Source organism: Hypomesus transpacificus, unplaced genomic scaffold (assembly GCF_021917145.1).
Source record: "Hypomesus transpacificus isolate Combined female unplaced genomic scaffold, fHypTra1 scaffold_27, whole genome shotgun sequence".
NCBI classification, from domain to species: Eukaryota; Metazoa; Chordata; class Actinopteri; order Osmeriformes; family Osmeridae; genus Hypomesus; species Hypomesus transpacificus.
This window is the reverse complement of record NW_025813796.1, coordinates 3,847,342-3,991,520: the sequence shown is the minus strand read 5'-3', so window position 1 is coordinate 3,991,520 and position 144,179 is coordinate 3,847,342. Positions and strand designations below refer to the sequence as shown.

The 144,179-nt window shown below is 42.9% G+C and overlaps 3 protein-coding genes across 5 annotated transcripts; 1 reads left to right on the top strand and 2 right to left on the bottom strand.

Annotated features, from left to right (window-relative positions):
- The first annotated feature begins 81,059 nt into the window (after positions 1–81,059).
- On the top strand, positions 81,060–83,524 carry LOC124463065. The gene is made up of 2 exons (XM_047014772.1): positions 81,060–82,529; positions 82,959–83,524. The coding sequence occupies exon 1, from the start codon at positions 81,064–81,066 to the stop codon at positions 82,525–82,527; it is 1,464 nt and encodes a 487-aa protein (XP_046870728.1). The 5' UTR covers positions 81,060–81,063; the 3' UTR covers positions 82,528–82,529; positions 82,959–83,524.
- Positions 83,525–96,255: 12,731 nt separating this feature from the next.
- auh (AU RNA binding protein/enoyl-CoA hydratase) lies at positions 96,256–133,696 on the bottom strand. The gene is made up of 10 exons (XM_047014776.1): positions 133,383–133,696; positions 127,761–127,828; positions 127,576–127,663; positions 125,510–125,596; positions 122,685–122,777; positions 121,538–121,594; positions 108,080–108,267; positions 97,794–97,844; positions 97,228–97,275; positions 96,256–96,914 (listed from the first exon to the last, which is right to left on the bottom strand). Exons 1-10 carry the CDS (start codon positions 133,681–133,683, stop codon positions 96,837–96,839), a joined length of 1,059 nt encoding a protein of 352 aa, XP_046870732.1. The 5' UTR covers positions 133,684–133,696; the 3' UTR covers positions 96,256–96,836.
- A 1,672-nt stretch (positions 133,697–135,368) lies between these two features.
- On the bottom strand, positions 135,369–139,133 carry nfil3 (nuclear factor, interleukin 3 regulated). 3 transcript variants are annotated; one of them, XM_047014775.1, is made up of 2 exons: positions 138,949–139,133; positions 135,369–137,160 (listed from the first exon to the last, which is right to left on the bottom strand). In XM_047014775.1, the coding sequence occupies exon 2, from the start codon at positions 137,002–137,004 to the stop codon at positions 135,625–135,627; it is 1,380 nt and encodes a 459-aa protein (XP_046870731.1). In that variant the 5' UTR covers positions 137,005–137,160; positions 138,949–139,133; the 3' UTR covers positions 135,369–135,624. The 3 variants fall into 3 exon arrangements, with proteins under 3 accessions (XP_046870731.1, XP_046870729.1, XP_046870730.1); XM_047014773.1 differs by having other exon boundaries at positions 138,966–139,133; XM_047014774.1 differs by lacking the exon at positions 138,949–139,133 and adding an exon at positions 138,555–138,942.
- Positions 139,134–144,179: the final 5,046 nt, after the last annotated feature.

Genomic DNA, 144,179 nt, shown 5'->3' with positions numbered 1-144,179 from the left:
TTATTTGTAGAAGAAAACCAAATACCAAATACAATTTCAATTATTTGTCTTTATTTCAGTGCCAAAAAGCATTTGGTCAGCAATGAGTCCCAGGGGCGGAGCCAAAGGGGGGGCTCCCCCTGGAATCTGAATTGGTTATCAGGTGCCCCCCCTATTTTCATTGGCTCTGAATGATGTCAAACTCAATAAGAAATCATTTAAGATTCTATAGCGATCTGCCTGGACAGAACATGAAAGAAGCCATATATTCTGGCTTTTCCTAAAGGTTACAATCTGTGGACAGCATAAACACATGAATTGTAATAATACAATATTATTTAAATTGCACATTCCCCAGATAGCAGTTTTTATTGCTGAATTGGCCTTTTGCGGCAACAACATTCTGCAGCATTACTGTAGATTTTTCTTAGGACCCACGCTCATTCTCAAGACAACCAGTTTGAATGTTAGCACTACACTGGTGGCAATGGGCTCTGTTTACAGGTTAAATATTTCGAAAGAATAGAGACGTAATATGAGTTGACAAGCTTATTAACATTTTGCCTCAGGCAGCCTCTATTTGAAATTCTGCAGATTTTCGTCGGAATTCTGCACTTGCGAATTATGTTTGGGCCTGCTAATATCCCACTGCAAGTGAACGCAGAACTAGACAACTCCAACCCACCCTCCCCACTGCACCGACTGACAATGAGGTGAAATCAGTTTTATATTCGAGATTCAATAGACATTCATATTCGTACATCCCTTCAGGCTCCGTGTCATATTTAGGGACCGGGGTAAAAGAGTAGACAGCCTGAATGCCAAAAAATCTAGCAGCCATTTGAATAGACCAGGGGTGGCCAACCCTGGTCCTCGAGAGCTTCAGTCCTGCATGTTTTAAAAGTTTCCCTGCTGAACGGTCATTCTTGGGCTTGGATAACGACCATTCATTTGAATCAGGTGTGCTGGAGCAGGCCACCCCTGGAATAGACATTGGCTGTTTATCAATCCACGTTTTTTTCCGTTCTTGTGTTCTTGCAAACTCGTTTGACGTCATCTTTTATTGCCCAAGTACGGTTCAAATCCAAAGAACACAAGTCACCAAGAACGCCAAAAATACCCGGAAATGTTCCTGATCCGCCCCTTTTATCGAGGATGCATCGGTTGGTGACTTGACCAGCGAGAACGCTTCTGATTTCCAAGAAGTCATTGCAAGATGTCAAGCGAGGCGGACAAACTTAAAAACTGTAATTTTTAACTTTTCATATTTCAGTTAAACGGTTCGTGTAAATCAGCATCTGAATTAAAATGTGACGAGAAATAGGTAGTTCAGTCTCTGAAAATGTTCTTATTTTATTGATGAAACGGCTAATTTGTAAATTTGCTCCGACTTGTCGATAACCTAGCTAGCATCTCAGTGCAGTGCAGACACTAGTTAACATTAGGTACTGTGAGTTAGCAAGGGCTACAGAAAACGTAAAATTACAGGTAGAGGGACAATTTTTTAGCTTTGATGACTGGTTTAGTCCAGGAAAACCCTAACTATCTCAATTCATTCTCCGTCCTTGCGTCCTTGCAGGACCATTCTCGCAAGGATGAAGCAAGAACTTTCTTCAAAAGAATGTACTTGTGTTCTCAGCGTTCTTCGGATTGATAAACAACCATTGATTCCAAATAAACATTGATTAATATGAGTGAGATTAAATCAGCATATACACTTTTGCCACGGGGTGCCACCCCTCGAAATCTCCTGCCACGCTCTTGCCATCCTATGAATATTTTTCTAGATCCGCCCCTGCTGATTCCATGCACGTCCAAGGCGTGTAACATTAGTGATGAAGGCCCAAGGGCTTAAAATGTTGGAAAAATAAATTACAGATTGTGACGGGAAACGGTAACGTTAATTTAGGTATTAATCAGGGAATTAAAGCACATCAAATTGCAGTCTTCCGGCGTATAACTAAGCAAATTAAATTTTGTTCGAGATCGCTCGGCTGAACCAGGAAAGCATTTCTCATGTCTGCCAATGCTAGCAGGTTTAGAAAGTGTGAGGGGATAGGTAGAAACGCAGAGTTCGGCATGGAAAACCTGCAAGCAAGCAGGTTAGTTTCACGGAGTAGGTTACAATGGAAACTTACCAAAAAGATTTCAGATCTCTTTCTGGAATGGAAACCTTGGAGTAAGCCTCTTTTCAGGGTTAAACAAAAAGTTTTCACTAAACCCGCTACCTGGAATACCCCCCTGGTTTCAGAGTAAGAGTCCCATAGCCTAACCCAGGGACGGACTGTGGGGAAAAAGTGGCCCGGGAGTTATACTTTGAGTATAACTTTTATATTATTTTATATTAAAAGTATATATTTTGAGTTATCACTCAAAACTCTCGCGTTGTCCTCTCAATGCATCTCACGTATCGACCATTCATTGGCCTACTTGGAAAAATACCCATACACTTAGCATTATTTTGGATGATTACAAAGAAATTACATCACATATGTTTAATTTCTTACGTTAAACTTCCAAAGTCCGTAAGAAAACATTTCAGAAGACACATCAGAAAACTTAAAAAAAAATCGGCATCATGAGTGTGAATACAGATTGCGAGGAGCAGTATACTATATGGGGGGAGTCAGGTGGCTGAGCGGCTAGGTAATTGGGCTAGCAAGGTTGCCAGTTCAATTCCTGGCCATGCCAAATGACGTTGTGTCCTTGGGCAAGGCACTTCACCCTAGTTGCCTTAAGCTGTGACATGTGAAATAATATGAGATGCTGCGATGTCAGAAAGCCAGTTGGTAATGGAAGTGGGTATTTTGGACCATCCCAACCCCGTCGGCCCACCGGGGATTCTCCCGGTATCCCCGATGGCCAGTCCACCCCTGGCCTAACCCACAGCAAATAATAAGCACCACAAACTAGCAATAGTAATAGATCAGCACACTTTAAAGCTAGAAAATATAGCAAATAAAGGGGCCTGATAACGACCCATTCATTTGAATCAGGTGTGTTGGAGCGGGGAAATGTCTAAAACATGCAGGTCAGGGGGTCCCGAGGTAGCCTGGCTCTGCCCTCCTACGTGCTTCCACTCAATTTAGATTTTGCTTCTGTACTAGGCCATGAGGTAAGCAAGTCAGTTGTCTCCGGTTAATTTTCTACAGGCCAATCAGCAAACAGAGGGAGTGGCTGTCGTGTGCTTGTGTTGTAGTTCCGTAATGGCGGTGGAGAAAGATGCGAGCGAAGCCACTCAGTCCGTTGTGGCAACACTGCCAAATATCCATAAGCTAAAGCCAGATCGAGAACAAGTTTTGCTGAGTTTTGTTGCTACCGATCGACCTACCTACCTACCTACTTACCTACCTACCAGCAGTAGTCAGTTAATGTATTTTGGGGAGTGGCTTTGAAGAGAGGGGGTGGATATACAAGCGAAAATTGCTAGTTTCTCAAAACGTATTTACCCTGTCTGTAATGTAAAAATAGAAGAGCAGAGTAAGCAAAATTATAAGAAAAAAGCTCTAACTTGGTGGGAACAGGAAGAAAATAAATACAAAAGAGAAGTTAATGTAAAGTTTAAAACATTTAATCATCCTTTGGGTAATTTAATTTCATTAATTTGTGTTTGTTTCATTCTATTTTTCCTAAGAAAATAAAACCAAAAATTAAAAGAGAAACAAAACAGCGAGAACAATGACCAGGGCCGTCATTTAGGGGGGAAAGGTGATGGCAATTCGAGGGGCCCACAAAAATCCCAGTAGCCTATGTAGGCTTCCCATTCCATGAATAAATTATTATGCATATGCCTAACTAATACTCATACTAATGCATCAGAGTATAAAACAAAGCCGCAAAATGTGGAAAAAAAAGTTTACATTTTCCGAGCAATAACACCCTTCTTTAAAAAATAAATTGGTCCATGGTTCGCTCGTCTTTTGAAAATGTGCGCCTAACGTTATAGCTCACAAACTGCAGCAGCAGCCAGTTGGTTATCAATAGAGAACTGACAATGCCAAAACAGAAACATAAATCGGGAAGCCAAAAAAAGAGAGGAGAGAAAGAAAAGAGGCAAGGAGCACATCAGGGGCTCAGAATATCAGCGATTTGTTTTTGAAGTAAAGAGAGTGTTTAGCTAGCTGCACAGTCTGTGGTTCACGAGAAATAGCATAGCTTGCCTCGTCCAACGTTACGATGTTCGCCAAACGTTATAATACACTGTCAAAAAATTCCAGTAGCAATAGGACACAATTTTTCATTCTTACATGAGTGTTAAGTAAAACTAAACTGCTATGGTAGCCTGTTGACATAAGTATTGTTAATGGGGTTAACAGCAGGGGCTGATCTTACAGCTAGCTGTCCCCATACAATAATAAAGAGAAGCTGTTTCTCTACAGAGCTAAGGCATTGATAAGCCAATTTAGATTTTTTTGATGTTAATGCTAGTTTTTCATCAGTTGTTCCATAAAATAGAATCATAAATGTGTACAAAAGCAATATGAAATAACATAAGATATGAAATATTTATAAGTCTACTTAAGTCACTGACTGTCCTTGCTGTCTACAGAGCCAGACCCCACCCAAGAACAAATACCAGAAAGTAGGGCTACTACAGACACTAAGGGAATAGCGAAGGGGATAGTGAAGATGCTGATGATGGTGAGTGAGGTAGACAGTCTTGTTGGCTGTTTTGACTTATTAGTGAACTGCTGTGCCATTGGCAACTACTTACACATTGATTTTTACATAATAATACCCAGTGACTCCTTGTTGAGTGGTTAATTGAAAAACATTTACATGGGAGCATTGCGTCAGGCACTTTCAAGAACATAGAGAAACAGAAAAATAAAGAATAAATTCGAACACACGTATTAGTTAGGCATATGTTATGTAATTTATTCATAGAATGGGAAGCCTACATAGGCTACTGAGATTGTTGTGGGCCCCCCCTGGGCTGTGGGCCCATAGAATTATCATCACCTTTCCCCCCTAAATGACGGCCCTGTGTGACGCTACTAATTAACAGGTTAAACTTCAACAGAGTACCCGCCTTCAAGGAAGTTAACGCTTGTCAATGGAGCGATCCCAGACCCTCTGTACAAATGAAATGTATGAGGGTCTGGTTAGGACCAAGCTAGGCAGACGCCCCTTTAAACATTTAATTCCCCATGGGGTCTAAGCTCCAAACACCTGTAGTACATTTATCATTCTGAAAATAAACATCACTTTACTCATCTTAGGTCTCTCCTGATTGAACTATCATACCTTGTTGTTTGAGGTATGGTATGCTTTAATTTTTTATTGCTGGTACTCCATGTCAAGGTAACTAAAGATGATGCATTAAAAGCGTTTAATGGGGGACTGGTTAGGTGAATCTAGCAAGGCAATAAATGTCCAGGTTTAATGCCCTGGCTCAACAAATACCCCTGCTTGCATCACCCTTCATTGTTATTAAACCCTCTTACTCCCTTTTCTCTGAGCAGGCGGGTTGCCAAGCAACACTTTGTTAGTTCTGGTCTCAGACACATGTACACAAGGTACCCTATTGTACACACAATGGATTATGGAGAAAGTGAGAAAAGGGGGTGATTGGGTTTCCAAAGCTGCTTGTGAGAGTACAACACAAGAGAACTCAAGATAAATGCACAAATCCATTAATATTACCTTGTTTTATGCTTCTTAACGTGTTATTGCTGCAGATTGTGAAAAAAAGGATGATTTGGCCTATATCTTTATAACTTGCTGCTCACAACACATCAATAGCACTTAAAGAACCCAAGTGCAGTGTAAGCAGACACCAACATGTACAACATGGTCAATTCCTTCGCCTTCCATGTTTTAAGAAACCAACTACAGCAAACAATGGAATGCACAGAATGCACTATTTCTTCACTTTTGTATTGTATCGATACCTCTCCTATAGGGGTGGGGGGGGGAATCAATTCACATTCAAATTGTGCTTCAGTCTTCAAGCGATTCACATCGATTCACAAATTTCAAAAATCTTGGAAAAATCGTGAAACGGTTTTTAATCGAATCGTGACCCCACGAATCAAATCGTGAGGTACCAAAACATTCCCACCCATACTCTCCTATATGTACAGCCTCTCACTAAGATGCCGAAAAGAAACACATTTAAATCACTCTCAGTTATGTATGTGGTTTGATCAGTTAAGAAAGACACCTGACCCTTGATTCATAAACAGAAGCATTTCACGCCACACAAACCCAACAAAATGACCTGACCCCTCACATTTAACATTTTCAAAAAAAGGTTTTCCTTGAAAACCATGTGTGAGGAAAGTTCAGAGAGAGCAAAGGCAGAGTAAAAGAGACAACAGTGAATGAGCGAGAGTAAGAATGAGAGGGAATGTGACAGAGAAAGAAAGGGGCACATCAGTGAATAAGATGAGTAAAACTCTGCAAGAACAACAGTGTGATAAGGAGGCAGGGGGTGAAAACGATAGCAGTAGAGGTGTGATGAAAGAGTCGCTGACCAGCCAGTCCACCACTGGGACTCCTGGCTTGATGAGGCAACGACGTGTGTCTCAGGAGGGAGAGGGCTTGTCTGTGAAACCAAGTCTATTTATAACTCATCCAAAAGCCTTGAATAGCTCACACGAGTAGGGAGCAGCTGTGCAGGGAGAGAGGACCAGGAATAAAGCAACCAGGAATTTTAAGCTTGGTGGTTGAGGGGTTAATAAAAAGATTAAGGGACAAGAAGATGTAGCTGTTCCTTCATGGTGGCTTTGTGAGTCATCCTTCTGGTGGTACTGGTCTGAACTGCTGTGGCAGTCTAAAAGGATTCTTCTTCTTGATAACTTGAGCATGTCACAAACATACACACTCACACACACACATAAACACAAGTAACTAAAAGGGCCTGTTATTAACAGGTAAAACAAACAAATAATATTTAAACATTAAATACTTTAATTTAGCTTTACATTAAAATCATACAGGCTCTGGCTCTCCCTATTCCAGCTCCTCAGCTCTCAATACCTTGATATGTTTCTCTAACGTTTTTATTTACTGGGGTAAAAGGCTGCAGAAGAAAAACATGTACAAATAAATAAATACGTTTATTTTTATTCAGTCAGCTCAGGGGGGCCAGGGACATTTTTACAGGGGCACTGGCCAAATTTGCTCCCAATTTGTTTATTTTTTTCAATTAACCACTCAACAAGGAGTCACAGGGTATTATTATGTAAAAATCAATGTGTAAGTAGTTGCCAATGGTACAGCAGTTCACTAATAAGTCAAAACAGCCAACAAGATTGTCTACCTCACTCACCATCATCAGCATCTTCACTATCCCCTTCGCTATTCCCTTAGTGTCTGTAGTAGCCCTACTTTCTGGTATTTGTTCTTGGGTGGGGTCTGGCTCTGTAGACAGCAAGGACAGTCAGTGACTTAAGTAGACAAGTAGACCTACAGACATGCAGCTATACCAAATCTCTTCTGTCATTGGTTAAATCCTTAGAACAATACAGTTGAATCCACATTTTCTTCAGAACAACTGTCTCTTCTCCCCAGGTGACAAGAACTCTTTCAGGTCACCCAAACTTCCCGTCTCCTAGACTTCATGTCTCCTAGTTAGGTGTTATAAAACTACAGGTGGCATCTCTACCAAATGGAGTTGAATTAACATACATTGTATCAAGCTTCTTAACCAACTGTAAACTTCTTCTAAAACACATTCATTGTACATAGGCCCAACATTTCTTTCACACTACCATAGCAGTTTAGTTTTACTTAACACTCATGTAAGAATGAAAAATTGTGTCCTACTGGAATTTTTGGACAGTGTATTATAACGTTTGGCGAATTATAACCTTACTGATCTTTTCTGTGGATGATATTTAGAAGATAATTTTGTAATGTCAGCTTTGTCAGGCGATTATTAACACTGCTGACCGAACGTAATGTTAAACGTTAGTGTCATTCGGTTGACGGAGCACTGCTAGTAGCTGGCTTAGCCCTAGCTCCTAACATTAGTCACTCCAACATCGTAACGTTGGACGAGGTGAGCTATGCTATTTCTCGTGAACCACAGACTGTGCAGCTAGCTAAACACTCACTTTTCTTCAAAAACAAATCGCTGATATTCTGGACCCCTGATGTGCTCCTGGCCTCTTTTCTTCCGCTCCTCTCTTTTTTTGGCTTCCAGATTTATGTTTCCGTTTTGGCATTGTCAGTTCTCTATTCATAACGAGCTGGCTGCTGCTGCAGTTTGTGAGCTATAACGTTAAGCGCACATTTTCAAAAGAGGAGCGAACCATGGACCAAACTATTTTTTAAAAGAAGGGTGTTATTGCTCGGAAAATGTAAACTTTCTTTTCACATTTTGCTTGATTTTGTGGCTTTGTTTAAACTCTGATGCATTAGTATGAGTATTAGTTATGCATATGCATAATAATTTATTCATAGAATGGGAAGCCTACATAGGCTACTGGGATTTTTGTGGGCCCCCCCCTAGGCTGTTGGCCCCTAGAATTGTCATCACCTTTCCCCCCTAAATGACGGCCCTGCACATAGCCCTAGGTTTCAAGTAAGCTCCCGATCTTACTTGGTTTTAAGGGGTGTATACCCCTTCGTCTTAGCCCTACCCCAAGCTCAAAAAGAGTATTGGGACACCACTAGCTCTCACGGGAACGCGCAAAACTAAGGGGAAGGGGATGGGGTAAGGGGGAGTATTGGGATTCGGCCACTTACCCCTGTAGGCCCCCGTGTAGAACTGACCCTGGTCGGGGAGGAGTTAAAAATGGCTCCGTAAAGTCGGACATTCCTACTTCTCGTGGTATGCTGTATTGACGTCAATCATGGCCGATCATGCGCTGTTTGCTTACTTTATCACTGACGAACTGCATGGTCGCAATGTAATTGTTTTTGCATTAGAACTTGCACGAACCAGTGCACTGAAATTTGTCATTTTATGTATTGGGCTATGTTTGACTCTCTCCAATCTGCAGATTGATAATAGGCCTACAACCAGAACTCAACTAAACTTAGTCTCTGTTAGGAAAGAGGCGGCCTAAAACACTTTCTTCAACAATAGTAGGCTATTGCAGTCTGTCAGAAAAGAAGGAACAAACAAATCGTTCACCTCCCGGCCGTGTCTTCGGATAAATTTTTTGTTCTTCTGCCCAGGGCCGGACTGGCCATCGGGGATACCGGGAAAATCCCCGGTGGGCCGACGGGGTTGGGATGGTCCAAAACACCGGCCCACTTCCATTACCAACCGGCCCTCTGACATCGCCAGCATCTCATACTATTTCACATGTCACAGCTTGAATACGTAAAAATATTTTTAGAACATTTTCTGACCTGTCTTCTGAAATGTGTTCTTACGGACTTTACATCAAACGGAAGTTTAACGTAAGAAATTCAACATATATGATATAATTTCTTTGTAATCTTCCAAAATAATGCTAAGTGTATATGGGTATTTTTCCAAGTAGCCAATGACTGGTCGATGTGCGATCGATGCATTGAGTGGACAACGTGTTTTGAGTGGGCCGCGCACCGTTTGCTGAGTGGGCCGGTCTGACAGTAAAACTCCCGGGCCACTTTTTCCCCCCAGTCCGTCCCTGCTTCTGCCTACCGAGTCTTTGGATCAATGATATGTTCATCTGCCGAGTCTTTGGATCACTTTTCACATGACCTGCATAGGCTCAGTACTGGTAGCTAGAGGATAAAGAAATGATTTGTTCATTTCCCGACTGGGTTTTCTGGTACAAGCTTGTGCTAATGGGAGAAAGGGCTTCATAATCTACAGTTGCCTGCCTTTGCTGTAGCCAGTTTTACAAATGGTTGCACACATACATAACGGTTGTTTGTAGGGTTTATTTCCGTGATTTTAAAGCTGAACCATTTTGTAATTAACGTTATGTTCATGGCATGACAAACGTAATATAGCCTTTTATAATAAGTGATATTGTGGCATGTTAATCGTGGCATTATATATTTTTCACGTCTTTTGGAGCAAAGACGAAAATGAATAAATCATGTCTGATAACCACAATACTCATACTAATGTCAGTTAACGCCACAATGATGGCATTAACAATAACTGTAAGCTAGTAATAGTAAGCAACACTCATCGTCATTATAATAGTAACATATTCATAGACTTGTTTTATTTAGCTTGCTTTGCCGAGCTACAACGGAGACAGATATTTAAGTTTACTTAACCCTTGTGCTGCCTTCGGGTCACAATGAAAAAGCATTTTCTTTTAACCTTCGCGCTGTGGGGTGTGTGAGATAGCCCGACGGCTTTACTATGTTTTGCATTTAATTCAACATTGATGTAAACCCTCAACTTTATAAAACCAGTAAAGTAACAGTAAAATAATTATCAAGATAGGAGAACCTTAAGGACTTTTATTGTCGTCAACACGACTCTTACTTTGATATCATTTTTCGCGGCACTTAAGTAAAAGTTATCAGAACTATTGCTATTGACCATATGAACTCAAATCCAACCCCGCATCAAAGTATCCAACTTAAACAACAGTTCAGTCAAGACACTCACGTGATTGATTTCACGATTTCTTCATACACATGACAAATGGTTTAACATTGGCGGAATGGATGTACATGGGGAAGCGCTCCCTGCCTTCACTGCAGCATGCATGACATGAGGCAGGGAGCAACAAGTTAAATCCCCAAAACACAGACACTCCGCCAGTCTATACTATGTGTAGAGCGGAGCGGAGCGCCTCCTGAGCCTCAGGAGGACCACGTGACATCCCACTGTTACTAGCAACAAAACTGTGAGACCCATCAGCGGTGCATCCGCTGTTCCCAGTTCATCTGGACCGACGTCCCCATGTAGACACTGGATTCTGATGGCGACGTAGCGCATCAGAGGACGTCTGCGGATCACCACGGCTGCATGGAGATCCAAAGATACTACCATTGCAATGTATGAAGCCACCCAACCACAAGATACATGCGGACCACATTGGTCACCGGAGGTCTCAGACCCGCTCGGCCTGAGCGCCCTGCTCGGCCTGAGCCTCCCGCTCAGCTGCTTCCTCTCGAGCTCCCGCTCGGCTGCTTCCTCTCGAGCTCCCGCTCGGCTGCTTCCTCTCGAGCTCCCGCTCGGCTGCTTCCTCTCGAGCTCCCGCTCGGCTGCTTCCTCTCGAGCTCCCGCTCGGCTGCTTCCTCTCGAGCGCCCGCTCGGCGGCTCCTTCTCGAGCGCCCGCTCAGCTTGGAGGCCTGCTCAGCTTGAGCGGCTTCCCGAGCGCCTGCTCGGCTTCCCGAGCGCCTGCTCGGCTTCTTCTTGAGCGCCTGCTCGGTTTCTTTTTGAGCGCCTGCTCAGCTGCTCGGCCTAGAGTAGATAGTCGCAGAGCGCTATCCAATGCAAGCCTCTTGTGTACTGGCTGCAAGCATCGCCCGACACGGCCCCGGTCTCTGTTCTCAAGCGCTCATGAGTTCTGCGCTTCCACGACGTCCAGCTCGGACGTGGACACCAGAAGCAGCCGCCCCGATCCGGAAGGACTATGCCGTATACGGCTCCGGGGACAGGCCATAGCACTCGCACAGAACTTAGTGGAGTTGCATGAGCCTTTAAGCGCCTGCTCAGCTGCTCGGCCTAGAGTAGATAGTCGCAGAGCGCTATCCAATGCAAGCCTCTTGTGTACTGGCAGCAAGCATCGCCCGACATGGTCCCGGTCTCTGTTCTCAAGCGCTCATGAGTTCTGCGCTTCCACGACATCCAGCGCGGACGTGGACACCAGAAGCAGCCGCCCCGATCCGGAAGGAATATGCTGTATACGGCTCCGGGGACAGGCCATAGCACTCGCACAGAACTTAGTGGGGTTGCATGAGCCACGATCTGGTCGTGGCCTTGCCGGCTGCATCACTGGTAAACAGGGGCTCATCAGGTGTCGCCCGGGGCAGTACAGCAGGTACTGGCGCATGAAGGAGAGGGGACAAAAGGTAGTTAGTGTGGACCATCATAGTGGGGGTACCTTTACACCGCAGAACCCAAGAAACACTATCGAGCAGGGTGTCGACTTAGAACGAAGCACACCTGTCTCAGTGGTAGTTTGTGCAGTAAAGGTGGAGTGTTAGGAAGACGTTTGTCTGCTTTCAGCCCGCTGCTTCCGTGCACCGCTCATTACAAGACGGAGAGACGGGCTCCCCAGAAGGCTGCATGATGAAGGATCCGCACACCGAACGTACAACTGGACACCTACCACCAATGCTTTGATGGACACGGTTGCAGCTTGCGGGACTCAAAACGGTGCACCCTGCAAAGGGCACAGCACAGACTTGTTTACAGGCAGAGGGCTCAGAGAGAATGCATCATGGTATGTATAAGAATATCAAAGCTAGGTAAGGGAAGCGTCCCTGCAGGCTACCTGCAGCATGCAGATACCTATTGCAATCAGTATAGCTGGCTTCATGCAGACCATCTTACAAGTTTCTCGGTTCATCATTATCGTTACTCATTTTCTGACGCATGGTTACATCAGACACATTTTTAGCATTGTCAGTACACATTGGTATATCTAAAAGGTGTAACCGGACAGGGTATTCTTCTCTGCCTTGAGAAAACACAGCTCAATGCTTCAATTGAACATGTTCCTCTTAGGATGTCACAAGACAACATTCAGATGGCTGAATGTTGGGAGTCTGGTATTGATGGCTGGGAGTCAGATGGCTGAGCGGTGAGGGAGTCGGGCTAGTAATCAGAAGGTTGCCGGATCAATTCCCCGCCGTGCCAAATGACGTTGTGTCCTTGGGCAAGGCACTTCACCCTATTTGCCTCGGGGGGGTATGTCCCTGTACTTACTGTAAGTCGCTCTGGATAAGAGCGTTTGCTAAATGACTAAATGTAAACATTTAGATAGGCTACAATATTAGGGGACCGCTACGGCCTGCATAAAGCATTCAAAACAGCATGTCATGGGACTTTATATGCGTCTCTAATAAGTAAGAGACATGACTAGTAGTATATGGAATTGCAGCAGGATTAGCATCGTGTATTCATTCCTTTACAGGACGCATCCTAGTAAGTTATTACTGCTATTAACCGACAACGTTTGTCGTCTCCATTGTTAGGCTACTTAAAATGTCATTAGGACGATGTACTCCAGTGCTTCCGCTGTATTCATAATACCGCTGCACGGATTTGAAGGACGTCATCAAACGAGCGAGTAGATTGGATCTGCTCCACGATTCTAACAATCAATTTAAATGGCGCGAATACAGCAAGCACTTCTGTTCGGCTCGGTCAAGCAGTGACAAACAGGGCAGCTTAGTAACAGTAACACCACTAATGGCTAGTAGCTACCTAGCGACCTGAACGTGATTCACGATGGTACCTGCAAATGTCGCTCCTCGGATATGCCAGATATGCCGCGAGTGCTCGTGGTCGGCTTCTGAACGCGAGCCCCCTTTTGGACAGCACAACAGCAGCACGGGAAACGGAGCCGCCCTTCGCCGGAGCCTTCCCAGGGCAGCATGCAGGGAAGCGGATGGAACGGTCTCGCCGCACTCGAGGAACAAACTGCTCCTAGTGGCCGAAACCCATGTTGTACAACGGACAGTCCTTTGTTGGCCGGCAAGGCCAAACGGGAACTGCGCCTGACTCGGCGCCCCGAATTCCACCGACCCCACCGGTGCAGGGCTCCTCGGATGGAGAATCATCGGGAAGCAGCTCGAAACCTTCGTTCAGATCCCCAAAACACGCACACGGCGTCCGGGACCGAGGAGACGGACAGGGAAACGCGAACGACAGACAGGCCAACACAACACAGAGAACGTGGAGCGTTCGGGAGTGTTCTGCACTGCAATGGCAGCAGCGCAGAACACAAGGGTAATTGAGGACGCGTGTGCATGTGTGCGACTTTATAGCGCCGCCTGTCAAGCTAAGCCTATGGGCTGAGAACACGGCAAGGTGATATGGCACGCGCTGCCCGAGTTCCATGCCTGAACTAGCTCTGCTTATTCACTAAATAATAATTAAACGTAAAGTGTATTATTTTTATTTGGCCCACTTCATCTGTGATCAGTCCAAAAGGACTTTTGTTCAGAAGTAGCTTAACAACGCAGCCTTTACTGCCACAATATTGTTAAACAATTGTTAATTGATGAACCTAGCTTTTCGAAAAGAAGCTTCACTAATTTGCTTTTAATTTGACATTAATTTTAAGCCCTTGCTCAATTTGAAGGTACATTATAGATGCAGCTCATCAATTTGGTTCATTAGCCTATCTGTTTGATTCAAGCTAAACAGGCTAATTTAATGTGCTATAGTATTTAAGTACATTGTACTTTCCTAAGTCCAGTTTAGGTTAAAACAAATCAGCAGCTACTCAACTTAAATGGTCTAATTCCTTATAGGAAATCTAATGAGATTACTAAAATTAAGATTTAATATAAGCCTAGAATTTATTTTTAACTTCCAGTCAGACAACTGGAAACACAGCTAATGCAACAGGAAACACAGCTAACGCAACAGGAAACAACCCTCATGGGTGCTCTCAGGGCGACAGAAAGAGAACAAGAGCGCCGGGAACTACTGGAACAGGAAAACAGCGAGCTGGCTGTAGAACTGGATAAAGCTAGGACACAGCTAATGCAACAGGAAACAACCCTCATGGATGCTCTCAAGGCAAAAGAAAGAGAACAAGAGTGCCGGGAACAACTGGAACAGGAAAGCAATGAGCTGGCTGAGAAACTGGAAAACCTAAGAAGAAATGCAGGGGGTCCAGGAAAACAAACATGAATCAGCATTACTACTGAGAAGGAAAATAAATGAATTGGATGTAGCTAATGAACAATGTTGGGGTCTTTTTTGGGCCTAACGTAGGGTGAGGTGGTACGTGCAGGGAGTAGTCCAGGACAGAGGTCAGTTGAGGAGGAGAAACAGCCCCTATTAAGGAAATAGGCGAAAGTGGAGACAGTGTTGTTGTCCCATATTCACTTATGGGGTAAGAACTCTCTGTGTGAGTCACTCTCCCCTCCCGTTAGAATGTTCTTTCCAGCAGGAAGTCAGGTCAGGATGACCTGATAGCGTGTTGCCTTTTAGTTAGAGCCACTGGTTGCATAGGAACTCAACAAACCAGAGTCGACATCTGTTTATCTTGAACAAAGTATGTGTTGTCTGATAATTGCCAAGATATGTGTGTGACGTAGGTAGGGCTGTATAAAAGTACTTGTCTATTGAATACATGTCAGACTTCTCTGGCTAGAGAAGTTCCGCGTGTGTTCCCAAGAGCCTAAGCAATAAAGACGAAAGCATTTGTAATCAACTTCTTGACTCCAAGCCTGTTAATTCTTACACCATTAAGAACCACTTTTGAGCCTCCAACAACAACTAATAGACTACAAACACGTGATTCAGGAAAACAAAACTTTATACACAAAAGTCTACCTCCTGAACCAACATCTCACACAAATCACAGCTTTCCGGGAGACAATGAATGAGGGGTTACAGGAAACCAAAGCTGAACTCTCTAACATTCATAACCTGAAGAAGGTGAAGGTCACAACCCAGTCCACAGACGACTGGAGACACCAAGACACCGACCAAAGGAGGAGAACAGATGACAGAAAAGTAAATCGTCATTCAAGAAGCCAGCACCCAAGGGAACGGTACTCACCTGAGCTACCCCTCCACTCCGAGTATGAAGCAAGACCATACAGAAATATACCTCCACCCAACCAACCTCCATGCCAAGCTGACACAAATCCACAAAGGACAAAGAGAACAGAAGATGTGGAGCAGTTGAGCAGAAGACTGGATGGCCAGAGAATGGAGTTACAATTCCAACCTGAATGGCGCGCTCAGACCACAGCCCCAAACAGATCAGAATCAGAATAATTTTTTATGGCCAAGTATATTTACATATACAGGAAATTATCTTGGTGATTGGTGCATAGGATATAAAACACATAACATAACAACAAAATAGCAAAAACAAGAATAAAAGACAAATGATTTACAAGATTTTAATAATAATAAATAATTTGGGCATGTGCAGGGCTAAGATGCAGAGAATTGGAAATGGCAAACCCAGAGTCAGTGTGATCCAGGGGCTTGTTTTTGAGCACCACTGCCGTGGGGAAAAAACTATTCAATTGGCGCGAGGTTTCGGTCTTTATAGCCCAGAACCTTCTGCCAGATGGGAGTCTCTGAAATAGGTGGTGACCGGGATGGGAAGGATCAGCGATGATCTTGCATGCTCTCTTGCTGGTCCTGTAGTGGAACAGGTCTAGGAGATACGGCAGGTCGCAGCCGATGACCTTCTCGGCTGACCGAATCATCACAGGTCCAAAGTGAGTCACATGATGCCAACTGAATGAGAGTGCAGAGAGTAGGAAGACCTACTATGGCCACCAAGCATCCCAGAAGAAGCACGCCAGCTGTGACAAGGTGGCACAAACCCCGGAAAAAGGAAAACACTGCTACCTGCGGTGTTTTCTCAAGCCAAGCACAGAGGCCTGGCCTTATACCAGCAACCACTGACCCTGTCAAACTGCTGACAAAACAAGTGTACAACAGGTGGTTTGACCAAAGTGCCTCAAAGTTCAGAAACAAACCTATTTAAACCAAAAATAATAGGCAAATACTCTCCTGAGCAGTGTTGGTCAAGTTACTTGGAAATAGTAATAAGTTCCTGATTACTTCTCCAAGAAAGTAATCCAGTTACTTTACAGACTACTTATTTTCAAAAGTAATTGGTTAATTGACTTAGTTACTTTTCAAAAACATGATGCACAACCTGAATACGCGATAAAGCAATATACCCTAATTCTATTCTTTCTGCATATTCCATCATATAAAATGGAATCAAATGAAACAGTTTCTTTTTCAAAACTTGTTTTAATTAGTTTCAATCTTTCAACTTTATGCACATATATATAAAATAGTACACATGATGGCAGGACAGACCCTTTGCATGTTAGGGGTGGGGGTACACGTTATATCAAGTGAAAAAAATGCCTGATATAATGTGTATCCCCTCTGTAACTCATATGGTAGACAGGTGAATAAATTGGTTAATTGAAAAGCCATATTAAATTAAATGAAAACAGAAATCACGTTAGAGGGCAGGGAGGGACAGTGTTTCAGTATGATGTTTTAAATGAATGAATAAAGACGGACACCAATGTCAAGTTCACAAGCCTTGTTCCAAGATTGTACAAGTACCTGCACGCGGAGTTCCGGGGAACTGTCCGGCCAAAGACAGTTTTGACAACTGTCAATTTCAAGCAGGATTTGCTAGGAAACTGAACCTGGAAAGAGGTGCTGTTCCGACCGTATGCTCATTGCAAACGCAAACTATAAGGACAGTATGATGTTGTGCTAACAGTTATTAGCAATGCTAACGTGTCCTGTATATAGCATACCAGGTAGAATGCTAAATACATTTCTACACACATCAAATAACTAGCTAGACTGGCTGTAGTCGGCATTAGAAGGGAAGCCTCCTAAAACAATTGCCAGAAAACGAACGGCAGTCTGGTTTAATGCTAACGCCTGTCTAGATACTCTATTTGAAAGAACTGGAGAAAAGGCAGGTGCTAGATACAGGATACGTTAGCATTGCTAGTAACTGTTACTAGTAACACCTAGACTGTAGGCATGTAAACTAGTTTAGCTTGCTAACGCAAGAGCATAGGTAAAATGTGTGATAATTTAGCCTAGTTTATTGGCAATGGGGCTAACGTGTTCCTGACTGTGTTTCTTCAAATAAATAACCTGTGTTATGTAAATCTACAATTCACGATGCATGTTTGTCCAGATCTTTGTCATGTTATTTTTCAGCAAGATATCTAGAGCTAGCTAACTGAAGCCGAGTAGAATCACGATATGGTTTGGTTGCTAAGCTGTAGCCTAACGTTCTACCCACCTAAGTCAATCCAGTTTATTTCAACAACATAAGTGGAAACAAGTAATGTCATCATTTCAAATGATATGTAGTCAATCTGGAGAAAACAGTGTTGTGTAGACACAATAGATTTATTTGCGCGTTTTTATTTCAAGTCTCCAACTTCGGTGTTTCAGTGAGTGCTGCTGTTGGCCGTGTTGCGTTTTTGCTCCCCAGCTTCACTCGTTGAAAACCAACCAATCAGCGCGCAGATTATCTAAATATTAATGATCATACCATAAAAGGAGAAAAGCTAGTGTTTTTTCCCGGGAACATTTCAGAAGATCTATCAGGGGGCATAGAACAGCAGCGGGCCATTTTCAACCCAACCAATGTTACATACCCTGTTCGGAGACCTTAAGGAACAGTGTGAAATACCCCAAAAACCCAGTCAATTGCCCCTTTAACAGTCAAGTCTTAACAATTGAAAAGCATAACATTTTCTTTTTTACATATTATTAGGGATGCACCGATCCGACTTTTACAGTCCCGATACCGATGCCTGGGCTTTGTGTAGCTGTTGATACCCGATACCGATCCGATACCGTTGTTGAATTAATAATAAACTGTATACCTCCCACCTTATACCTTCCTTCCACCATGTGGAAAAGACTAAAGGCGCCAGACTTTCCTAATAAGACAAAATTACAGATGTAATCTACTGCATTCTTATTTATTTGTTATTTAAAAAACTATTGTGCATTCAAAATGCGAAAATATAATGTTATCAAATGTAGGGCCTATTAAAATAAATTAAATGTAGCAGTAGAAACACAATAGTGTATTGGTCAAACATACAATAGTAATCAAACAGCTACCAAACATTGTAAACATGTACAAATATTAGAATTTTTATTTATTTGTTGTCGCTGGTGTGTGAACCATGGAAGTTTTTAGCTTGAAGCATTGCACCGTGCGGTGTACAGCTCGTGTCCAACCAGTGGACAGAAACTTAAAAGCAACATGGAGCGAGCCAAAGAGTTGGCTGTGTGGAGATATTTCACGCTTGCAACTAGTTTGTCGGCTGTTTGCAATGTCTGCAAAGTAAATGTTTTGAGGGGTGGAGGTAGTACTGCAAAGTACAATAGTACTAATTTAATCAAGCACATCCAAAAGCACAATGCTAGGAGCACGCCGAATTCCTGCATCTTAACGACTCTACTATGCTGTAGAATCTACAGTGTAGAACGAGTAGCGTCGCACATATGTGATCGTTCGAATGCGGGTCTCACAGCTTGCATATGCAATTTCGAAAACTCCAACTGAATACTTTCCAATAGACAAAAACTATGCGACAAACGCTGTATAGCTTCAATATGTACTAATGAGAAGGCTAACAGGTAACACTAGCATGCTAGTAGCATTGCTTCGAGTATTATGCTTGCTGTGGGCACCGTCAGAAATATTTAGAACTCACGCATTTAAAGGTACGGTTAACTCATGCTGCTGAAAAATGACAGACTGTGCTGTGAAAAAAAGGATGGATCGATCCACTGGCCGATCCATCCTTTTTTTCACAGCACATTCTATGTCATTTTTCAGCAGCATGAGTAGCATCCAGCTATTTTGTCAATATCGGGGCCGATATCCGATCTTAGTATCAGATCGGTGCACCCCTACATATTATAATTATTATCTTTTTCTTCTTATATAAATAACCAGAGGACAAGTTAACACTGTCTCTTGCTTACAGAGTAAGCCTGTCCGGTGGCCTGCAAAGCCGACCCACCCGTGAGTAAGTATTGGCTCTGACGGGTAGGATTAGGGCCACGAGCCGGAGAGCTTGGTGTGGCAGAAGCCTCACCTTCAGTTGGCTCATGTCTCAATTCTGCGCCCCTTGCCCTTATGCCTGGACTGTCATCCAGCTCCACCAGGTGAAAGTATGGCGTGTTCTGATTTGACTGCTCGGCTACGCGCAGATCCACCCGATTGCGAAGATAGAGGGAGCCACCAACATCCACCAGGTAAGAACGTGGTGCAACCCTCTGTAGGCAGGTGCCCAGCCTCCAAAGCCCCGTGTGGTCTCCAGGCAGTGGTTTCATCCGTATCCTTTCACCCACCTCCAGCTCTGGTAGGTCTCGAGTAGTCCGGTCATAGAAGCACTTAGCAAGCAGCTTCCTGTGACGCAGTTTGTCCGTGACGCCAACCACGACACAGGGCTCAAGTAGCTTGTTAGCTACAGGGATGGTAGTCTTCAGACGCCTGGACAGAAGGCGTTGTGCTGGGCTGCTGTCCATGTTTTTGGTGGGCGTGTTCCTCCACTGTAAGATCGCTTTACATGGGTCGTTGCTGTCAATCCCAGACACCTGTGATAATTAGTTTTCCAGGTGAGCCCAATCAAAGGAAAACTACTTAAGAAGGATGTTCCACATTATTAAGCAAGCTACATGTTTCAGGCAAAATGGGGAAGAAAAAGGATCTCTCTGCTGCTGAAAAGCGGCAACTAGTGCAATACCTTGGTCAAGGTATCACAACATTAGATATTTCCAAAAGAATTGCGCGTGATCATCGGACGGTGAAGATATTTGTCACCGATTCACAGCACAAGCGGGTTCGTTCAGACAAAGGCAAAATAAGGAAGATTTCTGCTAAACAAATGCGTAGGGTTAAGAGAGCAGCCACTAACATGCCATTGAATAGCAGCAAACAGGTGTTTAAAGCCGCTGGTTCCTCTGGAGTCTCGCGAACTTCAAGATGTAGGATGCTCAAGAGGTTTGCAAGTGTCCTTAAACCTGTTATTCGGCCACCCCTAAACCAAGCTCACAAGCAAAAAAGGTTGCAGTGGGCTCAGGACTACATGAAGACTAACTTTCAAACTGTTTTGTTTACGGATGAATGCCGTGCAACCCTTGATGGTCCTGATGGATGGAGTAGTGGATGGTTGGTGAATGGCCACCATGTCCCAACAAGGCTGAGACGTCAAACAAGGAGGTGGCGGAGTCATGTTTTGGGCCTGAATCATGGGGAGAGAGCTGGTAGGCCCCTTCAGGGTCCCTGACGGTGTGAAAATGACCTCGGCAAAGTATGTAGAGTTTCTGACTGACCACTTTCTTCTGTGGTACAAAAAGAAGAACCGTGCCTTCCGTAGCAAAATCATATTCATGCATGACAATGCACCATGTCATGCTGCAAAGAATACCTCTGGGGCATTGGCTGCTATGGGCATAAAAGCAGAGAAACTCATGGTGTGGCCCCCATCTTCCCCTGACCTTAACCCTATTGAGAACCTTTGGAGCATCATCAAGCAAAAGATCTATGTGGGTGGAAGGCAGTTCACATCCAAGCAGGTGCTCTGGGAGGCTATTATGGCATCCTGCAAAGACATTAAAGCAGAAACTATCAAAGAACTCACAAGTTCAATGGATGCAAGAATTGTGAAGTTGATATCAAAGAAGGGGTCCTATGTTAACATGTAACTTGACCTGTTAAGATGTTTTTGATTCAAACTTTTCTTGATTTCAGTAAATATGAAATTTAATGCTGCAAATTCAACAAATGATTTTTTTTGTTCTTTACAACCTACAGAGTTTCAACAATCTTGAAATTCTGAAATTCTGCATAATAATTTGGAACACTGCATTTTGAGTTTTTTATTTTTGAAAGAAATACTGTTATCATTAGGAGGTTTGTTCAATAGAATTTGAATTATACTCCAACAGTTGATGACTTGAAAATGATACTGACTGACTGTGCATTACTATTTAGGAAAATCTGAGCAAAGTGTAATTTGCACAATAATGTGGAACGCGGTGTATAAGGGTTCCTACAACCAGTGTTCAAGTATGAAATCCACTTTATTCATTTTCTCAAGTTATCTGGTGTTTGTGAAGCTAACAAACTAGCTAAGACAATCTAACTACATCTCCTCGCTCTTCTTGCCGACTAGTGTTGGCGACAAGCAGCCAATCAGGGCTGAAATACAAAATGACGCTGTATTGGGGCAACCGGCTCTCAGCCCCACTTGTCATAAAATGTGTGTGATCCACATTGCATTACATTAAATTCTGAGCATGCATATTAATACTTTCCCACCTCCAATGTACATTGCATTGTGAGAGAGGGGCTAGCCCCACCACGCTCTCCTTTTTGCCGACTAATGTTGGCGCCAGAAAGACAGATAGCCAATCAGGTCTGAAATACGAAATGACGCTGTGGTGGGGCAACTGGCTCTCAGCCCCACTAGCATCAAATTTGTGTGATGTACATTACATTCTGAGCATGCGTATTAATACTTTCCCACGTCCAATGTACATTGCATTGTGAGAGAGGGGCTAGCCCCACCAGAGCCCCACCTTCACAATTAGCCTATGCTAACTCGAATAGGCAGAACGCAGTCTGAAGCAACAAGGCAGGGACCAATGAACATGAAATAAAATCTTAACACAAACGAATGAAACGAAACAATTTAGGAAAACGCTATATTCATAGATAGTAAATTATTCGAAGTAAACGAAAATAAAAATGTTTGAGAAATTAAAAATAACATAATTATGTTGCAGTTCTTTCTGTTGATAACAGGTGGGGCACTGACCAGTCGCCACTGATGATGATGATTAAGAAGACGAAGAGACATTAATGACTGCTGCCGCAGAAATGGAAGCAGCGAATTATGTATGGTAGCTACTGGTAGTTCTCTCTCCATGTACTTTTATTTACTTTTTACGTTTATTTTGTAAGTATACTTGGTATAAAAAGTATACTATTATAGTGTTACTTTAAGTAAACTAGCAGTGTTCTTATTAATATACTTTTTTGTACTAAGTAAACTGAATTGGCCCACTTTTTAGGTCATTTAGTACACTTTAAAGTACACTTATAGTGTATTTCAAGGTTTACTTTTGAATACTGCAAAGTAGCCTGTGTAGTGCACTTTTACTTCATCAAGTATACTTCCTCAAGTACTTCAAAGTATTCTTTGGATTTTCTAAAGTAGCCTGTGTAGGGCACTTGTAACAGACGTGGTCTTGCAAGTTCCGTTAGAGGTAGACGGGCATCTGTCCGCTCCCACGGGGAGTCGAACTCACCACCTCTGACTTCCCAAGCGCCACCACTACCAACTACGCCAACGAAAAGCTAGCAATTTCTCGACGCCGTTGGCCTTTTACATACTTGAGGAGTGAGTTTCACTACACACCGGCTACATTCACCCCTCAAACTCACTCCGGCAGGTTAGCTGATGCTAACCTAGTGATCCAGGTCACGGAACCAGTGTAACAGACGTGGTGTTGCAAGTTCCGTCAGAGGTATACGGGCATCTGTCCGCTCCCACGGGGAGTCGAACTCACCACCTCTGACTTCCCAAGCGCCACCACTACCTACTACACCAACGAAAAGCTAGCAATTCTTTGACGCGGGTGGCCTGTTACATACTTAAGGAGTGAGTTTCACCACACACCGGCTATACACTTTCAGTTCATCAAGTATACTTCCTAAAGTACTTCAAAGTATACCTTGGAATACTCTAAAGCAGGGGTGTCAAACGTGCGGGCCGAATCATCATCATTGATGTGACATTTTTGATCAATGAAAGTAACTGCTGTTCTAAATGTGTCCACTGGATGTCGTAATAGCAATTAAGCTAAGCAGGCAAACTGGATGCTGAGGCTGAGCAAGTAGGCCTATCACTGACAGTTGGCCCGGAGCTAGCTGTCTTGCCGTTCTGCCCATTACGTCTTCTACTTTGAACATTACGTGCTTTGGCACCCTTATTGCCCCAAAATGTCGTCAAAAAAGAGAAAAGTGGATACAGAGTGCAGAGTTTTCCAAGAAAAATGTTAATCTTCCTATTTATTCTCGGAAGTGAATGGAAAACCCGTGTGTTTGATATGTTCACAGCAGGTTTCAGTGCTGAAAGAATATAACCTTCGACGCCACTATGAGTCTCTTCATGCCGAAAAATACAAAAACTTGCAAGGACAACAGAGAATAGAGAAGGTGAATGAACTGGTGGCGGGTCTGAAGAAGCAGCAGTCTGCGTTTACTCGTAGCCGAGAAATAAGTGATGCTGCAGTGAAAGCTAACTATCTTATTGCTAATGAAATTGCACTGGCTTCAAAACCATTTAGTGAGGGTGAATTTGTGAAGACATGCATGCTGAAGGCTGCAGAGACAGTGTGCCCTGAAAAGCGTCTTTTGCAAATATCTGGCAGGCTTTTGCAAATATCAGCCTGACAAGAAACACAATTGCAGACAGGATGTCTGATCTTTCGAAGGATTTGGACAGCCAATTGAAGTGCAAAGTAAAGTCATTTATTTCGTTTTCAGTTGCAATCAATGAAAGCACGGCTATAACAGATGTTGCGCAACTGGCTATATTCATTTGCGGAGTTGATGACACTTTGACCGTCACCGAGGAGTTTGTGGAGTTGGTGCCAATGACGGACACCACAACAGCAGCTGATATTTTCACGGCCCTAGTCGGTGTGCTTGACAGGGTCGGAGTGGACTGGTCTCGCGCTGTCAGCCTGGCTACAGATGGTGCACCTTCAATGACCGGGAGAAAAGCAGGTGTTGCGACAAAATTCAGGGAGAAGGGGCAGACTGCAAATGGAGGACGTGATTTTTGGACTTTTCATTGTATTTTGCATCAGGAGGCATTGTGTTGCAAGTCATTGAAGATGTTTAACGTCATGGAGGTGGTCGTCAAAACCGTAAATTTCATACGATCCAGAGGCCTGAATCACCGTCAATTTGACAGCCTTCTCAGAGAGAACAGCCACAACCATGGCCTGCCATACCACACCGAGGTAAGATGGTTAAGCCGAGGTGCTGTGCTGAGGCGCTTCTTTGATTTAAGAGAGGAAATCAAACAGTTCATGGAAAAAAAGGGCAAGTCACTGTTAGAATTTCAGTCCACAGAATGGATGCAGGACCTTGCATTTATGGTGGATGTTACAGAGCACTTGAATAACTTGAACAAAATGCTGCAAGGGCGCAGCAAAGTTGTCACACAGTACTATGACAGCATATGTGCATTCAAGTTATTCTTGCCCCTGCTTGCCCCTGCCTGCAGGCCCTGCTTGCCCCTCCAGAGACAGACAGTCACCCCACAGACACAGTAGCTCTGCAGACTGCTTTTTTGAGAATATTGATGAAAAAGGACAAACCAGCATTCTTTACTTTGATGAAAGTCAAAATGTTTAATCCTTTCCATGTCCCAGCATGCCAAGCTGCTGACTTTTAGTGTCTTAAGTAATTAAACCAGTTCAAGTTATAGACTTTTGACCTGAATCCAATAAAAGTAAAAAAAAGTCTAAAAAGTCTTAAATTTAACTTGTTTACACCTGTAGAAACCCTGTGAAGCCCCCACACCCCACTCCAGAGACAGTTGGTGACAGAGAGGCGCAGACATTAAGTTAAACATAGTTATGCCTTAAGAGTAGAGTAAAAAATGTAGACTAAATGTGTAAATGGATGTTGAAACTCAGTTCTCTGAGTTGGTGCATGTCAGTTTAGGCAAAGGTTGTCTTTTAAACCTCTAGGTTTAAAAATAATTCAGATTTGATTGGAACTCTCACTCAATGACTTAACAGCCATTCAATTCATTTAGCAAGTTGTTTAACTCAAACAACCATAACACAGTAGGCTACATATGGTATACAAAGCTGCAGTCAGATTTGGCGAAATTGTTAGCTTGGATGTTATCTTGACATATACATGGGGTCTTGATGATGATGCGCACGCAGCTTCAAGGGAGAAAGACTTGTTACATTTCAGGAGACGCTGGGACCTTGGCGCGTCAGTAGCATCTCGTCATATCACACAGTTGGAGCACAGCTAGATCATCAGCGTCAGCGCTTTTGGGTACCCAGCATGCAGTGGGGCATGTCAAAAAACGCCAAGACTCGTGTTAAATAGTTTGGTTACAACAGCTATGCCAGGGATTTTAGTTGTTGCGTTTGTTCAGTTAGATGTTTGTAATATTGTTGTTTGTTAGTTAAAATAATCTTGTTGGTCACCCTGAGAGTGCATGTTGCGGCTGGCCAGACCGCTCGACGAGTCGGGATCAGGAGACCAGGAGGAGACCAGGAGGCCAGACCAGACCCGGAGGAAGGAGGGACGGACGGGAGAGAACCCCACCACCTACGCCGAGAGCAAGCAGGCCACAGGAGAGTGGCACGCCTAGGGCCAAGCACTCTGGTGGCTCTGCCTTGCTTACTCTGTCCTCCACAGGAAGACTGTCCACCTCAGACCAGACGGGAGGAGGGCCAGGAGCCCCAACAACACCTCTAGGAGCAGGCGGGCCACAGGAGAGTACCGTCCCTTGGGGACGGTCTACCGAGTGGTCTCAGCCGGCTCTGAGTCTTCTTCTCCCCCCCACCCTTGCAGGTTCGGGGGACACGCACCACCACCATCACCATGGCTGTCAGGATGAACCCTGGGGCGATGAGACGGGTGAATGCCGTCAGAGTGACAGTGAAATCCAATGAGGCTGCCGGGGACGGAGCCATTAAAGGATCCACAACCACGACAGGACAGAGAGACACCACAACCGGAATGAACCGCCTGGAATTCAGCAGAGCCGTACTCCAACGAGGTATGGGCTTTGTGCCGATAGATCTCAACTGCCTGGTGAAACCACCCTCAACCCCCAACTCTTTTGAGGTCAGTTTCAAAACACCACAACTGTTAGAGCAATTTTGGACCATGTACCGCCAGAACAAAAACAACCCGCCTTTCAGCCATCTCCACACAGAACCACTTTCAGACAGGGAAAATAAAGTAGTCACTATCCAATTTCACAATGAAGCTGTGCAGGGGTACGACGTGGAGGTTTGGCTGCGCCGCTATGCCCGCGTCAACTCTGGAGCGAGGAGGGTCCTGGACGAGGATGGAGTGTGGACCGGGGCACGGAAATGGCTGGTCCAGCTCACACCGGATCCTTCAGCGGTGGGCGGTGTCCAACACATCCCCAGTACCATCAACCTGGGGAACCACAGGGGCACCGTTCACTACTACGGTATGCCCAAATTGTGCAGGACCTGCGGCCACCTTGGACATCTGGCCGCGGCCTGCACAAATATCATCTGCCGCATCTGCCGAGGGGAACATCCCACGGCGGAATGCACTAACACACGCCCCTGCAACCTGTGTGGGCTTCAGGGACACCTCTACAGAGACTGCCCCCATTCCTACGCCAACAAGACGAGGAGGCCGGCCAATGCCCCCCCTACGGCACCGCCCGGAGCACAACATCGGACGGAGCAGGCCGACCCCCCTCCACCGACTTCCCCCTCCCCCCCCACTTCCCCCTCCCCCCCTTCAGACTCTTCCATCCCCCCACTATTCATAATTACTGACCACGACCCGGTATCGGACCCCGACCCGGTACCTGCCCCCTCCACCGAACCCCACCCCCTCTCCCCACTCCCGGGGGCAGTCTCATCCCCGACAACACAACCAGACCTACCGGACTCCCAGACAGACCTACCCACCCCTCTCCAGCCGACCCCCACCACGGCAAATCCACCTGGGACAACACGACCGGACTCTGACTCCACCGACATGACCTCCCCAGTGTATCTTCCGATACATACATCCACCCCTGCCAGGCCGGTGAACGTGAGGGAGCCGGCTCTGGTAGGGATCATTCCCTCCCACGATTTACCCCCACAATCCCAGTCACTCTACAACGAGGACTCACCACTCACGGACTGGAACATGGTCGTTCTGAAGAGGAAGCGCCAACCCACTACTGCCACCTCCGAAGACGACTCCACCCCGACTTCTGACTCTCCATCCCCCCCGAAACCACCACTAAACCCTCCAGGCCCCCCTCCCCCTCCCTCTCCCCCCCTTCCCCCACGACCTCGCCCTGTTCCCAAGTCCAGACGCCAACCCCCCACAGCAGTCTCTGAGCCCACACAGGATCAGACCAGCCAGCCCCGGCCCACCCAAGGACCCTCCGTGCCAGCCGAATCTCCACCACCAGGCAGACGGTGGGGGGGGAGACGAAGCCGTGAGCAACCAGGGGGAGGTGCCGGACCCGGAATATGCACAGGAGGCCATCAGGAACCTCCAAATCATCGCCACAGGAATCGCCGGACCCGTCAAACCATCACAATCACCATGACCATCACAATAACATCACTCAACACCCGCAGTATGTTACGACTGGAGAAGAGGGCAACCGTATTCAGACGCCTCTCAACACAACCGGCCGACATCTACCTCCTCCAGGAGTGTGCCATCCCCTACATGGGTATGGATGCAATTCTGGAGGGGGAGTGGACTCGGGGAGACTCTCTGGTCAGGTTCCAACACCAAAGTTGGTGGCCAATCCATTCCTTCGACAAACCAGCCACCGAATCGTCGAGAGCGGGCGGATCCTGGCCGTCGACCTGGAGGTCCGGGGTTCCCCGCTCAGGGTCATCAACGTCTACGGCCCCTCCAACGCCACAGAGAGAGTCTCCCTCTACGCGAAGCTCCGACCTCTCCTGATGACCCCCATGCCAGTAGTGGTAGGGGGTGATTTCAACTGCGCCCTGAAGGATGAGGATCGGAGCAAACCCTGGAAGGATAGATCCACCAAAGCACTACAGGACATCATCAATGACTTCTCCCTGATGGACGTCGGCGGCACCTCCCCCCAACACACACGTGGGTGAGACCCTCTGGCTCTGCCTCTTCAAGGATCGACATGTTCTTGCTCTCGCCAGGTCTGGGAGTGTGTTCCTTCAAGACCCAGGCGACGCACTTCTCAGACCACAGGATGCTGACCGTGACCCTGCGATGGGAGGGGCCAGCCAGACCAACGAGGGGGCCCTGGAGGATGAACACATCTGTACTCGAGGACCCCTCCATCAGCCACTCCTTCTCCAGGCGCTATCTGGAGTGGAGGACCCTGAAGGAACTTTTTACATCCCCGATAGAGTGGTGGGAAATGGTAAAGTCCCGGGTCAAGGGGTTCTTCAGAGGGGTGGGGAGGAGGAAGGCTCGGGAACAGAGGGCCCGCTTCCACCACCACAACGGGGCCCTGCAACGCCTGAGCCTCCTCCAACTCAGAGGATTCGATGTGACCCGGGAGCTGTCAGAGACCAAGGAACACCTGGCCACACTATCGGGGAGAACAGGAGAGGAAGACTTTCAGGGATAAACTCCAGGGCCTGGAGGAGGAGGAGAAATGTACCAAACACTTTTTCTGCAGGGCACGGTCTAAACAACAAGGCATCCTGTCCCTCTACAGGAGCTCACCTGGGCCGTGCACGCCATGAACACCCAGAAGGCCCCGGGACCGGACGGGATCCCAGCAGAATTCTATCAGGCCTTCTAGGAACTCATCAAGGGCGATCTGGCTCAGGTCCTCCGAGCGGTTTACAGGGAAAGGAGGCTAGGAGAATCGATGCGACAGAGTACAGTAACACTAATACCCAAGAAGGGGGACCTCAAGGACCTCCGGAATTGGCGCCCCATCAACCTCCTCTGTTCCGATTATAAAATACTCACGAAGGCCCTCATGTGGCGCTTCCAAAAACACCTCCCCGCAATCATCAACCCGGACCAGACCTGCGGCGTCCCCGGAAGGTCCATTAATGACAACCTGCTCCTGGTGAGAGACCTCATCTTTCACTCCCAGGAGCGGAGGTCCCCCTTCGCGCTCCTCTGCCTCGACCAAGAGAAGGCCTTCGACCGGGTAAGCCATGGCTTCCTGCAGGAGGTGATAGGGAGAATGAACTTCCCAAAACACCTCATCCACTGGACCAGGCTCTGCTATAACAACATCACAAGCAGAGTCCTGGTCAATTCACAGCTGACAGACCCCTTTCCCATCCGGTCTGGGGTCAGACAAGGATGCCCCCTAGCACCCCTGCTGTATGTCATCTACCTGGAGCCTTTCCTCCGTAAAATCAGAGCGACACAGAACATCCAGGGTTATCACCTCCCGGGGGCCCAGGGAGAGAGGCTCCAGGTGGTGGCGTACATGGACGACATCACCATCGTCGGCACAGATAGTCGGTCCATCGCCGCGGCAACAAAGGTGGTGGACGACTACTGTGCAGCCACTGGCGCCCTGGTCAATCGAGGTAAGAGCGAACTGTACCTGTCGCAATACTGGAAAGAAGACATAGCCACCTCTTTCCCTGTAAAGACAGACAACATCAAGCTGCTCGGAGTCACCTACCAAAACAACGGGAAAGGGACCCTGACCTGGGCCAACACCATCAAACATCCCAAGCAAAAGATTGCCCAATGGAGTGCACGGTCCCTCACAATAACGGGTAAGATCTTGATCCTGAAGGCAATAATCCTCCCCATTCTCCTCTACGTCGGGAGGGTGTTTCGGGAGGGTGACGAGCAAAACCATCGACCGCCTGATGTTCACCTTTGTCTGGGGGAGCACCATGGAGCGCTTGAAAAGGACCATCATGTTCAGCGCAGAGGAGAAGGGGGGGAAAGGGGTCCCAGACATCCTCAACATCATCAGGGCACAGGGCCTCTCCCAACTGGTCACAAACATCCATAAACCGGACAGGAAGGCAGGAGCCTTTGAGAGGTACTTCGCCACACCCACACTCAGAGCACTCCGTTTCACACAACACTGCCATCAACCACACTGTGCCCTACTGCTGGGACCCCCCACAAGTATACAGGGAGTGGAAGAACTTTGCCTTCAGGACGGGTCTGCCCGCAGCCGGCCTGGCCTCCTGGAAATACAAGGACATCATGGCACACATCAGAGGGAAGGACACCATCACACCACCCAAGGCCAGGCCGGCCCTGGACATCCAACAGGTATGGAAAAACATCAACCATAAATGCATCAACAATAAACAAAAGGATCTGAATTGGTCAACTGCTCACGGCTGTCTCCCCACCAGAGAATTTATGTATAGACGGCGCATGGCCCGTACCGAGCTCTGCCCCCACGGTTGCACTGACACTGAAAACATCTACCACCTGTTCGTCAAGTGCACCGTGGCCAGGCGGGTCTGGGCCCTGTTTGTTCCCTCTGTCTCCCTCTACAGGAACAACACCTTGCCTCGCTTGACGGCGGACGACATCCTGTTCGGTCCTCCGGGGGGTTGTACGACCCCCCGCCTACAACATCAGTGGAGGATCGTCAGCGCCGTCAAGCAGGTGATATGGGAGACAAGAAACAGCAGGGTCTATCATCAACAGGATCAACCCTTCATCGTCCAGAGGAGGAGAATCACTCTCCTCCTCAGGGACTACGCCATCCTGGACTTCAAAAGTAACCCGGACACCGCCAGAGACACATGGGGGGTTGAGAGGTGGAAGGACGTGTCCATCTAGCTCGGCCCCCCATGCCATCACATCATCTCTGCACTCCATGCTCCGTCCCCGAAGGCCGACGGTGTTCCCCATCTAACACCCTCATCGCCCTCCAACACCACCATCACCACCACCCTGGCAGCAGCCATTCTACTCACCCCACCACCTCACCCGTTCCGGCACCAAGCCCGAAGACCCGGGGCACACCAACACCTTCCCCCAGTACGAGGGTCCGGAGAGGAGAAACCCACCAGGCCACAAGGGAAGTACACCAGCACTACACCTGCACCCCAGTACGTTTGCTCACCCCCTCCTTTCCCCCCCTCTCCACTCTCTCCCCTATCACCTCTCAGGGTTCCAGTGTGCCAAACACCATCCCAGCAGCAGCACCCTCCACCCGCCCCCCAACCCCCAAGGCCCGGTCATCACCCCTCCCCGGCACACCAGCTGCAGCACCCGGAACCCTCTCCATGGGCCCCCAAAAAGGACACTACAGCCCCCCCCCCCATCAAGAAGTCTGGCCCCTCCAACCCCCCCACCCACACACCCCACCCTACTTACCCGACCATTACAGAAACTCTCACCTCAGACACGCATCATTTGCACTGCACTTGGACCCGGACCTTCTTGATTTTCTCTAAAGAGTTTTTGTGAGGAGTTTTTCCTCGCTTTCCTGGAGGGTTTTAGGTTGGCGCAGGGAGGGCCCACACTGGTGAATTAATGTTTCGTTTTGAGGTAAGGGTCATGGGGTAATTGTGTTTCGACAAATTGACACTGGGTTAAAGGTGGTGGAAGTTTTTACCAATGCACTGTAAATAACTGTTTTTAATTTTGGTAAAACCAATAAAAGCTTAAAGGTCCTTATGCCATTGAGGCTATTCTTCATTGTAAGATTACTGTGGTTCTGGAAAGCGGTATAAGCCATCTTTGAGAAATCCTGGAAACAGTGTTGTGACCAATATGTTTTGACTGCATGATGCAATTTTTGGTCGTCATCTAAACCTCATGCGTCCGCTACAGCATTTCTGCTGTGGCGTGACTTGCGCTGGGAGGGAGTTAAACGGCATGGATTGGGACAGTGTGCGGGCAGGTGTAATTTTATATAGGGTGAAATGGAATGAGAAATGTAATACAAAATGTCTGAAAGGGGTGTATTTATGTAAATGTTTTTTATATTAATAATTTTTATATTAATAATAATTTGTATACAGTAACTGAACATAAATATTCAACACTGAGAATAGCTCAATGGACTGGGACAGTGACCTGCAAAGTATAAGGTGTAGGTTTGAATCCAGCCGCAGTCTTTAAGCCCGTCTTAAATTTGAATATCTGTTTAGTTAAACAGGATGACATCATTATGAAATACCATGTGCAATTTCATGCAATTCCACTTTGAAATGTCAACCGTTTCTTAACTTTTGTCCCAAAGCTGACCAAAGCTAATACTATCGCCTTTCTACTCATCCATTTTCAACAGTTGGTGTGTAGCAGAGAGGTTAGAGGGGCTGCCTTGTGATCTTATGCTCATCAAATCCCCATTCAGCCTATTGTTGGCCCAACATAAAGTCATTTTGCTCTCTTGTTGTCCAACTCTTGACCTTCTACTATGCACATTTTTATAATATTTTGCCATTTTGCGGAGGAACCCGCTGCTTGCAGCTATATTTATTATTCAAATTCCACTTAGTACTGCTAGTTTATGTACCCTTAGTATAGATAGTCCACATATTTAAATTTTAGGTTCCCATATGTTTATTGTATGCACCTTCCTGCCAAAGTACATTTATTGTCATGCAAACTTTCATGGCGAATAAATCCCATTCTGATTCTAATAGAATGCAGTTTCTGTAATTTCATCTGATTTTAGGGTTTGTTATGACATGTGGTATGATTGATTAAATGTTCCTGTTAAAAGCAAACGTGTGTTAGTGTTTTGGTAGACATGGGGCCTGTACTACGAATCAAGTTCAACATGCTCTGGATTACTTTCAATTACCCGGCTACGCGAAGCCTAACAATCGCAGTCACGATAAGCGGTACTACGACGGCAGTTATCAACTCTCTAACTCAACCCAGATCTTTCCAATCTAGAGACGTGCGCGTTCACATAAAGGGGCGGTGTTTGCATCGTATGTCCAATCGCAAGCATGGACAAAACAAGAGCCGCATATTTCACGCAGGAGGAGCAGACAATAATCCTACAAACTTTGTCTACTCCTCCTGCGTGAAATATTGTAATACAAGCATATCAGGAATACAGACATATAATACAGGGAAAATTCAACAAAGTCGCTGCTGCCAAGCTGGCAGAAAATAGCATACGCTGTAAATGCGTAAGCTACATGACTTATTGAAGATGTGACCATAATTATACGGGTGCATTCCACAACGTTAAACTTTTGTTGCTGTATTATTTTAGTTGCAACCCTGCAGTGGCAAACGATCGTGGGAGCAAAATAAATATAAAACCATAATTCAAAACGGTAAGTAGCAGTATAGGCAATACTTGCACATATTTTAAGGCCAACAAGTACAAGGCTGAATTGCCTGAATTAGTCCCTTTTGTAGGATATTGTATAGCTACAAAAGACCTATAGAACAATGAAATTGCCTGCAGCCAACAGGAAGAAAAATTAGGCAACTGGTGGCAGCAGGTTGGAAGCCCAGGCATATGTATGTTTCAAGTAATCTATGTGACCATGTTCATTCAACAATTATTTATGATATTGTAGGAGTGAAATGTATTACTGTTCTCTGCAGTGACAGGAAATACATATACTACTGTCGTCCCACTGTGCCATACAGAGGTAACAGTGAAACTAATAGTCATACGCCAGTATGTATGCCATATGTGGTTGCTGAATATTGATCAAATATACAATTTACTTGCTCAAGTGGAGGTCCTAGATGATCAGGAAACTGTGTCTGCCTGCTCATTTTGGGGGTACACTTTTGAGTTTTATTTACCACTTACAAAACAGATGGTGAGAGTGTGTGAACGTGTGGCTGTGATTGAAGTGTCTGTAATGACTTACTTATGGTGGTGGTCTCAACATAAGACACAAGTCCCTAAAGAGCTCATTTCAAATATGACTCAATTGATTAAACTTCTATGGTGTTAAACTCAGCAGGAAGAGGAACTTCTTCCTCCCCCTGAGCCTAGGGCCTCCACGTTAAGGCCAAGACACAGACACAAGGTATAAGCAATGAACCACAGTAGTCAAATGGACACCTTCAACTTTCTCCAAGTGTGCCTTGCAAAGGGAAAATGTTCTTCATTTGTTTCAGGTTGGAGCAGACAATGTGAGGGCCCTGTATAAAAGAACCCTGGAGCTCGATTATAAGAGGCTTTTAATAAAAAAAACAAGGCTGGAGACAGAAAAACTGGAATATGAGAAGAGATAGTACATGACTGAATGAATGACACTAAACTTAGTTACACTGACATTTTTCTGTGTTCCTAGGGGAGGGAGAACACATGAAGATGTATTAGTTAAACTTTTGTCTACGTTTTGATCTTTTTATACCTTTTTGTGGCTTTTTTGTTGTGCCTTTTGAATCTTTTGTGGGGCGTTTCACCACTTCTCTCTTTCAATTTCCTATTTGTTATTTTTGAAAAATGCTATAAAAGTGAATGAAACATCAAAATTCAATGAAAGTAGTGAAATGATCATTTATGTATCACTTGTGAAGAGCTTTGTACAGATACCCATTGTTCTTTTTGGTTTGAAAGGTTTTGGTTGAAAGAAACACACATTTTCTGATATGGAAATGATTAGGGTCAAAGCAACCCAAGGACAAAGGGGTTAAGGGGAGACACCCCAGTGAATGGGGATAACATATCAACATGAAACCAATAGTAGGTCAAATAATGTTTTCATTATTAGTTTCCTGTAAATGTAGGCCTACACTGTAAAAAATAATTGCATAATTGCAATAATTGTTTTGCATCACGCAAGAGTGTAGGAGGAAATGCACATGAAAACTGGTGCTTGTTGCGGATGCTAGCTTTTATGATTGGTGACAAAGTACCAGAAGATGACAGAGCATGGCACGTTTTGATGACCCTGAAATATGTTGTTGAGCTTGTCATGGCTCCTTACCACACAGTTGAGACACTAGGATACCTGGAAAGCAAGATCAGTGAACACCGTTACAGGTATTTGGATGTGTTCCCAGAGGAGAAATTAAAACCAAAACATCACTTCCTTGAACATTATCCACGGCTTACAACTGCTTTTGGGCTGCTTGTGGCTCTCTGGACCATGCGTTTTGAAGCCAAACACAGATTCTTTAAAAGGATTGTGAGGCAGACCGGGTCTTTCAGAAACATTCTAATGACCATGGCAAGAAAACACCAATTAATGATTGCATACCACACTCATGATGCTAACATTCAAAAGCCAACATTATTGGTTTCTAGAATGACCCAGGTGTCCATGGAGGTTCTAACAGACATCATTAAAGAGTCAATTGCAAGGAAGTTTCCCAGTGCATTGGTCGTTAACATGACAAACAAGGTTACCATATTCGGCACCGACTATTGTGTTGGAATGTTGTTACCTTTTGGGTCCACAGGAGGATTGTCGGACTTCGGAGAAATACTCCAAATAATCATTGTGCATGAAAGCCCTGTCTTTGTTCTGAAGTTGCTTAGTGGGTGGTACCATGAGCACTTGAGAAGCTTCAAAGTAGAGCCCACAGCCAAGATCGTAGTCATTCAGCACGCAGAAATGAAAGATGCATACCCCTTGGCTGCATACAATACAGCAGATGGTCAAATGGTGTCCCTAAAACACTTCATTTGCACATCAGAGTAGGTTTTACACTTCATTGAATTATTCTGTTATCATGCCATAACAATCATGTGTGTCTAACATTTCAAAGTTTAACATACTGCAATATTTTCTCTTTCTTTCTCGCTACAGGTGATGACAACCAAACATGTCAGTCGTGTTGCGAGTCATTCTTGAAGAACATGACATACGAAAAATAAAGCTTCCATCCGGAATTCCAAATACGGTGGACGATCTTGTTTCAATCATCGTTGAAACATTCCAATTACATGGGGAGTTTGGACTATTGTACGAGGACCAAGATTTTGGAAACCAATTTTTCAGTGTCACCTCAACTGCCGACCTGTATGACAAGGCCACTGTGAAAATTGTAAGAAAAGAGCCTCTGGTCACCCTTGACCTGTGTCCACTAGATGAATCTTGTCTGTCCTCTACCCTGAGTTCAGCAGACAGCTACCCTGCAGATAATAGTCAAGTAGACACCAACGCTGTGGATGACTCTGCATCATCCAGCTCACAAGACATCATTCTTCTCCCTGCGTCATGCCGCTCTGCTCCATGGCCAGTGCCGTTTCAAGTCCCAATGTTTTCCCGCGATGTTGAACTTATCCTCGCAGAGGCAAACAAGACATATCATACCAGTGGAACACACTTCCATGATGCCAGTGTTAAATCGGCAATAATGCAAGACCTTGCCAAAGCCATATTCTCTTACTCAGCCTACCCTTCAGGTCAGCAAATTTGCTCAGTGGCTGAAGCCCTTGTGGAGAAGTTTCCATGCCTTAAGGAGCTTGGGTCCTTCGCAGGGATGTATGGTTGGCAGTAACGCCTCAAGTATAAGATGCACAACTACCGTGCCAAGCTGAAATCACGAAAATATGCCTATCCTGAAATAGAAGTAAACACATTAAAGAAGAAGCAAATGAGCGATGCAGCCCCAGCCAAAAATGTTAAAAGGCCAAAAAAAGCACAGGTCAATTATCTTCCTCCCCACCCTGTTGGAGAAAATGATGACACGTTGGAGAAAGAGAGGCTTGAGTTAGTTGAAGAAACGAAAAGGAAGAACAACGAAAAGATAATCGGAGATAAAATGTCCAAAACCTTTTCAATGCGAAGAGTGGAGGTGGTGACCCTCAGCCCAGCTGTCTTCAAAGAGAGGTGGCCTGGATTATTCAGTGAGGCTCAAGTAAGAACGTTTTGGGTCTTTTAGAATTGGTGACTATCATTGAGAAAGTTGTGTGAATTGAGAATGTTCCTTTACTCATTTCCTAGATCAAAGAGGAGTTCCGACGTATAACTACAATTTCCCTGGAACAAACGTTCCTGCTAAAGCTTGATGGGTACACACCACGTCTTCTGCAGTTGATGCGGGCCAAAGGAGGAGCTGCTGGTACAAGGATGCTTAATCTCTTGAACACTGTAAATGAGGTATAGTTGTTTTTTCACAAAAAGTGTAAAGAATTTGCAGAAATAAGTTTAGTCACTAAAATGCATCTATTTACAGTCCCAATGTGTCGAGCAAAAGAGGGATGCAGTTGTCTGTTGCCTAATTGAGTACCTTGGGGAATGTCAAGAGGAGCTCTTCCAAGACTGCCAGGTATGTTATTAAATGATCGATCGACTAAGGTATCACATGGCTTGCCCTGATGTCATTGTTTAGTCTTGGATACCAGTCACACATGGATATATATGCGTAGATATGGCATCGGCCACTGGTGTTTATTGGAGTGATATGTCAGCAATGTGGCCATTTTAGGACTGACGTGCCACACCTCCTAATACAAGTGTTGTTTTTGTGTCTTTTTTTAGGATGGAGGACGTACATGAGGGCCACATGGACCAAACAATGAAGGTCCTTGTGATCCACAATCCTGCAGGTGAGGAGGATCCAGCAGAAGTGTCAATTGTAATAGAGGGAAACCAAGTGCACACGTGTGGATACCGAACCAAGGCATGTGTGCTGTTGATGGGCTTGATCTACGCCCTCAACCTGGAGTATCCGAAGAAGCTCAAGTACACTTTTGAAGTGTTTCAGAAACTTTTTTGGGAGCTTGATGGAGCAAAACTGCTCAAGAAGGTCCAGAGCCTCAAAAATAAGCTACTGATGAACTGTTAATAACTGTGTTGCAGCACAGACTCTTTTCTTCTTCATCCCAAAGGACTCTTTGGATCTTGGAACTTGCGTTAGATTTTCTTTTATCTTAAATAGTTTGGAAATGTACCTCATTGGCTATGTAAAATGTCTCTCTAAATTAGATTGAGTGAACACTGAGTTAAACATTTTATTTTACTGCTCAAGAAGGTCCAGAGCCTCAAAAATAAGCAACTGATGAACGTGTTGCAGCACAGACTCTTTTCCTCTTCGTCCCAAAGGACTTTTTGGATCTTGGAACTTACGTTTGATTTTCTTCTATTTAAATGGGTTGGAAATGTACCTCATTGCCTATGTAAAAGCATGTCTCTCGAAATTAGTTTAAGTGAACAAATGCACAAAACTCACATTTGAAGTGTTAACAATGTTTTGTGATTCAGTTTTCCAGTTTAGTTCAAACTGTTGGTCAATAAGACAGTGTTTATTATAGAATATAATATACTTTATTTGTCATTGTGCAAATACACAACGAAATTTGCTTGTGCAACCACAAAAAAACAATTCTTACATCTACATACACCCCTCAACCACACTAAAGCACATTGAAGCATGCTTGCAACCACACACTCACACATACATATATTAACAACATAAATAGTGAGATCATCAAGACATCATATATATTATATTATTTGGAAATACATAAAATGGATTGCACATATAATTTACTTGAATTTGTAGTGGAGAGGGCTATTTTTGAACATTTGATTGAATTAAAAAAATTATGTTCAATTATATCCTGTGTCTGACAATATTTTTAAGTAAAGCATACTTTCCCTGAATAAGTAATGGTTAATAAGTCATATAGTTTGAATATTAATAACAATTATTAGGTATTAAGTGCTTACAATCTAGAGTTAATATTACCTACTTTTTGTAAGTAATCAGTTGTATAAAGTGATAAATGTTAGGTAGACTTTACCTAATTTATTTTAGTGTATCATAGTAGTAAAACGTAGGTACACTTTACTTTAAACATGTGGTGGAATCTACACAAACAAACAGAGTGCAAATTGTTACTTCACATTTATTGAGTAGATTCTATAGGTTGTTTTTTATAGTGTATGTTTAAATGAGCAAATGATTAAGTTGTAAAATATGATATTCTTTGCATACATTTCCCGAACGGAAATCAGAACATTGAGTGAAAAACCTTGTTTAATTTTGTCAACATATTAGAGTCCAAAGTTTTTTCAAAGGGCACTTTGGATAGCTTATCTATTTTTCATCACTCCGCATCACCCGCACTATAAAACTACCCATAGCGAAATAACGAAACGCTAGTCTGTGGGACTGAGTGCACAGCTTCAATGCATTGCATTGGCAACATACGGCTCAAGAGCTGGCAATATACGTAATTCCCTCTGTTAAGAATCTATATCTTTCAGAAAGATACTCATGAGGGAATGCGAAAGGGTTTTGTTGGTCTCTAAATGTTCTGGCTCTTCAGAACGCACCTCTCACTATCCGCGCACCAAGCTGCACAGGATCTACTATGAACGGTGACGACATTATCGTCAAGAATGAGTTAGTGGGCGGGGTTTTTATACCGATTGATCTCTGATCTCCAACTTATCCTGCTCCCGACCAGGTTAGCCGTTCAGCACGTGTTACCATGGCGATCTACCCCGGTAACAAGTGATCCACCGTCGTAGTACAGAAAACCCTGGGTTGAACCTGAAGTTATCTCGCTAACGCCAAATCTTGATTTCGTAGTACAGGCCCATGGTGTATTGTTAGTGTATTTTTGTGTTATGAAAATGAGTGTTTGAGTTTAGTTTACAATGTGTGATTTTGAGCATGCAATTAACAGTTTTGCCAATTGTGTGTGGTAGGTGTGTTGGTACATTAAGAGTAAGAGTAACAAGGAAACTTGTTAAATGTATTGAAAAGATTGTCATAGCGATTGTAAAAAACAGTAAAGTAGCCTTGCTTTGCCTTCAATTCAAATCAATTATGTTAACAGGGAACTTTGCCATCAAATAATAAGTGACTTATCACTATATTTATTTGCCCAAAGCAAGCTTATTCCGCACACTAGGACTACACCACACAATGGCCTATTTATTGCTGCTGCAAAATGTTGCAGACCGTTCCCTGAGGAGGGAACACATCTTCCTTGACCATACAGATTTATTTGCAGAGAGCGACGAGTAGGCTACCTGTTGGAATGCTTTAGGCTACCGAGCGCAGTCCTCATGGATAATTATAATATTCTGTAACTGATTTCTTATTATGTTTTTTTGCTTAATAATTCAGATTAAAGTTAAGCCATTAATTTTTTCACTTCATCAGTTCTGCGCACTTCTCCAGATACAGCGTTCACAGCATGAGTAATTGCATTGCATCATTGATTTTATTTACTGCTTTGTATCCACAGCTGACTCCATTAAATAGGATGTGTCGTTTGTCACTAACTTCTTGCAGCTGTACCTCCACTTAAGAATTATTATTACGTTTTTCTGTCTTTTGTCGAGGCCTCCACCGTCTTTACCACGTTGTTTTGACATTTCTCTGAGTGTGCACACGGTCTTGCCATATCATTGCACCTCATATAATTTACCTATGCTAAATAGGAGCAACGGGGCACGAGCTTTCAACTTACGAAATATTGGGATTCATCATTCTAAGAACACACCTGCGAACAATTCTGCTGTTTAAGAACACTTCATGAATCACACATAGATTTTTCTTAGGAACTTTCTTAAGAACAAATTTAAGAAATAACTTTGGAAGATATTCAAGTCAAGTCAATTTTATTGATCCCACTTGGGGAAATTTGCTTGTAGACAGGTATTAAAACACATTCAATCCATACTAAAATACTACATAAACAGCATACCTGACACCACACAAGACAAATTCCGTCCATAAAAACTTCATGCCATTCATTTATGCACATTTAGCCTCCCAATAGCAAAACAAACTAAAGATTCCCCAAATCTTTTTGTTCTGTGTGTGGGAGCTCTATACCTTCTTCCTGAAGGCAAGAGCTCAAACTCCCCTTTCAGGGGATGGTCAGTAGAAGCCGATATGGACTGGGTCTTCCTTGCGACCTGCCGAACACAAAGCTCAGAGAGCTGGACTTGGTTTACCCCAATTACTTTACTGGCCACTCAAGCCGATCGAACCTGTTCTTATAAGCCAGATTCAGATTACCAAACCATACCACCACACAAAATGTCAGAACTGACTCAATAAAAGTTCTATAAAACAGCGTCATAATTTTGGTGCACACCTAAAGTTCATTTTTCTCAAGAAATAGAGACGTTGCTGTACCTTTTTTGAAATGGCATCTGTGTTGTTCTGAAAGCACAGCATGTTATCAAACACCGTACCCAGATATTTATAACTCTCAACCAAATCAATCTCAATCCCCTCAATAGTTGTAAATTGGGAGATGGGCACCGACCTCCTGAAGTCGATAATCATGTCCTTGGTCTTTGACAAATTCAGTTCAAGGTGAAACTCCTTACACCATGACACAAAGTCATTGACAACCTGATCCATATCTCCTCCCTTCAGCAAGCTGACTATGACCATGTCATCTGCAAACTTTATGATGTGTCTATTCTCAAACTTACTCTGACAACTATTTGTGTACAGAAAATAAGGGGGAGAGAGTATACAACCTTGGGGTGAGCCAGTGGATGAATGGAGCTTGTCTGAAAGAACGCCATTAACTCTCACACACTGTTTTCTTTCTGTCATTAAGTCTAAGATCCATCCAATGATATTCATATCAAGATTGAAGTCAGAAATAAGTTTCTCTACTAGCAAGTGTGGTTGAATAGTGTTAAAAGCAGAAAAAAAATCAATGAACAGAAGTCTGGCATGAGTCAGTGGGCCCTCAAGGTGATGATACAAGCTGTTCAGCAGCATCAGAGAGAGAGAGGCATCCTCAACACCCCTACCAGCTCTATAAGCAAACGGCAGAGGATCCAGAGAACCCTGGATCTGCTGCCTAACAGCCCGTCCTACCACTTTCTCTAAAACCTTCATGAGTAAAGATGTAATTGCTACCGGTCTAAAATCATTTAAGGACTTTGGTTTCGTACACTTAGCGACAGGGACAATAATTGAGTGTTTCCAGATATTTTGAATCTTTTGTAACTCCAGAGATTTCATAAAAATAACCTGAGAAACATTGTAGAGCTGATCAGCACAAGTCTTTAGTACTTTGCCACAGATCTTATCATGGGCTCTTCCTACTGTTGGTGTGCCTAAACAGTTTTGCAACAAAGTCAACATCAATGGTCAATGTTTTACTTGATTTAGTCTTGCACCTCACCAGCGGCGTAACAAGGACTTGGCAGGCCCGAGTGCAGATCTCACCAACGGGCCCCTTACCGACCTATCGTCAGGCGAAATTATTGAGTTTTCAGTTTAGCAATGCGCAAGGAAATTTAGGCTACTCATGATGTACAATTAAGGGTAACGACTGCTCCTTCTATGTGAAGATAGATTACGGTTTTCAAAGAAGAACGGCTCAGACTCGCGAGTCTCTGGCTCTAGATTATGCTTGCTACAACATGGAATGAGCATAATGGAACAGTCAGTCATGAGCCGACGTATCTGAGACGTTTGAAATAGAGCACGGAGATGAGAAGAAAATCTGATCATTTACCGAGGCTTATCCGACGTTATGAATGACGTTTCGATCTGTCATGTGTGCTATCTGGGTACTAGTAAAAAAAAAACAGTCACTTCGATGGTGAATATTTGATTTTATGTTCGTTAGATATGCTAGTTTACATTTAGTCTATCTAGCTTTAGCTATTTTCCGACTACATCCTGCACATAGTTTACTATATCTAACCTGGCCGCTGCCTGGTAGCCTAGGCCTATATGTGCATTTTTATGACGTTTAATAGCCATGTCAACTGCATACACCAGACCGTAAACGTTATATAATTATTAGCCTACCCTGGTGGCTGAGTTTCACACTCATTGCTGTTGCCGGGCTGGGGGTCAGACGTAGCGTCCTCTTCAACACGCTTCGCCACAATCCAAATGAGCATAGTTTTGACAGCTTTGCCACCCTTACATCTTGCTCTTTTCGTTCCTGCCGCTTTCTGGAGCCACTATTATGTTAAAGGGCATGGCATGGGGTAGCCTAATTCGCTTCAAAACACTAATGCAACACAACTGTAGTATCCCAACAACAACTGTCTGTGGTATTCCAACAACTGGATGGGAACAATCGTGTGTGGGTGGGCGGGAATCTTTGACAACAATATTACCCAGACATCCTTGCTATTTTTCGAGGGCAATATTACTTAATAAAAACGACATTTGTTTCATTCAGCAAAAGGCAAATTAGGAAAAATTAATTATTTGCTGTTGTTAACACTGACTGTTTTTAAAATGTTTATTGGGCAGGTGATAGCTCATAATTCTGAATAACTGACACCATAATTGAGAAATGTTTGCGAATTGATAACACTGGATCATATGTGATCCTCAACTTGCGGTATTACAGCGGTGCAAGGGGCCCGGTCAGATTGCCTTAAGGGGCCCGGTCAGGTTGTCTCACTTTTAGATGAGATCGAGGACGGGCCCCCTTTCGCCACGGGCCCTAGTGCAGCTGCACTCCTTGCACTCCCTATAGTTACGCCACTGCACCTCACCTTGTCTATCTGTTCATTAAAATCTTGTTTATCAAACCTTAAATAAAAATCAATCAAACCTTCAGACAAATGGCTATCAGAATTAAAACCCTCTAGACTGACTGCCTTTTTAGCCCTTACATGACATCCAGTCATTTTTTTCATGCCATTCCAAGCAGTTCTTAGATTAGTACTTTTAAATTCTGTCTCTATTTTGTCCCTGTAGTTAAACTTTCCTTTCTTAATTTCAGCCCTTACCTCTTTCCTCAACTCTCTCAGCTTAGCTATATCTCCTCTATTAAATCCTGCTCTCCTTTGACTTAAAAGACTCTTCAAGTCTTTTGAAACCCAGGTTTTATTATTTGGGAATATTCTAACTTCCTTGGTAGGGATCACAGAGTCCGTACAGAATGTAATATAGCTACACACCACATCAGTAAGTTCATTTATGTCATCAGGAGTCAGCACCAGTCAGTACATTTGAAACAGCCCTGAAGGGCAAGGGAACTCTCCTCAGTCCAAACCTTTTCCACTCGCTTCACAACCTGCTCACGCTGAAGCACAGTCTTGTAAGTCGGAAAAAGGTGTACTACATTGTGATCTGAAGATCCAACAGGGGGTCCACCCACAGATTTATAAGCTCCCTTGATAGAGCCATAACACAAGTCAAGGGTTTTACTGTGACGAGTAGGACATGAGATATACTGATAAAACCCTGATAATGTGCCCTTTAGTTTACAATGGTTAAAATCCCCCATAATAAAATTGGGGGAATCTGGAGATATAGATTGCAGTTCTTGTGTCACTTTAAATATTAATTCAGCTGCTGCTTTGGCGTTTGCTTTAGGATGTATATAGACCACCGTAACAAACAATTGAGGGAATTCCCTCGGAAGGTAGCCGGGCCTAAGCGACACAGACAGTAACTCTATGTCAGCTAGACAGACCCGTTTTCTTACCGTAAAGTTGCTACACCATCTGCGGTTTATAGACAGACAAACGCCCCCTCCTTTAGCCTTCCCCGTTACCTCACAGTCACGATCAAGTTGAATAGGAGTCCCGAAACCATCAATTTCCAGTGAAGAATCCGTCTCCATGTGTGTGAGCCAGGTTTCCGTCACCGCCATAATACAGGCTTCTCGAAATTCCCGCAGATGATTGACATTCGCTTGCAACTCGTTGATTTTACTTCTTAGAGACTGCCCTCTGACTTCTAGTATCATACAAGTCAGAGGGATGCGATTATTCCGTAGTTGTTGACTGATATTGGTGAATGAGGCCCATTGATTTCATTTTTCTGTGAATGCGAAAGCAGCAGTAGTGGAAAAAGAGACAGCCATACAAGTTGTCTTAACAATAGGAAATGTGGATGAGTCTTCATATGTCTTGAGAGATATGCAAAAAGTATCAGCAACATGATTATGGATATTCAAACAGGAGGGATGGAGATAACGAAAGAGTGTTTACAGCATATAGATTTACAAACTATTCCGGAAAAACTATTAAGAAAAAACCTTTTTAGCATACCCTATTTGTGCAAAATATAATATGCATGGACTTTATTGAGCTAAAGAAATGTGAAGGGGAAAATACTACCTGGTAATTATAGATATGTTTACTAAGTGGATTGAAGTCTTTCCCAGTCCTATACCATCTGGTATAGGACTGGGAAAGACTTCAATCCACTTAGTAAATCATTTCAAATGGTGTTAATGCATCTGCATTAACACCATTTGAAATGATTTATGGAAGATCATATGGAATACCACAACTTAAACCTTTCACACAGCATGATGAAGAGGCGGATCAAAACCTTAACTGATTTTATAAAAAAATGCTAAACAGAAAAGAGATATCTTCTGCTAAATTCTGTTCCAGGTGAAGCAGTAAACCAGAGTGGAGGAATCAAACCAGGAGATTGGCTATTGACTAAAGTTATCAAAAGAAAGAACTGGTCCAGCCCAAGGTGGGAAGGACCATATCAGGTACTAATCACCACACCCACTGCAGTTAAAAATAGCGGAGAGGACATTTTTGAGACGCTTGTCACACTGTAAGAAAGTAAGGGACATTGATATAGAGGGGGAGTCAGGTGGCTGAGCGGTTAGGGAATCGGGCTAGTAATCTGAAGGTCGCCAGTACGAATCCCGGCTGAGCCAAATGACATTGTGTCCTTGGGCAAGGCACTTCACCCTACTTGCCTCGGGGGAATGTCCCTGTACTTACTGTAAGTCGCTCTGGATAAGAGCGTCTGCTAAATAACTAAATGAAATGAAATGAATAAATATAGGGAAATATTAGTTACTCACCACCGTCTCTTGAGGCACAAGTTTAACTACAAACGGGAGTCTATCTTTTATTGAAAGACCCGTCTCAACCTCAGTGAAGAAACCGACCGGCCAAGAAAGAGACATAGGTTTTAGACTAAATAGGCTAAAAAGACAGTAAGCAGGGAAAGGTAGAAAAGATGGGTAACCTATTTCCTCGTCCGTAGTATTGTGACATTTGTGGTACCATATGTATCTTACTGTTGCTAATATTAATAATAGTCTTCCCTATACTATGGTTTGAAAAGGGAATTGCTCCTGGATGATGCCCCTAGTGGAAACAATAGGACAGATAGAGACAACACAGCTGAGACAAGAGCAGAACAAACTATTGGGAACTGGATTTACTGACAGAAAATTAGTGGTTGGAATGGATAATGTTTACTGCTCGCCAAAAAGGACAGTCCAACTGTCTTGCATGTGCCAAAGCTAGACCTCAACTAGGCACAGTGCTATTCCGGCTCAGTGATTAAACAGATCCCACAGGTTTACAATGTGTGCTTCAATGTTATAACAATAGTTTTATATTTACCCCAAAACAATGCAAGAGCCTCTCATTAGTGTTCCCTTTGGTCAAAATATGCAATGTTCTAACCTCATTGACTATCTACAAGGGAAATTATACATGTTTCATATGTACAAGTACAGGCTTCGGAGTGGGGAACCTTATGTCAGAATATTGTCAGAAATGTTAACATCTCCATGACTTAAGGAAACTATTTAGTAGCTTGGTTTCTAAATCATACCACTATGAGAGCTGATCTCTGGTGGCTATGTGGAGATATGTAACCAAGACCGAAACTTCCACCTTCCTGGCATGGTAGCTGTACTCTGATGCAAGTATTAATGCTTTTCTATTTGTGTCCCACAACTGACTACAAGTTTTTGGGACGTAAGTTATTATCTGACCAATTGGCCCGGAGTACACGATCAAACACAACTGGTGGCTCTTTTTACAAAATAGATATAGATGGTATCGGGGTTCCTAGAGGGGTCCCTGATGAATTGCCCCTCCCATTGACAAGTTCACGTCCCACCCCACTGACACTGCCACCAACACCCTGTTATCCACATTAATTGCATCATTCAACACTCTCTGTCCGCTGTCAACCAGGCCTGCACGATCTTCTCCCTCCTGCCCGTGGCTAACGGATGTTATTTGTGAAGAACGGTCCATCCTTCGGGCAGCTGAGAGGAAATGGCGCAAGTCCAAAGACGGTCTGGACCTTGATAAGTATCACTTCCTCTTTAAATCCTTCTCTACTCACATAACTGGTGCTAAAACCCACTACTTCCTGAACAAAATTAACTCTGCCTCAAACCCTCACAAACTTTTCTCTACCTTCGCCAACCTTCTTAACCCCCCCCCCCCCCCCCCACCCCTCCATTCTGACCGCAGATGACTCTCTCTTCCATCTTTGAGAAAAAAGTTGCCAACATTAGCAGTCGGTTCCCTGAACCCACCTTTCCAACCCACCCACCCTCTATTACATTTACATTTAGTCATTTAGCAGACGCTCTTATCCAGAGCGACTTACAGTAAGTACAGGGACATTCCCCCCGAGGCAAGTAGGGTGAAGTGCCTTGCCCAAGGACACAATGTCATTTTGCCACGGCCGGGAATCGATCTGGCAACTCTATGTCTCCACTTTCCGAGAAAGAGAACTCTGACCTCATTCTCTCTCATCGCCCCACCTCCTGTCCCCTTGATCCAGTCTCCTCCTCTCTCTTTCAAACCATCTCTCCCTCCATCATAACTTATATTCTCCATGTCCTTAACTCTTCTCTTCTGGCACTTTCCCCTCTGCCTTCAAACAGGCCAGAGTTATCCCTCTACTCAAATAACCCTCCCTTAACCCAGCCAACCTCCAGAACTACAGACCAGTCTCATTGCTACCCTTCTTTTCAAAAACAATTGAACACTCTGTATCTAACCAACTGTTAAACTTTCTCTCTCAGAATAACCTGCTTGAACCCAACCAATTGGGCTTCAAGCCTGCCCTCCTCTCAGTCTGCCAGAGCGGCTTCGAGGTCATCCATCATCATTCTGCAAGATCTTACGGCAGCATTTGATACGGTTAACCATCAGATCCTGATCGCCAGATTTTCTGAGATGGGCATCACTGGCACTGCACTTCAGTGGATCTCATCCTACCTTTTGGGAAGACCCTAGCAGGTCTCCTGGGGAGGCAAAGTGTCAGGTGTCTGCCAGCTCTCCACTGGTGTCCCACAGGGCTCCGTCCTTGGACCCCTCTTCTTCTCCCTGTACACTACCTCACTTGGACCAATCATCACCTCCCATGGCTTCTCCTCCCACTGTTATGTCACTGATCTCAGCTAGGATCAAGGCCTGCCTCACAGACATCTCCTCCTAGATGACCAAGCACCACCTCCAGCTGAACCTTGCCAAAACAAAACTTCTCATCATCCTGGCCAAACCCTCCATCTCCCACGATCTCTCAATCACCCTGGGATCTGCGATGGTGACCCCTTCATCCTCTGCCATGAACCTCGGGGTTACCATGGATGACGAGCTCTCCCTCACAGGTACAGTGCTGCAGTTTCCCGGTCGTGTAGATTCACCCTTTACAACATCCGGAAGATCAGGAGATACCTGTCTGAGCATTCCACCCAGCTGCTAGTCCAATCACTTGTCCTCTCCAAGTTGGACTACTGCAACTCGCTGCTCGCCGTTCTCACAGCATGCGCAACCCGCCCTCTCCGGAGGATTCAGAATGCGGCAGCCCACCTGGTCTTCAACCTACCCAGATGCTCCCATGTTACCCCGCTCTTCATTTCCTTTCACTGGCTACCCATCACGGCCCAGTGCCACGGTGCTCAGGAATGATTTGCTGGACCTGATGTTGGTTTCCTCCAGGATCACAATGACTCTTATTGAGAGACTTGTTGCTCTTGTTGGTTAGTTGTAACTGATTTAAAATTATTGTACTCGCTATGAAATATTTTTACTGTTGCTTGCTTTTTTAAAGGTACACTCTTGCACTTTTTGAGGTTCATGTTCTTTAATTGTAACTTGTTTAAATACATGCTCTTATGGTTCTTCCATTTGGCACTTATTTGTTTTTTCAATGTATGCTTCATGTTTTGGCTACCCGCCATGTTTGGGGCTATCTCGTTGTTATAATCAATGACCTATGCACTTTTGTAAAGCTCTCTCTTGGAAGTTGCTTTGGGTAAAAGCGTCTGCTAAATTAATACATGTAAATGTAAATTGAAAGCAAGAAATCAGGTGGCAGCAGGCTTCGAATCCATACTGTTCTGGTGGTCAACCATTAATAAAAATGTTGATTGGATTAACTACATTTATTATAACCAACAGAGAATTGTTAACTATACCTGGGTATGCTGTTAGAGGTATTGCAGAACAACTAGCACCCACTTCTCTGATGGTATGGCAGGACCGAATGAATCTGGACATGTGAGCAGAGAGAAGAGGCGTTTGTAAGATGTTTGGCACACATTACTGTACTTTCATTCCTAATAATACCTCGCTTGATGGAAGCATAACAAAAGCTCTGGAGGGTCTTACATCTCTTTCAGAGGAGCTGACGGAGAATTCCGGGATTAATAATGAATTCACTCCTATGATGGAGGGCTGGTCCGGCCGGTGGAGCACATTCATCTCTTCCTTGTTGATCTCCCTTGCCGTGGCAGTGGCCCTTCTTGTAATTTGTGGATGTTGTAAAATACCATGCATTAGAGGCTTAATGAAACAGCCCTTACCAGGACCATGTATCAGCAATTGCAGGACCGTGCTGATGATGACTATGACAAGATCAATGATCATGCTCATGACACCTATGATGATGCCTATGTATGAAATTCAAAGATGTTGACTGAATTCACCATGACTAGTTTAATGAAAATCTGACGTGGTGTTGAACGATAGGCTTGAAGTTATTTTTTATGTGGTTTTTATATTTTCATACTCTTGTTTTACATTTTTATATTCTGTTACTTTCTGTAGTCATTTCTTTGATAAAAGCTTGGCTTGAGCCATAGCTGTGTTGTTAAGGACATCTGTCTGCCCATGCCTATATGTCTGAATATGGTGCATAGGTGTCAAATGACCACTAGATTAAGTGATAATGGGTTTCGCCCTATAGGGTTTGCCCGTTATATCTGAATGCATTCTTGCCATTTGATGGATGACTTTGTCTTTTTACATTTTTACGTTTTACTTTTTATTAACCATGGTTTGATGTTATCACCTGTATGTTTCAGTCTATTCAAGGGGAAGCTGTCTGAGAAATTTAGAATGTAACGTTACATTCTGAAAATGCTGGTGCTTAGCAGTAACACATAAATGTGTTTAACCTTATCTGTGCTGAGTGAATCATATGGTCAAGCCTAGGGTCAGAGAACTCTAAGTTTCCACGTGCACGCGCCCTCTACCTCTGGGATCGAACACATTGACAGCTGATATTCAGCGGAGGGGACTTGTCACCAATATGTTTAAATGGTCTTACATGAAGACTTGTGAACCAGACAAACTTTGTATCACGAAGGCGTGTGATGTTTTTGGCTCCTTGTGGGCCGGCTGCAAGCAATAAAGCTTTCGTAACTTGTTTACTGACTGACTGCTATGCAATTGATAGATTAATATTTCTGACCCATGGACACTATATCAATGACAGTAGTTGATGTGTTATAATGTTTGCTTTTCTTAGAATGTTGTTTTAATTGATGTTTGATTATAACTTACCTTAAGGAAGAGTTGCGTAAGTCAATTTGAGATCTAAATAATTTTACCATACTAACAAAACTAATTATGAATGTTTTATTGTTATATTTTGAAGTATAAGCAATCCATGAACATTTAAAATAACTGAACTCAGAGTTACCAGCCATTTCATACCTATATGCTTATCTCAGGACGACGCCCAGTGAAAATCACTGACCAATCAAAGAGTTCACCTTCAAAAGGATACCCCCCTCTCGCGTGGATTATAAAACCCTGACGCACAAGCAAACCTTGCTTTTTCGTAGGGATTCACTGGAAGAGTTTCGGAGACACGACTGACCTACTGTAATGATATACCAGACGGGGTTGGATCCAAGCGCAGAGCGCAGATTTAATAGAATGGTCAGACAGGCAAGGTTCGGTACACGGCAGACAGGGCAATACAGGAAATCCAAAAGCGGGGTAGAAAACTAAGGTCAGCAACAGTAGAATATTACATAACAAGGCTCGGACTGAACTGCAAAACAGGACCAAGACTTTGCACTGGACAAACCAAAAACAGACACTTAAATACTAAAACCAAACAAGACACAGGTGTAGCCGATTGTCCTAATACTCTGGGGATGCCGAGCGTGGCAGCCAATTAACTGCAGAAGGCTCTGGCGTTACACCTACCCTTCTCAATCAGCAACTCACTGGACCACGAGGAACTTTGACGTTCTATACTACAGACCATTGGACGACGACAAACGGAACTTTGAACCTTCTTCAAACCGACAACAGTAACTGCGATACTGGTAAATTTCTTACTTGTGACATTGGCATGTTATGATTTAATTTGTCTGTTTGATTTAGTTTACAAATGATTTAACCTAACTTTCGTTTGGATTAGTTACCATAGACTGTCCACCATTGATCTCAAAAAGCCTATCTCTCTCCTTTCTCCTTCCCATGCGCTCTCCACTTTCTATTTTGTATCCCGCTGTCATTATAGTATAGGACCAACTGTACTGTTCTACTCAACTAACCCATAACTTCCTTGGTATTTGTTCATTATAATTACATATTCTTAAAGAAATCATTGTTTATAATACTCGCGTTATCCCTCACGTTATCTGATCTGCTCTAATCAAATCAAATCAAATTTATTTGTATAGCCCTTTTTACACGCAAGCATGTCACAGAGGGCTTCACATACGCCCATAGAACTCCCCCTCAACCAACCTAAACCCTCAAGGAAGACAAGGAAAAACTCCCAGAAAAACTCCCAATGGGAGAAAAAATGGAAGAAACCTTGGGAGGAGCAATTCAGAGAGGGATCCCCTCCTCCAGTGACGGTTGGTAGGAGAGAGGAGCAGAACACAAGCTAAACATAGTCATACAGTGTCAATGGGTTTTGAAACACCAAAACCCATTGTTCGCCTTTATAGACGTTGCATGGGACCGGGAAACTCGCTGTTGGCCGTCATGGAGACTGGATTCCGGGTGACGACCTGGTCCAACGTTGGCAGACCGACGACCAAGCAGGTCCTGACAGCTCCAACCCCCCAAACCACAGGTAATGTGTGTGTGGGGGGGGGGGGGACAGAGAGAGGAGAGCAGGGATTAGAGAATGCCAGGAGCAGCTAACAGTTACAGTCATGATAGAATGAGATCCCCACTGGTCAAGTGTGGACTAGTGCAGCAATTTAACAGAGCTAAAAAGGGTATTTGATGCAGCCCCACACACCAAAACAGCGACAGCCCCCCTCGGTTGGAACATGAAATCTGTTCCAGGGGAAAGAACTCTAAAATAGGTTATACTTATACTTTCATAGAATTCGTTACTTTAGGATTAGACTGATTATAACGAAGGCTTTTATTCAATAAGGTTAAATAAGGTTTCCTCAGTCCCTTTAAACAAATTATTGGGCCTCATTCACCAAATGTTCTTACGAACAAATTTGTTCTCAAACCCCACTTACGCAGTTTTCACGAAGATTCTGGCATTCACCAATGTTTTCTTATTTGGGATTTGTTCTTAGGTAAGAACAGAATTTACGGACACCCAAGAGCACTCTTACGCACAATTGAGAACTGACATGTTTGCCGACATACAAATGATATTTCTGTGCGACCTGCTAAAAGACTTGTCACCTTGGGTGATGGGACAGCATTTCCCTATGGCTCCACTGGTAGCCATCATGACATCAATACCGTCCGTCGCACCATTGTATTGCGTGCTCCTCTCACATCTATCACAGTATGGTCGTGTACGCAAGTGTGATGTGGCACAGACCTGGCCCCACCCTGGGGTCGTATCCAGCATCGCAGGGAGGATCCGTATCCCTAACCTCTCTAATGAGCCTCACATCATTAAGCGCCACCAACACTTTTGCCAAGTGGATCCTCTCTCATCCCCTACCACTCCTCGCCCAGTACCTGCTCCTTACACCAGCATGCCCATAGTCAGGCACCTTTTGTCACCAGCTACTGGACCTAAGCACTCCCAAAGCGTCCAATTGGGTCCGGACAACTTGCTCTCTCCTGCCATCAAACATAGGTTCCGTACATTACTGGACCAACATGATGAGGTATCCAACCCTGCTATCCCTGGTTACAATGGTGCCCTAGGCCCGTTTGAAGCCAAAGTTAACATGGGTCCTGTGGAACCACCCCAACGCAAAGGCCGCTTACCTCTGTATGGCAGGGACAAACTTACTGAGTTACTACAAAAGTTTGATGAACTGGAGAGTCTCAGGGTCTTCCATCGTCCAGAGGATGTGTCGGTGGAGTATCTCAACCCTTCGTTCTTAGTGAGGAAACAGAGTGGCGGGTATCGTCTGGTTACTGCCTTCACGGACGTTGGCCGATATTCCAAACCCCAGCCCTCTCTGATGCCTGACGTTGACAGCACCATACGACAAACAGTCCAATGGAGACACCTGATAGCAACTGACCTAACTAATGCCTTCTATCAGATACCTCTAGCAAACAAATCCATGAAATACTGTGGCGTCGTCACCCCTTTCCGTGGAGTACGTGTCTATACACGCTCAGCTATGGGCATGCGTCTAGTGAGGACGTCCTGGCTGGTCGCGCAAGACTCATCTAGGAGATGAAACAGCCGACACGGGGCCGATGTCTGTATCCAAATCCTTGGCCGATGGCACACCCATGAGGGCTGTCTGTCCAATTAAGGCCCCAATGCGCTGGTCCAGCTCAGATAACTGTGGCCCAGCGTTCCCCCCTCCAGTGGCCAGCGTCTGTTTTCTATGTTTTGAGCAATTTTTGGGGGTCTCTGATTTCAGATCAAACCACTTCTTTTTAACTTCCTCTGTTCTGTGCCCTTCTCCGGATACAGCATTCACTGCATGGGTAATTGCATTCCATGCATCGGTTTTATTTACCGCTTTGTAGCCACTGCTGAAGCTACTAAATAAGATGTTGCGTTTTGCGCTTATGTCTTGCAGTAATATATCCACTTCAGAATTACTGAAATTTTTCTTTCTTTTGGCGTTGAGGCCTCTACCGTCTTTCCCACGTATTTTTGAAAATTTTCTGACTGTACACACGGCCCTGCCATCTCGTGCCCTTTTATGGGAATTACAGGGCGTTAATTAATGCTAAATAGGAGCAACTGGGCACAAGCTTTCAATTTACGAAATATTGGGATTCACTATTCTAAGAACACACCTGCGAACAATTCCGCTGTTTAGGAACACGTCATGAATCACACATAGACTTTTCTTAGGAACTTTCTTAAGAAGAAATTTAAGCAATAATTTAGGAATATATCGGTGAATGAGGCCCATTATGAGGTGGTGCCCCTAGAACTAGATAATTTATCATAAATTAAGTATTGTCAATCTTAACCGAGAAAACCCCGCTACAGCAGTCAATCTAAAAACACATAAAAAAAGAACAATGAACATTTGGTGAGTCTGAGTTGTACGCATCTAGAAAAGGCTTATATTACAAAAAACCAAGTGAAAGGAATACTATTCAGTACAAATAGCATTGATTTTCGTAAAGTTCACACAATGTATCTGCTTATTGATCGGACTTGTACCACATTCTTCCAGTTTCCACTGCAATGCCTTAGCTCACACGCTCGCAACTCACACGCTCGTTAATGCAAAGTATGACGTGTACAGCTAGTTGCAAGCGAGTCTTGGCGCTAGGAAGGCGAGCCACCGTTCTGCGAAAGACCGGACAAGCCGGTGTTGGACCGAATACTCCCCCGCAGAATCCCACTCCCCTACGCGTGAACGCGCACTGCCTTCCTAGCATATTGCTAGTTGTAGTTTGACGAACCGAGGCGATTTTTACAAGCGTAGGTCCCTCGACTTATGCTTTGAGTAAACTGTCACTAGGCTATTTAATTCATGTTTCATCAAAATATAAGTTATGTTGTGCTGCACTTGAGAGCCTATACGATTTGTATGTCGTGCTACTCCTAAAATCCGAATGATTGTCTCAAGAGAAAAGACATACTTCTGCACTTGAAAAACGATGTTTTCGGAATTAGGGTAATATGTGAATTATGTTGAAGGCCTAGTCGCTGTTATGTCACTGTCTGGTAAAAGCGAGCCTCCTTCGTATTCATATGTACGAATCACTTTTAGTAGAACTGTTCACTTCTGATTCTTGATTACGTTGTACTTGCTGTTATAGGTATACTTATTAAATGCACTATATGCCAATTAATTGGCATATAATCGTCTGGTAAATGAGTATAGCTACATTATTTTACAAATGTAGGCTATATAAAAAGGCCCCTGCTCTATGGAATCAAATTAGGGTCAATAGTAATCAGCAGGAGCAGAAAACGATTAGCAAGAGGAGAAAACAATTAGCAGGAGCAGAAAACAATTTGCAGGAGCAGAAATTGTTTTGCATCCGTAAAGCGTTGTATTATGCAAATTATTTTTGACAAATACGTTTTATTAAAGATGCAAATCGTTTTCTGCTCCTGTTAATCATTTTCTGCGCCTGCTAATCGTTTTCTGCTCCTGCAAATATTGTTCTGCTCCTGCTTATCGTTTTCTGCTCCTGCTAATCATTTTCTGCTCCTGCTAATCTTGTTCTGCTCCTGCAAATCTTTTGCCGTGTCAAAATCGGGTCAAAAAGGTGTCCTATCAGCACGTTGCTTGTTGAGTAGCCAATCAGAATGCTGATCACCGACCGCAGCACATATTGACACACAAAGGTTGACTAACGCTACACGCTTCGAGATCTTCCTCACAATAACAACGTTTATAAGATTGTCTAAAATCATTCTCAATGTTACCCACAGTCAAACATGCAGCCTAATTTCACAATCAAAATTTGCTTTCAAGAATGTACTGAATTTAAACTTAAATTGTTCACACAAACCTGTAAAACTGTGCATCTCATGTTGGAAAATGTATGTATTGATGGCTAACGCGCTAACAGGGTACCTAGAGGTCTCACCAAAGAAGCGTAATGAAATTCATAATGTAAAAAAAAATGCTAGAACACCAACAGGTAAAGATGCCTTTTTATTTCAATGTGATATTGTGTTGTGATATAGCCTAATGTTTTGTATAATAGTATCTGAGTTGGTAGACAGTCACTGTCAGGGCGCAGTGTTACTTGTCCATGAAATACACACTTTTTGCAGATTACTGTACCTGTTCAGGATGGACAGGAGACAAAGCTGTGGTACGGTACGGTGTGGTAATTTGGTGGTACGGTTGTAGCAGGCATAGTAGCCGAACCGCAGCTTTGGAGCTGCTTAGTGGCTTGTGTGAGCACTATATGGGAATTGTTGCCACACTAACTTAAGTAGTCCTAATGATTGATGTATTGATGTACATCTATTTAAATCTTTACCCTTAAACAAGACATCAGAAAATAAAGTGCATTATTTTTGTACGCAGTCTCCTTCTTCCTTCATTTAATTGAATATCCATAGCGGGGAATACCGAGTCCATGACCCCTTTGTCCTTGCTACCTCTGATTCTTAGACAAGCTTCAGTCTGGTTTAGGTTACATCAATAAGATCAAATGTTTGATTTGAGTAGCTTATTTTGTCAATTCATAACTTTCACATTGCTTTTGTGCTCTGAAAGTGTGTTTGTGTGAGTAAGATGTTTCTCCTCTTACGCAGAGGAGGTTATGCAGCATGGATATTGCAAACAATTTCCACAATGCTAACTTTACTCTATCAAGTAAGAGTTACCCATTATATGTACGGCCTAGACCGCAATGTTTAAAATGAGACTAGTGATTAATGTAGCACCATCTTAAAAGGATTAGTATTGTGTAGTATATAGTATAGTGATTAGTACTGTTATTTCAGTGATTGACCAAATGTTTTTGTCTACTGTTGTTCAAGTCTTTTATTGTCAGATGCACAGAACAACACAGGGTCAGACTGGTCTATGCAGCCGTGCTAAATGACGTTGTGTCCTTGGGCAAGGCACTTCACCCTACTTGCCTCGGGGGAATGTCCCTGTACTTACTGTAAGTCGCTCTGGATAAGAGCGTCTGCTAAATGACTAAATGTAATGTAAATGATGCATTGGCCTCAGGCTCCTCCATGTTGAATGACTCCAGAGAACTTGGCGCCCCATTATTGGATGGTCGGCGATCAGCATTCTGATTGGCTACTCAACAAGCAACATGCTGATAGGAAACCTTTTTGACCCAATTATGACACGGCAAAATATTTGCAGGAGCAGAAAACGATTAGCAGGAGCAGAAAACGATTAGCAGGAGCAGAACAAGATTAGCAGGAGCAGAAAACGATTAGTAGGAGCAGAAAAGGAAACGATTAGCAGGAGCAGAACAAGATTAGCAGGAGCAGAAAATGATTAGCAGGAGCAGAAAAAGATTTGCATTCGTAAAAAAAGTGCTTGTCAAAAATAATTCGCATAACACAACACTTTTTTACAAATGCAAAACTATTTCTGCTCCTGCTAATCGTTTTCTGCTCCTGCAAATTATTATTGACCCTAATTTGACTCCATACTGCTCACAGGTCTCTCCTACCAGAATTAAACTTCTATTTCCCTCTCAGTAAACTACTTGCCACACAACTGTTGTGTTTGCAATCATATCAATTTTAGAGATCCTGTTTCCCACAGCCTAGTTTGTGTCTTCTAACTTGCAATGTACAGTGCTTGGTTTTAGTACCTGATAAGCCAAGCCTGGACCTTCCCTTTGTGAATGGCTAGTGAAAAACATCTAATAAATGATGACATTTTGATTGGTTCCATCACATTTATTTTAAACAAAAAACTATAATGATATATTTAACAAAAGGTAGAAAAAAAGAAAAATTTATCATTTAAATAAGAGTTTTAACAAGTTTGAGGCTTGATCATGAAAACAGGCCAGGGATGTTTACAGCAGGCAGCACAGACATATTCCTCTCAGTTGGATTTTAGCACAACAGTGATGGAATCTTCTGAGGCAGCTGTCACAGCCAACCTGAGATTTTGGATAAACATTAAGATTAATTTGTGGAATGATAATGAATGATCAAACATTAGGAATGGCAAAAACTGTCACTGTCACCTATAATAACATTACCACTTATACAAAGAAATACCAATGCTTCATTATAAATGTTTCTAGTAGTAAAAAAAGTAGAGAAAAGTTTCTAGTAAAAAAAAAGTAGAAAAAAGTATTGTATTCAATACCAGTTGACAAGCTATCACCCAGTTAGTGTCGCCATCCAGATTGTCCTCATCCCCTTATAGTTGGGGTGTGTCAGATCTTATAGCCCAAGATATGGGGCTGGGGGGAGGCGGATTTCGGCAGGTATGAAAAACAGTGTTGCCAAAATCCTACTCCCCTTCTAACTTTTACATTTATGCAACAAGTATCAAAAGCTTTTCATGGCACACTCTACAGGGCAAGACGAGTCACTTAAATAATTTTGGGGTGTGTCAAATGTTATAATCCCAAAATATGAGGGGGGCAGGATTTCGGCAGGTATGAAAAACGGTGTTGCCAAAATCCTACTCCCCTTCTAACTTTTACATTTTTGCAACTAGTATTAAAAGCTTTGTATGGCACACTTTACAGGGCATGAGGAGCCACCAAAAAAATTTGGGGATGTGTCTGATTTTACAGTCCCAAGATATGAGGGGGGGGGGGGGGGTTACGGCAGGTATGAAAAACAGTATTGCCAAAATCCTACTCCCCTTCTAACTTTTACATTTTTGCAACTAGTATCAAAAACGTTTTATGGCACACTTGACAGGGCATGAGGAGCCACCAAAATAATTTTGGGGTGTGTCAGATCTTGGTGCCCCAAGAAATGGGGGGGGAGTAGGATTTTGGCAGGTATGATGAACAGTGTTGCCAAAATCCTACTCCCCCGGTAAATTAAAAAGAAATACTGAATTGCTGCATCATTAAATAGTTGATACAAGTAGCAGTTGGTTTTTAGGATTGTTAAATTGGTGAGGTAGCGTGTGAGATAAAGAGAACTCATACACAGTGTAATGCATACAAGGTGAAAATAATGGGGCATTTAGTTGTATTAAACATAGATAACACAGCTCTATTTGAACATTTCAGGGAATTCAGTTTTATTATACTGTTTCTAAAATGCATTGTGAAATGCATTGTACTGCAAATGCGACGTTTCACATCACTGATTACGTAGGATAATGTCTGCGGATTGAAAAACATCTGATCGCTGTTCTGCTACAGGGCAAACTGTTAACTCCTTAATAGAGAAAGTGTTTGTCATTTCACTAACAGAGTTACACAATTAAGCTGAGTTGTGGGTTTTATAAGAAGCCTTTTATCAATCTGCAGATGGAGAGAATGTTTAAATAACACAATTACTTAAAATGAAGTCTCTGAGGATAGGACGGTGTTGATAGTGAATAGAGAAAACAAATATTACATAATTTACAGTCAAATAGGGTTTGTCAGGAATCAGAGAGCAATCCTCTTTACAGAATCCCTCCAGATCATCCAGGGTCCTACTCTCTTGTGCACTCATCTTCAGCTCAGCCCACAGGTTTGCAATAGGGTTAAAAGAATATTGCCTTTGTGTCACCTTATCTATATAGGCTACAACATTTTACTGCTGGTAAATTCCTAAATATTGTTGTGTATTTTACACATCTTTCACTTATATCTGTCAATGTGCTGCCAGTAATTCTGGAGTTGGCTGTATGAACAGGTGATAAGGACATGGCTATTGTGATCAGCATAAGCACATAGGAAATTTATTTTCTTCTATATCCTTGAAATGTTCAAATAGAACTGTGTTCATCTATGTTTAATACAACTCAATGCCCCATTATTTTCACCTTGTATGCATTGCAGTTGTAACTGCCCTTAGCTTATTAACACCAAGAGCGTGCCAGTTCAACTAAAGTTGTCAACAATGTCTTCAAGGGATGCCAAAGTGTCCTGTCAGAAACTGACAGGCCTGCAAGTAAGAGGGTTCTACTTCAACAAAGCAATACCCCTGCCGGATACTTACTCTAAAGAATTTATACCCGCGAATAGAGGTCATATCCCCACTCCGAACACTGCAAAGGCATGGCCGCACCTGGAGCACATCTCAGATGAGATTGCCCCTCTGCAAAGTTGTGATGTTGGTTTGCTGATCGGTTACAACTGCCCTCAGGCTCTTGTTTCAAGACAAGTGGTGGCCGGCGAAGAACATCAACCGTTCGCACTAAAAACAGACTTAGGCTGGAGTGTGATTGGCTATGGCAACCCTGACATCGACTATGGAGATTTGATCGGATTGAGTCATCATGTACTTGTGAAGCGAGTGACTCCAGGTTTACAGCCCTGGTCTGATCTTACATGCGAAGTTCACTATGTTCATAGAACCCAGATTAAGGAACTAGTCTCACCTTCAGAAATAATGAAAGTTCTTGAATTTGACTTTAGTGAGAGGGCAACGGAATATGGTCAAATATCTCAAGAGGATCTTGGATTCCTAGTTAAGATGAAGAATAGCATTAGGCTGAAGAGTGATGGTCACTATGAAATCCTGCAACCCTTCAAAGAAGAAAGACCCAACTGACCCAACAACAAGCTGTGTGCCGTGCATTGTCTTAAATGCCTTGAAAGGAAGTTGAAGAGAAATCAGCAGTACTATAAAGATTACACAACCTTTATGAACGGAACAATAGGTCGTGGAGATGCTGAGAAAGTCCCGCTAGAAGACTTGAATAAATCCCCAGTATGGTACATCCCACACCATGGGGTGTACCATCCACAGAAGCCTGGTAAAATACGCGTTGTGTTCGACTGTGCTTCAAGGTTTCAACAGACATCACTGAACGACCATCTGCTGACTGGTCCTGATTTAACAAATATCTTAGTGGGAGTACTCTGCCGTTTCCGTAAAGGCATGGTGGCAATCATGTGCGACATTGAACGCATGTTCCACCAATTCTACGGCAAGGAAGACGATCAAGATTACCTGAGGTTCCTCTGGTGGGACGGTGGGAACCTGGAGTTACAGCCCTCCATCTATCGGATAAAAGTTCACTTGTTTGGGGCAGCTTCTTCCCCAGGCTGCGCCAACTATGGACTCAAACATCTTGCCACACAGGGACGTGGACGGTTCAGTGAGCAAACTGTCAGGTTCATCCAAAGGAACTTCTATGTGGATGATGGATTAATTAGTGTGGAAACCCAGGACCAAGCAATCCAATTGGTTAAGGAAGCAAGAGACCTCTGCAGCATGGGTAAACTCCATCTTCATAAGTTTGTCTCCAACAGCAAGGAAGTACTTGACACAATCCCTGAAGTAGAACGTGCAGAAGGCGTCAAAGACTTAAACCTGGCCTTTGGAGAGCTCCAAGTAGAAAGGGCACTTGGAGTTCAGTGGTGAGTGACTTTGGATCAGTTTCAGTTTAGAGTGGTGGTCAAAGACAATCCACTCACTCGAAGAGGAGTGTTGTCCACTGTTGCCTCAGTATATGACCCACTTGGTTTTGCCGCACCTTTCATTCTGATAGGAAAACAGATCCTGCAGCAGATGTGCAGAGACAAACTTAATTGGGACGATGCCTTACCTGAAGATCTGAGACCTTTGTGGGAATCCTGGCTTCTAGAATTAAAACACCTGGCTGCCGTAAAGATAGCAAGATGCTACGTTCCCAGTGGCTTTAAAGTCCAGCATTATGAACTTCATCATTTTCTCGGATGCCAGCACAGCGGGCTATGGCGTGTGCACGTATCTCAGAGCAGTCAGTACAACAGGAAAAATCCATTGCTTCTTAGTCATGGGGAAGTCAAGAGTTGCACCTACCAAGGTCACTACCATACCAAGATTGGAGCTGTCTGCAGCTGTCGTGGCTGTTCGCATTAGTGACTTGCTGAAAAAAGACCTTGAAGTAAACTGCATTCATGAATTCTTCTGGACGGATTGTAAGGTTGTCATTGGATACATCAATAATGACGCGAGGAGGTTCCATGTTTTTGTGGCCAACTGAGTACAGCGAATCAAACAAAGCACAGTATCTGCTCAGTGGCGTTATGTAGCTTCAGAAGACAATCCCGCAGACCACGCATCCAGGGGTCTTGCAGCACTGAAGCTAAAGACGTCCAACTGGTTCACAGGACCAGCCTTCTTGTGGAAGGAAGAGCTTCCATTCAAAGACGTCATGGTGGGAGAAGTCCTAAGTGCTGATCCTGAGCTCAAACAGGTATTTGTGCATGACACCAAGGCCAAGGAGGAGAGGTCGCTCCTGGATCACCTGCACAATTTTTCGGAATGGTCAAGACTGGTGAGGGCCTTAGCAAGATCTCAAGCGCAGAGCAAAGCAAGTCAAAGGCCTTCAGCAACATTCAAGTGATTCCTTTCCTTTGCATGAAAGGAGAGAAGCAGAATTGAGCATCATAAAAATGGTCAAAGAAGCCAGCCTTTTACAAGACCTCCAGTGTCTGAGACGTAGCAGTGGGAATCAGATCAAGGAAAAGAACAAGCTGCAAAAACTAAGTCCATTCTTGGACGAGCAAGGCATTCTCAGAGTAGGAGGACGTTTGACTCATGCAGCCCTCCATCCGCATGTTAAGCATCCTGCAATTCTTCCACGGGATGAGCACGTGTCTTCACTTCTCATAAAACACTACCATGAGACAGCGTATCATCAAGGACGGGCAATGACGATGAACGAGATTCAGGCCAATGGCATATGGATTCTAGGATGCAGTAAAGCAGTGTCCTCACGTATTTACAGATGCACAAGGTGTAGAAAGGCAAGAAGACCAACAGAACAGCAGAAGATGGCAGATCTCCCAGTTGAACGCACTGAAGAAGCACCTCCTTTTACCTACTGTGGGATGGATTGTTTTGGACCATTCTACATTAAAGAAGGAAGGAAAGAGTTAAAGCGCTATGGACTACTGCTTACCTGCATGTCTTCTAGAGCAGTGCATATTGAGATGCTTGACGATCTGTCCACTGACTCTTTCATTAATGCACTGCGTGCTACTATTGCTATCCATGGACCAATACGGCAATTATGATGCGACCAAGGCACAAACTTTGTAGGCGCAAAAAGGGAGTTCACTGAGGCATTGGAAGCGATGGAGAAAGAGAGCTTCAAGGAACAAGGATGTGAGTTTATCATGAACACGCCAGCCTCGAGCCATATGGGCGGTGTTTGGGAAAGACAAATTCGAACTGTCAGAAGTGTCTTGACGTCAATTCTAGACCAGTCTTCCAAACAACTTGACGGCTCCTCTCTCAGGACATTCTTGTATGAAGTCATGGCTGTTGTGAACAGCAGGCCTTTAACCACTGATTATCTGAGCGACTCGTCTTGCCCAGAGCCATTGACGCCAAACCATATCCTAACTATGAAGTCCACCATACTCGCGCCACCTCCCGGGAAGTTTGTTAGGGAAGACCTATATCTCCGCAAAAGATGGCGTCTGGTGCAGCTCCTTGCCAACAACTTCTGGGTGCGATGGAGGAGAGAATATCTCTTAAATCTTCAGTGTCGGCAGAAATGGACAGAGGTCAGAAGAAATGCACGTGTCAATGACATTGTTCTTTTGCAAGACGACATGGCTCCGTGTAACCACTGGAAGTTGGCAAAGGTAACTGAAGTGTTCCCAGGGAAGAATGGGAGAGTGAGAAAGCTGAAATTCCTGATTAGCGACCCTACGCTCGACGCAAAGGGACAACGTATATCCAAGCCTGCTTATCTTGAGCGTCCTATCCAAAAAACTGTCACACTAGTGGAAGCTGATTAAAGCACTGTCTTGCTTCCGTCATTCTTTGGACGGATCTGTAGCTAACTTTGGTAGACTATCAGAGTGAGTAAAGATAAGACTTCACCATACATGTGCCTTATCATTAAAGTGAAATTCAATACAATAAAAATCTGAAAAAATCTTTAAGGATTTTGGTGGGAGTGTAACTGCCCTTAGCTTATTAACATGTTTATGTCTCAGTAAGTTCATTTATGTAGTGGTTATTATAAGTTGTATGTGTATAAATGTTATGTCTCCTACGTGTTCTAAATAGCTTGGGGCGGAACAAATTTGTGTACATTGCCTGTGTGACTCTTTTTGTGTGAAACACACACTGAGACAAAAGGATCTGCTATGCAGCGCTATAAGCACAGTCCATTAGCAAAAATGTCTATAGTAGCTGTTAACCTAATTTCCTATTGAAACTGTAAGAAACAAGTTTGTTGAAGAAATCGTTTTTAGCTCCTTTAGTAATTGTTGCCAACGAGGTATGTTGATATGTTGCCTGTTTTAGCTAGCTTAGCCGTATCGCTTGCTGTGTTAAGATAATAGCTAGTGCTAATACAATGAAGTTTCTGCAAGGAGCTGTTTTAAGTATTTTTTTATTTGCAGTTTTCACAGGATTGATGATCGGCAACGAGAGAATAAAGATCGCCCTGTTCTTTACAACGATTCGTGTGTCTGCGCGTATTACTGGAGAGCTACAGCAGTAGGCTACTGTATATGAGTTCTCTTTATCTCACACGCTACCTCACCAATTTAACAATCCTAAAAACCAACTGCTACTTGAATGCACTTCTACACAGCCATCATTGAGTCCATCCTCAACTCTTCCATCACCATCTGGTACGCTGCTGCCACTGCCAAGGACAAGAGCAGACTGTAGCGTATCATCTGCACTGCTGAGATGGTGATCGGCTGCAATCTGCCTACCCTCGAGGACCTACACACCTCAAGGACCCTGGCGCGAGCGAGGAAGATTGTGGCAGACCCCTCCCAACCTGTCTACTCCCTGTTCCAGCTACTCCCCTCCGGCAGAAGGCTGCGGTCCATCAGGACCAAAACCTCACGCCATAAGAACAGTTTCTTTCCATCTGCTAATGGCCTCTTCAACAAGGCCAAGGACCCCCACTGACATTCATTCATTATTTAACCCAGTATCTGATTGCACGATGTTGACCACTCATGCTGCTCATTCTTATTTTTATATATATATTTCATTTTTAAATTGTTTAATTTAGTTTTTAGGAATGTTGAAACTTTAGTGCCTTTAAGATTTGTATATGTTTAGTGTTTGCACCTCCCTGCCACAGTAAATTCTGTGTTTGTATAACATACATGGCGATTAAACTAAATTGTGATTCTGAGTAGGATTTTGGCAACACTGTTCATCATACCTGCCAAAATCCTACTCCCTCCCATATCTTGGGGCTATAAGATCTGACATACCCCAAAAATATTTTAGTGGCTCCTCATGCCCTGTATAGTATGCCATAAAAAGCTTTTGATACTTGTTACAAAAATGTAAAAGTTAGAAGGGGAGTAGGATTTTGGTAACACTGTTTTTTTATACCTGCCAAAATCCTCCCTCCCCCAAATAAAATCTCAGGTTGGCTGTGACAGCTGCCTCAGAAGGTTCCATCACTGTTGTGCTGAAATCCAACTGAGAGGAACATGTCTGTGCTGCCTGCCGTATATCCCTGACCGTTGTCATGGTCAAGCCTCAAACTTGTTAAAACTCTTATTTAAATGATCACTATTACTTTCTTTTTTTCTACCTTTTGTTAAATATATCATTATGGTTTTTTGTTTGGAACCAATCAAAATGTCATCATTTATTAGATGTTTTTCACTAGCCATTCACAAAGGGAAGGTCCAAGCTTGGCTTATCAGGTACTAAAACCAAGCACTGTACATTGCAAGTTAGAAGATACTTACTAGGCTGTGGGAAGCAGGATCTATAAAATGAATATGATTGTAAAAACAAAACAGTTGTGTGGCAAGTAGTTTACTGAGAGGGAAATAGAAGTGGAATTCTGGTATGAGGGACCTGTGAGCAGGGGCCTTTTATATACATTTGTAAAATAATGTAGCTATACTCATGTAACAGACGATTATATTACAATTGGCATATTGGCAATCACAATTGGCATTTAGTAAGTAGTCTACAACAGCAAGTACAACCCCAGCTAACAAGGGACGTCCTGGGGACGTTCGGCGACGTTCCTATTTGGTCCCCTATAGGTCATACCGTGACGTTATACTTAGGACGTCCCTAGGACGTCCTTAGGACGTTATTAAAGTTCCTAAAAGGTCACAATTTAGACATTTATTTTTTAACTTTCAGGGGACGTTCCAGGAACGTCCCTGGTTGGTTATGATCCGACATTATGTTTAAAACTTTCGGGGGACATTCGGGACGTTCCAGGAACGTCCCTGGTTGGTTATGATATGACATTATGTTTAAAACTTTCGGGGGGTTCCAGAACGTCATTCGTTGGTCATAACGTAACCATCTAAATTCCGAACTGATATTTTCATTTGTGTGTCATTCTCCGTCCGTCCGTCCGTCATCTGCCGCTTGTCCGGGGATCGGGTCGCGGGGGCAGCGACCTAAGCAGGGAGGCCCAGACTTCCCTCCCCCCGGCCACTTCCACCAGCTCTTCCTGGGGGACCCCGAGGCGTTCCCAGGCCAGCCGAGAGACATAGTCCCTCCAGCGTGTGCTGGGTCTTCCCCGGGGCCTCTTCCCAGTGGGACGTGCCCGGAACACCTCACCAGGGAGGCGTCCAGGAGGCATCCTAATCAGATGCCCGAGCCACCTCAGCTGGCTCCTCTCGACGCGGAGGAGCAGCGGTTCTACTCTGAGCCCCTCCCGGATGACCGAGCTTCTCACCCTATCTCTAAGGGAGAGCCCGGACACCCTGCGGAGAAAGCTCATTTCGGCCGCTTGTATTCGCGATCTCGTTCTTTCGGTCACTACCCATAGTTCGTGACCATAGGTGAAGGTAGGAACGTAGATCGACTGGTAAATAGAGAGCTTCGCCTTTCGACTCAGCTCCTTCTTCACCACGACGGACCGATGCAGAGCCCGCATCACTGCGGACGCCGCACCGATCCGCCTGTCGACCTTGCGCTCCATTCTTCCCTCACTCGTGAACAAGACCCCGAGATACTTGAACTCCTCCATTTGGTTCAGGATCTCCTCCCCGACCCGGAGATGGCACTCCACCCTTTTCCGGTCGATTACCATGGCCTCAGATTTGGAGGTGCTGATTCGCATCCCAGCCGCTTCACATTCGGTTGCGAACCGCTCCAGTGAGAGCTGAAGGTCACGGCCCGATGAAGCCAACAGGACCACATCATCCGCAAAAAGCAGCGACCCGATCCTGAGGTCACCAAACCGGACCCCCTCAACACCCTGGCTGCGCTTAGAAATTCTGTCCATATAGGTAATGAACAGAATCGGTGACATAGGGCAGCCCTGGCGGAGTCCAACCCTCACCGGAAACAAGTTTGACTTACTACCGGCAATGCGGACCAAACTCTGGCACCGGTCGTACAGGGACCGGACAGCCCCGATCAGGAAATCCGGTACCCCGTACTCTCGGAGCACCCCCCACATGATCCCCCGAGGGACACGGTCGAACGCCTTTTCCAAATCCACAAAACATGTGGACGTGTAGACTGGTTGGGCGAAACCAGCGTGTCATTCTGTGATGTGAAATTGCTCGAGCTATAGCCTACTGTCACTCTGGAAACTGTACAGTATTAAATCAATTGTTTATGTATGGTACCAATAACTTGCATTTGAGCGAAGTAATACATTAAGTCATAAATAATTTGGGGATGTACTGAAACAAAACATCTAAGCTGGATCCAGCCTATCCAAGCACCAGGTAGAACTGTTCCTCGCGGACGTCACCGCTCGTGACGTGAACCCTGTTGTTGAGTGAAGAAGTCGTTGAGAGACAGCAAAACTTTTTGATCCCGCATCCTTCATTTATAGCTATAGACAAGTTCATGAGCCGTTTCCGCTCTACTTCCTGAACTGCTCCCCTATATGCAATCCACTTCCGCTCTGGCGGGCTGGGTTTGTTTTGCTAGCTAGATCCGTTGTGCCGACAAAGCACTGATATCGCAGTGACAAAGAGGATATAACATTTACAACATGAAGAAAAGTGGTTCGGGAACGACGTGGTTGCAAACACTGGAGAAAGCACCTGAACGAGTGGTTGGATAGAGTGCTACGACCAGTTTTAAAACCTAGAATCGCCTCTAGAATCGCCTCTAGCCTGTTACTGTTAGGCTATACTACAGTATTGTTTGTAGGATATTCACATTTTGTTGGTGTTCCTTTGTCCTATTGTTGCAGTGGATTTAATAATTATACATTGATATGTGGATATAATAATTCAAACCTTTCAAAGTGCCAAAACACACATCTATATAAGCCCGGCATGAGGTGTGTAGCCAACCGGTGCTTGTTTTCATAACCGGGTACATAGGAAGAATAGTTACGTTGGCACGTCTCTTCAGGCAGTGACAATTGCCACATAAATAAGGATAACAGTGTACTGCCTGTCTTGTCCTTCTGAAGTTGTTAAATTGAATAGGCTGAACATCAACATGTAACATCAAGTATAGCCTAGAAATTCCAAACGAATTAGCGTTAGCTTTCAATTTTACGTATGCCTAGGCTAGCCTACTTGTACCGTGTCCTGGCAATAAATAAAGAACATTATGCTACATGTTTTGCAAGGACAACTGGCAAGACCATTTGAATGTTCATGATGTTCCTGTGTGTTTATTCCTTTGATTGGGTACAACAACGCGATCAGTCAACCGACCATAAATGGTTTTAATGTCGGGCTACGAATTTATTGAACAACTTCTGTCTGATACGTGTGGCATCCTTTAGCCAAATAATTAGCCTACATTTTGCTGAGAGATTGAAGAGCTACTAGACAACAAATGTTCTAATGAATCACTGACTAAAAGTCATCTTCTGACATTTCCTTTGCTCCATGTTAAAAGCTCCAAAATGATGGACTGGCAAAAGCTTTATAACTATAAATCTACTCTAAATGTACTTAAAAGTATGGCGACGACGTTATCGACACGTACATGCCACAACGTTGGCAACCTATCCAGTAGTAAATGTCAAACGACAAGTATGTCATAGGGATGGGACGTATGGCACTGACGCATCGATGCTTGTGTCGCAAAACCAATACGCACAGTTTCGAAAAAGTGTTTTGGAGCTTGTATCAAATTACGAAACCACGTGACAGATGACGTTCAATGCTTCAAACGTCACGAACTGGTTCGAAGTTTTGCCGCTCTTCTGAACCAGAGCCAGGGAAGGAACGAAGCCACCGCTTCTTGTTAAAGACAAATCTCACATTGTCAGAGAAGCAGCACCAGGCATCGCTAGAGTTTCTTCCATCAGTCATTATTATTTAGCCAAATCCGTATAGTAATAATTATAAATCCGTGCATTTGTGTTGTGTTATTTTATTGAAATGAAACGTAACATGATAGGACTAGGTAGGTCTATACAGTGCCAGTGATGATTCGTCAACATTGTCAACAGTAATAATAATTTGTAAAAATAAAGTTCCCCCAGTTCACAATAGACCTACATATCACAAATGTTAAGAAAAAATCGGTGTTATCTAATTTAATTGATATAAAGACCATATCGTATAAAGGCCGTCCACCCGCAACAAAAAGTAATGATTTCTTCGGTGGTGTAGTTGGTTAAAGCACTGTACGCCAACATTGTTAATGCGAATCTGGAATCCTGAGTTCGCGCCCCAATGCAGGGACCCTCAAACGACGTTCTTTAACTTTTACTGTGAGAAAATGACATAATTCTAAAGGCCTACGGATGTATCACAACATTTTAATGTGTGAGAACTAATATCAGATCAAAATGAACACATGTAGCCTTAATTAAATATTGAATAACGTAGGGTTGTCTACCGTCGGAGACAACCACTACGCCTCATTCAGCCAGTTTAAGCGGCTGCTAGATGACGCTGTTCATTTTCAATGCGCCGATAGTTCGGCTCTTTGGGCCGGCACAATCCGGAAGAAACCACCAAAGCTTCACAAGGCATCGTTCGCCCATCCCTAGTATGTCAAAGTAGTAGAACCGTGATCCCAAACTAGCATAGACAAATCGCTGTGTTTACACCGGCAGACGCTGTGAAAACCACTTCCGGCGGAAATGAATTGCATATTTGTAGAGTTATGGCAGCCCCCTAGTTTTGGCGCGTAAAGTTGTCTATAATACCGTTTGATAATCAATTCGTGTAGATATCTTAAACTTAAGTTTTAGTGTTGATAGTTTAGTTCTTTGTTTTTGTGTTTTTAATAGTGTTTTTTGTGTAGTTGGCTAGTTTAGAGTAATTTAGCGCACTCCTGTGAACGTGGGCCACCCAGGACAGAATTTGAGGTAATGTTTTAATTAGGGATGGGCGAACGATGCCTTGTGAAGCTTTGGTGGTTTCTTCCGGATTGTGCCGGCCCAAAGAGCCGAACTATCGGCGCTTTGAAAATGAACAGCGTCATCTAGCAGCCGTTTAAACTGGCTGAATGAGGCGTAGTCAGTGGCGTAACTATAGGGAGTGCAAGGAGTGCAGCTGCACTAGGGCCCGTGGCGAAAGGGGGCCCGTCCTCGATCTCACCGTAAAAGTGAGACAACCTGACCGGGCAACTTCAGGCAATCTGACTGGGCCCCTTGCACCGCTGTGATACCGCAAATTGATGTTCACATATGATCCAGTCTTATCAATTCGCAAACATTTCTCAATTATGGTGTCAGTTATTCAGAATTATGAGCTATCACCTGCCCAATAAACATTTAAAAACAGTCAGTGTTAACAACAGCAAATAATTAATTTTTCCTCATTTGCCTTTTGCTGAATTAAACAAATGTCGTTTTTATTAAGTAATATTGCCCTCGAAAAATAGCAAGGATGTCTGGGTAATATTGTTGTCAAAGATTCCCGCCCACCCACACACGATTGTTCCCATCCAGTTGTTGGAATACCACAGACAGTTGTTGTTGGGATACTACAGTTGTGTTGCATTAGCGTTTTTAAGCGAATTAGGCTACCCCATGCCATGCCCTTTAACATAAACGTGGCTCCAGAAAGCGGCAGGAACGAAAAGAGCAAGATGTAAGGGTGGCAAAGCTGTCAAAACTATCCTCATTTGGATTGTGGCGAAGCGTGTTGAAGAGGACGCTACGTCTGACCCCCAGCCCGGCAACAGCAATGAGTGTGAAACTCAGCCACCAGGGTAGGCTAATAATTACATAACGTTTACTGTCTGGTGTATGCAGTTGACATGGCTATTAAACGTCATAAAAATGCACATATAGGCCTAGGCTACCAGGCAGCGGCCAGGTTAGATTTAGTAAACTATGTTCAGGATGTAGTCGGAAAATAGCTAAAGCTAGATAGACTAAATGTAAACTAGCATATCTAACGAACATAAAATCAAATATTCACCATCGAAGTGACAGTTTGTTTTTTAATAGTACCCAGATAGCACACATGACAGATCGAAACGTCATTCATAACGTCGGATAAGCGTTGGTAAATGATCAGATTTTCTTCTCATCTCTGTGCTCTATTTCAAACGTCGCAGATATGTCGGCTCATGACTGACTGTTCCATTATGCTCATTCCGTGTTGTAGCAAGCATAATCTAGAGCCAGAGACTCGCGAGTCAGAGCCGTTCACTTTTGAAAACAGTCATCTATCTTCACATAGAAGGAGCAGTCGTTACCCTTAATTGTACATCATGAGTAGCCTAAATTTTCTTGCGCATCGCTAAACTGAAAACTCAATAATTTCGCCTGACGATAGGTCGGTAAGGGGCCCGTTGGTGAGATCTGCACTCGGGCCCGCCAAGTCCTTGTTACGCCGCTGGGCGTAGTGGTTGTCTCCGACGGTAGACTACCCTACGTTATTCAATATATAATTAAGGCTACATGTGTTCATTTTGATCTGATATTAGTGCTCACACATTAAAATGTTGTGATACATCCGTAGGCCTTTAGAATTATGTCATTTTCTCACAGTAAAAGTTAAAGAATATCGTACGAGATTCACTGGACTGGGGCGCGAACTTGGGATCCCAGATTCGCATTAACAATATGTAGTCGTACAACGCTTTAACCAACTACACCACCGAAGAGATCATTATTTGTTAGAGCGGTTGGACGGACTTTATACGAAATGGTCTTTATATCAATTAAACTAGATAACACAGATTTTTTCTTAACATTTGTTATATGTAGGTCTATTGTGAACTGGGGGAACTTTATTTTTACGAATTATTATTACTGTTGACAATGTTGACGAATCATCAACATTTGTTTTCTGGGCACTGTATAGACCTACCTAGTCCTATCATGTTACGTTTCATTTCAATAAAATAACACAACACAAATGCACGGATTTATAATTATTACTATACGGATTTGGCTAAATAATAATGACTGATGGAAGAAACTCTAGCGATGCCTGGTGCTGCTTCTCTGACAATGTGAGATTTGTCTTTAACAAGAAACGGTGGCCTCGTTCCTTCCATGGCTCTGGTTCAGAAGAGCGGCAAAACTTCGAACCAGTTCGTGACGTTTGAAGCATTGAACGTCGTCTGTCACGTGGTTTCGTAATTTGATACAAGCTCCAAAACACTTTTTCGAAACTGTGCGTATTGGTTTTGCGACACAAGCATCGATGCGTCAGTGCCATACGTCCCATCCCTAGTTTTAATACAAACTTTAGCTCTACTATCTATGTATTTGTATGTTTATCCAACGTGAAATAGCCATATCGAAAATTAATGTATATTAATTTCTAGCCAATTTGAGTTGGCACTAGTTTTCTAAGTCGGCTAAATCGAGACGTCGTACAGTATCATCTTAATTTGTACAATAGTTAAAAATGTTCTCGATAGCACTAGGTAAGCTAGCTAACTAGCTGCTTTAAATCGGATGCCTACACACTAGTGGTGTCGTCTCTTTAAGGATACAGAAAATACAAAACAGCTGAAGCTACTTTTGGACAAGGCTATAGCTCTAGCTAGTCAAGTAGCGTTAGCTCTACTGTAGAGTAGCAAGCTACTTTTGGACAGTTAGACTAGAGCTACAATAAACCAAGACGTTTTGCAAGGAAAGTAGCATAATGATATGCTACGTCGGACAAATGTTCACGATGAACTAGATGAAGGAAAGTTGATTAGCACTAGCTAGATGGTTGTAAATATCTGGATACTGAAGGTCAGGGAAGCTTTCCGTTTCACTTGTTACGGTCCTAAAAATAACTCCAGGAGCATATGGATAAAATACACTTCCACTTAATGTTCTTTGCATTTGATCTGCTGTCTAACTGTAGCTAATTCATGTTGCAGGTGTTGATTCCGGACGAACTGGTGGAGGACGAGGAGGAGGAGTAGGGAGGGAATGAGGAGGGGTTGACACAATTAAAATATAAGAATTAATTCAGGCTTTTAAAATGTATTTGAATAAAGTGTTTGTTTATACTGTAAATCGTGTTTTTTCTTCTACAAGCATAGGCTACACATAATAAGTTACAATACACAATACTTAGCAGCAGCCTGTTATAGGCCTACTTGAAGTTGATTTAAAAAAATAAAGATGTCAAATTACCTTGTTGAGTTTAAGTGAACACATTCAGTTTAGTTTTCACTATAGGCTAATATGCATTTTATACTTTGTATACAACAAATATCCATTAAATGCATAAATGTGACTATCAATTAAGGTTGAGAAATTGATTCTGCATTTGGTATGCGAAAGTTACCAGGACGTCGCAAGGGAACGTCCCCATGACGTCGCAGACAAACGTCCCCTGAACGTCCCCTAAATGTTATGAGGACGTTACATGGACGTCCCGGGGACGTTTGTCTGCGACGTCCCCGGGACTTTCAGGGGACCCTACATAAAAACGTCCTGGGGACGTCCCCTTGCGACGTCCTGATAACATTCGGGGACGTTCAGGGGACGTCCTGGGGACGTCATTTTGTTAGCTGGGAGCATTCTTGCTCCACGACATCGCATTCTGAGGACATCTACCCCAGTATGATTACCAAAGGAAATGTATTTTGTGTAGCAGGTTCAAAGTATTTCACATCGCTCTTCATACTAATGTATAGGTTCAAAGGCATACGATTTTAATGCAGTTAGCCTGCGCATAGGGTGGGTTACTCAGACAGGTCGAAAACAACAGCCTTCTGATCCAGAATAGGCTATCAGCTGTCCTTATGTGGTAGGGCTGACTTGCAGCGCAGTGGGCATGCCCCCCTAGAGGTGGGGTGTATATATATATATATATACGTTGTTTCCGCCCGACTGAGTAAATCATTTGAATTGTTTGGCGCGTGTTGTCCGTGGGTGTCTGTCGCTGGAGGAACACTGGTAGGTTTCATTTATCAGGGGGATTACCTAACAGATCACTTGTATCAGTTTGTTAGCTGTGGTGTAACGCTTACAAAAGCGATTGGTTAACGCAAACATTTAAATCTGTCACTGCATCGGCATAGGAAGACCTGATTACAGACTGCGTGTCGCGTTTGTGCTGGCGCATTGGCCGTCCTGTCAATCGTAAGCATAGTTTTTGACTACTGTTTTAACCATGTAAAGTTGTCACTCTGAATTATGTGCAAGTATTTATGTTCTGTGTTTTAGCAGGAAAGTGGTTGACCACTGTTTTCCCTTACATTAATTTGTTTGGATCTATAGATTGTGAGAGAACCACCAACATATATTTCTTTTGGGTTTTTGTTTCCCTTTTGTTTGTATGAATGCGTGTCCTTTTTGGTTGACTGCCACCTGGGTGTTACCACCCTCTGGATACATTAGGTCCAGTGAATTTAGTGTCTGACATTTTGTGTGTTTTTGAGATCCCCCAAACACTATCGTGTGGAGTGTGTTTGAGCCTTGACTCACATTGTTCTGGATTTTGTTAGTCCACTTTAAATGGAGTGATTTGTAGTGTGTTAATCCAGATAGTGTTGCTTTTCTTGGGGATTGGTTTGTCAGACGGTTTATTGGTTACTTGTGGCCTGTATACCGTGGTGGGGAGCTACTTTGATGGCAGTGTGTATGTGTGTGAATTATTGTTCTGTAAACCCATTCAACATCAGCGACCAGATGTTTATTAAATAAATCATACGGTATTTTGCTACTTGTCTGCCTCTGCATAATCATTCATTTGATTAGCCTGCGTCCTGTGGACCTTCATAAGAAGTGACAGCCAGGGTTTGTCACACTGAGAAGGGACCAAATGTTCACATGTCTATAGTTGAATATATGATGATATATCAACATCAAAATAAATGTTCTCACCATGAAATCATGTTTTAAGATATGATATATTACTCTTATTTAAGTCAATTAAATAAATGAAAAAATAAAACATAATTATCCCCTACCTACCATGGACTATTCTGTTTTCAGACCTGACCAACCTATATATACACATGTATTGGTATGAAATTGATGCTATTAAATGTACATAATGCTGGAGTAGAAGGGAGGAAACGTATGCGGGGGGAGAGCATTTCATGGCAGGCCTTTTTTTTCATTTGATGCAAGTGCAATGCACCCCATGCTAACACCGACTAGGAAAGTGTGACATGCCTGAAACGCACTGTGGTTACTCATTCTAGTGCCCTCAGTGTACAGTAAGAATCCTTTGATGCTGGGATATACAAAACAGACAATAGAGGGGGGGTGCATCTCAAGACAGGCTTAATGCAGCCCCCGCTAACTCTGACTAGGAAAGTGTGACATGCCTGAAACTTACTGTGGTTACTCATACTAGTGCCCTCAGTGTACAGTAGGAATCATTTGATGCTGGGATATTTAGAATAGACCGTCGCCGAGGCCAGTCATCAAATTCAACCAAGCCACATGCCGGGCGGTCACCAACCAGCTACCAGCAATGACTCTGGTAGTGATGTCAGCCCAGCCGGTTGCTCCGGGGACTTCTGCCGCCACGTTCCAGGCTGTACAGAACCTGTGGCAGCACAGCAGCGAAACAGTTGGCGGATCTGCGCCGAGACTTCTCGGATATCTTTGAAGCGCTGGATGAAGAGTGCACGAGGACTGGGTCGGTACAGAACTCAATAGACACTGGTTGTGGCGCATCCATTAGGCTCCACCCTCACCCATTGGCACTAGCCAAGCGTTGATGAAGAGAATTACGTCACCCTGCTGAAAATGATGGAGATGGGTTACATTTATGGAACTATCTAATTGAAAAGTGAATGTCTCAATTATTCCTTATATTATACTCTAAGTTGTATTATGGGAAATGTGATGCTAAGCTCTGACTGAGTAAAAACAATAGAGGTGTGAAACGTTGGTTTTAGCAAAGGAAGATAGGAAAGTACCACTCTAAGGAATGCAGAGGCCTAGCCGTAAATTAGAACGTACACATAAGGCCAAGCTGCAGGAAAACTCCTCCAAACCAAGATAAGTGTGCACCCAACACGAGCCTGGACATGGTCAGATTTATGCAAGGACAGAGGTGCCAACGTGACCCAGCTTCTGTAATCAGAAACCCTAGTATAGGGGCCAATTGGGTGACAAAGCGTAGAAATGGTCATCAACAGAAAGGTACCAATAATGTGAGGATGCATAATGTATCTGTGACCAACTGTATTGTACCAATAGCAAAAAATGACACAAATAATAGGCAGAAAATACAGTATAAAAGGGACTGTCCGGAGAGAAACGGACAGTCTGCTCTTGGGAGCTTACTCACTTGGATACCTTTTTTACCCTGTGTTGGAATAAACCTTTGCATCAATACTCTGAGTTTCAGTGCATCTGTTGGGACTTAGCCTGATTTTTGACTGGTTTGGACTTAGAATAATTTGCAACGTTGGGACTTAGCCTGATTTTTGACGGGTCAACACTTGGAATACTTTTCATAGTTTGGACTTAGTTTATTTTTCACTTGTCTACACTTGGAATACTTTTCAACCTTTGGACTTAGTTTATTTGTGACTTGTACGGACTTAGGATTTTCCGCACTTCGACACTCTGATTTATTTTCACTATACACGGGAACTGGAATAATTATTTACGACATTTGGCGAGCCAGCCAGGAGGGAATTTACCGACGCTAAGCTAACGGGTCCCGGGAGGACGCACTTCGGAACACGCTTGGCCACAAAATTTACAAGGTAAGCAGACCATTTACTCTGCTAAATTTGAATGCGTGTCCGAGTGTGTCCGCCCAGGCCCGATACTGGTATAGTGTCATTTTTTCAAAAGAACCTAGTTTTTAAATTGGATTTATAAAATATATTAGTGCACTGCAACCACAGTTTTGATGCAAACGTACATGTATTTTTATATATTTTATTAATTTGTGATTTTTAATAATTGTAATAATTGTTGCCTATATGTTTTGCTATGGTGCGGAAAGAATGAATGACTAACATGGAACGTACGTCTATCATTTGCTGGCTGATTGCATGCTTAGTATTTGCGGGATGTTTGCTTTGGCTTGCTTTGACGGCGAGACGTTGGCATTAATCGCTACGCTGTGAGTTATTTTTTGAGACTCTGTAGAGAGAGAACCCTGTGTCGCCCTATATAAATTGTATTTTCTGTTTTAGTGTGTTTAGAATAATAGTAGTAAAACTGTAGTATGTGTGAAGTCCTCCGCGCTAGTAAGCGAGGCAGTTATCCTTGGGGATAAGTAAATAACGAATGTGTGAAGTCCTCCGCGCTAGTAAGCGAGGCAGTTATCCTTGGGGATAAATAAATACAAGTGGCTCCCGGCTGGTCTAAGTCGAGAGAGCGGCTCCCGGCTGGTCTAAGTCGAGAGAGCGACTCCCTTCAGCTGGTCTAAGTTGGGGGAGAGACTCCCAGCTGGTTTAAGTTGGGATAGCGCCTCCCATCTGGTCTAAGTTGGGAGAGCGACGCCCAACTGGTTTAAGTTGGCAGAGCTCCTGGCTGGTCTAAGTCAAGAGAGCGACTCCCTTCAGCTGGTCTAAATTGGGAGTGAGCCGGCGGTTTCCCTTGGGGGGAACGAAAGTACTTTGTAAAAAACTGCGTGGGTCGCTGGAGGGGCGACAGATAATAAAACTGGCCAGAACCAATGCTTGTAAATTTGCTTGTATATACTGCATGAGTAGATTTTAGACAAAAGTCATATAACGTGTTGTATAGCAGGTTGTTGAAATAGAGAGAAAAAGACAAAGTGACCTGCGCTTTGCACAGCATTATAATATAGGTAGACCGCTGTCAGGAAAGGGGAATGTAGAGGCTTGATTATAAACCTGATTGGAGCTGACGAGAGGCAACTCAGAGTACCGCTCGGAGACTCCCCGAGGGAGACACGACCGGTAGACAGACGCTGTCCGTTTTCTTGGACGGGGCAGCGGGTGAACAGACAAAATTACAGATTTATGTAAATTGAGTTGAATATTGTTTCACATTTGACGTTATTCCGTAAGGATTTTGTAATTGTCGTTTTTTATTTAAAGTAATAGCAAACCATAGAGCATTTGGGGAATTTTCAGAAAGTTAAAATAAAAGTGTTATTGGTACTAAAAGGTAGAACAGCATATTTCTGATATACAACAGATACCTTTTGTTGCTAGAACGTAAGTGTAATAACATGTGAAACGTGGAAAATAGGCTGATATATATTTTAAATACATTTTATAAAGACAGGGAATGGGATTGTGAGAGCCGACGGAGAGCTCTGTTTCAGTGTTTCATGAGTTTGAGAATACTAAGTTGTGGGACATATAAGTGGTGGTTCTCTGGAACAGTGGAAAACAGATATAGTTGTGTGGGAAGGTTGTCTGAACTTCGACGGACAACTCCCATCTGCGTAAGTTTCGCACTTTGCGAAGGGACCCCTCCGCTCTCTCTCCCTCTCTCACTCGCTCTTGCCACCAAGCAAGTGGCCACGCCCATTTTGCTCTCCCCAGCTCGAGTTGAGCCTCTCCTTCTTTTCTCTCTCCTCCCTCCCCTCCCACATCTCCTCTTTCCTCTCTCCTCTTTCCTTTCTCACATCTCCCCCCTCCCCTTTCCTCTCTCCTCTACCACCCTCTCCCCTGCATACTCTCCCACACACCTCTCACACAACATACACACTCACACATCCACACACATTCACACACTCTCACACACATACTCACTCCACATACCCTCTTTCTCTCACACACACACTCACATATATAATCATACATTGACACCTACACACACCTCACACACAGGTACACACTTAGACTCTTGCTACCCGTCCTTCCGTTTCTTGTAGTTTCACACTAGGTTGTATTTGACAACTGAGTGGCGGGAAGAGCAGTGTGCCATTTGCAAATAAATCACATACAGATGGTAAAGCTGGGAGGAAACACCAGAGGTCTGTGTGAAACTTTAACGACCGTCTGAAGTCAGAGGGACTGGTGTGAGTTACACAGAACAGCATTTGCAAAAAGTATTACTAAACGCATCAAAGACTCGGGAGTTCCGTGATATAGACGGCGTACCATTCTTACACATTGATTAACATAAAAGGGGTAAAAAGCCCACCAAATACATTTAAAGCTTGATTATAAATTTAAGCCCAGAAGACGGTTTTTCTCGGACGTGTCTTGAGCAACAAGCATTGCATTGTTTGTGTAACTGTAACAGTCTGGCCCAGCTCTTAGAGCTGACCACATTGGCAATTATACTGGTGATATCCGCTTTACAGTGTCAGGAGGGTAATAACGGGACGAGTTAGCCCCAGATCCATCACTCGGTGTCACTGTTATTCCCAGTAGGTTGAGCAGGGATCATAATACCTGACCTCCAAGACAAGATAGATCTGAGGAGCTGGTGCAGGACTCCAACTGAGCCGCAGAACACCAACTAGGACAGCCAATGAGCTATTTGATAGAGATAAATAAAATCAGGGAAACAGACGACCAACCGGAGCTTCCCAGGTCCTTGGCCAACAGAGCACAACAAATCTACATGGGGATCACTCACGGTAACAGTAGAGGGGGGGCCAGAGACAGCCAGTCGAAGGTCCCAATGGAGATAATAATAAAGCGCCACCCAGAGGACAAAAAATTAATTCAACAACTAATGAAGAAATGGCATGTTCGCAACCCACTTTGGCCGAAAGGTGGATCCTTTGATTGGGCGTGTTGTGAGGAGATGGAGGTCAATATCAAACACCATAAATCTGAAGACCACGGTGACAAGAGATTAGGCAGGAGGAGGAGGGAAAGAATGGTGTTAAGCTGGTTTAAAATGCATGGACAAAAGCGCCAGCAGATAGCCAAAACCATGTGGAAAATACGAAGTAATGAAAAAGAAAAAACAGATGACGTGGCTACAGCAATGGAGACAGGGATAGAGAGAGTACAGGGTCAGGACCCCACCGCACCAGCATGGCCTTCGGAGCCGCCCCCATATCCTGACAACATGAATCCATTCAGAATGGGACAGTATCCACTCCTGAACATGGGCCCTGAGGAAGGAAAAGTAACAGGGCAACTACAGGGAGATTTCACTTTCAGTCTGAACAAAGCACCTGAAATCCACATTAGGCAAGCGCCTGAACTACCAGTCAAGTCAGGACAGCTGGTCGAAACTGACATGGGAAAAGAGGACGGGAAAACAACATGTGATAGTGAACGGTCCCAGGATAGTCGAGACAGAAGGGAGTACCAAGAGAAAGCGGCAGCCAAAGCAGAAGTGGCGCACCTGGCTGATAAACTGAATTACCAGGAAGAGGCAATAAAAGAATCCGATCAAGAGGGGTGGATATGGAGCCAACTTAAGAGAGCTGAATCACTGAGACAACGTGACCATCGAGACATCCGACAGGAGGAGGGCGAGGAAATTTATCAAACACCTCCGAAACTAGAATCACTATATCTCTCATCAGGGGCACGGCCTAAACAAAAAAGCAGAGGGCAACCATCGGAGAAGTGGGCCCACCTAACACGGACATGTGAAGACTGGGAGCAGTCATTACGTAGGATGGATGACGAAATAACCAACCTGACGACAAAATTACGAGTCCACAGAGAAAAAACACCCACGCCCAGGCCAACGCCTTATGACAGACCCAACAAGGATCCCCACAGCGCATGGCAACAGACCAACGACAGAGGGGCAATGCACTTAAGTCTGGAAGGGACCATAACTCCACAAGACAGAAGAGCTGCGGAAGTGGAGAAGGCTTCAGTCGACAGTCCACCGCCCAGACGACACCCACAGGAAGAGCAACAGCGGCGCTGGGTGAGAGATGGAGGAAGACTGGGGAGAAGATCCAGCCAAATGGACCACCCAGCCGAAGGGGGAATAGAAGACCTAGACGCACCAACCTCACTGTGCCCCCTGGTGGTGAAAGGAGCTGGACAAAATCCCATGTACGTGCCATGGTCATTCATGGACATGATCGGCCTAGCAGGGAGACTACCCACACTCACGGATGGAGCAAATAAATGGATAACAGCACTGGAAGAGAGCACAGCAGGGGTGACTCTGGCTCTGGGAGATATAAAGGCTCTACTGATGCATACTGCCGGAAAACAAATAACAGAAGAAATCTTCCAGGGTGCACAACTGCCAATAGTGGTGTCCGGAAACCAAGTGGACGGTGTAGGGTTCGGAGGTCATCGCAACCAAGTATGGGCAGAGCTAAGGAAACACTACCCAGAGAAGATGGATCCCTCCAAGCTGGAGGGCGAAATGCTGAAAGACGACGAGTGTCCATCCAAGTTTCTGCATGTTTTCCAACGCAGATGGAGAGATGAGACAGGGAGTGCCTGGAACACGAACAACACCACACAGAGACTGTTTATGCTAATGGTGAAGAAGGCAATGCCACTGGAAGTACAGAAGTGTCTGGACGGTGTGGTGGGTTTGATGAAAATGGACTGGCCACTGTTCTCAGAACACATTGTCCATCACGTTGATAATAGCAGGAAAGATAAGCGGGAGGCGGAAGAACTAAACAAGCAACTTGTCAACAAGCTAGCGCAACTGCAGCTGGGAGAACTGTGTAAGCTGAACAAAGACAAAGCCAAGACACAAGCCCCGGTTATAACAACACCACCCCAGGCTCCCGAGAACCCGACACTCCAGGCCCCAGTGATGTTCCAGCCACCACCCAAGCCACCTGTTGCAACAGGACCAGTACAGGCAGCAATAGTTAACCCTACAGCTCTGCCACCAATCCATGTGCACATTGGACCCCCAGATGGCATCTATCGATCCTGGAAGGGAAAAGGTGGACCTATGCAGCGAGGTGGGAACTCCCAGGGGGGAGGAGGACAAGGCCCACCCCCACAGCAGTATGGACAAGCTCAGTCTAACCCCAACCAGTATGGACAAGCACAGTCCAACCCCAATCAGTATAGACAAGGCCCACCCCCACAGCATTACGGACAAGCACAGTCCAACCCCAATCAGTATGGACAAACACAGTCCAACCCCAATCAGAACGGACAAGCGCAGTCCTACCCCAATCGCACTGACAATCAACAAGCTAATGTGTGCTGGGGATGTAAACAACCAGGACATATCAAAAGAGACTGTCCATCACAGTCTTGGGGACCAGCAGCGGACTGGCAATAGAGGTGTTATGTTGGACCAACTGGCTACTGGGGTGTGGACCCAAATGCACGACTCCACTGAAGGTCAAGTTGACTGGTTTATTGAATTGAGGTGAAGGAGAGCTAAGGAGATCCGGTGGGGCAGGCAGGTGTGGCAGGCAGGCTGATGAACCGGAGGATGTGGTCTGTAGCAGGCAGAGAGGAAACAAGGTTTAGGACGGACTAGATATAGTACCATGTACGGGGAGCCGATACTACCTTCTGGACGAAGCGTTGAACTGGCGATGAGTGACAGGAAAACCGGGGTTGAAATACTGTGGTGCTGATGAGGGGATGGGTTGCAGGTGTGTCAATTACACAGGAGGAATGGAGTATGGCATGAAACCTGGAGCCGGCACAGAAATCCAGAAAACAGAAATCCCGGCCCGGATTAGGCCGGGGACATAACAAGAGGTGCCCGGAGAAGCCTGAGGGGGAAACAATAATGTCACCAGTTATCTCACTACAACCACGAGAAGAACCCACCATACCAGTTACAGTGCAAGGACGAGAACATGCCTTCATGGTAGACACCGGAGCGACGTATTCATGCATTGGAAAAAACGGCTTCAATCTCCCCCTCTCCAGTTCATCCATCCGAACTGTAGGCTTTTCTGGGAAAACACAAGTAATACCACTTACGGAGCCACTCACGATGCAAATTGAAGGAAAAACTATTGTAGCGCCTCTACTGTACTCCGCACACACTCCCATCAATCTATTAGGAAGAGACATTCTCTGCATACTAAAAGCCAACATTGTGTGTACTCAACGCGGCCTGCAAATAGAGTTCCATGAAGGTCCCTCAGCAAACCAGATGATGCCAGTGATGGTTGGAAAGGAACTCCAAAATGGCTTAAGTCCATTAACGAATGTAACAGCACAAGATCATCACAGCCGGACACCACCGCTAGCGTACTGGCTACAATTGGCCCCACAATAATCTTCACTAATCCAATTATGGGAAGAATGGGAACCGTGGGTCCAACCTTTGGTAGGGAAACCAAGACCACAACAGATGCCGCTCCACTGCACTCTTCTATATGACGAACATCAAAACTACACAGACTATGCCGACTGCTGGATGGAGCTGATCAATAAAAAACAATACTCCATCATCAGCCAGGATATTTTTGTAGGCCCTGAAGGAGCAGCCGCAGCCGTAACACTCCCACCAGAATTACGAGAATGGTATCATGTACAGAACTCAGCCCCGCATGTCCCATTGATGACAACCGAAGGACATCGATCTAGTGAGTTAGGACCAATGATAAAAGCAGCTTTACAAGTGTTAGACTGGAGGCCCACCAATAATAAGTACTTACACATATCTCCTGATGCCCGGTTTCATAGAATTTCAGCGAGAAATTACAACGTAGGGACAGCTGAGATAGTGGTTGTAAATGTAAAGACACCATCACATCAATGCCCATTGTCGGAACATGAAGCTGTGTTAGGACAGGTGCCCCCATCCCTATGGTCAAAACATAAGATGGATGTGGGTTTTATACGGGCAGCAGACCCCATACACATAAAAGTGAAGAAGGGAGCAAGATTACCATACCAGAGGCAGTACCCACTCCGACAACACGCCATAGACGGGATTAGACCCACGATTAGGGGTTTAGTGGATGCGGGAGTCTTAATAGAGACAAAAAGTTCCTGTAATACACCCATCTTTCCAATAAAGAAGCCACATTCTAATGATTATCGGTTAGTACATGATCTGCGGGCTATTAACTCCATTGTGGACGTTCCAAAGGCAATTGTTCCCGATCCACATACAATACTTTCTAACATACCCCCAGGTACCAAATGGTACACCGTCATCGATCTGTGCTCTGCCTTTTTCTCAGTTCCCCTACACACTGATTCACAGTACCTGTTTGCTTTCACCTTTGAAGGCAAACAAATGACTTATACTCGGTTACCCCAGGGATTCCTGGACAGCCCAGCTGTGTTTAATCGAGTGTTGGCCCAGGATCTGCAGAACCTGCACGTCACTAGTACCGTCTTGCAATATGTAGATGATATCCTTATTTGCAGTAGTTCAAAGGAGCAGTGTGAGAGAGACTCTGTCACCGTGTTAAACCAGCTGGCAGAAGGCGGTCATAAGGTCAGTAGAGATAAGTTGCAGTTCTGTCAGACGACAGTTGATTATTTGGGGAGACGACTTAGTGGGGATAAGAGGCAGATAGCTCTGTCACAGATAGAGGCCATAGCCAGAGCTCCGAAACCACAGACGGTAGGGCAAATGCTCACCTTGTTGGGAATGGCGGGATACAGTAGACCATGGATTTGTGACTATGCCCTCAAATCAGCGCCTCTGCGGGCCCTTATTAGGGCTGCGGGGCAGACCAGTAATGCTGCTGCTCTGCAGTGGACCGAGGAGGCGGAGGGCGCTTTCTTGGCCCTTAAAAGTGACATGCAATCCGCCCCCGCCTTTGGCAATCCGGATTACTCAAAACCATTTTACCTATATGTTGCAGAACGGTCTGGATATGCTACTGCTGTGTTGTTGCAGGACACGCCCATTGGGAAACAACCGTTAGCCTATTACAGTACAAAACTGGATAATGTAGAGGCAGGACTCCCACCCTGCTACCAGGGACTGGCAGCCGCTGTCTTTGCTGTCAAGAAGGCATCATCACTAACCATGGGACCCCCAGTCACGTTATATACGTCCCATCAACTGTATGCCTTACTCACAAGTCCCCGGTTTGTGTTAACACAGGCCAGACGGACTGGCTACGAGGTGATACTGTCTGCACCAGAGCTCACCATTCAAAGGTGCAGCATAGTAAACCCAGCAACTAAGATGGTGTTACCTGTAGATGGGACACCACATGATTGTGTTCATGTAACTGATGTATTTATGCGGGCACGCGACGACTTGCACAATGAGCCCATCGTAGCAGACCTCACATTGTTTGTGGATGGATCTTGCTTTAGGGATGCTGTAGGTAACCATGCAGGTTACAGCGTGGTGCAGCTTAAGGATGACAGCACATTTGAGATACTCCAAACTGTAAAAGTGGACCAACCATGTTCAGCCCAATTGGCTGAGATCAAGGCTCTTACAGCTGCATGTCAGGTGGCGTCGGGTAAGAGTCTTAATGTTTATACTGACTCTGCATATGCATATGGTGTGTGTCACGTGTATGGTAACATATGGAAACAGAGAGGTTTCCGTCGAGCGGATGGTACAACTATCAGTCACGGAAGGCCCATTTCGCACCTTTTAGAAGCTATGCACGTTCCAATGGCCTTGGCCATTATTAAGTGCCCAGCCCACCAAAAGACAGATACTCTCATAGCCAAGGGTAACAATATGGCCGATGAGGCGGCCAGACAGGCAGCGACAGGGGCAGTAATGGGACCCGTACAGATAGCTGAGGACCCTGCCCCTCTTACCACGTTGTCTTCCCTTGTGTTAGCACAGGACGGAGTCAGTCCCCAGGAAAAGGACATGTGGGTGAGACGGGGGGCGATACAAACCACTCAAGACGGACCGCACAAAGGTCTATGGAGGAGCTGTCAGGGACATTTTGTCCTACCTAGTTCGTTGTTACGCTTTGCTGTTAGGAATGCGCATGGCGGCGACCATGGCGCAAGGTGGGAGACTATACGTCGTCTTCAGGCCGTATGGTGGTCCCCATACTTAGCAGCCACAGTTGATAGAGTGTTACACGAATGTGTGGTATGTGCACATTATAATGTTAGGAAAACACTTTCTGCCCCCATATCACACATCCCAACACCTGATGGACCATTTCGACATTTGATGATCGATTATGTTGACATGACGCAACGCATAGGAAGGCTGAAATACATCTTGGTAGTAATATGTCGATTCAGCAGATGGGTAGAGGCGGTACCAACTGCAGGTCCAGACTCCCGATCAGTAGCAACATTTTTGTGTAGAGAGATCTTTCCGAGATTCGGAATCCCGGATAGCATAAGCTCAGACAATGGACCGCACTTTGTGGCTGAAACTTTTAAATTGGCATTGAAAATGCTAGGTATTAGACAAAGGTTTGGCTGTGTTTACCATCCCCAGTCACAAGGGACAGTCGAGAGGGCCAACGGTATCTTGAAAGCTAAGTTAGCAAAGATCATGGCCGATGGTAAGTTAAACTGGGTACAAGCTTTACCGCTGGCACTAATGGCAATGCGCTCAAGTACTAACCGCATGACATTTCTAACACCGCATGAGATGGCAACTGGAAGACCGCTTCCAGTTCCTTATTTGAGAGGACCCATTGCGGGTCCTCCCCTAGAAAAATTGGAAAGGGAGCTGCAAAGCTACCTACTACATTTAACACAAATACATAAGGAAGTGTTCTCACAGGTAAAAGGTGCTACAGAGCAAAGGGAAGCAGAGATCCCAGAGAACCTGCAGACGGTTGAGCCTGGAGATTGGGTCTACGTGAAGGTATTCAAACGAAAGTGGAACGAGCCCAGACGGGAGGGTCCCTTCAGAGTCCGTCTAACGACCCACACAGCTCTAAAAGTCGACGGTAAGAAGTTTTGGTACCATTTAAATCACTGCTGCAGAGCAGAAGATCCAGAACAGACTGAGGCGATTAGGAATGAAGCAGCTCTACCGGAGACAACAGGGGCAGGTGTCACCGCCCCGCAGGGACTCCAGGATGGGGATGGACACTCCTCCCCGCAGGGACTCAGACGATCTCACAGACTGGTCCAGCAGAGAGTCACAAACAACAGCAACATTGTCAGCAGCTGCTCGCCAGTTAAGGGAGTACCAAAGCGAGGGTCAACGGGCAGTTAAGAATGTATCAAGGCGTGAAATCACCTTGAGACATGAGGAAAGAAACCCAGATTGTGCAGCCATGATACAGCTAGGGATAGGGATGATGCTTATAGGGACAGCCATAGTGTTGGCAGGTAGTTTGATGTGAATGCTAGCACGCCCGAAACCCACCATGTATCCCCAACCTAACTCAACTCAACAGGTTTTACCCACCCCATATCACCAATATGACCCAACGCCACAACGGGAAGTGCCCATTAATGACTCAAAAACATCTAGGGATGATATACAGATGGCAAAATGTGCATTAGCTGTAGGAGTTATGGCAGCCAACCTAGGGTATATAACATTAGCAGAGGAAGTTAACTTAACATACACCAATCCACCCAACCGACACGTGATAATAACAACCGGCCCCAGTAATGTACTAATCTACAGCCATTCCCCGAACCAAAGGTGCAGGAACAAAGGAATGACAAAAATAACTATAAAATGCTTGAAAACTCAATGTATTGATTTAAACACCAAACAAACAATGAATGCCCGGAGAGCCTGGAATATGATCAAAATATACTCCGTTACCCGTCGAGTCAAACGCAGCCAGGACATAGTTAAATCGATAAGAACGGGGCAACTCAATTCTAACTTGTTCTACAAATGGCTGAAGTACTCAGCTCGGCAAGTAAGTCAGGAAACCTGTGTAGCATGTTACAATGCAAAAAAGATTCCACAGGTCAGGCCCATCCCAGGCAGTGCATTGGGGTCCTGTGCGGATTTAGACCAGTGCTTTGCTTACTGTACATAACATGGCGAATAGAAAATACCAAAGTATGAGTATGGATGAGACGGTCTGTCCGCGCAAACTAGATGAAACGCTAAAAGAGGTCGACTATAGTGCGCCACCCCTGGTTAAGATCCCGCCAACTCATTTTTCCATTTTGTATAGTAAGGGGTACGGAAATAGAGGATGTGATTAAACGCTACGCTTTAACAGACTCCAAAGGATTAGTGAGTTGTAAACAGGAAGTATTTGGCAGACGGTGCGCCACGGCAAACACGGCTACAATAAAGTGCGAACAGCTGGTATTAGACGGTGAATACATTACCCATAAAATAGAATCCACAGATACTGAACAATATCGCATACCTAGTTACGCAGAAGGAACAGTACCATTGGGAGATATATTTTGGTTGTGCGAAGGGGACGAAAGTCTTAAAATTAGGTTAGAGCCGGGATGGGAGGGTATCTGCACCCCAGTTATGCTAACTGGAAAAGTAACAGTGTTAGTACCGCAAAGCCAAGTACAAAACAAACAAAAAAGAGACACACAAACTCAGTGGAAGACAGGTGACACGGTATACATCTCTTACGACCAAATACCGGTCGGAACGCCCACTGAACATATGGCCATAAGTAATGACTGGATAATCTCAGGACGTATAGCAGGCTCATTGCCCTTTTTCGGTCAGGTAATAAATGCTCAATACATAGCACGTAACAGCAGATGGATAAATTACTTATGGTACAACCAACAACGATTCATGAACTACACAATAACTGCCCTAGAAGGAGTAAAAGAACAACTACATGCCACCTCGCTGATGGCCATGCAAAATAGGTTTATCATTGAAACCATACTAGCAGAAGATCAGGGAGTTTGCGATCTCATTGGTGAAGAATGCTGTACCGTCATTCCCATGCACACCGGGGATGGGGGGAATCTTACTAAAGCTCTGATTAATCTAAAAGAACTAAGACAGGAGCATGTAATACATTCCAATTGGAAGACGGGAACAAATGCGTTATGGAGCTGGTTGACAAATTTAACGTGGCCTAAATTACTGAGGGGGATAGCGATGGCCGTGGCAATGATTGTGATAATAGTGGTAGTAGCTGCGTGCTGCATATTGCCATTGGTAGCGCGACTGATAAAAAAGATGGCAGGAGTAATAACTGGACAGTTTCCCGTACAAGTATATCCGAAAGGAGAGGAAAGTGATGAATCACTGTATATGGTTCCCACTAACAACCAACTCGATTTAGAGATTTACACAGAAATGAAGGATTTAGGGGAGTCACCAAAATTCAAGTACAAATCTAACCTGTATGAGCTAAACCATGGGGAGTTTGGCAAATACTAATCTTGTGTTATGTCACTAGATGAACACGGCAGACGACCCCAACCAGAAGAATGACCAAGGCAACCCAACACCCGGCAGACGCCAACTTCATCCATGCCATCCCCAACAAGTCAGAAACCCCCAACTCCAGGTCTAGATTTACGTCAGTTAGTGTCCCCAGTTTCATCTGTACCAGATACCCCAGAGAGTCCACCCCCACTGACCCCTAGAGATGTAGACATGCGTCCCCCAATCCCCATACCAGTGTGTAGAATTATCGCTGTAAGAGAAGAAATTCAGGTTCCCAGCGACCCCAGACAAAGGAAGTGGCAGATCCAGCCCATAGACCTGCCTCCCCCTCAGGTAGACGAGTTACAGCTGCTGCAGGATCATCCACTCGTTGACCTTGGTCCTCTGATCGCACTGGACCAAGGCGTGGGGTGGCCAATCGATTTCAGTCTATCAGGACCATCATCCAGTGACCAACCACCATCATCCAGCGGCCAACCACCACCTCCAGGAGACCAGACCAGACCAGGTGGAGCGGAGGGCCCAACGGCGGGGGAATCCACGGACGACGCGGACGAGGGCCCCGATGACGAGACGGATGACGACGCTGACGACGAAATGATGATAGCCGGTTCCTGGACCACTGAGGCCATACAACGGATCGGAGACATGTCACTGGCTAAGTTTAGGAGCCTCCAGCAACGTGTGTCCCGAAGGATTAGACAACGTCTCGCTACTGCTAGAAAGCGCGGGCAATCACTGCAGCGGTGGAGAGTCCGCCGCCAGGAAGACACTCGTCAGAAGGACGAGTGTCTGGCAGTTCAGCACCATAATCGGGTGCTGATTCGCGAGAATGAGGAGCTCAGAGAGACGATGGACAGATTGCAGCGGGTGTGGGGAACCTCTCAACGCATTTACCCGCCAAACCCGCCACCACGTGAATAGTACGACGAGGGGTAATTGGACTCGTTCTCCATCACCACGAAGAACAAGTCACAATTGATTCAATGTTATGGACACCATACAACATTACCTTATAGTCTACCTCAGGTTTATGGATATCATACCACATTACCTCACTGCATGTCTTCAAACTGATTTTTGTTGTGTTGTTGTCAATGTATTGTTTGTTTTTGGTTTGCTGACCCTGCAGTAATGTTGTGTTGATGTCATTGTTTTGGTTGTTAGCCTCGCATACTGCAGGGGGACATTTTTAAATGTTGCATGACCACGTTGCTTACTAGCCCATCATATAACCACTAGTCATTGGGTGGGAAATGGTAGTAAATCTTCATGTGGCAACGAACACCTATATCTCATATGTCACGACCACTGGCTGGGGTGATATGTATAATCAACGTATATTCATACACTATGTATTTTATACTCTTCCTTTCTTACCATTTTTTATCTTACACTTACGAGACGGACCAATTTTGTATAAGTAATCAGGACCTCAGTGCCAAGCTTCCGAAGTGTGGATGGTGGATGAGCGGGAAAGTACAGTATGACAACTAGCGATGACTCAGTTTGTCTTATATACTTAGGTAGAGGCTGGAACAGATACTCATGTCGCATTATGAGCATAGTTTGCCCTGATGTCCTGCGCCATGTGCATCATTGGGGCTACGGGGAGTTTCCATCACCCATAACCCTTTTACTTCACTCCCCTGCTATGTGTTGCTATAAGCTGATAGCTTATGCGAGTATTGGGCGATAGGAAGACCACCAGGCCACCAAGGTAAAGCTTCGCACATGATGACATTTATGCACAAGATGAAAATTGATAATGCATAGGTCTGCATTACTGTTTATTACCTCAACTGCATAATGGAAGAGAATGGTCTTGTTATCAGTTGTGTTTTACGAGCTGACAGTATTCTCACATTTACATGTCCATATCATCTTTATGTAACTACTACTGTTTTATTTGATAGTTGTAATCTCATCCCATCATTAGTAACGATGGGACTTTGCAAGTCCCAAAGGGGGAATTGATGAAGAGAATTACGTCACCCTGCTGAAAATGATGGAGATGGGTTACATTTATGGAACTATCTAATTGAAAAGTGAATGTCTCAATTATTCCTTATATTATACTCTAAGTTGTATTATGGGAAATGTGATGCTAAGCTCTGACTGAGTAAAAACAATAGAGGTGTGAAACGTTGGTTTTAGCAAAGGAAGATAGGAAAGTACCACTCTAAGGAATGCAGAGGCCTAGCCGTAAATTAGAACGTACACATAAGGCCAAGCTGCAGGAAAACTCCTCCAAACCAAGATAAGTGTGCACCCAACACGAGCCAGGACATGGTCAGATTTATGCAAGGACAGAGGTGCCAACGTGACCCAGCTTCTGTAATCAGAAACCCTAGTATAGGGGCCAATTGGGTGACAAAGCGTAGAAATGGTCATCAACAGAAAGGTACCAATAATGTGAGGATGCATAATGTATCTGTGACCAACTGTATTGTACCAATAGCAAAAAATGACACAAATAATAGGCAGAAAATACAGTATAAAAGGGACTGTCCGGAGAGAAACGGACAGTCTGCTCTTGGGAGCTTACTCACTTGGATACCTTTTTTACCTTTTTTTTTTTGTGTTGGAATAAACCTTTGCATCAATACTCTGAGTTTCAGTGCATCTGTTGGGACTTAGCCTGATTTTTGACTGGTTTGGACTTAGAATAATTTGCAACGTTGGGACTTAGCCTGATTTTTGACGGGTCAACACTTGGAATACTTTTCATAGTTTGGACTTAGTTTATTTTTCACTTGTCTACACTTGGAATACTTTTCAACCTTTGGACTTAGTTTATTTGTGACTTGTACGGACTTAGGATTTTCCGCACTTCGACACTCTGATTTATTTTCACTATACACGGGAACTGGAATAATTATTTATGACAGCGTGAGGCGGCTGAACAAAAAAATCAGTGATGGCAATATAATTGAACCCTCCAGCAGTTCTTGGGCTGCCCCAGCCATCCTAATCCGAAAGGAGGACACGTGGCGTTTCTGTGTGGACTATCGGATATTGAACGCCATGTCTCGCGAAGACTTCTACCCTTTGCCCCATATTGACGAGGCTCTGGACTGTATCGTTGGGTCACGGTGGTTCAGCTCACTTGATATCCAGAGTGGTTATTGGCAGACACATTCGGCGCCTGAAGTCAAGACTAAGGCGGAATCCCAATACTCCCCCTTACCCCTTACCCCTAGCCCTTAGTTTACCCCTAGCCCTTGGCCCTCGAAACTGAGGGGTAAGGGCTACATATCCCTAAGACATTGGACGCCTCTTGGTTACAGGTACGTCATCTAGCACGTATCGATATCTCCAAAGCAAGTAGTGTTATGCACTGATATTAAACAGCACATAACACTTTATTGTCCAATTGACCAACAGTCTGTATCCTCAGGCTGTGAGGTTTCTGAACAGTGCCGCCCTTCCCCCCTTTCTGCCTCCCTCTCATCGAGAGTAAACACACCCACCAATACCATAACAATGAACTAGACTTTGCATTGTTGCACAAATGACAAAATACTCCACATTTCTTGACTGTACCGCCCTTGTTAATGTTCCTGTTAGGTCGTCTATGCTGTTAAAGCCCTTCATGATGCTGCTTATGATTGAAGATTGTCACTGTTTAGAACACATGTCTTGTGCTAAGGTTTACACAGGGGTTATTTATGAGAAGTTTAATGGAGGGATGTTGCACCTTTGTATTGCATTTTCTATGTCAAAACTATGCAGTGTTTGAATGCTCTTAACATAATTTTGTTGTTTTTCTATGACAATGACAAATAAATATTTAATTGAATTCAAGACACCAGAATTGTTGTATTTTATACATAACCCACTCTGATTCTCGACCATCTTGTTATGAAACAAGCTAGCCTACATCACTTCTTCTCTTCTTCTTCTTGCTCTAATTTAATGTCGAGCCGTAACCTACATTCACTTCTGCAGGAAAATATTGATTATTTTGTTCCGGTCCATGGTTATGTCAGATAAAATGAGGGTCCTGGAACTGCGGTCCTAGAACTGCGGTCCTGAAACTCCGGTCCTGAAACTGCGGTCCTGAAATGCAGCTCTCCGGCTCTGCAGGTACATGCTACATTCCTGGCAGACATTCCCCTGAACCAGTGTGTAGTATACTGGCTACCCATCAACGCCCGTATCAGATTCAAGACCCTGGTACTGACCTTCCGAACAGTGAACGGGACTGCACCCGACTACATCAAGTCTCTCCTGCAATCTTACACCCCCACCCGTCACCTACGGTCTTCCTCAGACAACCGCCTGGTGGTCCCACCGCTCAACACTGCCAGGTCCCAACACAAGCTCTTCTCCTGCCTGGCCCCCCAATGGTGGAACCAGCTCCCCACCTCCATCAGGGACACCGACTGTCTCCCCACCTTCAAGAAAAGGCTCAAGACGCACTTGTTCCGGGAGTACAACGGCACTTAGGAATGCTTGGCTAGACCTGTTGTTAATTTCCTCCAGGACCACAATGACTCTTATTGAGTGACTCGTTGCTCTTGTAGGTTAGTTATAACGAAGTTAAGTCTTGTACTCGCTGTGAAATATTTTACTATTGATTGTTCTTCCACAGGTACAGTCCTGCACTTTTTGTGGTTCATGTTGTTTTAATTTGTAAACTTGTATAACTGCATGCTCTTATGGGTCTTCCCTTTTGGCACTTGTTTAGTTTTTTCACAATGTATGCTTCATGTTTTGGCTGCTTGCAAAGTTTAGGACTACCTCGTTGTTATGATCAGTGACCTATGCTCTTTTGTAAAGCTCTCTCTTGGAAGTCGCTTTGGATAAAAGCGTCTGCTAAATGCATAAATGTAAATGTGTCTGCTTCTTAATCGGACTTGTACCATCAGCCAGTACAAATAAAAATAAGATTAACTAAAATAGAATATTTTGCAGCGAATACAACAGTTTAAATCAGTAACCACTAACCAACAAGAGCAACAAGTCTCTAATCAAGAGTCATTGTGACCCTTGAGGAAACTAGCATTGGGTTTAGCAAACCATTCCTAAGTACCGTTGTATTCCCAAATCTGAGGCTACTTTCATTTACTCCACTCACTCTACTTATTCAACATTCTCTTGCTCCCTGCGCTTATCTTCTCTTTCTCGTTCCTCATCTTCCTCCCTGTCTGTTTAACCGTTCTATCCTGAAATACGTTTTTAACTGTTTTACATTGTACTGAAAATAAGTCAATTATAGCCTATCCCAAAGTAGATACTATTAATAAATGCAATCCTTGTTGAAATTAATAAACACAACAACAGGGGACATAAACCTCCTTTAAATTGCTTGAGTGGCTGTCCCAGTTTACCAGTAACACCTTATCCCACTTTACCAATAGTCTACTGGTAAACTGGGACAGAGACTAAATGGCTTTCAACACAAACATATACAATTATTTTAATACATTTCAAGATTTCCTGCCACACTTTTACTTCTTACCAACATGTGTGTGGTAACTACAAATCCTAAACCAAGTTTTAACAATATTTGATTCACATTGCTGTCATTTAACTTTTCTTAGATTTTTGAGATTATGGTGTTGAAAAGACGCATGCCACTCCCTCAAAAGTAACAACAAAATCACGGAACCCCACCAATTTAGCCCTTTACCCTCCAAGGATGAACTCCGTAATGAGTTTTGATCATTTAAGTATTTACACATGAAGACATAGAAGATCACGATTAAGTGTCCCACTTACCCTTTGTCCAACTTTACCTGTATTCACTAATTGATCCCCTACGTTTTTCATGCTATAATCTGTTCTTATACCCACATAGTTCTCTTAGACAAAATCTCTCCTGAGATGTGTCCAAACCTGGTGACCAACTACAAGAAACATCTGACCTTTGTGATTGCCAACAAGGGTTTTGCCACCAAGTACTAAGTCATGTTTTGCAGAGGGGTTAAATACTTATTTCACTCATTAAAATGCAAATCAATTTATACAAGTTTTGACATGCATTTTTCTGAATTTTTGTTGATATCATTCTCTCTCTCACTGTTCAAATAAACCTACCATTAAAATTATAGCCTGTTATTTATTTATTTGTCAGTGGGCAAACGTACAAACTCAGCAGGGGATCAAATATTTTTTTCCCTCACTAAGTTCAAAGAAAGCAATACAGGCACTACTCATTAAACTGTAAAACTATGTTCTTAACAACAGGATATTCAGATAATTGGTTATTGAGAAAATAAAATAGGACTTTTGATTTCATTTAAATCTTCTAATAGATTATGGTTTGTTTACTTATGTTTTTGGTTAAAGGCAGGGTAGACAATGTTATTGAGAAACACCTTTTGTAATAAAAATATAACTTCACATCCTGATAGTAACGTATATTAGTAAATTAAAGCAATCCAATATCTGTGGGTATCGCAGAACTGTTATAAACACGAATAATCATTAAGGTCAGACCGGCACTAATGAATTGATGGTATTCGGACCAAATGCAATGATTGGACCGGCTACTTGTCTGTCTGTTTACATACGTCCCAGCAGTCGTCAGGCAGTGCATTCATGTGTTTTGGGGAGTAGTTTTTAAGGGAGTGGGTGGGATATTTTGGTTTGAATCCTTTCGAACTCTTAACTAAACTTGCTAGGTTTGCCAAACATGCCTTTCCTGACTTTAAGATACACTTCCAGGATGCTATTTAGAAGAAAGGTTTCAAAGCTCCACATCTGATCTAACAATACGTTTCCTATAAAAATGTATATAATGTTGTGTGTGAGAAGATGAGAAGTACAAAGCCAGTATTTGAGTTGGGGACAATACTTTTATTGTGATTGCTCTACAAATGTTACCCCTTGGGATTAACTTTCTTCTCAAATAAAAAAGTTAACTTAGATGTCCATTGCATTCAACATGCATTTGGCTTTTTTATTATTTGTCATGAAATTAAGTTGTAAAATTGACTAAAACAAGGCTGACCAAAAAAGGTTTTTACGCTTTGTGGCCATTTCTTGATTATTCTTGTTAGTATAAACAGTTAGTTGACATGATGATTAGTTACATTGAACATAAATCATTCACTGTGAATCATAGAAGAAAACAATGTTTTCAGTACATGGAAGACAAACAACTTTGCAGCCAAGGACAGGCCACTTAGAAACTTGAACAATTACACATGCAAAATTCAGATAATCAGTTTGCTCAGCATAAATCATTTTACTTCCCAATGTAGTGTTCAGTCCGTTTTACAATCCGTGCAAATGACCATAAACCTCTACGTAGTAAGCTCCAGTTCTACGGAGGGCATGGGCTATATCACCATTACTGGGAATCTGACAGAAGCAGAGGAAGGCTGTGGCTTGTGATTACTTTTGATTTGCCAGCGTTACTCTCCCTTGAAGCGAGGAGTGCGCTTTTCCTTGAAGGCGGTGAGGCCCTCCAGCCTGTCCTTGGTTGGTATCACCTTGGAAACAACAAAAGATGTGTTCAAAAAAGGAAAATGTGACATTCTATATTTTGTCATCCAGCTCACGTTGGTTGTTGTTTATTGTCCCGATTGTGTTGGATTCCTGATATGCTGTATAATAGAGCCCTCAGCAAAGGGCTCATTGCCTAGTAAAGTGACTACACTTTGTGCTTGTAAACTGTATACAGCATGTGACATATGTAATTGTCTTCTACAACACAAGTATAAAGGTAATTATTCAATGTCAACAAAATAATCTGTTGTTGAAACAAACTTATTTTTTTATTCTATATTTGGCCCATCAACATACCTGGGCATAGCATGCCTCTTCAATAGCTAATCCTGTAGCTAAATCCACCTGAAGAAAAGGACATACATACTTTGATGGGTGCACCAGAATACACCAGTTAACTTTCATTTTCATTACTAGCAACAACAAAAAAATACAATAAAAAAAATATGGGTGAGTGCATGTAACAACTGCCTACAACATAAAATTATTAAGATTAAATACCTTGTTCATACTTGATACTTGTTATTAGAGAGATTTACTAGAAACTTTGACCTCTAAGTTAATGGTGAGGTTGTTCATCAAATTCTATAAGGTTTCTCAGATTCCAGTTTGAAGAGTCAGACAGTGACTAAAGGGAAAGATTTCTTCTTTACGACAGACCCTAGACTTGTAATTCCTCAAATGCCCCAATATTTGGCATCATTTAACGGCAGACATAAGAAATGCATCAATTATCTAGTAAGTGTGTTAACTTCAGGACAAATTATGAATGTGTGAATCATCACAGGTATGTTATTTCCTGTAAGGGGCTGGAGAGTAGATGTTGGAGAGGAAGCCTTGTATGAGCTTGGTAGGAATCTTACCTCTATACCCTGATTGATAGCCAACTTTGCCATCCTAATGGCGATAGGGCCCTGAAAACAAAACAACACGTCACAGCATTTAATGTCACAGCATCACAGTACAGAACAAAATACAAATTAAGACAACATTAGGTTTAGGTCTGCTCATGAACTTAATGCACAATATCTGCATTGATGTTTTACAGTAATTTAAAACTAGGGATACAGCGAAATTACGGCAGACGAAGATTTTGGCCTAAAGAGAAAACAGCACTGAGGTGAAAATATATGCCGCCCTTTGTGCTCAGTTTTCACTTGTTCAATCTAATCATTATCATGAGACCCTAGTAAAGTTTCAGGTTGGATATTCGACAGATATTCCCCATTCGGTATTGTGTTTTTTTGTCAAATATGTCCATTACTCCTAGAACGCTCAAAAGTGTTTCCAGGTAACCCAATAATGATGACACAATTCAAGCTTTGGCTTGTCCGTTTTCACCTCACATCTTTTTTTATATTTTGTTTTTAAATTAAAATGTCATTAAAACTTAAAACATTTAATTTGATAAAAACGTTCATTTTAACTTGGTCATGTGACTTACTAACCTCAAACTATTTTCAGACTATCTGTATGAGTACAAAATTCAAAACAGTGGCGGCTGGTGACCAAAGAAAAATGGGTAGGACAGGAGGAAAACCGTACCCACTGCGTCATGTTATTTTACACTATTTGGCTACTTTTCTATAATTTCTTATATTCAAGTTATGCTATGTTCTTATGTTCAAATGTAGCAATAATTCAACTAGCAACCTAATGAAAATGTACTATACAACTAAGGTAAGGTAATGCACCCGAAGTTTATCCCCATCTTCCATAAGGAACAAATATCATATTATCATATATCATGGGCCTATTACAACACAAAGGATATACACCCATATATATACACATATATATAAATATATAATATTTTCTGTGGAGTTTCAGCAGTCCAGATCCTTTCCTTTGCTGCGTAATCCAAACTGTGGAATGTCTTTTACAACAAAAAAATGTTTTAAATCATCAAGTGGTTCTTCCCCATCCAACTCTTGCATCCATGCCTCTCTGTGACCCCCTCACTCAAGCTGCAATACTTGCCTCGTTAGCACGCATTCTAGCCACGCTCCTTCAGGGCTACCACAACAAGCTAACTACAAGCTAGCTACTTCTCAATAAAAAAAGGGAAACGTAAATAAAAAAAAAGTGGTTCACAATTTGCATTTATCATTTATCTTTTCTAATATAGTATTGTATTTATCGCTAAAAATGGCCTGGGAGTTTCTGTCATAGATCGGCCCACCCCCCCCCCCCCCCCCCCAGGACGAATACATCTTGTGCCGCCCCCTACCCCACCGGCCGCCCCGAGAGTACACTTAATGAGTGGCACGAGCTATAGTAACACTTCAATGTAGGTATAGTTAGGGTTACACTAATTGAATATGCGGAACTCTTAGCTACTATCAGATGCTTATACGTATAACTACACAGCCTTAAGGATTGAATGTCAGCAGAGAAAAACCACACAATAAAGAAACTGGAATCAGAGGGTAGAATTTGTATGAACAATATAACAAATTAACAGAACAGTACATATGATGGGGTGTGAACATCAGTGGTATCAGTAGTGTTGCATGCTGGGTGTGTGATTGTTTGTGTGTGTAGGGGTGTTGAAGGTGCATAACAAAACTATAAGTTACGTAACAGAACCTAAACTAACTCTAACGGTGCATTAAGGTCAAATAGTAATAAAAAACTATATTAGTATACTACATGAGTAGTTTTTGCAACAGCTCACTCTTTTCTGCAACACGTACTACGATTTTCTCACTGTCCAGCATCCGCAAAACATCTGTCTGAGTAGACATCAACATAAAAGCCTCCAGGTGCTGTTGAGAGAGTGAGCTCCTGAAGCTGTTTTTTTATGTATTTCAGCGTCGAAAAGCTTTGCTCACATTCTACCTGTGTGACAGAGAGGGTGAGCAGGAACTTGTATGCAAGGCCTATGATGTGGTATGCATCTGTCAGGACGTTGTACTGCTTCAGAACAACTCGGTAGCAACAGATACCAGTGGACAGTCCTTGCAAGATGAGCACTTTTTGTATACTATCTCTGCCTCATCTTCAGCATCTTCCGGCCCGGATTCTGTTGTCTTGGTTGTGTACTCATGCCTTCAGCCTATCCCACTGTTGTGCCAGACTTTTGAGTTCGCTTTGTAACTCGGCCTCTGTTGCTCTGTCATCAAATGGTAGCAAACACTTGCTCAACTCTTGGAGTGCTGCCTCTGGGAAACTTTTGCCGTAAGATGTAACCTGGCTGTAAGATGGCGTAAGATGATGCCGAGACAGGGCGCCGTAGCAAGAGCTCTCCTGGGTGCTGTCTGTTTCATGTTTGTTTTTGTCTTTGATGCATTTGCCACTTTAATTTATGGCCGTGAGACACTTCTGAGGATCCGTGAGGTCTGTTTTTGGTCTGTCATTGGCCAATACTGGACTGAGGTGTGCTGATTTCGATGCGTGCCCCACTCGAGGCAAACAAGGCCAGGAGTCGGGCCGCGGAAGTCGGGAGCAGAGCGAAAGGACTGGGCGGAGGTATCGCTACATACGCCGTAGAGCTGAGCCCCTGAGTGGGGACGCTACAGGCTATCAGCGGCGGAAGCGCAAACACCGAGGGAAGCGAGGAAGGCTGTTTGTGAAGCTGCGCAGCCGCCAGTCGAGGATCCCGCTGCCGTCCATCTACCTGGCGAATGTCCAGTCACTGCCGAACAAGATGGACGACCTGCTGAGCCGCATCAAGACCCAGCGCGAGGCTCGGGACTGCTCCGTACTGCCTGACAGAGACGTGGCTACACAGCGGCGTGCTGGATTCTTCTTTCCAGCCGCCGGGCTTCTCTGTCCATCGCTTGGACAGGGTGAAAGAGCGTACTGGAAAATCGAAGGGTGGAGGTGTGTTTTTTTAAATTAACAACCTTTGGTGCACGGATTGTGTCATTGTGAACAAAACTTGCAACGTTAACTTGGAATGTCTTATTTTGAAATGCCGCCCCTTTTTTCTCCCACGGGAGTTTTCGGTGATGTTCCTGTGTGGAGTTTACATACATCCACGGGCAGACATTTCTGTTGCCTTGGGTGAATTAAGTGACATTGTACACAAATTTGAGAATTCCAAGGTTAATGCTGTGGCTATAGTAGCTGGTGATTTTAACAAATGTAATTTTAAAATTGCCTTTCCCAACTACTATCAGCATGTCAAACATCCAACTAGGGGAGCGCACATCCTGGATCACTGTTACAGTAATGTAAAATCTGCTTATAAATCCAGTCTCAGACCAGCCTTTGGAAAATCCGATCACTCCTCTGTGTTACTTCTTCCTACATATATACAGAGGAGTAAACAATCAAATCCTTCGTCATGTATTGTTCAGTGCTGGACGAAGGAGAGTGAAGTGAAACTACAAGGATGCTTTGATGCTACTGATTGGTCTGTGTTCCATTCAGAAAACTTGGATGAGTATTGTGATGCAGTGGCTGGGTACATTGACTTTTGCATTGATTGCTGTGTTCCAAGAAAGGTAATAAAACGGCATGCTAGTTAGAACCCGTGGTACAATGCGGATGTGAATAGGAAAATGCAACAGTGGGCCGTGGCTTTTAAATCTGGTAACGCCGCTGCTTATAAGCTGTCCAGATATTCTCTGGAGTGGTCCATAAAAGCTGCTAAACAAGCTTATGGAGCTAAGATAGAGGGTCATTTCATTGAGGGGGACCCACGACGCATGTGGCAAGGGTTAAATTATATCACTGCTTGGAAACCTAAAAGAGGATCTATCACTAATGTTGATCCATCCTTGCCAAACAAACTAAATGAGTTTTATTGTCGCTTTGAAATCGGAAATGTTGAACCTGTTGTTTTTCCTGCTTGTAATAAGCAGAGTTTTAACATCATTCAAGAGGATGTCCAGAGGGTTTTGGCCAGGACGAAGGTTAGGAAGGCACCTGGACCGGATTGTATTCCTCCTCGTGTCTTTAAACTGTGCTCCAAGCAACTTGCTCCTGTTCTGACAGATCTTTTCAACATTACATTTACATTTATTCATTTAGCAGACGCTTTTATCCAAAGCGACTTCCAAGAGAGAGTTTTACAAAGTGCATAGGTCACTGTAAATAACAACAAGATAGCCCCAAAGCATTGCGGGTAGTCAAAACAAGCGCACAACCCAAAAATAAGTGCCAAAGGGAAAAACCATAAGAGCATGTAGTTAAGCAAGTTACAATTTAAACAACATGAATCTGTAAGTGCAAGTGTACCTGTAGAAAAACAAGCAACAGTAAAATAAAATAAAAATATAAGATTAACTAAAAATAGAATACAACAGTTTAAATCAGCTACCACTAACCAACAAGAGCAACAAGTCTCTAAGCAAGAGTCATTGTGATCCTTGAGGAAACTAGCATTGGGTTCAGCAAACCATTCCTAAGTACCGTTGTACTCCCTGAACAAGTGCGTCTTGAGCCTTCTCTTGAAGGTGGAGAGACAGTCTGTGTCTGTGATGGAGGTGGGGAGTTGATTCCACCACTGGGGGGCTAGGCAGGAGAGCTTGTGTTGGGACCAGGCAGTCTTGAGCGGTGGGACCACCAGGCGGTTGTCTGAAGAAGACCGTTGGTGGCGGGTGGGGGTGTAAGGCTGCAGGAGAGACTTGATGTAGTCGGGTGCAGTCCCTTTCACTGCTCGGAAGGTCAGTACCAGGGTCTTGAATCTGATGCGGGCCGTGATGGGTAGCCAGTGGAGGGAGATGAGGAGCAGGGTAACGTGGGAGCGTCTGGGTAGATTGTAGACCTAAACATGTCACTGAAGAAGTGCACTGTTCCAGCTAGCTTTAAAAGATAAATTATAATTCCAGTGCCCAAGAAGACACCTGTGACGTGTCTGAATGACTATCGGCCAGTGGCCCTCACATCTGTCCTGATGAAAACCTTTGAGCGGTTGGTGTTGGATTTTATCAGAGATCAAATCCCTGTGTCTGTGGAGCCACTACAATTTGCATACAGGAAAAACAGAAGTGTTGAGGACGCCATTTTTTTTGCTTTAAACTGTCTATAAGCATCTAGATGCACATAAATCATATGCTAGAATGCTATTTATAGACTACAGTTCATCTTTTAACTCAATGGTCCCAACAAAGCTCATTCATAATTGAAATGTCTTGGACTTGATGATGCCATTTGTAAATAGATTTTTTATTTTTTTGACTTGTCGACCACAAAGGGTCAAAATCAATGGTTGTATCTCAGATGAGCTGTATGTTAGCACTGGTTCACCGCTGGGGTGTATTCTGAGCCCCCGGCTGTTTACATTGTATACTCATGACCTCGCAGCATCTCATGATAATAATGTCATAATCAAATACGCCGTTGATACAACTATCATTGGGCTGATCAGCTCAAACGATGAATCTCATTATCGCGAGGAGGTGGAGAATGTTGTTCAATGGAGTAATGAAAACAACTTGCTTTTGAACACTTCAAAAATGTGTGAACTTGTTATTGATTTTTGTCACAATAGGATTCAGTTACCTATTACTATTCATGATTCTGCTGTGCAGATTATTGAGAAATGTAAATTTTTGGGTGTGACTCTTTCTCATGATTTGAATTGGAGCTCTAATACGACTAATATTGCTAAGAAAGCGAGACAGCGCCTTTTCTTTTTACGTAGGCTTCGAGAAATAACTAAAAATACTACGATTTTATTGAATTTTCACTATTGTGTAATTGAGAGTGTCCTAACCAGTTGTATTACTGTGTGGTTTGGTAATCTCAATCAAAAAAAGGAGAAGGCTTTGAATAAAGTGGTTCGTTCAGCCAGCAGAATTATTGGCTGCACTTTTCCGCTCCTGGGGCCTCGTATAAAGAATTGCGCAGCTTTCATACCAGAAGAAAATGTGTCCTGTTTGGCGGCCTGTCATCGGGTATTAGTGACAAAAGAAAGTCGGCAGAGTGGAAAACTGTCACTATTTGCGCCCTTTCTTGTTTTTAACCTGCAGCACTTTGAGATTTAGCTAAATGTAAAGTGCACTACAAATAAAATTATCATTATTATTATAGGGCCATCAATGCTGTGGGTTCAGAGAACCGGACCATGGCAGAAATTAAGAAGAAATGGTCCGATACAAAACTTAAAATGAAGAAACGAGTGGTGGCGCATCGTAACAGCATGATTTTGTTGTTCGTTTGACAGCCTCAAGTTTAACAGAAGTTATTAAGTGGTGGCGGTATAAACAGAAGGCTATATAGCATTTCCTGTTTTGGCATTTTGATGTGATCATCCACATTAATGATCAAACTTTTATTTTTATGTTTTTTGAATAGTCAACGTCATAAACGTACTAGTGGAAACTTTATTTTGTAATGTTTGGTGAGTCTCTGCACTTTTCAGTTAGAATTCGCCATTTTACAGAGCCAGACAAGACTATGCGGACGGTCCGCACAGTCTCACGTCTGCTCAAAAGTTTCCGTGACGGCCCGCACATTCTCACGTCAAGTAAATCTTTATACATCACAAAGTGTGCGTGAGAACCAGCATACGCAAGCTTTTTGTGCATACGCAACGTTTATACATGAGGCCCCTGGAGTTCACATATAAAGCTAGACTATTGAATTGAGATTTACAACTGGCTAATGATGCCTCAGGCCATCCAGCAGGGGCTTTCTTTGAGATGTTTCCCTCAGGGAGAAGGTATCGTTCTGCCAAATGTTCTACTGATCGCCATTTACACAGTTTCTTTCCACAAGCTGTGATTGCTTTGAACAAAGCATCTTAAACTAGGCACTTTAAATTAATTCATGTATGGATTTCATTGTACAGCATTTTTATATTGAGCATTTTTTATATTGAGGTTTCATGTGGCTTTGTTTGTCAGTTTTTATGTTGTGTCCGCTGATGTGTTGACTTTGCACTTTGAGCTAGTTGCACATTTACACTGCAAATGGCTAATAAAGTAAATTTGAATCTGAAGTTTTTCGGGTCCAGAAGTGCCAGATCAGCATACAAAGTGCCATTCTTCAGGAAACGCTGGTGCATGCTTCCTGCGACTGTGTCCATGATTCGATTCTGGACCTCGATCTTGTAAGATGTTTCGGCATCAGTTACAGACTCATCTCGGGACATCTCTCCAGGCATGGATTTCTTCCTTCTTCCCTGTTTCTGTGGCAGAGTGGTCTCCACCTCCAGATCAGTCTCCTCACTCTGCTCCTGTAGTGTATTGTTGGCCCACTGGACAAATTTGTCGGCCGCTGTCTTGACACTCTATCCTTCAGCTCTGCTTCTGCAGCCGCAACCATCCGATGAGCTGTCAGGATGTCCATTCACTTGTCTGAAGGTAATTTGAGACTGGTGACGTGACCTGGAAAATTTGCAGGAAAATCTGAGCTGTTAGTATAGTCTCATACTTCAGAAGCTGGTTGATATATATCCCTTTGCATTTACTCGTGCCGTGGCATTGATGTTTTCTCCATCTTGAATGGCTGAGAGGACTGGTTTTCCAAAAGAGCCAAACACCTTTGTCACAGCTGCATCGTTGGACCACCTCTCCTTGGTTGCTCTCCTTTTCCCAGATATTCATCCTCTGGTAGGACTCTCTGAAGAAGACAGCAATGTTGTTCAACAGGGAAAAAAAAGAGCCACTTGCCAGTACACACTGTGTTGTGTCTGACAGCACAAGGTTTAGGATGTGTGAATAGCACAACACATGGATTTGAGTCGGGCACTTTTCGGAGAGCAGTCCAGAGAAGCCTTTATATTGGCCTTGCATATTGGAGGCCCCATCAGTGGAATTTCCAATACACTGCTTCACATCCAGATCCATGGTCTCCAGCACGTCATTCACAAGTTGGCCAAAGTACTGCCCAGTGGAAGCCTCACATCTGATGACAGCAACTAGTCGCTCATGAACAGTGTCTGTCACATACCGTATGACAACAGAGCACTGATCTTGGGCTGTGATGTCCTGTGTGGTGTCGATCTGGACCGAGTACATTACAGATTTCTGGACTTCAGCAGCGATGGTACTTTTCATAAGGCGTTGAATGGTGGTGATGATGTAGTTGATGGTCGTTTTGGATAGGAGAGTGACAAGGGAACCTCTACCTTTTCTTGAACCAGACTGGTGTGTCTGCTTGCTTTTTTCGATGCAGAGAGTGAGGTGTTCCTTGAGACAGACGTCATACTTTCACAGTGAAACTGTGATTTCCAAAAAGTTACCATGGTCAATGGTGTCGTCCTCAAGTGTGTGTGCTGCCTCGTTCTGATTGCCTCTGTAGCTCAAACCTCTTTTGCCGATGAGCTTCAACACATCTATAATGCGCTCCAACACTTGTCGCCTCCTGCGGACTTGCTCTCTGTGAAGCGACAGGTCCCATGAGAAGGTCCTGGATCGTGCTTCTTGAGGATCTGAGGAAATATGCCTCAGCGCAACCTCTGTGTAGGTTGCTCTTCTCATGCTCTTCAACTCTCTGGTGTATGTGTGTGAGGTTGGACATACCAGTGATGAAAGAGCTGCTTTCTGTGGGATTAGCAAAGGCCAGACAAAGGGAACAGAAGAGGGCTTATTTTTCTTGACTGTATAATAGCCATTTTCTGTTTGTGCCGTCTCTGCACTACAGCCTTGTCTGCCTTCTGCTGGGGATGAAAACTGAAGAAAAAGTCAAATGTGTCTGATTTTGGCCTGGTAAAAAATAATCAAAATCTTGGCCTTCACTATCCCTGTCAATCTGGCTGCTATCTCTGTCACTGTCATGTTCAGCCTACATGAGTGGTAAATAGGGATTATTATGTTAGTATGTTAAACCATTGACACAACACTATCAGCGAACTATGGTAGTATTTAGTATTAGTGCCCCATGTGAGAAAAGTACACTTAAGTGCATTACATTTAGGTGTACTAAGTATAATTTTTGTACTTAACTTTCCACTATTAGTAAGTACACTCAAAGTGTATTTGATAAATATACTTTAAATACATGTGCTAAATTGAAATACCCTATTTTTGTACTTAGTATATTAAAGTGTAACTTACAGTGTACCTTGTACCCTGGGTCTTATCTTGGCTCTGGGACCCCTGGCTGCTGCTTCCAGCAGCAGAATCATCAGTCTAGACAACATTTACATTTGTTTATAATGTAATTGTTGTGTGTTACACAGTGATTTTAGCATAACAAGATAGCTGGTTATTTGACATAAGTTATTATAAATTATAAGATTGCCCTCTTTACAATGACCACAATGGATAGCTTTCTCATCGATTGTAAGCAAGTAAATACGATTGACATGTTAAAATAGATAATCTCGATGATGACAACAGCGCCAGCTTGCTTATTTTACCAGATCATAACGGTCTCAATTTTGGACATTTATCTACCTAATGTTAGCTAGGCTAGCTTGTAGGGAACGTTACCTCATCTGTGATAAGCAAGCTAACATTGGCCAAACGCCACAACTTACCATCGTATCACTGTCACTGTTTATTTGGTGGTTTCCCAAATAAATGAGAGATTTTTAAACATTTTAATGCACCTTCCTCCAGACATCTTTTCCTTTTCGCCCTGAGCTTTTCAGCTCCACCTTTGCGTTTGGGTGCCGACATGCTCTCAATCTCAAAAACAACTTTGTCTGCTCGCGAGCAGAGTGACGTAAACGTTTGCGTCACTCGGCTCGCTCCAACAATTTTCCATATTACACAGCTAGAACACGTATAACCTATAATATATAAAGTTGTCAAGGCAACACGTAATACGTGTTCAAGCTGTGATATGGAAAATAGTTGGAGGTGCCATCGATGTTAGAGGGAGGGCCGGTTGGTGATGAAAGTGGGCCGTTATTTTGTAACATCCGAACCCCGTCGGCCCACCGGGGATTCCCCCGGTATCCCCGATGGCCAGTCCGGCCCTGGCTGTATCTATTGCTATCCCGATCACTTTACCATCAATTCGTCACTTACGGTACAGTACAGTGGTTGCAAATTCAAGATGAAATTCTGAAATTATAATTGGACAAAAGTGATGTCAATATTGTATTCTGGTTGATTGGATTGGAAGTAATGTTTGGTTTTGATTTTCTGCCAACTGCATCCAGAATTTTAGGTTTCAACCCTAAGGTTTCATTTTCGCTGCATCCCTATTTAAAACTGTATTCCATTCCACAGTCATATGCACAGTGACATGTAGGGCATCAAACAAATCACTACACTGGGCCTAGGTGTGTGTGAGAGATCACCTGGGGGTTAAATTCTCGGGCCAGGTCCAGTGCTCGCAAGTAGGCGGCGTCTCCACACTTGTTTTGCTCCACCGCATGGCTGACTAGGCCCAAGGATCGTGCCTGCACCCCGTCCACCACCCGCGCAGCAAAGATCAGCTCCTTGGCCAGAGCCACCCCAATTGCACGAGGCAGTCGCTGGGTGCCACCTTCAGTAGGAAAATAATGATTTATTGACTTTTCTTCTCTCAATTGCCACACCCACCCTTTTATAAACAGAGTAGGGCTGGCATGTTGTGACACGTTTACTTTTCCATTTTCAAGGCTGTATAGACAATGGGGAGAAAACCAAACAATGTGACTCTGATTTTCATTCTTTCATTCTTTCATTTATAACAAAACGTGTGTAATAGTACAGAGAGACAAGTGAGGGTGCAAACATTTTATAGCATTAAGGGGTGAGTGTCTACATGCTTACTGACATTCATTTTTTATTTCTCGCTAGAAGAAGTTGCTAGTTATGACCAAAGAAAAGGAGGTGCAACAGAAAATTCCAGTGCCACTGAGGCAGCCTTCTAAACTACACTCTGGCGTATTTTGGTAGATGGTTAGCATTGACCGAAATGTTTGTGTTCTATTGTTCACCTATCTCATTGCACATTTATTTTGAGTTGTGGCAAACTTTGAAGAACTTTGCTGTGTCTAGAAACATTGCCTTAATTTATTTGACAAATGGCAGGAAAATGCTAAACTGTGCGGGTCACTTTAGGCTCAAGTTGAAGTGACTGTTGAAGTGACAGTTGAAGTCTGAAGAGACTGTAGTGAACACAAGTTTATAAAAGGCTTCCAGCTTGAGGAGTTGCAGTCTATTAAATCACTTTGCAGCACATTTACAAACTGTAGCCATATCAAGAGAAAAACAGTGATTTAGGAGTCTTTCAGATTGAAAAGAGAAAGCTAAATCTATTCCCTAAAGATCCCAAAAAACAATACTTTACAATTCCCTGTGCAGAAAAATAACTGTTTAAAAAATAACCCATTTGCTTTGCAAAACTATAGGCCAAGTTTTCTTCCAATGTTGACGCATTCTCTTGTGCGAGTGTGGAACAAACTACTTCTATCCATCTGAGTTTGTCAAAACTCACATTCTGTGAGGTGAAGTAGAGATAAAACAGGTACTGAAGTGAAAAGAAAATCACTTTATTTTCTCTTGTGACTCACAAAAAAAAACCGAAGTAGCTGTTCTAGTAACAGAGGGCAAAAATAAAATTCAGGGTGCCAGGTAAAAATTGCCTTTTCTCTTGTCTTGCAGTCAATTAGACCAGTTAGACAGCCAGCAGGATTTTGTAAGATTAATGTTGTAACATTGGAGTTTTGCATAGTGCTTTGCTCTCATCTGTACTATGCCCAACACCCTTTTCCTACACCACTGGTGCCAAATCTTTCCATTTTGTATCACACAACTACAAAACAATTCACATCTGAAATTAGCTCTTGGGGTAAATGTGGCTGTTCGAGACACATTAAAGCCCTCTGGTTTAGTTTGCGTAAAACCGGGTTGGCTAACAGCATGACCTTGTTGCTCAACTCTTACTCAAGAGCTTGGATTGAAAAACGTTTACACATGGAGGAGCCTGCATTAGCTTTATCACACTGATGAAGCCATTCCCAACATTCCTTTTGTTGATGACTGCCATTTTATATTTCTCACACCCACACTCTCACCCTTGACACAACAAATCCCCTTGACACACCCTTAAAACATAACAAATTATTTACTTTTACATTACACCTCATTCATTTAGCAGATTTTTGTAAGTCAACTTTATCCAAGGTGATGTACAAATACTGCATATAGGAAGTACAGTAGAAAATCAAGGATAAAGTATATAGTTCTATTGTATTTCATTGGTCAGTCAAGGAACAGTCTGTATTTACTAACCTCATCTCAGCTCAGTATCCAGATTCAATAGTGCCAGGAATGCTATGGCTAAAATAAACATGGCTGACAACTCATGTTTTGGTTTCACAGAGTGAGCATACAAAAATTATCCAGAAACTCCAAGTAATCCAATACGCTGTATCATTTTTGTTTCATTATCTATTCAACAGTACAGATTGAACAAACATGGCTGGGGGAAAAAAGTTACAGGCAAAGATAGACAATGCCAGTCATAATTTACATCACTGACCACAGAATTCTGGTAACTGTCGTCAGCTGGCCTCATAGTTGCATAATATTCGTGTAACTACCCGTGAGGTTTTTTTTAAGCACCAGTGATGTTTTGCAGAATTTCTCAGAAATGGTTATGTCACAATGCCACTTAGCTTACACTACGTGGACACAGCTTTGGGGGAATAAACTACAGGTAATGCCTTAATATGCCTAAGGCAAATATGAAGACATGTAAGCTAAATTGATGGGAGTCAGATGGCTGAGCGGTGAGGGAGTCGGGCTAGTAATCAGAAGGTTGCCGGATCGATTCCCCGCCGTGCCAAATGACGCTGTGTCCTTGGGCAAGGCACTTCACCCTACTTGCCTCGGGGGGAATGTCCCTGTACTTAATGTAAGTCGCTCTGGATAAGAGCGTCTGCTAAATGACTAAATGTAAATGTAAATTGGAAGTTAGTTTTTTTTTTACCACACTGCCTGGGAGTGTTGGAATGCTCGATTGCATGCAGTGGTTAATGTTGCATACATCGTGGGTGTGTTAAAATTCCTTACAAACATCAAGTGAACTGAAGTGAAACACTTTGCCTTCCTAGAAAAGTTAAAGGCTATGGAAGAGGAGGTATCCTCAGAACATGTGGAAGCTGCCAGGAGCCAAGTACTTTGACTGAAATGCTGCTCCAGGAATCGCAACACCAACCTCACAGGGCTCAACCAGAAACGTATTCTACCAAGTAAACAGCAACTTTTACGTTTATATAAATCAACTGCTGTTATATTTATCTTATTTCATAAAGACAACAACTCCATACTCAAGGACTTCTAACTTGGCAGGGCAAGCCTGAGAGTTCCTGTCAAATTCATCAAATGCTAAAGTCAATCCACTACCATTTTGGCAGTGTAGACCAAAATAGTCTTGATTAATACAACATTTGATCTAAATTAATTCCAGATGCTATATATAATCCAATAAATCTAGATCAAATTTTGCAATGCACCAAACCCACTTTTGTCTAACCAGCCAAAATAGCAGTCTTGGATGACAGCCAGGAATTCCACAAATCTTGTCCTTGTACAGTGCCAACGAGCACAATAAGGTAACCGACATGTAACCCCTGTCCTACTTCTGCATGGGTTGGAAAGATCTGGTTTCTGCTGAATACATGGCTAGGCTAAGGTCTTCTGACATCACTGTGCAGTGGGTCCGGCTTATCACTCACAAGTGGCTTAGATTACAAACCCAGACCAGATGGTTTGGGCAGACCAGAGTATCACGTCTACCTCTGTATACACAGTGACATTTTGACAGAAAAAATAAGCAGAACTCAAATGCACAACACAACTTTATTTACATTTTGCTACAAGGTACATGAATGTGTCCCACTTTAAAAAGATTGTGCTTGAAGCTTGAATTACCATTGCTCATCACCAGGCAACAAGGCTCCACAGTGTGTCTATTTCTAGGTTTCCATTCAACCTGGATTTTACATTTCAACCTCTTTCCTCTGGCCCCATTTCTCCTTCTACTGCTGTTGAGAGCATTTGGAGTGATCCAATTTCTCAATAAAATGTTCTCCCATTCTGTTAGTTTTTAATAATCTTGATGAATCTTTAACTGTGGTTGCAAGAAGTGCTAAAAACATACCAGTTCAGTAGTTAAGATCTTGAAGGCAACATATTGGTAAATTGACTCAATCTTTGAGTCAATTTGTTCCTGGGCAGATCCAATTGTGAAGAAACCAAATCAAGGCTCAACCTCCATAGTTACTTGGTGCAATACTTGAGGCACACATATCAGTGTGGTAATTGCTCTATCATGTCCAGTTAAGGTCAAATCATGTGAAAATAGGGCAGTGAAAACAAAAAGCTTACTTAAGAGACAAAGTGGCTTTAAATATAAAGGAACTAGGCCAGGCCCTGATGGTTGTAACAAAAAATTGGGTCAGTGGAACAATGGTGACATGCACAATATGCTACTATAGATTACATTGATAAAGTTGGCCCGTTTCATCTAATCTACATTCATTTTTATTTCCTTCAGAAAAGAAATGACACAGATTATCAAAAGGTTTCCCAAGAATGTCCTTTGTTATTTTGTACAGTATTGGACAAAAAACACAGAAGAACAACACATGCTATATTCTCTGGTAAAAATATAAAGGAAGAAATGTGAATTGTATTTCAATGAATTCATAGAAAAGAAAAACTTCTGATTAGTAAACAACCAAAACATTAGGTTTGATGTTTTTACAATTTGGTTTAATTAGGGCTGGGTGGTATGGCCTGAAATTTATATCACGGTATAATTTTGAAGCACAGAAGGTATATCACAATATATTCGGTTTTCTTAACATTTCTAGTTGGCTAGTATACCAAACTCGGATTTGGTATTTCCAACTTTTGCAGTGCTTTGCCACAGAAAAAGAGCTAGGATAATATAGCTTTCAACAGTATGTTTATGGGATAACAAGTACACTTAAATATTAAAATTATAAAATATTTGTATTGAGCTAGATAACAACGTATTACATGGCTGAACACTCGATTCTGTTGGCATACAATAAACATTTCAAAATTCTAAATAACCTGGCATCTTTGGTTGCATGGCTACACTCATCCATGCTACATGTTTGAAGTTCAAGTCTTTGTAGGCTAAACGTTGAACGTTGCGTCATATAAAACCGAAGGGTAAAGCCCAAAAACAATTGCGTAAGATTGCTTGCTATGTTTGCGTAGATTGAATGCGATATTTGCGTTAAAGTTCCATACGGCTATTTTATTCCGTGCCTGGTGTGAATGTGTCTGTGACGCAAACAAATCTGAAAGGCTCTACCGCGGTTACACGGTTTAGCCAAAATTCATACCGGTATATTTCTATGCTATTCATATCGCCTACCCCTATCTCCGCTTATTTCAAGCTAACCTAATGCTGGGGACACACTATATGATTTTGTTAATCTTATAAGATTTTCAAACTGTGAGAGACCACAAACATGAGGACAAAAAATCCTAGATTTAGCCGTTTTGCTCATACAGTGTGTGGTCACTCTTAACACACCTCACACCAAGGGAACATCTGATAAAATCTGCGGAACCATCAAGATAATTGGGAAATATGTTACCTAGGATTTTCGGAAGGGCCAAAATCGGCCCGATTATCCTGTGGTGTGTCCCCAGCATAACATGAGAAACATAAGTTTTCCCTTTTTATCTCAATCTTTCTTCCATGAAATCCAGGTGTCAAATGTGTAGGCTAACTCAACGAGGTGTCCAATATCAGAAAGTACCATGGTCACTTGCCAAGAAAAAACAGTATGAACATAAATGTATACATTCATGTGTTTTACAGTCTAACGTTTTTCACAAGAAATAAGCCAACTCTGATAATAGTCCGCTCAGCTCATAGAGCTAGAAGTTCTAGTAGAACCAAACTCGGCTTTCCTTTGGCTGAGCTATGAGCTAGAAAGCTAGAGCTAGCATTATGCAAGCAGATGCAAAGGCAATAACAGTGCATACGGTTGACAAACATTAAATATAATTTGACAAGAAGACTAGAGCTAACCAACCATGTCATTGTCCCCAAATCAATATCAAGATTTTCACGAACAAATAATCGGCCATATGTAGGCTAGCTCTACTATCGGCCGCAGCCCGAAGTAGCACGTGGAATAGCGAATGGGATTTGAGATCAGTGCCGGTCCTTGCTATAGGCGACATAGGCACCCGCTTAGGGCGGCATGAAGAGGGGGCACTACCAGCAGATGCACTACTAGCAGAGGGCGCCAACCGCGGTATGTCTTATGTCCGTGTTGTGGTTGGCGCCCTTCTGCTGGCATTAAAAAGTTAGTGCACTGGGTCATTTCGTGCGGTTGACATGGTGGGGGGGCGCCAGGGGTAAACCTTGCCTAGGGCACCAAATGTGCTAGGACTGGCACTGTGTGAGATGATTGTGTAAAAAGATTAAATGGTAGGTAGAGGAAGTATGATAAAAGCTTGGATGTGAGTATGCAATACATTTTGTCCCTAGGGTCTTGCCGTAGCAACACCAATTCGGTGCTATGGAGTTTACTTAAAACTGTAGACATGCTAGTCAGAGAAATGCGGGACTGTTGTGCAATTCAGCACACTGTAACATTAGCGTCCCAAACTAGCGATTTTTAGAAACGTTTCAATTAAGAAAATGGTTACAAATATATATGTTCAGGACTGAGTATAACACAAAACAAGACTTTCATAATTTTTTTTACAATTAATTAAGCCGAAAATATTATATTTATAGGACTTTCTGGATGATCTGGCCGCCATTGTTGCCGGTCGCGCAGTATTCACATAGCCCTAGGTTTCAAGTAAGCTCCCGATCTTACTTGGTTTTAAGGGGTGTATACCCCTTAGTCTTAGCCCTACCACTAGCTCAAAAAGAGTATTGGGACACCACTAGCTCTCACGGGAACGCGCAAAACTAAGGGGAAGGGGGAAGGGGTAAGGGGGAGTATTGGGATTCGGCCTAAATGCAAGCAAAGCACACAGCTAGCAGCAGCATTAGCAGTGTTAGCGGTAGCAGCAGCAGCGTTCGCTCCGGTAATAATATATGACAGACAACATTTGCAAAAGAAGCAAACAGCTGACTGGGTTCAACAAGATAGAAACTGTGTTGTTCAATATTAAGGTCAATCTGTGGTTGCTTAAGTATATGAAGTATGTTTGATTGAGATTTGAATATTATGGAGCAGGATATTGTAATAGGCTATGAGACAACATGTCTTAAATGGCCTAAATCTAAATCTTGGCCTGAATCTAATTTTGTGGATGTTTATTATACAGCAGTAGTTTGTGAGTGAATAAAACTCCCTCAAAATGTAAGCTGAACTTGTGATATGGACATTATCATCCAGTTAGGCCTATCTTACACCCTCATAATGTTTTTCCACAAAAACATAACATTTAAATAGATTTAATAATTTTGCGATTAAATGGAATTAATTGCGATTAATCAAATGAAATAATGCGATTAAATATTTTAATCGCTTGACAGCCCTAGTAAAAACCTTTATCCAAATAATAAGAACCAATATCACATTTACATTTAGTCTTTTAGCAGACGCTCTTATCCAGAGCGACTTACAGTAAGTACAGGGACATTCCCCCCGAGGCAAGTAGGGTGAAGTGCCTTGCCCAAGGACACAACATCATGTGGCACAGCGAATCGATCAGGTAACCTTCTGATTACTAGCCCGACTCCCTCACCGCTCAGCCATCTGACTCCCTGTGATAAGAACTTTGTTGATGCACAAGATTCCTTGCAGCAGGCCTAACCTCTGTGATTGGCTGATAAGTGACTGGTCTGCACAGATGGGTGACAGGTGTAGGTTTTTCCAGCATAGAAATTAAGATTAGTAAAGGTAACAACCTTTTGCCATATTGTTCTGCCCATAATGTGTTCTTAAGTAACTTTAACCTTGAAGTGTTTGTATGCTCACCTGACGTGAGCACCTTGTCATTTAATGACAAGTTGCCAACGACCTCTAAGTGGCAACCCAGACTAGTGAAACTGAAATGTCATAGTACTGGTTAGTTAGCTAGTATCTCTAATGTTAGTTAGTTAGCAAGTACAGCTGTGGCTGACACCTGACAGATGAATTGTTGACACGCACATTGTTGCAAATTGTCCATACATATTATCTATATAATAATTATAGGTTAAATAATATATGACTCCATCATTGAGTCCATCCTCACTTCTTCTATCACCATCTGGTACGCTGCTGCCACTGCCAAGGACAAGAGCAGACTGCAGCGTATCATCCGCACTGCTGAGAAGGTGATCGGCTGCAATCTGCCTTCCCTCGAGGATCTGCACACCTCGAGGTCCTTGAGGCGTGCAAGGAAGATTGTGGCCGACCCCTCCCACCCTGGACACTCACTGTTCCAGCTTCTCCCCTCCGGCAGAAGGCTGCGGTCCATCAAGACCAAAACCTCACGCCACAAGACAGTTTCTTCCCATCCGCTGTTGGCCTCTTTAACAAGGCCAAGGACTCATACTGACTTTAAATCACAATCTGCACAATGACACCCTGCACATTTCAATTTGCACTATTGTATCGTTTGCACTATCTGTATTTTTAGGTTAGATTGTAAATTAGGGCTACTTATATTAAATTTTTTATTCCCCTTAGTATTAGCTAGACCCCCCTTAGTATTAGCTAGACTTTGCTCCTTTTGTATAGTTAGTCCACATATTTAAGTTTCAATATTCCTATATGTTTAATGTATGCACCTCCCTGCCAAAGTAAATTCCTTGTTTGTGCAAACATTCATGGCGAATAAAATACTTCTGATTCTGATGACATAGATGATAAGCAATGATATTTACAAGAAACAAAGTTCGTCAACCGCCTATCGCAATGCAATCTTGTCTTGTACTTGATTAGACAGGGCTGGCTGGCTGAATGAATGAATAAAAGGACGCAATCGCGCTGCATATTCAATAGCCAATCAAATTACTACAAAGATGGGCATTCTAGACCATCTTTGTGCTCTGAGCTCAATTGCCGCCCTGGCTGCTGGCTTGTTTGCTTGAGCCCGTGGCTTGTAGGCTACGCAACTAAACGTATGGTCATTGTTTTCTTTCTCTCTTTTTTTAATTTGTGTTCTGGGTCTGTTGTTGGTCACAGTGAAAACCCGGGGACAGCTCCAGCCGGGAACAGGCCACAAAAAATGGGGTTTGTCCTCGGAAACCGGGGCCGTCTGGTCACCTTACCTTAAAAGCATGATTACAATTGCTTCAAAGTTGACATATTCTCCACACTAACCTACATATAATTTGACAGTATGTTTAAAAACAAGACTAGCCAGCTATTCAACCATTTCATTGTCCCCAAATCAATATAAAGATGTTCACAAACAAAATGATCGGCCAAGTCATACATATAAATGCAATACACCCTCCAACCAGCGGTGGCGTTAACACCTAGCTGCAATGCTAATTTTCCCTATGTTAAACACTATTGACTTAAGCTAAAAGCGAAGTTCAAGTTGCCTAAGTCATACATATAAATGCAATACATCCTCCAACCAGTGTTGCCAACTCCTCAGTAAGGAAAGTAGGTATTGGCTGTCCTAAAAGTCAATAAATGACATCATCACCTAATTTGCATAACTGTAACAGCTACCTAGCTAGGGTTTCACGATATGTAACAGAGGCACACACACAGTTGAGGAGGTGAGTAAGTGACTGAGGCTGTGTGAGGTAAAATGTGATGATGTATTTCAGTGTGACAGTGAAGAAACGTTTACATTTACATATATTTATGTACAGTATTTATTTTGCTCTGTAAGCCAGGGCGGGAACAACGGTGGCTTAGCACATGCGTGATTCATTTGCAGTCTGGAGGCGGAGTGTGTGGGTCTGCTGCTGTCTGTTCTGACTGCAGCTAGGACTGCTGCCGTGAGACTGACTGCCTGTGAGTGCTTTGGGACGAGGAAGAGCTCATGGAAGCACCCGCTGATCGTTGAGGACAGTACCAGAGAATGTCTAATATAGGGAGAACTGCCACTCTTGAGAAACTTCCGGGTTCTGAACGGGTTGCAGTTCCACTCAAGTTCCATATGAGGGCGCTAACGGTCGAGTGCAGAATGAATGGAGGTCTATGGAGCTATACCCCTCAAAATCCACTTTTCTAAGGATAAAATCTTTTGTCTAGTAATTTGAATTCTAAATTCGAAAGGGGAGGCAAAAAAAAATACACACCGCTGGGTGTTAGATTTTTTTTAAGTCGCCTTTCTGTCCTAAAAAGCCTTTGAACATGTCATTGACGTCATACACATCTTACTACCAGAGCTATTGCTTGAAGGCAAGCTCGGGTTACTTCCACTTTTCTCTCGAGGCATCAACAACACAGCTGACAGGTTAAGCTCTCCCTGTCAATACACATGCTAGAAAGAGTTTTGGCTTGCTAAAGTTGTTGCTAATGTTGCTAATGCTCTGACATTTTGGTTCTGATTCGGATGCTATCAAGCGGATCTCTGGTCGTAGTCAGTCCTTCACTAACCAATCAGCATTCGTTAGCAGAATGCTAGCGTGTTATGGGGAACAACGACTTACCCTGTAAGAAATCGAAAGGACATAAGTACTCGTTCATTCAACTTTTGACCTGTAATCCTTGTTGAACATGCAAATACTACAATCAAATCTGAGATTTCTCAACGACAATCAGGCGAAAGAGACAAATTTAGCCGTTTAGCTCCATAGACTCCCATTCATTTTGCACTCGACTATGATCGCTCCCAGTGGAACTCTGGTGGAACTGCAAAACAATTCGGTACAATGGGGCTTTATAGGGAGTGGCAAGGCTCTCCTTAAACAGGCTCTGACAGTACTGCAAAATGCACGTGCTATCACGTGAGTCTCCAAGTCGCTAGATTTGTCACTAGTCGCTTTTGACAATAAAAGTTGCCAGGAGTGATTAGAAAGTTGCCAGATATAGAGAGAAAGTCGCTAAGTCGCCAGAGGTGGCGTTAACACCTAGGCTACATTTGAAAAGGGGGGCCTGAGGAGAGAGTTCCGGTTTAGAGGGGCCTGAGGAAGAAACGCTGCAGTTGGACCCTCTTGCATGTGTAGCCTCTGCCGTGTCGGACGAAGCCTGGCTGAAGTAGATAGACTAGTGAGGTTATAGTGAATGGGATGTTAGATGATCGGTTGTGTAACACTGACACAGTAAGTTCACAAAATGTAAATTATCCAAATAGGTTAAAAGAAATGTTGAAGTCACTCATTGTTTTAATTAGATGTTAGCTAGTGTTAATAAACTGTAAACAGAGGCTTTGAATGCGTCCCTGTTGGTATGGTGACTCATTTTAGACACAGGCTAATACTACATGATTAATATGATAGAAACAAAACAAAAATCTGTCTGAATAAGCTTTCCCTTTTAGGATTGAAATCCCCACTGACGGCTCACCCGCAAAAGAATGAGACTGTCCCTTATCAGCCTTTTACCCGAACGCAAGTCTAGCTGGAAGTGTCTCCCCTTAACCTCTATATGTTTTCCCCTGGCCTGATAGTGCCAAAACCCAGATGGGCAATCTGTAGTTTCTTGCCTGCCTCCAGATATATCATAACATTCAATAACTGACCAAAAACAGGTTCCCGGTTAGCCAGGTCAAGGAGTGAATACGCAATCTCAATACCGACAGCTCTTTGACATCAGTGCGCTGATTCGTTGGAAATGGTTCAGCGCCTGCCAAATGGGTTAGGGAACGATAAAACCGTTTTACTGCAGATAACTTTGATAGACAAAGGAGAATGGAATTCACGTTAAGTACCAGTATAACCGTTTCATACAATGAAAACCTGGTAAGCAATATCATTACAAGATTATGGGTCTTAAACACACAAGCTTGTGACGGGTTTATAAGGACAGATACTTCCATTGTCCTCTTATGCTTGAGGACTGCTAATTCCAGCTGTTAAATCCAAAGATAAACAGGAAACTCAACATAAAACTCTTGTCCTGTGTACTTGATATTTACCGAGGCAGATGGGGGAGACAAGAGACAAGGCAGTGTTGATCAATGACACATACAGTAACCAGAACAAGCAGTCCCCCTCTTCAGATGGATAGCATTTAGTAACTGGTCAGGGGGGCATATGTTCCAGCGCACAAGGCAGCATGTTTGCCAAACAAAAATATGTCTTGTGACGACATCCACCCCTCCATTTCCAGGAAGCGTGGCAGTGGTGAATAAATCTCTCAATTCTTGGACAGGAGCCAGCGCTCTGGTGACCTATTTTCATGCGGGGGATAGACAGGCAACAGGCAAGTAGAGAAGAGATTGTGACACTTCCCAGTTTTTTCTGCAGATAAGTTTTAGAGTGCAAGAATGAGAAGACACGTTATCTCATTGATACTTACTGATCCTGGTCCCAATGGTCCCAGACTGCAGAAGTAATATTTCTGTAGGGCTACATAATATTTAATTTTAAACATAATTTGTTGACTGCCATGATTAGAGGCCTACTGTTCTGCTAACAAGTTCCCCAATATCTAAAGACCTCTTATCACTATCTATAAATATAATATAGAATGTCAACTGCAGCCACATGAATTTGATGAAAGAATTAGAGGTTGAGACTGAGCAAGAAGGCAGAGCTAGCTAAATGTCAAGAGCTAAATCCCTTTGGGCACGCGGAGGGGAATACAAAGGGCAACTGAATGCTTGGATGGAGTCCAAACACAGAAACCTGAAGACACACAAATCCCTGACATTGAACAAGATGAATCAATGAGCACAAACAACAGGTGCCACTGTAACAAATGTTGTTCTCAGTGACATCGTCCAGCAGAGAGGAAAGGAAAAACAAGAGAAGCATATCAGCAATAACAGTCATGGTATCTCTGTATTAATGTCATGTAACACAATCACCATAATTTGAAATAGGGACCAAGAAGTCAAAATGTATCTGAACCCTATTAGATCCGAAATGCTGGTCAAATACAACATTTCATATTGTATCAGACACACAACAAAATAATTGGAATTCCCAGGCCAACCGTTTTCTTCTGATCAAGGAATTTAGCCTTGTACCATTGTTGTTCTCTCAGCTATATTTACTATACACAAAAGTGCAAAGGTGGGTCTGGCGTGACACACCTCCATTTTCTTAGAATTAGTTAATCAGGGAAGTAATCTTGTTTCATAAAAAAAACATTTTTGGGAGGGGGGATCGAGGATCTGCGACATGGACCTGGTCAAACGGACATTTGCAGATTGACCCACTTTCCTGCTGTAACTCTCCTATTATTGCTAGCATGCTCATTTTCTAAACTCCCAGTGATAACTGAGGGAATCAGATTAAAGTCCAGGACTCCTGATATGAGGGGTAACTAAGTTTGACACTTAAAACACGAGTTAATGAAGCTTTACCAAAGTAAAGCTGAATCCGTTTGTACCCCCAATTTGATTCAGTCAACCTCACATTGTCAATAGCTGATAAACCATAAATAAAAAATAAAGAACGGTATTTTGATTCAGGTAAGAAATGTTGTTTGACATTCATGCCAGTGTAAACTGAAGAAAAAAAAAACAGTTAATAACATGAAGGGAGTGACTTTCTCACTGTCATTGAGCTATTGGTTGTAACAGCAAGGTTGGATTAAAATGTTTTCTTAAAATGCTTCTCATCAAAACCAAACAAGGTTTGCATTTACTTGAGGGTAACCTTACGATATAAAATCTTTGTGGTAGGTGGGGTGATTTGTGGAACTTGACTCAACAAACATGAGCAGAAAATAACTTAAATCAAACCTTACCTGCTCCTGGAATTATTGCAAGTTTGGTCTCTACCAGTCCCATTTTTGCACAGTTTGCTAAATAAGAGAGAAAGAGAGAAGCATTGTCATCTTAAGTACCCTGAGTGATTCACTTGGACATACTCTCAGGTTTTCTGGCTATAATGACACAGTAGCATTTCATTGGACAAAGCTAAAACAACATAACATCTTTAAACTCTGCTTAATAAACCTGTTGCAATTCTACCACTTTCCATTCTAAAGTGATTATGCTGATAAATAATATGTTTTGCAGTATAAAGTGCCACACTTAATACTTTCCACAAAAATCGGTTGGCCCTTCTAATAATATAGGTTTTTTTGCAAACAAAACATCGAAACAATATGTTTATACTAATTTGGCTATAGGAAGTTGATTTATCCCAGGACTCATTTCATGTTTTGGTAAATTTTCCAAGAATTACTAACGAACGTGGGATGCCATAGCACTGATGCCAAAACAATTCTCCACCACCCCTCTCACTATCACTTCTCAAAGCAGCTGCATCAATGACATACACTTAAAATAGCTTGCTGCTCTGCCATTAGCAGTGACTAACCATGTTATCAGAGACACACGTGTGAAAGTCAATACATTTACATATTCTTAGAAGAGATTAATGGTATCTTAGAAAAAAGAAATCTGTAGAAGTCAGTTTGAGCTGAGTGTTGAATGTTTTCTGAGGTCAATGTATTCTTCTTAAGGTTTTGACAACTGAAGATTTTGTAAGATTTTGTCAAAAGGTTGTAATAAAAAAGCCAGGTGAGTGCATGTGATCTATTCAATTTCATGATTTGAACTTCATAAGCTAATAGGCTGACCTTTTGTGGTCTATGTTTTGATGATATTATGGTTTTATTTCACATAACAGACCAAAATGTTAAATTATATGTTCATAACATAACCCTATGGCCATATTCAAATACACAGCTGATATTGCCATTCATAGAGAAAGGCATGTGTGGACATTACAAACGTCCTCCTCTGTCATTGCAAATAACAAGACGATGTGTGTGTGTGTGTGTGTGTGTGTATAGCTTCTCTATTAAAAGATTGCTGATTAAATTACGTCCATGTGCTCATACTACACAAGCATCTGCATGCAGGTTACAGAAAGCCCAGTCTTACATGCAATTCTGATGTCACAGGCAAGGGCCATCTCCAGTCCCCCTCCCAACGCAGCTCCATCGATGGCAGCAATTGTAGGCATTGGCAAATTACCTTAATAGTACAAATAGGGGAGATACTTATTAGTGATGAGAAAAAAAGGAATGTAAACAATATTTAACTCTTATAATTTGTCTTATTGCAATATCTAGTCGACAAGGCATCAATGCTATACAAGTATTGGTGTATTATACGTGATATGCAGGTATTTCGTATGATCGCAAATATTTCCCACATGCCCACTATAAAATGTGCAGGGATACGTGGGTAGGGGATGACAAGGGATAGAGAGGGTCTCCAGTATGCCCGGTACATCTCACCAGACTACACAGGGTGTAGTACAGGGTATCAATCAAGAAAGAAAAAAAGAAAAGCTAATTAATTACATTTAAGGTAACTGGTGCACAGTGTCCATGATGCAGTCAGTGATTAAGATGTCAGTGAAACACACAAATACAGATTCCTGGAACTATAGATAGTGCATAGTGCCTGTGATAAAATTGGTGGCATACACACACAGATTCCTGGAATTATAGATAAAGCACAGTGCCCACAATGATGTTGGTGACACACTCAGATTTCTGGAATTATAGATAGATAGGGCAGTGCCTGTAATGCAGATGGTGATGACAGTTCTTTTCAGTGGTTTTGGTACCTATATTTCTCAGATCACGTTTGAAATGTTCTGTCATCTCTGAAGTACTTGTTCAACCTCCACATCTATTCTAGTCAAATTGTCAATGCTGTGGTAGCCTACATTCATGCAAATAATTATGTACCCTTTATTTGTCTGCTGTTTCCTACGTTGTAAATTACTTATGTTAGTCAAAATGTACTATATTGGTTCTGTTAAATTGTCTTACCACTACAAACATCTAAACATTCAGTTCATAACAGAAGTCATTACATGCAAAATGGTTGAGCCAGTTGTCCTAATTGTAGGCCTAAGTCACCATACAGCAATACATTTGCAATGTGCAGGCAGTTTTGACATCAGTAAACACGTACATTTATGTTACATAATTCATTTATCCATACTGAAATTATATCCACTTTATATTGTCATTCTGTTAGCTAGCCAGCCCCTTTGAAAGCAGCTGATTATCGGTTGTCAAAGCGAATTTCCATTTAAACATCGAAACATAATTTCTCTATTTTCCTTACTATGCTTTGTTTAATTTAATTGTGAATGCCTTTGTTCATCGCATTAGTTCAATTGCAGTAGGTTACTTAGGCAGTTTTCACATCGGTAAACACATTCATTTATGTAACAAAATTCACTGATCTATATACAGAAAATATATTAACTTTATATTGTTATTTTGTAGATAGCCAGCCCTTTTGAAAATTGCTGAATATCAGTTGTAAAAGCGAATTTGCTTCTAGATGACTTAACAGAATTCCCTATTTTCTTACTACGCTTATTTTCAAATTTCTTTCCGAATGCCTTATGTGTTAATCGCATTTGTTCAATCGCGGCACTGCTCTTGAGCTGAACGTGGGAAACTAAACCCACTCAAATTTGTACACACACACACACACACACACAGATTCCTGACATTATTAGAGTGATACAGAGCTTAACTTGGTTAGACTTTGCAGATTACTAACTAACTATAAACCATATGTCAACTAGGGCTGGACAATATATATCGAATATTTGCAATAATATCGCAATAATTTTGACGACGATGTCAAATGTGAAAATATCGTGAATATAGAATATTTCAAATTCAAGAATACTTTCCCAAAGAACGTGCCGAAAGTCCAATATAATGTCTCCTTTCGTCTTGTCACGTATTCCCGCGCTAGAGAGGTGAGGTGGGGGAGGGTCTTTTTTTACTTTTGTTTAAAATTGCACTGCACATTTTGTACTTTGTAACAATAGCTGTTCTATCTAAATAGTTTTTTTTGTTTTTAAATGTTTATAATGTTGTTTGCTTATTTAAAAGCAAATGAAAACATACCGAGATATCGAATATCTTAAACATTTTGACAATATCGAGATATCACTTTTTTTCGCCCAGTCCTAATGCCAACTCTCTATAATGAGATACACCTGTTTGGCTCCAAAGTGCAAATCTATGGATTTTAAAAGTAACAGTAATATGTATATACTCAACACAAAGGCTCTGTAATGGGCCAACATGAACAACATGTTCTCCATTGTCAGTGAGAGGCCCATTTGCTGGTTTGGCCATGTCAAGAGAAAGGACTCAGACCGCATTCTTAAGGACCTGCTATACGGCAGGTACACTAGTATAAAGTCGCAAAACTAGCAGAAGGCGCACAACTGACTGGAAGACCACATCTGTGCTTCAAAGATGTATGCGAAAAAGATATACATTAACATCAATGACTGGGAGAGCTGTGCTGAAGACCACTCCACCTAGCGCCTTGCTGTCAGTCAGGGTGTTCAGAAAGCCAAGTAAGTGAGAAACACAAACCGCTGCTAAGAGAGCCAGGAAGAAGGCGAAACAATAGCCACAACAACTCTGTCACTCCAGAGTCGGTCTCTTCAGCCACTCACAACAGAGCAGATAAGGCTCCCACGGAAGCTACACCATCGTCTCTCAAAGACGGACGGATGCCAGATATTGCATGCAATTTCTCACTTGCATGCATTTTTAAACAGTGGCTTTGAACAAAGTTTTTCTTATCAATGGGACTGACGAAATTCTGTAAAAAGAAAGGATTCTGATGGGTGATTTATAAACATAAAACTATTACCCAGAATGCTGTGCTAAGAGGGAACAAAATCATTCAAATTAAATAACGCCCCTCACCAAGTTCTGTGATTAGCGCCCTTGCTTTTGAGACAAAAGGTCCCACTTCACTTTGGTGCATTTTGGCCCTCTCTTTCAGGTCTGCACCTGCATAAAGCAAAAACGACAAATCATTAAATGCAAATGTCTAAAAATATGCATCAGAAGAAATGCTGATTGTTTCATACCATTTCAATAACAAAAACACAGAACCATTTCAATTGACCTCTCAGCTTTAAATACATAATAAATAAGCAATTTGGCACATGACTGCAGACAACAATACACAGAAAAGATACATTTTAAGAACATAATTTCGTAAAATATGAATCTGTTTGGACATACAGTGCCCTCCAAAAGTATTGGAACAGTGAGGTCAATTCCTTTATTTTTGCTGTAGACTGAAAACATTTGGGCTTGACATCAAACGATGAATGTGAAACCAGAGATCAACGTTTCAGCTTTTATTTCCAGGTATTTACATCAGGATCTGATGCACAAATTAGAAAATATCACCTTTTTGTTCGAACCCACCCATTTGTCACGTGAGCAAAAGTATTGGAACATGTGACTGACAGGTGTGTTTTGTTGCCCAGGTGTGTCCTATTACATACATTATTCAATCAATAAATACCACTGAATGTCTACACTCAGGTTCAGATTGGGTAAGATAGGTTTTGTCTATGCAGACTGTATTCAGAGGTGAAAACAACATGAAAACCAGAGCGCTGTCTTTGGGTGAAAAACAAGCAATTGTGAGTCTTAGAGAAGATGGAAAATCAATCAGAGCCATTGCAGAAACATTGGCCATAGCCAGTACAACCATTTGGAATGTCCTGAAGAAGAAAACTACTGGTGTACTAAGTAACAGACGTCGAACAGGTAGACCAAGGAAAACATCAGCAGTTGATGACAGAAACATTGTGAGAGCTGTAAAGAAAGACCCTAAAACAACTGTTAGTGAGATCAGCAACAACCTCCAGATGGCAGGAGTGAAGGTATCACTATCTACTGTTCGCAGAAGACTTCATGAACAAAAGTACAAGGGCTACACCAGAAGATGCAAACCACTCATTAGCAAGAAGAATAGGAAGGCCAGGCTGGAATTTGCCAAAAAGTACAGAGATGAACCTCAAAAATTCTGGGACAAAGTTTTATGGACTGATGAGACAAAGATTAACTTTTACCAAAGTGGTGGAAAGGCTAAAGTTTGGAGAAAGAAAGGAACTGCTCATGATCCCAAACACACAAGCTCATCTGTGAAACACGGTGGAGGTAATGTCATGGCTTGGGCTTGCATGGCTTCTTCTGGGACGGGCTCATTAATCTTCATTGAGGATGTAACACATGATGGCAGCAGCAAAATGAACTCGGAAGTCTACAGAAACATTTTGTCTGCCAATTTAAGGAAAGATGCAACCAAACTGATTGGCAGAGCCTTCATCATGCAGCAAGATAACGACCCAAAACACACTGCCAAAACAACAAAGGAGTTCATCAGGGGCAAGAAATGGAAGGTATTAGACTGGCCAAGTCAATCTCCAGACTTAAACCCTATAGAGCATGCATTTTACCTGCTTAAGAGGAGACTGAAGGGAGGAACCCCACAAAACAAACAACAACTGAAAGAGGCTGCAGTGAAAGCCTGGGAAAGCATCAAAAAGGAAGAATGCAAAAGTTTGGTGACGTCAATGGGTCACAGACTTGCTGCAGTTATTGAAAGCAAAGGATTTGCAACTAAATATTAAGTCTTATTCACTTAAATATGTTTTAAGTATATCTGTTCCAATACTTTTGATCACATGACAAATGGGTGGATTCAAACAAAATGTGATATTTTCTTAGTTGTGCATCAGATCCTGATGTAAATACCTGGAAATAAAAGCTGAAACGTTGATCTCTGGTCTCACGTTCATTATTTGATGTCAAGCCCAAATGTTTTCAGTCTACAGCAAAAATAAAGGAATTCGCCTCACTGTTCCAATACTTTTGGAGGGCACTGTATATATTTATATTGTTTATATTTATACATAAAAAAGATCATAAATAATGCCTTGACAAGTACCAACGACGCCTTTCAACTTTACCTGCACAGAATATCCCAGGCACCAAACTGCACAAAATGACAGTTCGTACTTTGTTATTCTTTTTCACCTTCTCTACAGCCTCTGACATCTGAAACAGGGCAAACAAGTGGATATGAATAGATACAAGTGGAAATTCAATGTCTGTTAAAATACATTTTAATGTATTTTGTAAGCTGCATACATACCAAATTGACCAGATTTTTGCTAATGGCATTTTTGGCTTTTGCTCTGTTGATTCCAAAAACAACAATTCCTAAAACACAACCACACACATACAATGATTTCATGATCTTAGAGGAACCAACCAAAACAAATGTAATACAGATTTTTGAGGGAATAAACATAACTTGAGGTGTGCTTGCGTCGGTTGCCAATTGTTACTGACATTTTTCAACTGATGCATACTTAGTTTTGATAAAAATGGCATGGATCCAAAATCATAAACGTGTTGCTGCTCATTAACTCTTCAAAATACTAAGATTGAAGTGTTGAATGAAACAGGGTTCTCTTGTAATTTCCCTTAATACAAGAGGGAATGGTGATAGGCTCTGTTGAAGCCTCACAGTTGAAAAAGGTATTTGATTGCTCTACAGGATTTATAATCATTATGGTTGATATCACAGCCTGGAAGCATAGCTAGCTACATGTTATTACGCTGGCCTTTGCCTGTGGCGTTTCTGCAGCTGTCTTGCCGTTTTATTTATCTCCCAGAAGTTAACGAGCTGCTAAACTAATGTTCTGGGCTACTATATGTACAGTAATCACGCATGGGTTAGTGACTAGTTAGTGATGTTGGTGACCGTAGCTAGCTAGTTAGCTACCGTTAACTTCACTTTTCTCCACAAAAACATAAATTATGCCTAAACTACGGTGGCCCTGAAGTGCAAAACACACCCCATAACATGAGTACATCTTCCAAATGAAAACACTCCCCCCGAATACGAATCAACTCCCCCCAAATCGGATTACTTGTTCCCCTCCCCCCAATACAAAAACACGCTCCCCCAAATGGAAAACGACATTACATTAACTCAAAAACACATTACATTAACTCTGAACGGAAAGGGTAGGTACTACACTTCAGCGCTGATAGAATGCAGTAGGCTAACTAACAAGAAATATGAAACGATCAAGTTCATGATAATGACAGAGTTACATGGACTAGTTGTTTGGCTATCGATGTTTACGTTTAACACGCAATTTATGCTGTTGCATTAGTAGCCTATGCTACATGCTTCGATACCCAAATAAATGTCCTGGTGCACGTAACTCTGTCAGGCTATGGCATTTTGTACTTCTGTCGCTCAATTTCTTATCTTGTTAGTTAGCCTACTGCATCCAATCAGTGCTGAAGTGTAGTACCTACCCTTTCCATTCAGAGTTAATGTAATGTGTTTTTGAGTTAATGAAATGTCGTTTTCCATTTGGGGGAGCGTCTTTTTGTATTGGGGGGAGGTGAACAAGTCATCCGATTTGGGGGGAGTTGACTCGTATTCGGGGGGGGGGGTTTCATTTGGGGGATGTACTCCCCCAAATGTCCCCCAGATGTATATTAGGGGGTGTGTTTTGCACTTCAGGGCCACCGTACTAAACCGTCAAACGGAACATTAGCGCAGACACAAGCAATGCAAACGAACATTTCTACACCAACATTGTGTATGTAGTGCAAAAATTCACTGGGGGGTGGGAAAATAAATAATTATAATAAAAAATATATGAGGGAGAATATAGGTTTAGCCTTGCCAAGGTTAACACTCCCAATTAATGTTAAATGTATCGTGCATATGTTATATATTTTATATCAGTGTTTCTCCTATGTTGATACATAGGGGAAACATAGGCCCGCCACGGTAAAATTTCTGCCGTCACGGTATCACAATTAGAGCTGTAAAAAAATTTAGGCCGTCTATCAGCCGTGATTGCTAGAGCGCATGTCGGAGAATAGCACAGACGCGCTTCACAGCGCAGTTGAGATTGCGCGTGTGCGTCCTTGAGAACTGTAAGTCATATAACTTATGTTGTCAGTTCATTTAAGCCTGTTATTGTATTAGTCTATAGTTCTTGCAAATTTAAATTAAGTTAACTAGTGATTTTTGTTGTTTGTATTTTTCCCCTGCTATCGAAATCGCACTTCTGTTGATTCGATAGCGATTGCTGCCCTTGCTCACGTTTGTATTTTAGGTGCATTATTATGCTTAAGTAGCCTAGTTTTAATGAATAAATAGTGGGTATATTGTTATTATTTGCTACAAAAAGCTTAGCCTAGCAAGATCAAATGAAGCAGACAGTGTACATGCTTCCGAGTGGCCTACCTTAATCTATAAACTAGGCCACTGCATTTACAATAAGTTGTTACATCAATTATTAATTGGCAACATTTATGCCATTTAGAACATAATGTAAGGTGTCTTTAAGTATGCTAATTGTATTTCTTTAGGGGAAATAGGACGAAAATATGTGCAATATGACATTAGCTATTAGACTATTACATTAAGCTGCTCCGAAATATAGGGTTAACACTTTGTTTTGGCCGGGGAGGGGGGGGGAGGTAGACCTGACCTGCCCCCACTGCTAAAAAAAATCCTAGGGGAAACACTGTATATGCTGACATAAATTATTAGCAAATACAGTAGGCTTATAGGTTTGTAGGAGGGAAGCATAAACCATCCTCTTCCATTAGACAGGGCTGTTTTTACAGTGCCACAAGCAATCAAATGAGTCTACCTTCTAGTGTGTGCATTCCAACCAGATAAAAGTTGACTGTTTTAAAGGGGTCAATGACTGTTTTTTGTGGGGTATTTCACACTGTTCCTTAAGGTCTCCGAATGGGGTATGTGTTATTGGTTGGGCTGAAAATGGCCCAGGTGCTGTTCTATGCCCCCTGGTGCTTCCTGTGAAATTGTCCCGGGAAAAAACGCTAGGCTTTCTCCTTTTATGGTATGCTCATGAATATATACATGAGCTGCATGCTGATTGGTTGGTTTTCAACGAGTGAAGCTGCGGAGCAAAAACGCAACACGGCCAACAGCACTCACTGAAAAATCTAAGGTGGAGACTTGAAATAAAAACGTGCAAATAAATCTATTGTGTCTACACAACACTGTTTTCAACAGACTAGATATCATTTGAAATGATAACGTTAGTTGTTTCCTTGTGTTGTCGAAGCAAATAGGATCTACTTGGGTGGGTAACGTTACAGTTTAGCAACCAAACGATATCGTGATTCAACTCAGCTTCAGTTAGCTAGATATTTTTCTGGAAAATAAATAAATAAATAACCTGACAAAGATCTAGACAAACATGCATCGTGAATTGTAGATTTACATCGACATCGACAACACGGGTTATTTATTCGAATGAAACATCAGGAACATGAAATAACGCATTAGCCCCGTTGCCAAAAAACTAGGCTAAATCGTCACACATTCTACCTATGCTTTTGGGTTGGCAAGCTAAACTTTTACATTTACATGCTTACAGTCTAGGTGTTTTTGCTATCTAGCTGTTCTTGCATTCCTTGCAAATCAGCATTAATAAAAAGCAGATGAGCTAGAGTCTATTCATTGAATCAACGGGCATGGCTGATATTTGTCTATACCGTAGCGTAGAAGATCCCTGTGCAGTTCGACCCTCAATTACACATTTGCGCGAACCATTTTACCAAGGACGGTTTTGAAAACCTGGGACAATGTAAAGCAGGATTTGCTATGAAGCTGTTGCTGAAAAGAGGTACTGTAGTATGATTTTGTCGGTAACAGTTATTAGCAAAGCTAACGTATCCTGTATCTAGCACCTGCGTTTCTCCAGTTCTTTCTAATAGATAATCTAGACAGGCGTTAGCAATAGGCTAGACTGTTATAATCGTTTTCTGGCTATTTTTTCGGAAGCTTCCCTTCTAATGCCGACTACAGCTAGTCTAGCTAGAGCCATTTGCTTAGTAAGGTATGTTGATGTGTTTTGAAACGTATTTAGCATTCTACCTATGCTAGATACAGGAGACGTTTGCATTGCTAATAGGCTAACTGTTAGCGACAAAATCATACTTACAGCTTGCGTATGTGATGAGCATACGGTTGGAGCAGCACCTCTTTTTAGCAACAGCGGCTTAGCAAATCCTTCTTCAAATTGTCCAAGGTGTTCATTCAAAACTGTCTTTGGTGAAATGGTTTGAGCAAATGAATAAATGAGTGTCGAACTTCACAGGGATCTTCTCATAGAAAAACATCAGCCATGCCAGTTGAGTGTCTGGTTCCTTGGGAAGATTATGAAAAGTGTCAGCATTCCCAGTACAACCTGGAATACTGCATTTACGATGGTCCATTTTCAATATACTTTCAAACTTTCTCCTTTGTTCTTCGCGTGGAAGTACACAGAGCAGCGCATAGCTAAACTAGTGTCTAAGATCCTGGGCCAGAAAATGTTGGGGCGTGTATGTAAATGTTGGGGGCATGACAAAGGTGATGCTATATTTGTGACGTCACAAAAACAGCTTTTTCAAAACCGATCGTTATACAGCTGCAGTTTCAAGTTGTGAGATTTAGATAGGAAAGAGGTGTCAATGGACTTTGAGGTTGACTGTATGTCCGTTTTACCCACCGAACTGTCGTTATTCAACTATGACAAGGTCAAATCGGTTTTGCAATCAATGACCCCTTTAATAAATATTGTGTTACATTACTTACACATCTTTTTTCAATATCCTGTGAACAATGAATTATCTATTATATGAAAAAATACCTTTATTATGTTATAATTTACATGTAAGTATGTGTTTATAGAATTTGTATGTATTTATAATGAACAATTCTAAGGAGATTTTCCTGAAAATTCCCAGGAACTTTCCTTTTGCAACCCTAAAATGTAAGTTGTCAATTTTATTTTACCAGTAGACAACTTCTAAAACTACTCATCCAATAAAAACACATTTGTACCAAAGATATTGGCTTTTTGTTGTTGTTGCATGTTATAGCACTACAGCATGTAATAGGGTTATGATAGAATCTGCAACAATTCATAATAAATCAAATATTCATGTATTACACCAATCAATATTTTTTGTGTCATTTGAAATTATGCTGATGTCCCACAACTATGTAGTATGTAGTAAACATAGGCTATTGGGTACATTTGTTAACATAATGGCACTGTTGCCTTGCTCTCAGTATAATAGGACTACACTTGATTCAACTTGTCAATGGTTGGAGTCATGGAATCACCAAGATCATAACTTAATACTTCCTTAGGTGACAACAAGCCTACTATAACCTAACCTTACATGTTTTGAATCTCTCACACTTCGCATCTGTCTTTCAACTGATCAAAAAAAAACATGACATCATGACCTAAGGATCCAATTGAATCCAGTTTGTTTGTTTTAATCTGTATTTATCTTTAGTTGATTTTGAACACCCTTTTCTGATATTCTGCCGTGGCTATTGTTTCAATACAACAGTGATTTTATTATAACAGACTAAACGGCGGAACACCACAAATGTGAAAAATCATTGGTTTGTTGTGTTTATATAGCTACTTTTGGGGCTTTTTCTAATAATTAAAAAAGGAATATTATTTATGGAATGTTTAGATTCATATTTGACCCGAAGACAAGAGTTAATGTGTGTTAAACGAATATTCACCCGGGAAATTGACAAGGGGAACATAATATTGGGAACTTAGGTCACTGGGAACATAGACACGCTCACAAGCTACACAACCGACTTTCCCATTACAATTGTTAAATGGTAAAACATATTAAACAAGTCAACAACAAACGTGACTTCGGGTACTTTTTTTTACAATTCCACTACCTGAATCTTCTCCGTCCAAATACCTAACGCTCAGATCTTCCCCTGACTTAGCGTCGGAGCTAGAATGACGGCTAGCGCCATTCCTTGCCGGACGACAATACACCAGTTTGTTTGAGGCAACATGATGCAAAGACTTTGAATGCTCGTTTAATTTGTAAACTCCCTCAAGCTTTCCCATTTTTGTTCGAAAAGATTGCAGATAAACTCTGCATCCTGCCAAGACCGCCATACTGCACAACTGTAGTGTTGTTTTGACTTTCAACTTTGAACCGATGTGACGTAGATTTTGGTCATGTGACATTGCCTACTCTGAGCGTATCGACCTCTCTTAACCGCAGAATTCATTCTGTACAAGATACATTCCTCTATTCAGGTGAAAGATGACAGGAGCTCAGGCACAGCTGTTACGATTCAACATTTGCTTTTAACATTATTATATGAAGAAGCAAAGTTGCCTTCCTAGCAAAACTCTTCTGCCTAGTGTTCGATGCATCGTGTTAACAGGTTACTTGTCAGAAAGCAGGACTATTAATTACAACATTGCCTTTATAATACATCAATTTATATTTGACCCGGGCAACAGTTTTTTGTCTAATGTGTTTCAGAAGCACTTTGTCATATTTACCTAAATAAACTATACGTCTATGGAGTTAGATTAGTTTCATAATTCAAACAAACAAACGCAACACGATTCAAACAAATTTAACACGATCCAAACAAACGTAACACGATTCATACAAACATAACACGATTCAAACAAACAAACGTAACACGATTCACAAATGTATTTCGTGATTCACAATTGTAACGCGATTCACAAATAAATGACCCTATTACATTCGTTTGCAACCTGACAAACACAAGTTACAAATCCCTGCATTCGTTGGTGTGAATCCTTGCATTCGTTCGTGTGGATTTTTGGAACTTTCCTGACGCGCTTTGATCCACAAATGCATTTTTTCTAAAAGATATCCTCAGCAGCCTATCAGATCGTCTCTTCCAATTTTAGCCAATCACCGGAGAATGTCTAATATGGGTAGACGGACTCTGCGTTAGCCTAGGAAACACGGAAAATGACTAAACATGAATCCTGCCATTCTCAACAATATTTAATCAGGTATGATCATCGGTTTAATAAGATTAACAAGCAATATTTCACCTACATGCTACCAGACGACATTGCTCATTATCTGAAGGAGACGATGTCCGTCATTATGGCAGGTTGTTGAAGTCCACACGTTAATATGATTGGCTAAAATTGGAAGAGACGATCTGATAGGCTGCTGAGGATATCTTTTAGAAAAAATGCATTTGTGGATCAAAGCGCGTCAGGAAAGTTCCAAAAATCCACACGAACAAATGCAAGGATTCACACCAACGAATGCAGGGATTTGTAACGTGTTTGTCAGGTTGCAAACGAATGTAATAGGGTCATTTATTTGTGAATCGCGTTACAATTGTGAATCACGAAATACATTTGTGAATCGTGTTACGTTTGTTTGAATCGTGTTACGTTTGTTTGTTTGAATCGTGTTATGTTTGTATGAATCGTGTTACGTTTGTTTGGATCGTGTTAAATTTGTTTGAATCGTGTTGCGTTTGTTTGTTTGAATTATGAAACTAATCTAACTCCATATACGTCTTGATAGCAATTTATACACAAAGGTGTAATATGAAACCAATCCAACATCTATGGGTGTCACAAGACTGTAATAAACAAAACAAATCATTAGGCTGTACCCTGACTACTGATTGGACGGGCTAACTGTCTGTCTACCTACCTACCTACCTGGGTGCACTCTGCCCCTGCACGCGTTACTGTAGTTTTGTGGGAGCTAAAATAGCTAGCTTTGCAAAACTTGCTTAAGCCAGCTTTAACCTATAAATAACATGGAGTTGGTGTTGACACCAATTACATTGTTTAGGCTATTTGCAGAACACACTAGTAATGTATTTATTGAAAGGAACACAGACACACCCAAAACATCAGTGTGTATATTTATTGTAAACAAAACTCACCATTTACAACAAAACTTGAGAAAAACAGTTAACATTGATTTTGCATGTGTAGTAGCCTGACTGCTGGGCTACAGATGAGTTATCATGAGATGTGTGTCGACTACGAAAGCAATTCCACAACACACTATTCATTTGAAATGAACTGCATTTTACACCATATCAACCACACAGTGCAAGAGTAAACAGTAAAAAAAAAACAGGCATTGTGCAAAACATACAGAACTCATTTTGAGTAACATCCTTTTGTTAATAACTCTCGATCAGTAGTGCCTTTGGTTGATTCAATCACAGAACCTTGCCGAGTCGTAATCAGTCTTTTCAGAGAGGCCACTTCTGCAGACAGGTCTGCAATGCCCTGTTTTAAGTATAAATTCTCTGATTCTGAGGGGCCATAAGAGGTGCCTTTAAGGGCCACAATGAGTTTACTGGGGATGGGGCTTTGACTGAGATAACTCTTGCAGCCATTAGGCTGCCTCTCTGTGCTGTCTTTGTGCCAGTGCTCTGGCCGGTGGGTCCAATCCTGGATATTGCTCACTTGGAGAGACAAAGGAGTGAGGGATGAGTGAATGTACTCGGATGCTGGACCTTGACCCATTGGGTAGCACCCTCTGGCTGACATGTCAATGGGCGAGGATGGTTTTCCAGAGGAGTCGTAGTCTGGATCAATGGCCTCCACTTTAATTTGGATGGCTCTGGCCTTGATCCGCAGTTTGTGGGGTAAGGCAGAGGAGCTTGCATCTGGCACTTTAAGTGTGGAGACAATGACACTTTTGTAGTCAGAAGCAGATGGGAGGGGGCCTTTAGGGACCTGCTGTTCATCCTCACCATCCGATGATTTACTCACAACTCCATCATCGGAAGTCCTGGGGGAGTTACTGGATGACCGGGTGATCTGCAGGAATGGCGAAGGTTGGGAGTAAGTATCAGGGAAAGGGCTGACCATGTAGTTCCTGTACAGTTCATATGGGCTACTCCTGTCTCGGGCGTAGCTGTTATGCTCAGCAGGCTCTTGCTTGATGATCTCCGGGGTCCTGCGGATACCGCTCAGACTGTCCTGGGTGGCAGAAGACATCTCTGATACGTCCGACAACGTGCTGTGGGGCGAGTGTTTGATGACTGATATGCAGCTGCTGCCCAGGTGAGGAGGCTCTAGGTCCCTGGAGTAAGAACCCAGGCCAGCACCAGGCGAAACAAAGTCCTGATAGAGTGCCGCGGTGGAGCTGGAGATCTTTTGGACCTCTTGGGCGTATACTGCCGAGCTGACGAGGCCAAACTTTAGCTTCAATGACAGCAGCTCAGCCTTCAGGGTGGCATTTTCTTCACCGAGGGCCATTAGCTTGTTCTCCAGCACCATGTCGTTGAGGCGTCGTTTCTCCCGTGAGCGTTTGGCTGCCTCATTGTTTTTGCGCCTCCTCTCCCAGTAGATAATATCTTTCTTCTCATCAGGGATGAACTCCCGTTTCCTACGGCAAGATGTGGACTTTGCCTTGAAAGGAATGCCAGAAAACTTGTGGCCAATCAAATCCTGGTCAGCCCCCTGGAGGGCCAAGACTCGGGCATCCTCTCCACTGTAGGAGTCTGGCTCTCTCTTGATCCCCTGCATGTTAGCACAATTAGGATAGCGGTGTTGAATATTTTCATAGGTCCTTAGTCATGTTGACTGGATATTTATGTTATCAGATGCCTAATTTTGCCAATGACATCAACGTTTATTACGGGTTCTTCCAACAGCAAAATAGTCCAGTGAAGCAATGGAAATCTGTAAAGAAAAGAATAAAGAATTGCAATACTACATAGGTTATGTAGACCTAGACTTTTTGTGTCATCACAAAATTTTGAAGCCATGCTTACAAGATTTCAAAATACAAGTATGTTCTCCATTCAGTTCTTTATTTGAAGTCTGGTGTCATACATTATGGGCATAATGCAAAAAAACTATTTTGAGGGACTTTTATAATTGGACAATACCAAGACGGGGTACAAAATATTATCGGACCATGTCCAGCTTCCAACAGACGATTGAATTGCTTTACAGCAATCCTAAAACATTAGTCAATATGTTGGGAGAGACACTGCTATTAAGAAAATCTGCCAGAAAAAGTATTGCGATTTATGTGATTCACTCCGCACCAGGCACGACCCAATTCCAGCTCTCCAAATGATGTCATCGCCAGAAGTCTTAACGCAAAAAGTGTAGGCACTGAAACAATGAGCGTTTCAGAAAAAGAACTAGGCTACAGTATGTAGCCTGAAATCTTATTCTTCCTGTTACTACGGAATCGTTTTTCTGAATAGCTGGTTCCAACCTACATTGATTTTGGCTAAGTAGATAACCTGAGCGACTGACAATGACCTTCATGGGCCCAACAGCTTTGTTAATCATCGTCTCAGATAAACGAATTTACGATAGGCCTACGATACATTCGTATGGTAAACATTTCTATTAAATAAGGAAATGGACCACTGTAGCTATGATTTCCTTGTCTCAACGTATTGTTTGTATATCTCCGGAGGACAAGAAACATAGGAATACGACCAACCGCAATCATTAAACGTAGTTGGAAAGACAACATAATAAAGCATACATTTACGAGGTTACAAATGCGAAAAAAGTACTAGACAAAAATGTTACACGTCCTGATTCTAGCGCGTTTTGCACCCATCTATTACTTTCAACTAATTTAAAATAGAGTGAAGTTAAATAGTAAGAGCCTTTTCGAATAAAACAACTGACGTAGACCTACTTCCAGTTTTTGGGAGCGGTGGACTATCAGCACTGTCTAATGCGTATTACAAAGTAATTGATGGTTTAATATCGATGGAATGTTCGAACGGATGGGTTGCTTGTTGACCGTCACGTCTCATAGCCCAAAGTTCCTTCATTGTGTCAGGATTACAAAATCCTGCCTTGGCTGCAAGCAAAGTCTATGGCTGCAGACCTTACACTGTACAATTTAGAGATCGATTCAGGAGATAGACTCCCCAAAAATATGTAGCCTATAGGCTACTCAAAACAGTTCATCTGGCCCAGCTCCGTGGCATTGGCAGACAACTTGGCTACATTCAAAGAGCCCTAAATACTGCAATAGCCTACTATAAGGTGACCCCTTTTGGACCACACCGGTATAGTAACTATAATTAATTGCCACTTACAAATCTTGACCATGTCCGGTCTGCAGAGACAACGGAAGGCTAGCCTACACATCAGCACCACATTCTAGGTCACTGTGCCAGTTGATAGCGTAGCCAAAAAGCCAAGCTGTAGCAGTAACTGGTCTTGAGCCGTTCACAAAGCTGGAGAACATTATAACCTACATAACAATCACCAAAGTAGCTTGAAGCAGTTGTGATTACATAATAGACTTGTAGTGAAGTTAATTTAGGCCTAACTTGATCGTTTGTGTCGATTAAACTTTTGATATAAGTGATTTTTACCACATCATTTGAAGTGATTTCACAACACTGTTTACACTGCCGAGTGGCCTGTACGCTGCAAACATTTTGTAGTTTACAATATTTTTACTGGTAGGCTACGGCTTGTGCTGACCTCAAATTTAAATTTACCTTTTTCTACCATCAGGTACACGAAGTGTTGTTTTCCGCAGTTTAACAAGAGTAAAAGAAATAATACCAAAACCAAACACACATGCCGTTGTTAAATCCAATAAGTTATATTATGGGAAACGTCGTCTCCTTCTGCTTTTCCTGCCGGAATGACTACTGCCTCATGGATCTGTGTAGTAGGTCAGTGGCAAAGCGTATTGGCAGCGTACCTTTATTGACAGCCCATGCAGCCAATTGAAAGACAGCATTTTCTCATTTTAGCCAATCATTCCTTGTTGTCGTAGATTTACCGAGTCCGATGCAAATAAGGCCTTCATGGTCGTCCATATTCGGGGAACACAGAGGGATTGCTTACATTGGATTGAAGTTTATTAATACGCTAAATTACAAAGTAGCCTACTTTACAAAATTAAAGAAAAGTATGCCTAGTAGATGTAGGCTATGCATTTCAAACCGTTATACTGTCAAATGTTCAATGGACAACACATCGTGCAATTTAATTTTACATTAGTCCGTTAGAGGCTAATCCATGATATACAACTTGTTTAATAATAATACTAATAACAATAAAAACCATGATTGTAGTTAACCAAAATATAAAATATATGGAAAAAATGGGTTGAAGCTGTAGCCATTCTTTATTCAAGGACTATTTGGCACAATTGAGTGATGTGTGTTGCCCTCTAGTGTCCATGTGTCACAAGTGTCGTCATCGCTCTTCCGTAGCCTTCACTTTTCTTATGTCTCTTGCCCATACCGGGGTTCGAACTTGCGGTAAACCTATTCCCGAATCCCGACTCAAGCCTGGTTCTGCGGGTCTGCGTTCTTAATGTAATCTGCTTGTGTGCGGATGCTGACGCGTTTGACATTGAAGCATAAACCAGGCTTTAACTGGACAGGGCCGCACAGCAAGGCTTCACAGGTTACGTGCACCAGCTCAAAAATATATAAGCACGTAGCTCCGACTATCGCGTCGGATCAGACGCTCTCTGTCCCATAGAATGTAAAAAGAATGGACGACGCGTCTCCGCGTCTCCTCCCACTGTAAAAAAAATGCCATTTTGCGCTGGTGATGCCATTTGGAGCCAGAGTTGGCCCAGTAGTGGTGGTGTGGTGGACCCACATTAATCCCGTTAACAGAGGGGGCGGGATTTATGACCTATACTGCAGCCTGCAATCAGGGGGCGATGGAGATGTTTTGGCTTAACTTTTCAGAGCTGTTATACCCTCCATTCTTTTCTTTTCTTTTTTATTAACAGAAACGATATTACATATCTTCGAATAAACTTATTACAAAGATATAAACACTTGCACACTAGGGGGGCTTGATGTATAATTAAATAAAAATATTGAAAAGTGTACACGTCTTCAAAGTTTTTCCCTCCATTCTTTTTACTGAATTTTTACAAAACCCATCTTTGTTAATTGGATTACAAAAATGATCTGTAATAGATTGTCAAGCATGCCTATAATGAATGATCATAAGTTACAGCCCAACATCATCAACAAATCGAACGCACACAGGACATTTTAAGATTTGATAAGCTACATTAGGTAGGCTAAATTCAACATAATACTTCACATTTGAAAAGCCGGTAGAAAAGTTATCTCACAAAATATCACAGACAACCCGGTATGACAAGGTCAAACCTGTATAGAAGACTTTAGGCATTATGGGCATATGCAAATTTTACATAGGTTTTCATTTACTTCATCTAAGAGCATTCGTTTATTTCATTGGCAAAATCAGAGACGTCCAGTGGCAATACCTTCGAAGCAATGTCATAAAATGTTACTTTCATAATCTACATGAATTAGGCCCCTACCTCCCAATGCAACTTATTCTTATAACAATTTGAATGCATTTTTGGTGTTTATTATCATATTACCTACATGCCAATCACTTGTTAAAGGCAAAGCATTGCATGGATTATATAGCTGAGCACCTAGGCCTAGTTAGTTAGAGAACCTAGTAAGTTAGCCCTAATTACTAATTGGTACAGTTTATCTATAATATATATAGGCTGTATGGTTTTTAGAAAAGTAGGCTCCTACATCCCACAAAGTGACATTGTTGACAATGATGCATTGTCTATGTTACCCATACCAATCTCTCAAATTCTAATCCATTTTAGTCAAATCAGTTTGACTTTGCCAAAATTAATTGTTTCAGATGTTTCACCTCTGCACAAAGTGATGCTAACTGCTTCTTTAGATGTTCATCATCCCTCATCTCACTTGACTTAACAGAAAGTGATGTTGAAGACACTTTTGGCAATGCCATTGTCTCGGAATCTGCAGTATTAAAAGTTGTCCCACTTGTCTGTGCAAGCGCTTTGTTCATGATTTCCTTCGTGGCAGTTGTGGGTGTTCGAGACATTAAACCTCGTTCCTCAAAAGCTTTTAAAAGTTTATATCTCAGTTTGTGGGGTAAAGAAAACACTGTCCAAACACCCGTGGTTTCAGCGGTTCTTCTGTTTTTGTGTACTTCCTCTTTCATCATTAATTCCACTGTGCTAGATGCGATGTGTGTCTGTGCTTCAGATGTGGGGTCTTGATTCATGCTCTCTAAATTCACAGTCTTGCAATGGGCATGATGTTCAAGTGAGTAAGTAGAGTTCAGACGAGAGCCCAATCGATTATTTAGACATGGATATTCAGAGATGCCTGAATTGTCAGAGGTGTTGTCTACTTCACTAGATTCATGTCCAACACAGCCTGCAGTTGCAACATTTCTGTGGTTTTGATAAAAAATGGCCTCGGCAGAGGAACCATTCTTATCGATAACCGGAGCTCCAGAGAAAACGCCCATGCTTCCACTTTTATATTTAGGTAAGACATCTGAACCATTCCCATATTTAAACTGAAAGTGATCAACGGACGATAAACATGGCGTGTTAATAAATCCAGAACAACGTGTAAACTGATTGTCTGGCACATCATTTGTAATTCTAAAATGCATGCCAACAGACGACGCAGCCGGCGGGAGCACGAGAGGAGGGTGGTAATTTGAGAACGGATGGAAATAGTGGGCTGACATATTTTGGCTCTCAACTGACTGGTTGCAGCGAGACTCAGTGGTGCCATATTGTACAGCCGAAAGAGTCGCTCTCAGTTTTTCGTTTTCACGGAAAAGTTCAACTGCACGGCCTTCCAAAAGCACCTCTTCCACTCGTCGACGATGTCTTGATCTTTTTGCAGCCTCGTTGTTTCTTTTTCTCTTGGACCAGTAATTGCAATCCTTTTGGTCCTCGGGTATGAACTCCCTTTTCCTGCGTTGCCTCGAATCAAATGTGGGACTCAACTGCAACTCCGGTACAGAGTTTGCGTAATTACGCATAGGGTTGCTGTGTTTGTCACTTGACTCTCGAGCAAGCAAAGCTACACTTGTAATAGTTGACCTGCCATTTCTTAAGACAGATGGATACAGGTCATCAACACGGGTCTCGTGTACTTGTTTGTCATCAGGTACGTGCGTAAGTCCACCCATTTGCTGTGCACCTGCCATGTTGACAGCTTCGTCTCTGCGTGAATGCTTTTCAAGTGACTTCTGAGTGGCGTTCAGCGATGTTTTCAAACTTGAACAGTAAGACACGCCCACATACTTGAAAAAGCGGTTTATACCGTTCTTGTTATGCTTACATTCAGGGTTGGGGGGTAGGCCTATTCGGCGTAGCTCGCTCAGCGGTTAAGCGAGCAGATCAAAAACGCCCCTCTTTTTGGTTCTTGGAAGCAACTTTCGATAAATCACCATAGTAACATAGGGTGATTTCAGGTAATGTGGGACACTTTTTGGTAGAGGCTTCAGTAGACTTACAAAATAACTGTTAACTCGCCCCAGTGGTGTTTTTGTAAATCGTTTTAGGGCTTAGGAACATTTTCATGTTGGAATGAAATGGGAATACACAATATTATAGAAGCTACACAATTTCAAACATAACATGACCCCAGTGGCGGCTGGTGCATTTATTTCCAGGGGGGGCTACAAGCATATTTAGGCTAGTATCTCGCCTTACTAGGGGGGTCCGGGGGCATGCCCCCCCGGGGAAAAAAATTATGTCTCAACAGCAGAAAGCAGTATTTTGGTGCATTCCTAAATGTATTTACTAATTTGTCAATTGAAGTGATGAAAACGTGTGTTTTCCCCTGTCATTCGACTGTTGCTGAATTAATAGACCATTTTTTTGTTTGTAAACATTTGTGATGCGCGCACTATGTGGCTGCAGAAAACTGGGAAAGGATAGCATTTAAAACGGCAAAAGGACCACACGGATCATACAAATAGTTAGATTTAAAAAGACCAAAAAAGTCGAGGAGGTCAGCCTATAAGAGAAAAAGCGATTCCCCATTGATCTGTCGCATTAACATTTTGATTTGGGTCACGAAAGTCTTGAAATTTGAGTGAGAATGTCGCCCGGTACAGTACAGACCGTATAGTCGAGCGGCAGCCATGCCTTCACGTCATGACTCATGTCACTAAGTTCATAATTTTACAGTTTTACAATCAATTCTACATCTAAAAAGTCGAGCAGGGCAGCTTTCAAGAGATATTGGAATTCTGCTGTTAGCCAGCTGGTCCGATTATTTTTGTGATTTGTTTAAACTGGCAATATGAATGAGACTGTGTCCCCGTTACACTGTTTTTGACCATAGCCTCACTCACTGGTAGTGTACACAATGTTGTACTTCACTCCATTATACACCAGAAACGTCAGGGCGGACTACCTATCGTAGAAACGAGCCTGCTGAAGATAGCCAGCTTCTCGGATTTCTTTAACCAAGCCTGTTTCATTCATCATTTGCCTGAGGAAGCGACCTCCGTTAGCCAGGCTAGTTTTGCCCGATCACTTGGTCAGGCTATATAAAGGTATCGAAGTGACTTTAGTGCATTGACAAGTGAAACGTAAATATACTTGCCCAAATGACAAGTGCCTCAAAAAGTTAATGTCAAGCCCTGTAATCCAGTGAACAGATATATATGATGACCTGATCGACACTCCAAGTGTATTATACTGTACCCGGGAGAAGTTTGTCTTTTGCAACCGACATGCGAAATTGAGCCAGCTTGACAGTCGTGTGACGTAAGGGTGAAAATTGGTCACGACAATCAGGTCCAATATTTCTTTTTTCAAAGGGCGTATTTTTAAGCGACTTGACTGAATTGCAAGTTTCCATCACAACGTTAGCTAGCTAGCTAGTTGTATAACGCTAGAG

What these genes read in the sequence shown, in the direction of transcription:
- auh (XM_047014776.1), bottom strand. Translation starts at nt 133,683, where the DNA reads ATGTCACATGACCAAAATCTACGTCACATCGGTTCAAAGTTGAAAGTC. An exon ending in TTTGGACGGAGAAGATTCAG is followed by an intron (nt 127,829 to 133,382) that starts GTAGTGGAATTG and finishes GTTGTGTTTTAG; the next exon opens with GAATTGTTGTTTTTGGAATC. An exon ending in GCCTGGGATATTCTGTGCAG is followed by an intron (nt 125,597 to 127,575) that starts GTAAAGTTGAAA and finishes TGCTTTATGCAG; the next exon opens with GTGCAGACCTGAAAGAGAGG.
- nfil3 (XM_047014775.1), bottom strand. Translation starts at nt 137,004, where the DNA reads ATGCAGGGGATCAAGAGAGAGCCAGACTCCTACAGTGGAGAGGATGCC.
- LOC124463065 (XM_047014772.1), top strand. Translation starts at nt 81,064, where the DNA reads ATGCACTTAAGTCTGGAAGGGACCATAACTCCACAAGACAGAAGAGCT.